Consider the following 144,031-nt stretch of genomic DNA (forward strand, 5'->3'; position numbering starts at 1 on the left):
TCGCATTCGTCTATATTAAATGCAAATGTAGGTGTTTTGTCACCATATATATAGTATGTATTTAAGAAAATGTTTGTCAACATGTTTCGGGTAAAAATGATTTATATACCTACATATTATATTATTGTTTTAAATTTCAGTTACAACATTTTTTTATACTCTATTAATTGAATACTAATAATTTAAAATATTAAATAAATAATTAATTTCTATTTTTACAACATTTTAAAGAGAACATAATATTAATTTAACCCACATTTATTAAAAAATCATATGAAACAAAACATTTTTTACTCAAACTAGTACGATATTTTTTTGTTAAAATTTACATTTTTGAATATATTATATAATATATGTTTTTGTGCATACATTATACTTACACATATTACAAGTTTATTGGTGAATGAAACTACGCTTTCTAATATCTACACTTTAAATATTCAATGATAAGTTTGACTTGGCTTTACCTATGTCGGATTGCGTGAACAATCCCTAAGTATTTAATGAACCAACAGTAAACCCTCAAATATGATTTAGTGACCGGTGATTGGTCCATTAAATTTTATTGAACCATTAAATTAATCAACCATTCATGCGACCCTAGCATTAGTGTTTAAATATGTTTAAATGCATTAAAATTGATTTTAAGTTATCACTTGTCGATACATAAATTGTTGACATAGGATTATGAGTTTATAACTATAATATATAGAATATTGTAATATACAGTTATAGAAATAATTTAATCAAAAATCTGTTTGTATATCGATCGACTAATGTTATTATCGTTTGATTATTATTAAATTGTTCAATTATTTTCAGATTTTGTTTTCAAAGGCAAAATATAATACATTATAATATCAATCCTCCACGAAATAGTTTAACGCCGTAATGGTTCGCATGCACAGTAATTTTGTTTTCTTTTGATCATTTAGTTTTAGCTTAACTACTTCAACGTCGAGAATATCCCTTTTTGGCTTAAAATGCAAAAAGCGTCCTTGTCAATTTCGTCTGTAAGACCTGACTGGACGGATTCCAAATCGTTAGCCCATAATCCAAGACTGAACGAACCCTTGAGACAATTTACGCAACGCAATCTGAGTCATTTTCCGAAATAAACCCCAATGTCTGTGTTAGTCGTGTTTTGTAGGATATATCCTAAACATCCTGTTTGTTTAACCTTGTGCTGTTTGTTTGCGATAATAACTATGTAAACAGCAAACACTATTTATATAATTATGTTATTACAGAACTATATGGTCGAAACAACGAATATCTATAATAATATAAATAATATAACAATTTATTATGATTATGATTTTAAATAGGATTTAAACTAACTATTATTATTTTTAGCAAAACATTGATGATAATTTGATGATATTTGTAATCTGCATATATATTCTTTTAAAGCTTCGACATCTAAACTATTACAGATTTTATGAATAATATGAACAAAACATAAATACACTGATTTACAATTCACAATTGACACAATTAATATTATTGGTGTAGTTTCAAAAAATATATTATACTAAAGTTGCAGATTAAATTAATTATATATTTGTTGCGTACTTTTTTTTTCATATTACGAGGAGAAGTTGAGTATTGAGCGTGTGTATTGCATCTTCAAAGAACGCTTAAAATTATAATAATATATAATACATTCATATTTTCCTAAACTAAATATTCACAGCAAAAATTTGGTATTCATTTGTACAATACGTATATATATCTTACTCTATCTAACACTAAATCATTAACTCTAAGAGGAATATGAAAAACTCATCCTATACTTTAGGCGTAAATTTTAATAAAGCACTAGACCACCAGAAATTTATCATTTGTAACCTAAATGCTTAACTCTAATATCAAATTGTAAACATCACACAGATGTTCATACAAGTCGATTCCAAGTTTCGATAATGTTCACAACATCAATCACAAACCACAACCTTAATAACTTTCTTGTTGAAGTACTTTGCTCGTGTATAAACAAACCCAGTGTCTATAGACTTAAATGTTCAAAAACTTGTCAAAAGTTGTATGTTATATAAAAATAAACAATAAAAAAAAACGCGTACAATACAAATGGTAAAACGTATTTACAGCTACTCAACAATTAATAATTAACGTTTTGGTATAGATTTGTATCCTACGTTAGAGTCGTTATAGAGACTAACAACGAGCGTTTAATGCACAATATACAACTTAATATATGAGACCAATGTAAATACAAATGATTTTATAAAATAATATTAAAATACCAGCACATAATATGATATTACATTCACCGGGATAATAATAAATTAGTTAAATTTAAGCCTGACACAGCGACAGTATCTGCGGAGGTACTTAAGTCATAGCAGGGAGGATATTATGTCCTAAAATCTGTATTAATGGCCAAAAATGATCAATCATTTTTCACGTCGTTTGGTGAATCACTTCTAATGGACTGTCTTGCATATACCAGTAATATATCGTGAAATAGCACCGATGGGAATCTCTGGTTGATTTCATAATGATGATAATAAATAATAATACTTTGAACATATCTATCTATCGAAATAGATGATTTGAAAACTGAACGCATTTTAATATATTTTTACTAACCTCAAAATATCATGAACGATAAGGTTTATTAGATTGTGATTATACTATATTATGTAAAACCACACCACAATACCAGTGAAAAAAAATAAAAATAATTTACAGAAATAATCATTCGAGAAAAACAATCGATGAATGAAAACAACGAACGACATAATGCTATGCACTTTTCGAGAAATTTTTGAGAAAAATAAAAATCCTTTATTCAAACTGCTAGTATTATAATAAAATCTATGTATAACGTGATGCACACCAAGTAGTCTTGCACCGGAATTACGCGCGCGTACGACATTTTGTACGCACTGTTGAGAAACATACTACATACTCACCAAATTATCGACATTATAATGTCAAGAACGCGTAAACCTTGCCGGCTAATTAATATTCAAACATCTCTACGTAATCGTTGAAATGAGAATTCCACTATTTAGCGCTAGGAGCCCGTGGCGTGAGGTGCAGTGAGATCGGGAAAGATTGAAAATCTAGAAAAACGAGTTTTTCAAACGAGAAATGGACACTGAAAAAACCGCACTGCTCGTCCATAATCCCAATAGGTTAGGTTATAGGCCTACAGACGTCCAGAATATATTATCACATCTTCGATATTATTATAATATTATGCAACGCGTTCGTTCGGTTTTTTGGATTTCATAGGATAGATAATGATATAGATTCGCGTTATAATCGTCGAGTATTTTGTTCAAATGCGCATGTTGTATTTAATTGGTATACCACGACCAGTCCGTCATTAAATTGGTTGAAAATATTTCAACTATTCGCAAATGAACTATTTTGTGAGAACGATAGTTAAAAATTATTTGAATATGCACGAAGGTATTAAAAGAAAAAAAAAATTACTTAACAAACGTACTTTCTCAAAATATACCTACATTTTTCATAAGGCTTTCGTTTAATGGCTTCAGTATGACTACATTTTTCGGGAGACAATACATTAATTTACACTATAGTATAAATATTCTTTATTCTTGTGATAATGTGAAATAGTTTTTATATATTTTTCCTTCTCTAATTGTACGGTTATTCGTTATTTTTTTTATTTTAGACCCTTATATTTAATGATTGGTACTTAAATATTTTTATCATTCGTTTAAACAAATAAAGAAATTCAATTTATCTAACACATTTAAATATTTAACGTATAATTATTGTAAACCGTATTAAGCAAATGCCTTAAATATTTATGATATTAAATAGTCATCTTTAATGCAATAAATATCATACATGTTTTAAATTTTACGTGAAATCTATAATTATATTATAATCACAAATTATCGGATAATATTGCTAATAAATTACCAAATTTGATTAAACGATACTTATTATATACGAGTAATTACTATAATAACTTACAAAATACAAATGTTTAAGTGAAAGTGTTTGTTTATTATTTAATTAATTTATTGTTATTTTAATCGAATAATTTGGCCCGCGAATAGTAATAACATCATAATATATAAACTAATAAGGAAATTCCATAAGGGTATTATTGAGCAAGCGCAATTTATTTAAAGTTGTATTATTCTTCGCGACAAATTGAATTACTACACGCCACGCTCGTATTTAATATTTTACTTAATTTGTCAGATGAACTATTACTCGATCGAACTTCATGTACGCCTTATCGAATATTATTGTTACTGTTAATATTCGTACGGCCACAAGCCCACAACGAATGCGAAACTTTATTAACTTCTTGCACATATGCGTACGTATAGTACGTATGATCATTGATTATAAATACTAATACGATATATACGTATTTATAATCATTGTATGATGTACAGTATTACGGTTGAAGCACAACAATGTTATACGCTCCGTCCGTTTCGGTTAAATCAATCGGACGGATTTTGACGTTTAGCGTGCGCAGAAAAAACTGTAAATAATAATATTGTACGAAACGGTCCTGAAATAATAATAAAAAAAAAATGCAACGCAAAAATGTCTCGCTGTAAACTGTATGCAGTAGGTATACATTATTGTTGTTATTTTTTCCGTCACCCGTCGTAGACCAATAATGTGGAGACGTTTTTCTGTGTTTGTCGGATTTGAATTGGCACTTTGTGGCCGCACAACGATGTCCTCTTTTAATAATAATTGTTTCTTTGGGGCGTATTGCTTTTAGTGGCTATTGTCAATCTCGAAAACCCGTCGTGCAAACACTTCCACGACATTCGACGATGTTGTTTTTGCCAGAAGTTTCGGCTCGGCTAGACTTTTTACTTAATAAATACACGTATATACGCCCTAAAGTTAAAGGTTAAACACCGCGCGTTTAGACTTTGCTTGCGACGACCGCACAACGGTTATTCTACAATGGACGGTCGTTATACGCGTTATATGTACATATAAATAGTATAATAGGAGGTTGCGTCTTCCGTGTCAGTTATTTCGGAAATCATTTCAAAAACTACGCCATTTAATAATACGATTTAAAACTACGTATAAACTATTTTGACGACGGCGTGCTGTGTAATATATACACTTTAGTTTCGACCCGACTATATTATTGGCTATATATATTTTATTTATTTTGTATTTAAACCGACACGAGTGTGTACATTTACTCGGTACTTAGTTTTAAACAATTAAGTTTGTGTTAAAAATGTATAAAAAATACACTTTTAAGTTATAATAACATAATATTATAAGCAAGTATAAAATTTAAGTACAAGGAATATGTGTCCCCAATAGAAGTGATCGGCTGTCGTTATAATATAATAGTAGTATACTTAAGGTTAAGGCTTAAGTTATAAAAAATCTTTTTAAGGGGGTTAGGTACTGAAGTAAAATTTTTTTTTAGTTATGGTCAATTTATTTTGCTTAAAACAAAATCGGACCTACTATACATTTTTTAATGTATCTTCAAGACATTTCAACTTTATATTGTAATTATTTTTAATATTAAAGTTTTTTTTATCGATCTATCAACTAATTTATGTTACTGAATAGTAATAAAATAAATAATAATTATATTACGACAGTAAAGACGGTATTATTTGGAGTTATATGAAATTTACTTTAAAAATTTCTATTTTTTTAAATTTATTTTTACTTTTTTAATTTAATACATTTAATTGTGTAAATATTATATACCTAAATAATATTTAGACTTTTAGCTCAAGTAATATTATTGTAATTAGCTCTAAGAATAAAAAACCGATAATTAATTGAAATATCTCTGTATTCAATTTCATGGAGTCGTAGTTTAATAATTATTATTTATTAGTATAAATGAATATTATAAACAACAATTGGGTATGGGGAAAATTGTATTATGGACAACGCGCGCTTGATAAGACATCAAACTATTCATGATAACTATAATTTATAGCTATAAAATAATAATCTACCTACTTATGATATGAAAGTGTACTACTAATTACACAATTTATCATTCAACAAAACCATGACCAATTAGTCTTGATTTACACTAATCCTGGGCATAAATCACAATAGTCACATATAATTGCGTATTGACATTTTTTTAGTAAAAATATCATTGAAAAGCAGCATGGATGTTTATTCAAAAACACAAAAATACGTAGGTTAGAGATTATTATTATTCACAAACTTACCATAATCTCATTTTTTCACTTATTAAACTGCGTGGTTATTTGAATTAATAATAATAATAATAATTAACGAATCGTTATTATCCATTAGGGTAACAAAATTAAGCTGAGAAATAATATTGCATTCGAATACTGCAACAAATTATTATCTAGTGCAGCTAGATTCGAATATTATTTTTTCTAACCACACTGCTAAATTATGATTAGTTTTTGTGAGGTCCTAAAAGCTATAAAATGTATATCATAGGACTTGTTAAATTTTTTGCTGAAGATGAAGCTCTCTCCGAACAATATCCTTCAGACAAGTACCTACAAATTTGCCTTATGTTAAATGGGGCGCTCACGAATTGTCTGCCATCTGACCCCAGATCAAATAAATGTTAATAAATAATTATAAAAAAAAAAATTAAGTTTGTATAAAATTATAAATATCTTAGTAAATAGGCTGACTCAACTATAATAATTAATAATAATAAAAATAATAAATAGTCAATACGTAAAATAATTTAGACGAAATGTAAATAAAAACAATCGAAATAATAAAATATAATTAATAAACAACACATAAAATTTTAAAAAATTATAAAAATAAAAATTTAAGTTTTTTTAAGAAATAAAATTAATCTAATTTTTGAACATTATGGAAATAGATATAATAATCGATAATATACGTAAAACTATCGATACCTAAGTATGCTATTGGATGCAATTCGAGCGAAAAAAGATTACCTACCTATAATATTTGGGAGGCAATTCGAGTGTCACCATTAAATGTATTAATGAAAACTAATACCATACAAATTGTTACGGTGCTCGTAATACAATAAAAGTACAGAGTTGTTACAGCTTACTACGTGGAATACAGAGTAGAAAGTCTAATCGAAACTACCTAAACCTATTGATAGTATTAAAATATAATTTGATCATCGTGTTGTACTGTTATCCGCATTATATGTTAACACCTTTAAATAATATGTTTAATCGTTTAACACAAATATGATTTGTTCGTCGATTAATAATTTCCATTTGGAATCGTGTTCATGTAACTAAATGATTCGTCACGTTCGGTTTTAAAATGACGATACATCGTGTACTGTTTACCCAAATACAATAGGAATACACTCCACTTGTGCAGATTACGATACATGGTTGGTTTTTCGAATAATTCCAATCAATACACGTGAATATAATATTGTAATTATATTATTGTCAGTACGTCATTACACGTTTATACCAGTGGATTGAAATTCAACATAATACATTTAATTTTGCCGTAATATATGGGTAGGCATCATAGAAATGATTAAATACGATTTTATCAAGGTCACAGAGAATCCAATGGCATACATCATAATAGTTGTACCTATTTAATTTCACTATTAAAAACACCCACAAGCTGGTAAATTATTCCGTGTGAATCGGGTGTGTGTAGAAAAAACAAACATTGCAGCGATCTTATCACAGAGCTAAATTGGCGCGTTTATTACTGGGTGAAAAAAATTACGCGTAAAGTATGTAGTATATTAGATAAGGTATTAATAGTTCATGTGACGGTTTTTTCCGTATATCTCATTATCTAATTTATTTATAATTTGAAGAAAAAAAATATAAGCTTACGATGAGCAATTACAAAACAAAAAATAAAAATACATTTCAACGTCTCCCGGTGTGTTCTGTCATTTGGCATTCTACAGTAACATCATTTGAAAAATCAATACAATTTTTTCCTTTATGTAACTCCGTTCGACTCGCAAATAACAACGGGAGAATATTGTATATTGTATAATATAATATGTATATATAATTTATATTTGCTGACAGAATTTTAACATCCTAGTGAAAATTGCACCGTCATTGCGTAACACGCAGCAGCGTACAACTGCTGCATCGGTGGTCTGGTAAAAAGTTTGTGATTAAATCAATTTAACAGTTTCGTACCGACGGCTAACGAAGTCTTTAACGAATCGTTTAATTAACCACGATCACAACAAGTACTGCACTTCTGGTACAGGTAGATGTGGGAGGAAAGGACGAACGGATCAGTCCGGCTCAATACTGAATCTACTTCTCTTTTATGCCGTGTATCCGAAAGCTTTGGCACATATTTACGGGGTGAGTACGGAATGAGCTTTCACTCCCCACCGCGGCATGGTCGTCGCCGGAGTTCGGAAAGCGTAATTTCTCAAACAAGAACAAGACCGTACACCAGTGGGAATTTTAATCAGCGTTGAGACTTGAGACTCGTCTAAAGGGTGTAATTTTAATCTGATAATAATTTATTAATGTTCTATTTATTATTACCTTTACCGATATAAATTATTATACTATGAAATATTATGGACGTAACCTATGTGTTGTATATATTATCTAAATAAATGCCAGTGTCGTTTTAGTTATCTTATCTCCTAAAATAAACTTTATTTCCAGAACTTTAAAATAAAAAAAAATACCGTAATTAAAAACTGATTACAATTCACATAGCACGGCAATATTAGTACCCGGAGCAACTGTATTTATTACTTTTTGAATTGTATATTTTCGTTGAGAATTTATAATATTATATTAGCATAAGGAAATAATTAATAATTTAAAATATTACCTACTTAACTATTTATGAACTTTTATTTGACCTATACGATACCTAGATTCGGTATACATTCGTGTTTGTCTAATGCAGATTTTTACAATATTAAAATTTTATTTTTTGAATTAAATCAAAATACTAAAAATAAAACCATTGTTAGTTATTATATTGTACGTAAAATACTGCCAAATTATTATTTTAATTTGTTGGCAATAAAATTATTTTTTTTTAAAGATACTGTACTAAAGATTTGATATTCTTAAAACTTTGTTTTGTAGTTTTTCTATGTCTGAGCACATCTGCTTTTCCAATCTTAATACAATAAAAATGGTAAGTATCTTTATTTACTATATCAAGTGTTGGACTTTAAAATATGTTTCGTTATTAATTGTGTTTACTATATTGTTTTTTCTTAAGCCATGGAAGAAACAATACACTTTAATTGGGTCACTATTACATAGGTTTAATGTCCGAAAATTAGTCACACCCATTACACATCACCATTACGATATTAAACTTTAGTGCATTACCGATGTTAATGTAAATAAATCCAAACATAAAACAAGCACAGTTAATTATACACATGTATTCCTCAAATGTAGGCAATTAAATAAAACGATTAATTAATTGCTTCAATTAATGTTAAGTTAGTGTTCAAGCGATTAGCTTATAAGTTAAAACTGATAAAAGTTCCCAAATATATTTAAATAAATAAACATTTTGTTAAAAATGCAACCTAAACACTATCCTTTATATTATTTTACACAATATGTTATCGATTTATACAAACTATATATTTAATTTTGCTAAACTATTAAATCAAAAAATATTTTTTGTTTAACATTTATTTCAAATCATGTCTATACAACGTAATTAAACAAAAATATTAATTTTTTTTTAATATTTTTAATTAGTTAAAAACACTACAGTTATTCACTTTCATTTTCATGATCAAAGCTTCACGTACCTTTATAATTTATCAAATTAACTGAAAAAATATAAATTATTACAATGGATAGTATCTATTTTAATCTATTCAAGTTATTAAAGTAATAATAATAATCATAATGAAGTTAAAAAAAAATTGATATATTATTTTAATAAGTTTATGCTAACCTATGATGTACATAATACACCGTGCTATTATAATAATGGTTAAATGCGTAAAAACGGTATGGCGAGTTGTAGTCGTCGTTTAATATCTGTGTACATTTTAAGAAAGAACGGCCTTGTCTATTATGATTAAACCGTAACCGAGTACTTTCCGTACACCGCAAAATAAAATGTTTAAAAACATATATTTTTTTTTCCCAGTACTCATCGTTACACATTTTGTCTTTTTCTACAGAATATTACTCCACAATGCTACATTCACGGCATTGGGCTTATAATTTTTGGCGTCTGTCCAGAGAAATTTACGGTTTGCCACACGAGACCGTTGGGAAAGATTCGGGTGCAGCATATTATACGCAACGTCTGTAGCAGCTGCCACCTGCCACTGAACGTACTAGCTACCTATTATTTGCTGACGTCCAAACGATTGCCGGTTGTGGGTAGGCACTATTAATAACGCCGAAGTAAATTCAACATTGCTGAAAGATTAGTGCAAATAAGTGCGGTACCTTAAATACTGTATTGACCGTCATTAGAGTGTATAATTGTTTGCGGAACATAATAATATCGTATTATATTATAAAACGCAGTAATAGTATAACGGTTTCACCGGCCGTAGCTAAATAGTTCGTGCTTTTGACAAACTGTGTAGGAAACCCGCGATTACGAACAACAGTAAAACTATTTCCAAAATAATCCGCAAACACGTCCGGTAGTCCGTTCGAGCATTCGAGAAAATCTTGAAGGGACACTTAAAGTACTAGTCATAGGTGTAAGGTGTAAAAAAAAGGCGTTAATAATGTGAAGAATTAAATGGATCGTTGTTTTATTTTGGTCACACATAACAGTATAAACCTTGATGAGCCCAAACAACCCAAATCCGATACTTTCCACGGCGCGAAAAAATTGTTCTCTAACATTAAATCATTTATTTATTAGATTTATAACGATGAACATATTTTATATTTGATTCGATGTTATAATATTATAATATTATTTAGTTTGACGAAACAAAAAATAATGAAATATATGGTGTTGTTGTGACTATTGTCTCTGTTGATTGCTTCTGATATTCAGGTAAAAAAGTATGACTCCTTTTGGCGTATCAAAAATCAATTACTGTCGCGAATATTTCGTCAGTTTTATTCATCACGGGCTTTACAATGTACGGCGATAAAAGTTCACAACACGTGGCTATACGATATCAATTAATGTTAATAGGTTCATCGACTTTGCGCCCATCGTTGTTTTATCAAACCAGCACGGTATAAAATAATACAATATTAGCTTTACGCCCCCAAGGCTATACGCCGTGACTGTTACTATTATAATAGTACAGTGTCACTCACATAATTATGCTGATATACAGAGTGACTCATCAACCATGGCTACCCTAATTATTTTCTTTTAGTAATGAAATTATTTAAACTTTGATATTTTGAACTTTTTAAGTATAGAAATAAATAACATGATTTTATATCATAATTGAAGAATGTATTGTGGCAATACAACCAATATTATTTACTTTTAAATGATAAACAGTTGATTTTTTTACTTTTTTTTAATTACTTTTAATAATTTTTTAGAAATGTATAATTCTTAAAATTAACTTGATTGATCAATGATTAAAAATACAATAATATTATATTTTGTAAAAAAAAATTGTATAGTTATTTAAAAGTGGCGCAAATTACAATTTGAATAAGACGAATAATAGCGCAAATTACAATTTTTGAAGGTACAAAATTGTGCAGATTATATTATAATGTCCTTTTATTTAGTTTTATGTAGTGTAACTATAACCTTAAAAAATGGCGCAAATTACCAAGTAAATTTTCAAATGTGGCGCAAATTACATACGCCACTTAAGTGCAAGTCACTATCAATTATTCAGGCCAATCAATTTATAAAGTGGCCAAATTACTACAATATTGGAATACGCAAATATATACCCTGCGCGGTCCAAATGACGCCACTACTTATGATGGACCTAATATGTTATACTTTGTGTACAGTTAAAAAAAACTATTCAATTTGGATGAATCAGCATTTCCAAAAATAAAAAAACATCTGATTTAACATTGACAGAAAAAAAGGATGATTATCATTTGAAAAGAAGAAGCTGGATCGTCACGAGACACAGGTGGTACAAAGAATCTAAGTATTTGAAAGAATGGTAAAATCATTATGAACAATGGGGATGAACTTGATTAATCACCCTGTATAATAAATTATTATAATTATTGCTATGAGCCAATATCGCACTCTGCACACCAAACCGCAAAGCACTATAACGCACGTGTGTGTATTACGCACACCTCTGCGCGTAATGGAAAAAAACAAAAACAATACATCGTCGTACACACCCGTACCTTCATCGCACTTGGTGCACTGTTCGTGTTGTTCTTTACAAACTATCACCATTAGTCGAGTACGATCTACTACAAAGAGAAATACAAAATACACATAATAAAATATACCTATATGGGCTACTTGTTATACTGTACATGTGTATACCGTAGCTACGATCGGGTTAGGTTTGATTTACGAACGTGAGTATAATACTATATTATAATAACACTGTGAGACAGACGTAACGGGTTTTTACAACGAGCTGTAAACTATAATATATTAATTAGGTATAAAAATGCAAGACGATTCACAATGATCTTCACTGTGAACAATCGCATTTGAAAACCGTCTACTTATTGAAATATTTTTCTGGAAAAGTTAATGTATTAGTACGTGCAATTTCCACAATATACCTTTTGTATACAGTGCATTCCTTATTCTCGAGCCTTTAATCAAACGATGCGAATGATAATATGATCTTAACCTTATCATAAGACATAAATAATAAATATACTGTCAACAACTGACATAATATTAAATAGGTTTAAACAATATAACTACGCACACGTCACAGTATGAAGTACTTCATAAATTTTGTTTACGTTAATAATGTGGCGTTTAAAATGGACACGATAGTATAAGTTTAATTTTTTATAAATTTAGTTATTTTTACACGCCTTTGATATATAATTAGATACCTACTCAAACTTTAAACTCGACTTAAGTTGATTCTTATTATACTTCTACGGCATTGAATTAATTTAAAAAATGTTAATTAAAAATGTATTTTATACTTAGTAATATTATTACGGTTTCCATAATTAAAATTGCAACTCAACAATATGCTTACAAATACATACCTAGTAATTAACTTAAAATCTAAATATTATGATGCTCAGTTTAACAAAACAAAAAATGGTAACTAAAAATCAAAATAATATAGAATTTTTATAACAACAACAGTGTACAAAGTACTAATACAGTTTACACACTGAACAACTTAAAAATATTATTGTTTCTCCCTAAATCTGATATTGTATAGTATTAATGGAAAGAATTATGTTAATGATCAAACAAGAAAAGTTGATTGGCGAGTTAAACATATTTTTCAAAGAATTTTCAATATTCAAGTACCGGAAAAAACTGATAACGTGTGTTAAATAACCAATGTACAACCATATTATGATTTTAATGACATTATGAACCGAGAAAAAAAACTAATTAAAACATGACCGTGGTAATATGTTAACGACTTATTATTTACGTCACTAGCGCAACGAGATTGTCAGATACTAATATTACTGTCAGAAAAAAAATACAGCTTTTATGTTTTGCTATACAAAATAAGTAAAAAATAATAAACGTAAATACCCACAGGATATTTTTATGGCTTTTAATATTTTTTATTAGCACACCTGTAGTTTTTGCGATGAAAACTAAATCACTGATTTCGGTTTAAAACTGTAATGATGAGGCGAGAACAAACAAGAGTAGACGGCCCGATTTATGGAAAATAAAATATCATCGTACAATTTTTTTGAACTAAGGCTTATCTTTTACAGCGCGACTGATGATATGTTTTCAAGATGGAGATTTCGAATGAAAAGTCACAAAAAAATTATGAGAAACGCATTCGAGGACCTTTTGGATTCTTGAATTATATTATTACGTTTTGGTCGTTTATTCATACTTAAACCATGACATGGGAAAATATTTTTACCGATAATTAAAAATGGAATTCAAGCGCAGATACTACTATGCAATTTACTCCCACGCGACGTTAAGCCAACACAGGGCTGTACACACATGACCTTAAATCGTTGTCGACTTTTTATTGACCTTGTTGCTACTGATGCAGAAATTCACACTAGTTGACGCAGCTTTTCCATAAAAATGTGTTTGAAAACACAAAACACACACAATGTCACTTATTTGTCGGACTGAAAAATTTAATCAAAAATGGCATTTTGTTAGCTATAAATTAGTCGCAATAAAAATATACCAAAACTAACTTTACTTTTGATACATAATATTTTGATTAATAACTTATATTCAACCAAAATTAATAAAAAGGTGATGATAACTTTATGTCAAATGAAAATCTAAATTTAAAATCAAACAGTAAAATGATTTTATATCAACTACGCATAGACCTTACCAAGTTTTCTCGTGGATTCCTTATAGCAAGGAAAAAAATCCCTATGTGTGAATTTTGTGATATTGGCCTATCAGTACCAAACATTTAAACAGAATCCCAAAACAATATATGACTGTATTTAACTCAACATAGGACACTACCTAGATGTCTCACTAAGACCAGTGCTCTAAATTCTATAAATAATATATAATAATTTTTATGAAAAATACAAAACAAATCGCTTAACTAAAAAAAAAAAATGTGGCTAATAATCATATTATTTTAATTCCGGATATGTAATTAAAATAAATTTAAAAAATAGATTACCTATATCAACAAATTTGATTGATTAACTCCAATAAGTGTTATGACTAGTTTAGGTAATTGAGATTAAAAAAATTGTCACCATGAAAAAAGAAATTATATTTTTAAATAAATAAGAGAAATATAGGTAAGGACTAAATTTATGCAAATGTATTCTCAAATTATTTTAGTAAAAAGTATTAATTAATGATAAGGATAAAGAATTAATAAGCTTAAAACAATTTGAACATAATAAAAAACTTTATAAGTCCACGCTCCGGTTTTGCTTCAACCAGAGGCGGTGTGCCCCAAGTCAGTATAATTTATTCAGTAATTAATAATTAATTTAAATTTAAAACAACGACTTATCGTTGCATTCAAAAGAAGATTTGGAACGAAACTTGGTTTATGGAATGTTTAAAGAATGTGTTTAAATTGTTAGTTCTCATTTAAGTAAGTCGTGGTTCAAGTTTTTAAGCATGTGTTGGGAAAAATAATGATGTGAGTACATTTTCCAATCTTATTAAAAAAAAAAATGTAAGTTTGTTTTCAAGGTATTATAAAACAATGTACATATATATAAACGTATGTATCCTTAAAATTAAAAACTGTTTTGAAAATTATAATATAACATCGATGATCACAGATGTAGACATAAATTAACAGTGAATTTTTTACAACTAATATAAATAATTCCTGAAATGCAGAAAAATTGAATTCGTCAAAAACATGCAAATTTTAAAAGTCATAATTGGTATTCTTTTATTTTTATGTGTCAACAATTATCTGAAGCATAAATAAGACATTTAAAAAACGAACTATTTGTTGTTGATACAACTTCTGATCAATTTTTAAAATGTTATGAAGATTATACACACAATCTAAAAAAAAACTAACCTCCTCATTCAAAATCTGAAACTTAAAGAATCGTAGATATTAAATTAAATAACGTCATTTTAATTTAATACTACGTAGGTAAGGTAGCTTACTAGCGTAAGAAACTCAAAAAATAATCTAACATTTAAATGTATTATAATGGTGATTTTATACAAATGTAAAAAAAAAAAAAAACCATTAACTTATAATTAGTTTATCATTAATATGCTGCATTTTTATATATGCATAAAGAATGTTGTCCAAAACGATGTAAAAAAACTTAATTACTCACTAACTCTTTTTTTGCTCAATACAAAAAGTTGCTATAGCAAACTATTTTAAATTTAATTTATAAATTAAAAATCTAAAAACACTAGCTACCCAAGTATTTTTGTTTATAACTCGCAGACCTTTTGTAACTTAGTACTTTTGAACGAATCTGTACTGTTTTGAAAACAATATGTATCCTGTATTATTTTTTTAAAGACTTAAATAGAATTAATAATGTTATAAAATGATAAAAAAATTATTAACTAAAAGGATAATAAATAAAATTTGTTATTGTAATTCAGGTAATAGTGTTCTAGTTAGTTACTATAAGGATATAAGATGTTGCGACATTTGTGACAGAGATTTATTTTTATTCATATTATATGCGCTATAAATGCTCAATGATATTATTATGAAATACGGCTACTTTACACGTTACATAAAATGTATTGCAATATCACTGTTAAATGATTATACATTTGTTCATTTTATAGTCAAGTAGAAAAATGAAAAATGTTGTATTAAATAAATGTATAAAAAAATAGTTACTATGGAAAACATTAATAAAATAAATATTTTTTGTCCAAATGTCCAAATTGCATTTTTTTTCTGAATGTCTGAAAACATTGCTTTCCAAGCACAAAGTTCATTTCATATATCAAGAAATTAAAAAATGTAACTTTTATTTTGTATTTTTGACATTTTTAGTGCATTCTTTATGTTTTTAAGACATTTTTACATAAGAATTTATAAAATTCGAAAAAAATTAAGCAGCAATTGATTATACAATGCTATTATGAAACATAAGATAAAAGTATAACGAGTGTATCTATATAAATTGTATATTCATTTTTTGGAGATAATTATTAGAATAAAAAGAAGATAGGAGAACTAGAACACGATGAAAATTATACGAAAAAATAATACCTAAGAATAGAAAATTTATAAAATTCAACAAATTTTTCAATGTTAAAAGTATCTTTAAGAGCATATTCTAAGTGCATTTAAAAAAAATTCTATTGTTAGTACATTAAATCTTATTTTTTAAAGGCATTTTTATTTAATTTAAATCTGTTCCTAGTTATTATCAAATTTGTACGTATTTGATACCTAAAATGGTTTAATTTCTATACATAAACATAAAATCAATCTTATATTTTGTATTTTATACAAGTAAATATAAATACATCTTTAAAATAATTTAACTATTTTTTAGAATAAAATATACAGTAATTGTTTGTAATACAATATTACATGTTTTTAAAAATAGTAATAAAATAAAATAGTATATAGTTAGATAGTTCATTTTTAATATCGATTTATAAAATCACAAATTCAACGCAGTTAGTGTTTTATTTTTTAAAATATCCAGGAAATCCAAAATACTACTGAAAATGTTTCACTTTATTGGAACACCAGAGTTCATAGAAATATATTTTTGTAATTCATTATAACCTTTTCATAATCATAAAACCAAAATATTTTATAGATGTGAATTAAAGGCTTTTTTTCATAGAATATAAGGATGAGTGTTCAAAAGCTTTCGTGCTAGAAACTCAAAAGATCAGAAATCTAATACGAGTGATAATTTTAAGATGGAATTTTTGATTTTTCACAGACGGAATTAGTAGGTTATAAATATTATCAATAAGTAAGCATTAACCATCGGCAGTTTAAAAAAAAAAATGTAGGTATTAAAACTTCATGGTTTTGAACGAACTCTGCTTCCAATCGTTATTTGAACACGATGATTTATCAATGGTTTCAAACTTAATGTCACAAAGGACCACTATTCTGCGTCGAGTGAGTAGAGCAATAAGAGAATGACAAATACCATTAGTTTTTATATATATATATATATTTTTTTTTTATGTAACTATTGAAAATGTCGTTCTACCTTAGCGATATAATATCTATTAATACAGTATACAATATTGTCCTTTAATTGCCTTCCATTGTACTATATATATTTTTATGAAAATGTTATTATATTCCTTTAGTACAAGGTGACAATATTGAAGGATTTCATTCAAAAAACTTCAAAGAAATACAAGTTTTCAATGGTTATACGAGAATATTCCTCTTAATTTTTTAAAACACTATACAATATATACGATTCGTGAATTTAAAATTATTTAAAAACTTTCTATGTCGATGAATAACAATTTTTTTATAGTAACGTTATATGGTTTTATATAATATACCAACAGTTGAGTTTACAAAAAATTATAAAAAATTATTTATATATTTTTTTCAATGATGATTGGTCTCTCTTTCATAATTGTTTTGCTGTTATATTGTACTATAATTTATTGTAATTTTTTAGTCATGCGTTGAACGATTGCCAAATACCATGTTCAACACACTATAGTTCTTTTTATAAAAATTAAAATATAACATTATTTAAATTACAATAATAAATTGATTTAATTATTGCTATGTTTTATTACATGTAAATATTATAATACAGTAATACACCGTTAAAAAATACATATAATATATGACATGATATTATTTTATCAAAAATGGACAATGTCTTAAAGACCTTGTACCTAGATTTTTTTTCCCCTGTAAATTGTATCTTTTTATTTATTTATTTGTTTATTATTATTGTTTTAAGACGCTTGATAATAATAATCATACATTTTTTTGGAAATTAACAAAAACAACCTATAAATTATTAAAAAAGTTTTTTTTTAATTTGTCTCTAATAATTTCAATAGCTGATTGACGGAATCACAAAATTATTTTTAATATGGGTTTAAAACGATTTTCAACATAAGATATATAGCATAAAATTATGTTTAAATTTTCTATGATAGCCAAAATCATAATATATTATTATTATTATTTAATGCAAATAATGATGTATGTGTATTGAGTAAGTCGTTTACGTGTACGTATAGGTAATATTGTCTTCATTACTTATCTTTATTTCTGACAATAATTTATCATCGATAGTCGTACCTCTATGTTATAGTATCATAAATAAATAAATAAATACTATTGTTTACTTATAAAATAGCAGAATTAATAATGCAGTATATATCAAATAATCAAAACATTCAAAATCAGCCTAAGTAATGTATTAAAATCTGATATTTTGAAGATATTTAAGATACTCTTATTTAAAAAGTGTGGCATAATCATATTGATAATAATATGTATATTTTATAAGTAGGTAACTTATATGTGTATCGTGTGTATAGTTAATTTTATGAATTAAAAATATTATGTAAAAAACCAAAGAATCTTTACTGCAGTCATAAAAATATCTCTAAGGTACTGTAAGGTAAAGTTATTATTCGATTCGTTTAAATGTTATTAACGCAAATTAAAAAATTCCTTAGTGAAAGCTTAGGTTATCATTATGCATATCTTATTTGTTATTAAAATATTATTAAGATTTCGACGATGTCTGTTTACAACGAATGATCATAACATTTCAGTATATTATGGTACACCATTACATTTTTGTTATCTTAGTCCTCCATACGCACGACCTACATATGTTAATAACGTTCAATACAAACTGGTACAATCGAAATCATATTTGATCTTAGTACACGAATGTTATTTTTGTTGATTAAATATAAAAAAAAAAAATACAATCATTCTAGAACTAGTCTGAACATAAAAACGAATATTATTTACTATAGTACTATATGTAGATTGTAGGATATTACTAGAGAAATTGTTTTTCCTTTGATTTGCATAACAGTTCGGTACACTTAATAATAAAATATAATATTAGGTAATTGTTTTAGTTTTATGGAGCGTAATTTTATTATGTTGCGTATATGTGAATTACAAAAACATCAAAATATGCCACCGCACCGGTATGGAATTCTCTTTATAAATTATCAAATATACAAAATTATACAATGAAAATAATAATATCCACTACAAAATATTATTGTGAAAATAAATTATATGCGCTGATTCTCGATTAAATAGAACCGAATTCAGATAACATACAACAATACAAAATCATATCATGTAACCATAATAGGTAAAAATTACAATGAATCACAATATTATCAAAATAATAAAATATGTAATAAATCATTAAGACTATAATATTTTTATAAAATTATAAGCGAGTAATAATACGAAAATCAAACATTTTCCAAGAACTATAATTAGTAAAATTCTCATAAAATAAAATATACGCATTAATATGAAAATTACATTATTCGTGTAAGATTAAAAAATAAACAGTACTTAATGAGCAATCAATTATAAATTATATAATAGCCACATAAAACATATTGATTAAAATTGTCTTTGTCTGAAACTTCCATACAAAATTGTGGTTACATGCTGTTAAAAAGGGAAACGAATATTTGGATTTGAAAAAAAACACTATAATGTTAACCCTTGAAACGATGCAATTATCTCGCTCAAGTGGTTTTTCTAACAAAACCTTTATTTAACTGTGTGGAGGTGGAGAAAAGTCGTTGGTATTCACTCATTTACATTGCAGACACTTTTTATTCATACCCCAAGGCTTTACCTTAACGTTTTTTTTTTCTAAGCCAAAACTTTGAACGGTCTGAACGACAAGTGCGCATGTTATCTACCCATTGACGTAAGTACGTAAAAGTACTTTAAAGCAATGGACAGTTGACTTAAACATTACAGCTAACCTATATGTACCCACCTACTTCAAAGATTTTAAGAGTGCCAATTTCGAATACACAATTTTCAATTTCCAAGCTCGTTAGTTAGAATGTGTACTTTTTATTTTTTTTAAACACAGACAGTTTACCGGAATCATTAATTTGTGTCGTTTTTCCGTATCACGCGCCGTCGAATTAGTAATTAAACGAATTCTATTAATCAATCTAAAATTAAATTTGAGACAATATTATAAGCTACACTTGGATAAACATTCTGTTACAAGAAAATTACACAAAAATATATTCTCTGCGACATATTTTCTTTTTCAGTCACTGATACATCTAAAAAAGTTTATTTAACTGATTTGTTAAAAAATCTTACTTAAGTAGATTGCATGCAACGCTTTTCTTTTATGATACGCACCACACATTAAGCGTGTATAGATTAAAATATGTTCGTACTAAAAAGGATTATTTTATTTATCAGTGTTATAATATTATTATGTGAGTGTACCTATATTATACATTTTTAGTACTTACAGTTGTAAAATATACACATAATATTATGTATATATAAAAACTATAATTGGTTTGTCCAAATCATACGTCAAACGACATCTGTTTTCCCTAATAAACCTCTTTTTGAATTTCGAAACAAAAATCAGTTTTATTGTTATGTATCATATTTGTGCTTATTTTTACCACAACTCACAGTAAAATGTGTGATGTTGATATGCAATTAAGGATTGTACTATACTTTTTCTGAGATCCTATTGCAGGATTTGACTAAGGAGGCGGCAACACAAATATCAGAACATTCAGCACAACCAAAAAAGTTCATATAGTAGGATATAATCCAATCGTTTTACCGCAAGTGATTGGTGTGGTGGCTCAGATAGTTCTAATTAAGCGTCTGAGTTACTACGCTCTAAGCTCTAATACATTTCGAACAGAATTTTTATTGATCAAAACAACTGTGCCTAGTATATTATTATTATTATTATTATTATTATTATTATACACGAAGGAGTATAATGCAGTCATAAACTACACGTTTAAGTTTTACCAATCCAAATATAATTAATCCGCCTCCAAGTGTCGGAGCTACTATTAAATTGAATTTAATTATCAGCTAGCGTAGTACGCGCGAGGGATAATTCGAGATCGAAAAACACATTAGGAAGGATCCTCTGAATACGATAATGTACTGGAGAAATGCGAGATATATTATCTAGAATTTGTAATTAAAATAGCCGACAGTACGCCGGTTCCTACTGCTATAAGTATTTATTATTTTCAATATTTTATTGTAATTTTATTATGCTATTATAATAATAATTTATCATTATCAATTTTTTATTTTATTTGGAGAACAAAACTGCTAAAATTATTATAACAATATTAAAATATTATTAGTTTTAGTTATAATATGGAACTTTATATTGTTTGTTATTTTTTAAATTTAATATCATATATCATAAAAAAAGTAACAATAATAATAAAAAGTATAATATGTATGGATTATTTTCTCTATAATACGATATAATTTATGATAAGTGTAACTAGTCACGAAGCAAACGTGATGTACTATGTATGTAAATACGTTATTTTTGTTTTAAAAAAATATGATATTCTATATAATCTACAAATTGAAGTTTGAATAAAAATTTAATTTTTTTTTCTCCTAATAATACGTAAAATCAAAAATGTGTATGTTTGTCTTTATTATATACACTCGGCATAAAAAATATTGTCCAACTGGAGATCAGCATTTAAGAATAGTTCGATAAATGCAATGTTAAAAATGCAATTTATAAAAGTTGTTGCAACTTTAAATTATGTGTATTATAGGTACCTATTGTATAATAAGGTATATTATTATTACGACGTTAAAATATAAAAAAAAATTTAAAAAGAATTTCTGAAATATAAAATTTGACACGGAGAGTTTAACTATGATGGCGTCTTATAATTTTATCGTCATTTTAACAATTTATCTAGCACAGTATAAAAATGAGTGTTTTTATTTATATAATTTAACTAGGTCCTTAAATTCAAATATATATAGGTACATAATAAATTGACAACAAGCATTTTGTTTTCAACGATGCATTTATACCGATCGAATAAGTAATGTGTCTGGAACAATAAAGAAGACCATTAATATGTTTTCGACAAACATTTTTAAAAGAAAAAATGCTAAAGAACATTCCATTGTCATTTGAACATTGAGAATTGAGATGTATAATAATATCTACGTAGTTAAAACTTTTTTTTTTACATTAAAGCAACTCATCCTTAAAAAAAAACCCTTTATAGTAAAATTATTATTATTTTATTTTTAACAGCCATAACATACTTCAAAGATACTATACCTACTATACCTACCAATGACAAAATTGAAAGTACCTTTATTAACTTCAATTTCAATGCGGAACTATTTGAATATTTACGAATAATAATAGTTTAGGTACCTAGGAAAACAGTAAAATAAAACCTATAATTACGTACCTACGTTTAATATAAGTATTATTTTTTAGTTTCATTATCAACCAAATTCCAAACGGTTTTTTTAAATCATTAACTTTATTGTTTTATATACTTTTATGCGTGCACTGCAGGCTAGTACCATACACTACACAACAGTTCTTAATTTAAAGCAACGAAACTTTATCGTAAAAACCGGAAACAAAAAAAAGGTCTTGTTTGAAATAATGATAAATGTTATACATCATAGGTACATTCGCGCGTTGCAATTAGTGGTATGGTAAATGCCTAATACAATCGCTTAGCTCTAAAAATTGATCTTAAAATTAAAAATTAAGATTTGTGCGGATAAATGTATATTTAAATATCAAAGAACTTGATTTTATATATATATTAAAATTTTGATGACCTACGTAAAAAATTTTAAATTAGCTACAATTTTAAATCATATATTATGTTGTAGCCGTTGTAGGGAGTAGTCTATGGGTCATTATTCAAATACTTAGCTTAAGTTAGGTATAGGTTCACTATTAGCGCTTTCGCGACAACGGTGATGATAATATTATAATATTATTTTACAACGCTGTGGTTCCAAGGTTTTTGTCAAACTAACATAATATTATTATTGTTGTAACGCATATCTCTGCATAGAATTTTTCAGCATTTTCGAACTACGAGCGAGGTCAGGGGTAACACAAGTGCTTGTATATTATTATGTACAAATATATAAATATACGCGCAATATTATACACCGCGTTCCAGACGCCCACGGCCCACTCGTAATATTGTATTATGTATAGGTTGTCACATAAAATAATCAAAATAATATGTATGTATAATCGAACGTTTATGCAACCGTTGACCCGAGTTAGAATGATATATTATTATTATTATTATTATGTTGAGCTAATTTGAGGAACACGACGATATAAATATCATAAAATATGTGCGTTGCGTGAATTAGTGAATTATGTCTGCAATTATTTACTATCACAACAACGCGCAATAATGTTATTACTACACTAAAATCTGTTTCAAATTATAGTAGTATATTATATTAAGTAGTAGTCGATGGACAAAAAAAATATGAGACGTGTCGATTTGCCTTGAACGAACCTAAAGTCTGATGGACACTTGACAACATCACGATCACGATCCGAAGTACCTATATAAATAGTATCCCTATTATACGTGTGTTACCTACCATCGCTTCATAGCGATTCACCAAGAATTCGCTCCCCTTTTTCCCCCTCCAATAACGCAGTTATTCAAAATCGGCGGATAATCTTTCTGAAAATGTGGACGTAATAAAATCAAAAATTAACTAGTTTTTGAGTCATTAAACTTCGTGTACTTAGATTGATAGGTCCACGGTTAAGGATTTGGAAGATGGATATGGTAATTTGAACATTTTATTGATTAATAATAATACATCACCATCTGTAAATTGTAAAAACTGTTTAAGTAAAATTAACACATTATATCTAAAAAATATTCGTTTGAATTTTGAATTAAAAAGGTACATCAAATATTTGATAAGAATTTTACGCCAAATGATTTACACTAAAAAAGGGTTCTATCTGCTTTTTTATTTTTTAAATGGTGGGCGCATTATTAAAATAATGTGGTCTTATGTATATATTGAGAAAAGTGTACCTCTATGTAATACATATAATCTACCTGTATATACGCTTTCATCCTCAATCCTCTTAGTACAAAAATATTACTCCACTCGATTTTTTTTTTTTACCAATTGACCTCTTTGAATGTTTAGTATGATACGGAAAATAAACGCAATACGGTTTGAAGTGGTGGACCTGTATTTAAGTCGTGGGGGAAAAAATATGTTTGACACGACTTTCTTCTCTCCGTTAAACAAGGTTGGAGGGATGGTAATAATTTAAACGTACTCTCGCTAACCATTTCGAACGATCATCGAAAAACCACGTCGTCACATAACCGGTTTCTCGGGTTTTTCAAACGAAGCACTGCTAATGCAGTGGTATGTGCACTGCCCGATTGACGAAGACTTTGCTTTTCGTATGTTGAATTGTTGACCTAGGTTCACTCCCCTTCCCTCGCCCATCTAACAAACGGGGGAATCGTCTGCGCGCAATTCACACTCAATAACAACAACAACAACAACAGTGGATTTATATCCACTACATACTTACACACATACATGGTAATCATTTGGGCTAGAATAAGTAATAATTTCTGATAATGCGCATATTTTTAAAACGACAAATAAAATATTTATTGAATTTTATATCCATCTGATTATTTTTCAGGAAAATTGAATGTAAAAAACTAAACATTAAAATATTATTTGAAAATTTACAAGTTTATTGGGTTTGAATAAAACATGGAATTCACACCCGACGAAATCTTGGTAGCTGGTACCTACTCTGCTCATATTAAATCTTTTAATCGTTACAAGCTATATTATAGCCGATAGTTCAATGTTTAATGATTGTTCAATATTCATATAACTGTTTACAGGAAACCCGTTTTGGAGTAAATAAATAATTGAAAACACTGTCGTGCAGAAAATACCGAGTAATGACTATAACTTAAACATAACATAACATAACATAACATTTATTGGTTTAGACCTAACCTTAATAAATGGTGCTTATCTGTGTTCGAAAAGAAATGAGTTTACTACGAATAATTTTAATTTTCGTGGCAGTACAATTATAATACTTAATATTATCATCGGTCTACCTATTAATATTTTAAATTTTTACAACGCAGTCTCTGTGAGTTTGACATGGCAGAGGTGGCAGATAATTCGCTAACGGCTCACTACACAGTCATTATAATACGACATTTGACAGTGACAAGTGTTGAAAGATAACTAGATATTTGAACACGTTTGAATTTCATAAATAGTACTATGGAAGTATATAGTATCATAAGTAGGTAGCACTTTCAATAATTATTGTTGTGTTTACACGAAAGTGTTTTCTACTTGTGGACGTACCACTTTTAGCATTAAAAAAAAAAAACACTGTTTTATGATACAGCACATTTTAACTAAATGTTTACATGCAAGATAAATAATTACAACTACTAATATTTCGAGAGATAATAGTTGTGAATTTGTTACTAGCTAATGTCTATTTACGTAAAAAAAATACAATAATTTAAGTGTAAACAACGTTATAGACAACAAAATAAATTAACGCCAATATTGGATAGATTTCTTCTAACATGAACATTTACTTATGCTTTTGTTCCATGAAATTTTTCATGTTGATTTTTTTTTATTAAAATTAAGCCGACGAAGAATTCAACAAACCAACGTATCTTACGTATCACAGCATTATTTTTAATTAAAAAAACCACAAGCTATAAATGTATCTATAATATTTGTTCATTGAAAATATTAAAATGCATTTGATGGGTATCTATACAATATCAACCATCTGTTTATAGAATACCTGAAATAACGAATTCTATAATTATATAAATAATATCAAAGTTGGGTTATTTTTCTAAATATTTTCTATTTTTTTAAAATCGATGTTTAATAATTTGATACGAGATTAGTTTTTAAACATCAACAAATATGTGAAACTATGTGAAATTCGGTGCAATTCCTGCAGGTAAATATATTATTATAAAAACATTTTTTATTTAATATTATGTTATCGGTAATAATTAAAGTATATTTACAATTTATTGGTACTTGGTAGGTAGTTCTTTAAATAAACATTATAGGTACCTATATAATTAAACATTTAAACGTAATTTTTCATAATTTGGAACTAAATATTTATTGCAGAAAACACATTTAATTTTAACGCATTGGTGGTTCCCATACTGCATATACTATATTTTGTAAATATTGGGCGTAAAAATGAAATATTCACATAAAATAATAATATAATTACAAAACTCAATACGTTTTCAAACATAAAGCTAATGTTTACGTGGACCAGCTAGTCATGATTTTAATTATAAGTTATTTAAAAACCAAATAACGATATTATGTGGTTGCGGTAAATACATTACAATTATATAATGAGTGCTATATGACATAAAACTATCATCAATTAAATATGAATAAATTAATGAAGACGAATCATTTTTTATTTTATTTTTATGCCAATTACTTAAATCATACAAATGTATAATGTATCAGTAAATTATTATCATGTGCTAAAAAAATTAATATAAAAATACAAATCTACCAATGCATTTGATGAATTTTAGAGACGTTTTCTCTGCGAATGATCTTTAAAATGTATACATACTACGTATATGAATATTTTCAACAAGGTACTCGCCATATTTAAATTATCATAATAAACAATAGTAAGTACAAACAACTAATACAATAGGTAACTGATACTTACACTATTAAGTATTGAACATAATGTTTTACATTAAAATACTTATGTCAATAATAAAAATTAAAAAATTAAAAAGTTCACTCTGTGAGCATGCTAAATTTTCGATTTCTATGACGTATTAATAAAAGTACCTATTCAAATCAAGGTTATACTAGTTGTTTAATCAAATTATGAATTTACTTTTAATATATTTGTTATTTATCTTAATACAAATAATCGTGACTATGTGAAGCCTGGTAAAGTTAACTAACATACACAATGGGAAAAAAGGTTTTCTAAACGTATGCTTAGAATTAAAACTTCTATAAATAAATGTATATTTATAAACAATTTATTATATTAACTAAAAATTGAGAATAATAAAAAAATAAATAAATTATCTGTTTCATATAATATAGTCATTACGGTTTGTGGCATATAGTTAAAGCCATCATTCACTGTATTGTAGTGTCAGTAGTCACTGTGAAATTCATAAAAAAAAAATGATAAACGTAATTGATTTTATATCATAATTTTTTTTTTTTAAAGAGTACCTCCTACATATAATTAATTGATGTTAAAATGAAAATATTAAAGAATATGTTGACTTTTTGGTTTCCAATGTTTATACATGATATTGGATAGTTGATTATTCTAAAACAACATACATATTATTTTTATCTAAATAAATTAATAATCAGAACATTGATGATATACATAATAATTTATATTGTTATTCATCAGAAATGGAACACATTCTATGGTAAATACTGGTAAATGTATAGTTACTGTATGTGACATTATACTGGAAATAGTATGGCAAAGACAAATTGAAGTGTAGGGGGAAAATAATTGTATTAAACTATTAAAATTGTGGCAACAACGGCAACGGTATAGTATGCCGTAGTATAATATGGTCATGGTGACTGACGGCGACACAATGAGCCTGCTATCGGGTATCAAGTATTATATGTATATGTATATCAGTCCGTAGACATAAAACACTATAAAATATTATAAATATAACCATGTATAAATCCACAAAGATAATGACTTTAAACTCAACTTAAGGTTTTAAATATATTATTTTATTTTTCAAGTGTACATAGGTACTCGAGAAATTTAAAAATATAATTATAAATGTCGTCATACCGAAAGTGAACACACGATGTGCAATAATACTGCAGCTTAGTAAATTAAATGTCTAGATAGGTACTTAGCTAAATTCGCATTTCACAATTTATTTGTATTATAACTCATTAGTAATTATTAATTACGTTGTATCAATAATAGCTGCGATACTTCATACGACAGTGTGTTAGCGATAATTTTTTTTTTTTTTAATATATTAACCATTATTTACCAAAGTAATTATTGTATTTAGTGCTATTTTTAAAATAATACACATGTATGCATAATCTTTACATTATGAATTCCATTTACTGACATTTCTATTCAAAGTTTACTTAATTAAAAATAAACAATCGCGTAAAAATGTTTCACCGGTCCCTGTATGTAGTATACGTATTTATTAATTACAGTACTTTTATATTTTAATATGTACTAGGTATATTGTAATAAATTAATAAAAGATAGTGCGCCTCATTACGTTGTGGCCGTCATCAAGTGTTAATTTGACATTGGTAAAATATATAGACAGAATTTCTGTTTTTATATATAATAAAAAAAAAATAGTCTGTACCTTTCATGAATGTTACGATTTTTTTTTTATATACATTTTGCTTATAATTTTTTCATTGAAATAATAATAATAACTGAAATGTACCTACTACTGTAATATTTTTTATCGTGATGAGTAACTATTTTTTTATACAACGGTCTTAAACAGCAAGTGTGTTATGATAATAATTGGTTATGGTCTTCACACTTGAACTATCACATTTGTCATTCACGTTTATTCATATTTCACGGCTTACAAGTGTTAACAAGGCGACTAAAAAACATTAAAAAAATTAAAAACCCACGTTTAATTTTATTGAAAACGTTGTAATAAAACTATTTACAAAATATTTTGTGGTTTCAATAATATAATAGCGATTTGAAACCAGTACATATTCTTGATTAATTAAATGTAAATATATTATATTATAATACAATTTATAAACAAAAATGAATACAAACCAATCGATCGTTTATATTTACTTAGTAAATCACATACTTTTTTTCTGTAAATGGCAAAACCATATAAAGCACAGATATACATAAATTTATATTGATCGATGAATTGTTAGTAGTATGATTACCGTTGAAGATTAATGGTGCACAACGACATTGCATTATAAAATAGGTATATCATATAACGACAATTCTTACAGGAAACCTTCAAGTAGGCACTCACTGTTCACCCCATAAAAATGCAACAAATATGTTAATAATTGTAATATTGTATTCTTTTATGCTTACCGCGTCGGCATAATATTACATTAATCGGTTGTGTAATAAATATATTGCTTGGTTATATATGAGTATAGAACTCTTGAAGATGAAGAACATATTTCATTTTTTATCTACAATAGAAGCTTTATTTTATTGCCACGGATATCTCGCTACGGTAAAACGTAAGCAAATAATAGTAATAATAGTATTTGGTGTATATTAAATTGGTACTTTACTCCACGAATAGGTACCCAGTTTAATAAATTCTAAGTAAACTCTAAACTACTTCACAGCACTACTGTTTCATGAAAATATGTAATACCTAATCTATTGATATACCACATTATTACCTATATGATACGTCATTTGTTACACGTCTTAAGAAGTTTTACATCAAAGAACTATAAAAAAAAGGTACGATTTAGCTTTATAAAAACTACTATAACAAATTAGAAAAATAAATAAATAATTATCAACCATAAATTAATTTAAGAATATAACCATATTCAATTTAATAATATGAAATATAATTATTATGATTTGTAAGTACTTGAATTTCATCAAAAACCACTTATAAAATATTTGCAGAATATACTACAGATACCTAATTTTAATCTTGTTTTGCAATTATTTTACAATTATGTTTTTTTTTTTTTGTGACCACTAATTAGAGCACAAGGACTGTTTCACAATCTAAAGTAGATTTAAAATCAAATCTAGTTGATGTTTTAAATAGTAGTATTTTCAACTGTTTCAACTGAGTCTAAGACAATTTTTAGTTTATAAGCTTATAACCAACAATACTTCATCTGCCTAAGAAGATTTATTTTTATATTATACATCAAAATATCATACACAGCAAGTCTATACAGTACATTGTATAGAAGTATAATATTTTAAAATCTTTAGGTAATATGTGCACATTATGTTGTTCTACATAATAGAAGCAATCATTATAAATAAAATAACATTATCTGTGTCATATTATATTATATGATATTTAAGTGTATAATAGTGCAATAATGCAAGCGCAGATATATAATATATAAGTAATACTCTTATATTTAAAAGTGTAAAAATTCCAACGTTATAAAAGATGTGTTGAGGATTAATTAATAGGCTATTTAAGTTACATTTAAGAAAATGCTATAATGTATACCCACATCGAAAATAATTTGATTTTTTTTTTAGAAATAAGACTTTAATTCTAATATATTCATGGTGTAAAGTTTATCGAGAACAGAAATGTGTATATTTATCTATAAGTGGTTATATAAATATGAGTACCTATAGATAGTATTATTAAATGTATTACGCTACATGCTTAATTTTTTATACGAATATTATAAATAATTTAAATATTGATTAAATAAATAGGGTCTGAAGAGCAGGAGGACCAATTCCCCTTAAGGTGACTTTTTTTAATGCTACCTATAATACTTAAGATATAGACGAAATACGTGTGGTCGTAAAACATGTTACTTGTACTAGATTCGAGGTCAATCGAACGAGCGCATTAATTTTTTTTTATTCGTATTTATGTAGCCTAGTGGTGAGTTAGAAATACGACACACATTAATGAATACAGGGACTGAAAATGTCTGTGTAATAATTGTACTGTTTTATATTAAATAGTTAAAAAATGAGCAAGACTAGCTATAGACATGAATCAAATTTACCATAAAAAATTATTGTACTTATGCATAGATATGGTCTTTAGGATTTATCTTCTAATTATTGATCTTTGTAATCGTTATTTCAATTATTGTACAATATGTAACTTGTAACTAAAAAGAAATAACTATAGTACTATACTTATATATTTAATGAAGTTAATAAAAGTTATTATTATTATGGATCATCATTTATTTGACTATTTGTATTTTATTGTTAATATAATACTACATTATAACATAATAAATATTCAATAAATGTAAACATTAAATAAATAAATAAATATATTGCCATAATTAATAATTTAAAGTAGAAATTGATGAATAATTATATTAATTATTCAAATTAAATAAATGCTATACTTAATGAAATTTGTCAAGGTGTTAAAATATATATCCACCTGAGTTAACAACTACCAATATTTTTGCTTAAAATTAAAATTTAACTAGGTATATAATGGTAATTGGTAATGTATTATGCGTAAGCTACTTAAAATATATAAAACGTATTTCATTTAATAATATATTATAGTTTATGAATATTCAATGTAATCAACATACAAGAGCACCACAAACATAAATTTGATTTATAAATTATATATATTGTGTATTTATTCAAATGGAAAATTCAAAAATGGAAATTTAGAAATCAACATTTTATTTTTCATTTGAATTATCACATTTGCATGTTTTTATTAATCAACTATAAACAGTGCAGTTGAATTAAAAACAAATTCAATTTGAAAAAAAAAATTACACAATTATAAGAGTTACAATAATAATTATACAAAACTACCTCAGTAGTTGATACTTAAAAAAATGTAAAAAATGAAATTTAATAAATTATAATTATATCTATTAGCGGTTATGATATAGATTATTTGTATTCTAAAATATTTTTTATATATTATCACATATAGGTAACAAACATACATCCTAGAAAATAAAACGATTTCCGAAAAATAATATAACCGATAAATTTAAAATGTATTACATTTTTCTCATATAAGTATTATCTAATTACGTATTATATCATTGTATACGGAGCGTTGTGTTTGTTTACAACAATCATCGTAAGGTAAATATTACCATTATTATATCATTATTTTACACAGTCTCTATAATATATATATATGTATTATATAATGTATATACATTATAAACCGACCAATGATTAGGTTTGGCACAACCATCCTGGTTGTTCAATGTCTCAATCGCAATATTTACCGAATAAATGTCAATAAAATAAGAGCAGTCGTGTGGAAGTGTTCTGTCGTGATTGTCGAACGAATTTAGCGCTTTGCTACACTATAAGCGTACCGCCACCACCTCTCTTACAACCACCGCACCAACACCAACACCGCCAATACCGACACAGTCACACACCCGCCATCGTAATCTTATAATTTTCCTATTCCTTTTATTCAAATACAAAGCGAGCGAACTAAAAAGATTAGGTACCCCAAAACAACCCGTTCGAACGAATACCAATGTTAATACAATGGCAGTCCTTTGACGAACGATTCCGGTAATTTCCAGAAGAATCTACTGCGTGAAAATAATCGTTTATTCGTTCACTATACATTGCAAAAGCAATTTCGTTCCACCGATGTCAAGTTTCACCTCTTGTAACTAACCTATAAAGTAAGACGACAACAATTTAAAACGTATTCGTTTGTTACTAATTTTCTACTATTCTAAGTCGAAACACGGAATCTTATACTCTTATCATTGTTTATTGAATATTCACACCACAAATAACGATCGGTATTTAAAAAAAAAAAAAAAATACAAAACTAATTAATTCCTTGTTATTATAATTATACTTACTATTTAATTTTAAACTGTATTAAAGCTATATAGGTACCTACATTTTACAGATGTGCAAAAACATAATATGCTGTCAAACCTTGAACTATGACATTTGTCTATGAAAATAAAACAATTTTTAAACTAATAGTTAAGTTTCATTTAATTATGATTATAGATAATTACTAATAATAATAAAAAAAAAATGTAAAAAACTAATGTAAGTTGATAAAGAAAAATTATTTATACATTTCAGACACTTAAATAAATTATCAAATTGAAAATTAAAAATATTATCAACCTATTGTAAAAGTATTTAGTCTAAAAAGGTATACTTATTATATAATGGAAGCTCCCCAGCTTAAATATACTTTAGATCACTAAACAGTAAAACTTAATGGAATTTTCTTGTTATACTGCATACATTTAACAAATAAATTAAAAATATCAACACTATAAATATTGCTAATAAATTCATACAAAGTTCTTAGTTTAATCACTTATAAAAGAAAATAAGGCCACTGCCAATATAGTTAACTCGTTATTGTATATTATTATTTATTGGACATTTTACAACATGGTTTTAGCCCGTTGATATCTCCTTATTAGGAATGATTGCACTATTCTACGTAATAAGTTATTATAATAGCTAATGAGCGATTTATGTGCACTTAGTACCTATAGATACTTAGGTTATTGATTTTTATTAAGAAATAATGTCCTACGTACTTATCACACAGTAGAATCAAAAACATAATTAAATAGTTTCATTGATTCTTGTTACACATACATCATTATTATTATATATTTAGTAATACAAAAAATATTACTACGATATTGATCTGTCACCTTTGATCTCCTTTAAACCCGTCCCTAAATTCCAGAATACCATGATGAATCTACAATTGATTATAACTGATGATAAATTACAAATATATATAGATCTAAAATCATAAAATTTGATTTAATATCTAAAGAAGAAATTGACTGAATACTACACATGTTGACGATTAATCCATTTAGAAAAAAAGTAATGAATGCGTATTTTATCAGTATTAATTTGTCTGCATTAAAGTGTTATGTGCACAATAATATATTAAAGTGTATTGGTTTATATATAATATGCAAATATTAGAATGTAACACAACTGGCCAATGGGTTTTATTTCATTATTTACTACACTCACTCACATAACTTGATAAAAACCTGTTTCAGACGGACGAAAAAGACTTTACCGTGATGGTTTGACAATAGTTTTTCGTAATTTTCTAGAAAACTACTAGAAAATTCCAAAAACAATGTTTATATGCAAAAAGGGGCCACATAACACTTTTAGGCTTAAAGAATACGAATTTGAATGCTAACAAAATCATCAGTAATATCAAATATTGTGATTATTTTGAATTTTATTTTTATAATAAATATACAATCTGTACACTTACAATTTGGAATCATTTTTTTTCAGATTAGTCTTATAAAAGATAATTTTGTTTTTGTGAAGTGAGACTTGTACGTTGGTGAGTGACTTAGCTGTATATTTTTTGACAATTTGCATGCGTATCTACGTCGGGATTAGTAGTAGTTGATTAATAATGGGAGGTATTACTTTACTGTTTGAGGTTGACCAGGTGGCTGTTTGAATAATGGTTGACAGATTGTTAATGACTAAGTGTATGTTATCTGATGTTTTTAATTTAATAGTTTAATACTAATTTTAATTTCTTTGTTTACAAGATGGAATTTGATATCATTTATAGAACGATTATAAACTTTAGGGTACTCTATTTGTAATGGGGTTACATTAAGAGTTAACAAAATAAAAAAGCGGTTTGAGTTTAAACTAAGAATATTTTCAGTGGTACACAATACATGTCTAGGACATTTAGTAACAAATATATCTAAAATATCAAAATTGTTCTCACTAGAGGAATGCCAATATGTTGGTCCTGGTGGGGATAGGACTTTAACTTGTTTAGTGTTCACAAAGTTATGTGGAACTATGCAACGAGGACTATTTGGGCGACATCCCCACGACTGATGTCTTGCACTATATTCGCCACCTATAATAAAGTTATCTGTGATTGTGTTAAAGTATTTGAGAATTGTAGGTTCGTAATATTATACTTAGGGGAGCGTATATTGTTACGATAGTGTTGGATAAATTGTTCAGCTTCATTATTATTGTGAAAAATTGCTTATAATCTTTACGAAAAGGAGATGGTGGTTGAAATTTAATTGAGGATTTGACAAAAATAACAACTCCATCATGTGCAGTATTATCAGAATGATTGATTTTGATCAGTTAATACCCAACTGGTATGTAGATATTGGAGTATTCTGTAAATTTCATTTCAGTTATAATGGGTTTAATACGTCTGTTAACCAGAACAGTTTCTAGTTTATGGATTTGGTTTTTTAATCCATCAACGTTGAATTGAAGTATTAGGAGGGATTTATCAGTCACAGAGATTTTATTATTATTATTATATATTTTTGTTATCGTGTAAATTGGTAATGACTTTGGTAAGCAGAGATATACATGGTTTTATAAAAGATTTAAAATCCAAGAAGCTTGACATAATTTTATCAATATTAGGAGTAGTAGAATTTTTAGTAACAGGGGGTATTATATTATCAATGGGTTTGTTGGATGTGACTTGAACAAGAATTTATGTTTGAGTTGAAGGATGATTAGATGTAATTCGTTGGATAGTAACTTGATGATCTGAGTTTATTTCTTTGTTGGAGTCCTCTGTAAGTTTTCCAACAGGTACAACGTACATTTTTAGAGGAGTATCACGTGAATCTGGTGAATTGGCTGAGTGGTCCTGTCCAAAGCGATCATAACTAGGGCGATAGCCACAATACGCTCTGGTGTGACCAAATTCTTAGTATTTCAATCACCTGTATTTTTTTATATTGGTGTGTAATAAAGATAAAAGTTTTCTTTCGATATTGGTCTTAGTTTTAAGTCAACAAAAAAGAATGGAAGTCAGTTTTTGTTGAGTTTGTGAAGGACATGCGTAATTTTTTCTAACCTCAAAGAGACGAACTTTTAACGCATTTTTAATCAGGTCTTGTGGGGTAAGGATAAATGAATGAATGTTGAGAATATGTATAGAATAATATTGCGTATTGGTTTATCCTCTTCAAGCTGACAAGTATTATATTCCACATTTTAAAATTTTAAAATTTTATTAGAGCTCTATTATAGTAAGTAGGATTTGTCGTTTGAATTTTTACGTGATAAGTTGTAGATTAACCACAATGATGTCAACACCAATTATCTTTATTGAAGCCCAGCAAAGTTCTAAAAAATAACGGAGGAGTTTTAAAAAATGTATTTTCAATCATATCAATATTCGTTCGATTGAGTGAGCAATTCAAAGCGATTGGCCCGATTGGGTATAAAAAAAATGTTTATTTATTTTATTTCATGGACAAAGTGATACTGGTTCAAATTCTGAACTTGAAGATATGGCGTGATTTCTTTTATTTCTTTGAGTGAGCCAGTTGTTATTTTCAGTGTTTGTATTTGCTTCATTAATAGACAATGTAATATTTATGTTTGTTTTTTTTTTTTTTTTTTTTTTTTTTTTACTGGCAATGGAAGGTTTATTTGCGTGATTTGATTATTTTAATGTTGAAAATTACTGTTATTATTTCATATTTTTTTATTCAATTGCATTATAGCAGTAAGTTATTAAGATTATCTAAGCAGCCGTCGACAGCTCTATGGATAAAGCGATCGCACGAGCCGCATCGTGAATATTTTGTTGCAATACCAGACAATGTTTGTCAGTGACAGTTTAATGTTTAATGGTGTATGTTATTTATAATATAAATATGTATAAATATTTATTTTTTAAATTGCGTGACAATTATTTAATGATTAGAATAAAACAGTAAAATAGTAAACATTTAATTAAAAAATAAATAATTATAATTTATAACTTGTATAATGGTAGGAGCAAAGAGCTAACGGAAACATATATGCGTATCGGACGACTTCTACCGCGGGATTTATATTAAATTTAAATATAAAACATGCAATTCTTAAAAATAGTTACACATATATATATATTAACTCATTGACTGTGTTTCTAACAACTACAATATTATTATGACTGATAAAGTGGTAAATACTAAATAGCCATGTATCCAGAAGAAATTTAAAGTTCCCATGTCTAAGTTATCAGTTGAATTTTTGGAACTACCTACGTATTTACTGCTAAGTACCTATAGTTGTTATTAAAATTTTAATTTGTTTTAAAGTATTAAAAATGAATGTAATAAATAATTAAATCAATTTAATTATTAGTATTATGTGAACGTGAACGGAATTTGTTTATTTTAAAATTATATAATAATAGTGATAATATTTGATAATTGTATAAATAAAAGTACCAAATATGAAATAATATAATTCAACAAATATTTTAAGCATCATAATCATTCTTTTTTTTTGTACAATTAATATTTTTTCCTTAAAATATTGGACATTTTCTTAGTACAATAATAATATTGTATATTACTATATTACATACTGATTTTTACATATTAATATAATATTATATATATAACACAAATGGCATTTTTCAAAGGGAATAAATTTGTATTGAATAGTAACTGGACTTAATTTAATTGATTATAGTAAACATTGTTATTTTAATTGGAAGAAAGTAATCAATAACGATATACAGTAAACACACAAAATAAATGTAATAAAATAATGATATTTGGCATTTTCAAAAAGAATATTATGATGTTAAAAAAATATAAAATATAAAGTTTTTGAGTTAAATTTTAAAATAATATGTATAATTATATGAATGGTAAAGCAATTAGGAAATAGTTTCATTAAACATTAATAGCATATTATCTTTTTATTTACAATATATATAAATTAATACATAATTTAAATAAATTTGTGATTGCAAATAAATATATTATGTTCTAAATACAAATATAAAATCTAATAAATTATGTATACCTGCCTGTGTGTACTATATAGAATAAACGTATATATACATTATAATTACACTTTATTCAAAATTTAGTACCGTAATTCATGATATATTTTCGTAGAGGGTGATTCGCCAAGCATACATCACGCCCAAAGGAGGTTTCTTCAATAATACAGTTATGCAAAATCTAAATTTTGGAATTTTTAAATATTTGATTAATTTATGACGTATATGATCTTCGAAAAGTATTTAATGTACTAATGCACATAAAAAAATGAATGTATATAATATACCAAATAATAATGAACACATTTTACAGAATAGAAATGTTGTGAAAATAAACTGAGCATAGATGTTTTGTTAAAATTATTTTTTAAATTCAAGGAAATTTATTTATAGATTTAAATGAAAATAAATTTGATCAAACAATCAGTTCTAAAACGAAATTTCCACTACACTTAATACTCAAATAGATTGGGTTAACGGAACAGTATAATATAAATTCCACACTAGTTTATTAACATGGTTTTTGTGATATGAGCAATATTATATTACAATGTTTATTATAACGAAATAAAATGTATCATTTATTATTTACTTGTCTTATAGTATCTACAATCTTTATGACTTATTATAATTAACATAATAAATGTATTTGAATATTGGTTATATATAATATATAAGAGATGAGAGTCATGAATTTACGTTATATATTTATGACAATCCACCAAAATTTAACGAATGATAATTATTTTAAAATTAATAAACAAAAAACACATTACTTAGACATTATATTGAAAAAACATTAGTAATTTAGTTTTTTTGAAACTAAGTTGTGATAAAAAAGACAGTTAATTGTACTACATTTACTTGTACATAAGCCAAGTAATAATCGTAATGTAAATATTGTAATGTTTTAAAATGTATTTTATATTATGAACCGTAAATGTTATTACTCTATAACATTAATAATTTAATCAATAGTGTTAAATTATAATATTATAAGGAGTTATTGAAGACATCTAAATTCTTTAGCATTATGAGTTATTTACTGTATTATTATATAATACCATAAAGTTAATTACCTACTTATAAGTTATATGTATTATGTATATGTATACATATTATATTTTATTTATTTATAAATTATACTGTTGCATCGTAAACCATACTAAATCATATTAATATTAAACTAACTACAACAGTACTAACAGTAGTACGATTGTTTACATTAAATGTATAAACTTATCAAACATTAGATGTATTTTGATTTGCACATAGAAAATCTCACACAAATGTTTATTATTGTACTCTAATAATAAAAACTATTTATATGTTTATAATTCTTATACTAAATTAACAAAAATGAAAAATAATATATTATTCAAATTATCATACATACTATTGCAGGTAACGTAAGTGTATTACTCATTTTTAAGATTTTCTGTTAAAAATATATATTTATAATATATTTAAATTAAATTAATCATTCTTATTGTGGTTCATATTATTACGCATGTAACTGTTTGCTTAAATAAAAATTATTGTTAAAAATGTATAAATTACTCTTATTAGTCTTATTACATATTAATGCTTATTGTATAATAATAGGATTCGCACTATAAAAAAAAAACAATGTGGTTATACGATAATGATTGATTATTTATACCTATTTAAATAATATTTTTGAATATGAAATTGGTTATAGTGAACATCATAATTTGATTTATGGTTTAAATAAAACACAAATTTGTATTTATACGACTGGTATGTTAATCGTAATAAAAACATTTTTACTCCTGAGGCAAATGTGTGGATTATGTTTTCACACATATTTAAATAATTTATTCCATAGTCCAAAGTAAGTACATAATATTAATACTTAATAGTAATTTGAAAATCAAATAGGTAAATAATTTAATACAGAACACTATTATCAGTCTAAATTAAATATACTACTCGATATAACACTTATTGTAACAAATATGAGTAAATTATTTAATTATAAGTCATTATGAAATAAGTTAATTTTTAAATTATATTATAATTATCATCATTGAGAAATTACCGAACCAAAAAGGACAATAAATTAATAACGAATGTTGAGAAGTGATTTTAATGTCCATAAAATAATTATTTAATTTTTTATACATTTTTATAATATACAAATGTTAATAATTAAACTCAACTGTTTTAACTCCAAAACAATATAAATTTTAACATTTGTACATCAGTATTGTGGTCATGATTATTTTTGTAGACAATACGCGTATAAAAAAAAATGTTTATGAAATGTTAGCTATAGTATTAATATTTTCATATTAGGAGGCATTCGGCATTTAACATATATACATATAAATCTACAGTTAAAATCTTTATGCAAATATTAATTTTATAAATGGAATAAAATGTTGGTAAAATGTGTATTAAAACAATTTTAAAAGAAACTGAAATTAAAAGTGAAACGTCAGATAATTTGTTGATATTTATTAGTTTAATACAAAGTTGTAAAATAGTTAAAATCTCTCTACTCATTTTATTATTATAATACTTTTCAGTTTACAGTCTCTATAATTTAAATTGAAGTTATACCATTACTATTTACCAACGTTAACAATAAACAATAATGTATGCATATTAAAACTTTATTCAAATGTTTGTCTTTAAATATTTATAACATTTATACTAAAAACATATAATGAATCAAATAGAGCCTTAAAATGTAAGAATTATTATGTATAATTAATAAGTCTAAAGGAATAACTAACTTTATACCTCTTCGTCCGCAGTACGGTATAATATGAATGTACGTATTTGCATATATTATTGTAAGTAGGGTTCTGATTTGAAGGCAATATAATCAATAAAAAAGCATTTAAAATGTGAAAAAGGCAAAAAAGCATTTAAGCTATATAAAAAGCAATTACAAAATTTACTGAAAAATTAAATATAGATTAATAAGTTAGTATAAAAAAAATTCACTACCATATCCAGTAAAAAGTTGACGGTTTGGGCTCAAAATATTTTTATACACAGAAAAAGATCTTTCTATAATTCTACATCCACCGATGTCATTATTATTTAAGTTAAATTAACATACCAAAAACTCGATAAAGTATTTAACGATATCGATAAAAATTGCTGATAATAAAACCCATTCAACATAATTTTAAACAATGCACCATCTTCACAAGCTCTCATTGATTTGTACCGATAATACGTACCTATGTCATGTACACAACTATCAGATCAATTAAAAATTAAACAAAAAAAGTTATTTATAAGTAATAAGTATAAAAGACAAAAAATCCAAAAAAATTAGTTCCATCGTCTTAGATATTAAATGAAACATATTTTTAAATACAAATTAGTTTTATATTATTATTATTATTAAAAAAAAAAAAGCTTTTGTCTTCAAATTCGAACTTTAGTGATAAGTTATAATATATATAACACTATATGTGTATATAATACAATTAGAAGTATCTAATATCACATTTTTTTACTCGATTCGAGTGATTTGACCACTTATTTAAATGTAATACAACATATTAGATATATATCTACACATTCTTTTTCAATAACTTAAATTAAAATAATTGATTCTCTTACTACCTACATAGTATATTAATTTAATATGTGCTCACTTGAGAGATTTGTATTTTTCCTTTTTAATATCTATAAAAAATGCAATTTATTGAAGTTAGTGAGACTTTATAAATAAAATACATTTGTTGGAGTTAAAATATATCCAATGAAAAAAATATAGTTTTATAAGAATAAATAGGGAGACATTATTATAATATATTTCCCTCAAGTATGAAATAAAAATAGATATATATAAGTTATAACCATTTCATTTAATACTTCGAATCGATTATATGCTTCAAACTCATACTTGCGTGATGCACTAAATAGATACACAATACACATATATTATTATCCTTGAGATTATAACGATGAGTGGAAATGTATAGAAATCAGTGTTTTTTCCTTGTATGCAATCGCCAATTGACTACCTACGCGTTTTCCAAAGCGTCGATTTTATTGCAATCTGTAGATGTTTTAAATGACATTTTCAATGCAAGTGGCCCTAGAGGATATATAGGTCGATGTTCTCGTATTGAAATACATGAGTTTGGTTTTTTTTCTATCTACGTGTAAAGATGTCGATAGGCGCGGATAGACGAAATAAGTAGTTCACTTCCGGACACACGAAAGCCATTATTAGTGTACCGTACTGCCGTGGGCAATATTTAAAAAAAATATTGAAAAACGTCAAAAGCATAATAGTAAAAGCTGTATACTTGTTATTGTATTAATACATGTAGGTACATATATAATGTATATAAACATATATATAAATAATTATGTGAAGTATTATAAATGAGAATTGTGCATGATTATTTATACAGTGGCTATAAGGAAGTCGGTAAAAAAAACCCCACAGAAAAATCCCAGAAAAAAATCTAACGGAAAACCCCACTGTAAATAACACACGGTAAAGAGTATACTAGAAAAGTGGCTTAGATAACCAGTTATGAAACGTTCTTTCACAGCGCATTGAGTCTTTACTCCTTACTTGAACGTTTACCTGATTGTTTTCTGATACATACTTAATTATGTATATTTTATTGGATCCATGCAGCCTTCTTTTTGGACAGTTTATAATATTATTCCATTATATTTCGTAAAAGATTTTTTTAACACTTCCAAGTGATTTTTGATTTACTATAATATAATTAATATAATGTGAATATAACTATCGTACTTACCATATATTGTCATCCTATTTAATTTAAATTTTATTCAACATTTTTTTTATTAAAATAATATTAAATATAAAATAAATTTAAAAGGAAAAAAAATGAACATACACATTTTTGGAACATCAAATGTCAAATAGTCAAAAATATTTCTAAGTGCATACTACCAAATTTTTATATTTTATATTTTGAAATACATTAAGTTAACTTAATTAATATATTGCTGTGTACTTACATAGTCGAACATTTTTTTGGGAATACGTGCACGAGCATACGTTAAAAAAAAATTAAAACAAAGTTACATATTTTGATAAAAAAATCTAGATTTGTTAACAAAGGTTTTTATTTTAAATTGTCTTAATTTATACTGAATTACAACTATAAAATCAAACATTAAAATAAGTTTGAGGTTTTTTTTTTGGTTAATTTTTTTTTCCGTGAGTTTTTTTCAGCTGTATACGCTTATGTTTAAAACATTTTGTTTTAATTAGACATTTAAAATATGTTTTAAACACACAGGATGATAAAAAAAACCTTGTACCTACTTTAATACAAAACAAACAAAACAATAGTTTCTATAAAGATGTTTTAAACAATAAAAATACTTTTATTTTTATTTTTAGTAAATGCTAAATTTATACGTTAATAATTTTTTTGTATCTAATTTTATAAGAAAATTACAGCTTACGTTTATGTTTGATGAAATGTGAGATTTGAAAATTTAAGATACTTTGTATAGCCTCAGCGCAAAAATGACGTGCAAATGTGTACTAATTCGACACTCGTTGGTGTTTGACTATTTAACCATAGATTTCTATGCGTGATAGTCTATAGACCAACGCTTAAACTCAATTACATTAATTTATTCATATATATTTATTGGTTATCAGTTTATCTTGCGATATCTGATTTCACCTCATAAAGCTTATAGCGTACATAGTATTATAAAGTTGAAAGAATATACTTTTATTTTAAAGGTAAATGGCAATGCAATAATACAAACAACATGGTATGATTGCAGTCTTGATTAGATTTAAGTCGGTGCACACATCATTTGCTTATCCATACTATTACATTACAATTAAATTGTTATTAGTTATTACTTATTATTAGTAATTACAAAACATTACACTATGTCACGTGCCTGCTGAAGGATCTAATTGTTAAATGGTTCCGATTATACCTTGTTGTCTGTGACATGAGTAATTCTGTACTGCGCTTCTGCGAATTTTCTCCTATAATTCTGTAATAGCATTGATATTAGTTTATATCGAAATATTAAATTAGGAAGATTAGATAGGGTTATCATCAGTAGGTATACTAAAAAAACGAGTATCTCCATTCTCCACTGCATGAAGGCATATCGGACATGTATTATAATATGTCTATGTCTTATAGATATTAACTAATTTACATGAACTACCTACAGGCTACAGGTGGTCCATGAGGTTATGGTAACGTTTTCCGTGTCGCACAAATGTATAAAATGACCCCAGCTATAAGACGTCATACACATTTAACAAAAAATAGGTATAAGTAAAAATATATAGTGACTTGAAACAATTCATATTAATATAATTGTAACCTGTTAATTGAATCTTTTAAACAATGGTTATAATATCATATAAAAAATAAAGTCCGTGGCTTTTATTAGAAAATTAAAAATATTAACTGTATATTTTGAATTTTGACCTTGAGCAGTAAGTTATCACTGAACTTAATATATATGCACATAATAGCAAGTTAGTAAGTACAGATGTATAATGAATCCGTCATAATTACCTACTACATTAAATGTTACATATTATATTAATGTTATATTATTATGACTCGTACGTATTACGTAGGTACATAATATGAACTGGCTTATTGATTAAATTAAAACTATTACATCAAAAGTAAAAGTTAAATTAAAAAATTGCTTTTTTTAGGTAAGTTCATTTGAGACATGAAACATGTTTAAAATGGATATAATTACGTAAAATACATTTTAAGCATATCCACTTGCAAAACAAAATAAAAAAACATTTGAAACATAGGTTTTTTTTTAATTACGTTTTTATCAAACCCTGCTAATGCTTGTAGAGACGCATACGCAGTGAGTAACGAGTATTATTTGAACGCCATATTAATTGTTGTGACAATATTTCGTTTCGAAGTTCGTTAAAACCACAAAACTTTATACGCGACTGCTGGTTTCTAATTATCTTTATCGAAATGAAATCTTTGCGCAATTGTATAGATTATTTCAGTTTCAGAAACATGAAAATCACACAGAACCGTCGTTGTGATATTATTGTTACGTTTTTAGCCGGGTTCGGGCGAATTAATATATAGGTATATTATATTATGTATATAATATTATTGTATACTGTGTGGTATCGTCTGGCAGGTCGCTTAGCGCGCGATTGCCTTACGGAATGTCCCGAATACCCATGTCCCATAATACGAGTACATCGTTACAATACAATATAGTATATACAGATTATATTATACACACGCACAAACTAATGCGTTGTGTGTATGGGTAGCTGTAAAAAAATGCGGCGCAATACGATGCGGGTAAAGAATTCGGAAAGAAATGCGGCGGCGACCGCACGCGGGGGTGGTGATTGGAAACCCAAAGGCGACCGATTGTGTTTGTACGATTCGGGCAGCAGGTAGCCCATGCATTATTATTATCAACTTGTATACACAATAAAATATAACAGTAGGTATATACTCCACATATTATAGGTATAATATTATTGTCGATATAATGTGTTGTGGCCAGTGAGTGTATTGGAGTATAACAATTCTTTATAAATAGGTAAATAAATGTAATATATTATATCGTAATTTAGAAGACGTAAGCAATTTACTAAATGTCCATTAATAATTATGTCATAAACAACGTTATAGCTGATGGATGTAGATAGAAAATAGCAATGACTGTCTGAAAAAAAAAAAATTAAATATATTTACATTAATTGTACAATAAAATTTAAAAAAAAATCATGTCATTGTAAGACATTATTATATATTTGGAATAGGCACAATTATTTAAGAAAAATATTGTATATGATAAAAATACAAAACATACCTACCTAGCTGTCTGCCTCCTGGTTACCTACTCAACGATCGATCGCCTAATTCAAAACCTGTTATTCATAATAACTAAGCCTCACTATTTGCCTAACCTTCAGCTAGAAATTCGATAGAACGTCTAGGCATTTCGTAACACGACTACCGGCTAAATAATGTATTCTTCTAAATATCGGGACGAAAAAAAAAATTAAGAATACAAGAAACCATCAATAATTCAATATTACCCACGACGGCCGCAGATGAAACCGAATTATTATTGTACCAACAGAGGACGGTAAATAGTCGTGTGTAACGTGATGCACCCGTATTATAGCCGTGAACACGGTTAATCGCATTCGATGATACAATAATAATAAAAAAAATACGTTTCGCCGCATTTCTCGGTGGTGGAAAAAAAAAGCGGTGGCGCATCGAGTGCACTTGTCGCGTGCGGGCGGTCGGGGGTGGTCATGTTCGAAGAATCGCCCCGCGGCGCAGACCTTGAAAACCACATACTTACTCGGCGATAAAGGATAGAAAAAAAAAAATGTCACATCAAAAGTAGTAGCAGTAAGTATAATATAAGTATTAAGTAGTGTGTACGTTATTATTATATGAACAGGCGGCAGTATAGTGTAGAGTTATTATAGTAAGTAGTAGTAGTAGTAGTAGTCATAGTGTGTGGCGTACTACGTCGCGCGTGGTGGGAAGGCGGCGAGGCGACGGGGCGTCGTGTGGACGTGGTGGGGCGGTGAGGGGAGGGGGGAGCGCGTATGCACATTGCACTCGCACCACGCCACCGCCGGACGGCTCTCTCAATCGTGTGGATCTCTCGTCCGCGTGTTCTGTTCGAGTCGTCGTCTGCACCGCCGGCACACGATCGCGTCGCCGTCCCGAACGCTATAAAATACGCGCGCCGACACGATCGCGAGGTAAATCGCAACCCGCGCCGCCAAAACCACACACGCCCAAACAGGTCGTCGGCAGTCGATACCGGCTAGAAATATTCCCATTACGGTCCGACCGCCGTCCGCCGTATCGCTGGTCGTTCGGATGTCCGCGGCCTGTCCTCTCGCCGCCGCCGCGTCGCACTCGCACCGTCACAGCCATCAGACGACGCTGTCGCGATGACGCCTCCGCCGCTGCGCGTAGAACCCGAAGAAGACCAGGCCGCGACCGACCGCCGCCGGCCGGCCACGCCGGATCGCTGTACGACCGACGACGGCCAACGTAGCACCACCAACATGTCGCCACCGACCGCCACCACGGCCGCGGACAACGTCGCGTACTTCCGCCCGTCCGCCGAAGACGGCGACCGCCGCAGCGGGACGACGACGACGACGTCCACCGCCAACGGTGGACGGAACGCGTCCGCAGGGCCGGACCGACACCAGCTGCCGCCGTCCACGCTGACGCCCGTCCAGTTCGAGATGAGCTACGGGACGCCGGCCGCAGCCAACGACCACAACGGCATGTCCAGCAAAGACAACCTGTTGACGCCCAGAGGTCAGTTGTTATTATAATATATTGTCGTAGTTCTTAGCAATAGTGATAAGAGTTTAAGTCGAGAGACGTATTTATAGTAGACGGACTGTAATAATTTGTGGAAAAATATCACTCGGAAAGTGCACTGAACTGGGCAGGTATAATAACGATCGATAATGATATAGTGCTGCACGTCACGTTATTTTACAAGTCGTATTATTAACATTACTACGATACCGGTCGGATTTCGCCGGCAGACCGCAGCGGATTTTAGGTTAGAACGACTAAAATAGAAGGCCGATAAAGAGACGAGCCGGTGGTGCTCCGTCCCGTCTCGTTTTAACGACACGACGGCGTATAATATAAACGATAAATAATATTACTAACAGGCGCACACCAATGGACGCGACTGCCTTTACCCAGTTATCGTGCACGCCAGTCGGTCACCTACAGCTACCAGGCTGTACCTTTTGCTACTGGACAGGCTAAAAATCTAGGTCGTTTAGAGTGTTTGGACGATTCCGCCGAACGCCGTCGCCGACGATTCCCACCTACTATATATATTTTAATATGATTATTATTATTATTATTATAATAACGCACAAACAGGTTTGATTTGTGACAGTGCCATCCCCGAGCTCGTAGTAGAATATGTCGTTATGAATTATAATATATAATTAAAATAATATCGGATGGAGCAATACGAAAAATTAGGTGATTATTGTTTCTCGTCGACGACGATTTCCTATCGTACAGTCGCGTGTCGCGGCAGAGTTGTGTATTTCGGTATTTCGGGAACAGTATTGTACACCTGAATGGACGTGTCCGTGGGCTTAAAATAGGCGGATACTCGTCGCAAATTACGCGTTACACGGATATTTATAAACTATCGATAATAAACGTTCCAAAATGACAAATCAGAAATTACGAAACCGTAATCTTCGTTTGAATGGCATTCCACAGCCGAATAATAATATACGTACAATACACGCGGTACGTTCGCCGGTAAAATTATTCAACGCGGTCTGTGTGCGTGTGTTATACTGATCGTCTATAACCGGCAGTTGATTAATAATAATATATTATTATTATTATTATTGTATTACCTACGTATTATTTCGATCAGATGAAGATTAATGGTGTATGCGTGTGCGTGCGGTTATTATCTGATCATGACCTAGAACACGGCCGATACATTTAGAACGGATCCATTTGCTCGGCGTATAATATTATTATTATCTATCGACCATTGTTGTATCGCGTTGTATATACGCTATTTACGGATGCGTCGAGTTTTGTCGTAACACTCGTAACGGTGAAAACATCGACGACGAACGTTGGTCATCGTAAACAAAATAATCGCGTTTTTCAATTGAAATGTTGGAATAATGTACCTACGCGCGAATCGTGACGATAAATCTTTCAATCTTTCGTGGAAATTTCCATTAATGTTTTTCACTCGACAGTCAAACTTGAGAGTGTGACTTACTGTGGTCGAATACACGCGCGCGCGCACACACGAGGAGCTCACTGTTATATTATTATTCCGACCGCGTCCTGACCTACCGTGCGGGGACGTTATACTGCACAATAGTCTTGGAATTCTCTGCAAACACTTAAAAACATTTTGAGGTCAATCTTTGAGTTGTGTTAGTTGTCAATCTCGCAGAGTTTTAGTGCAAACATTTATTTATTTTTTTAATTGTTGTCTCGGGGTTTTCGCCGCATTTGCAACAATAATGACAATACTACCGTATTTTTATTTATTATAAGCAGTAGGTATATTTTGGGAGTTATTGTTTACTGTATTAGTTATTTGGGCAGTATATTATCCAATGATATAAACGAATATAATCGTTCAAGTTCAAAATAACCTATATCTTTTTAACAATACAAATCAATTAATTAAATTTACTGAAACATATATTCGCGTATTCGTTTTAAATAAATGACTGTAACAATGTTTCCGTACGATTTTTATAATCCAAACAACGATAATGACCATAAAATGCTTCGATTTTCAATAATGTGTATGGTTTTGGTTGATGAATTGGATTTAGTTTGTATTTTGGAAATATTAAAATAAAAATGCCAAGCACTTTTTTTTTTTATAATCAAGAATAACTAACAAAAAAAAATTGTTAGGAAAAACGGGAATTCTTATATAAAATTGATATAATTTGGTATAAATGTATATTTTTATAATAATTAAATACTAAATTATTCAAGAAAAATGTTATCAACCCACTTTAAAACTAAAAGTAAAATAAATGGCATAATAGTTATATTAAAAAAATATATATCACGTAATATCCTTAGTGATATAGGCTGAGAGATCATTTCCGCTCAGCGGGCTCATGTAAACCACCACTAGAACCTTTTTTAGCGTAAATTCCGCCAGAAAAAAAAGCAAGTAAAATTGAGTTCATGTAAACTCCACCAGAAAAGAAAATCAGGTAACAATATAAAATGAATACCTTTATCATATTTTATTAAAAAAAAATCATAATTTTTATAACCGTCCATATTAAAAAAAAGTTAGGCGTAATATACTAAAATATATATACCAATTAAAAATAAAAAGTTAGCTAAAAATATAAAATTACTAACCTTGTAGTACTATAAATTTGATTTAATATAATAAAAAATAATAATTATCCACAATTAAATAATAATTTATGTTTAGTAGGCCAAAAAATATTATACAAAACTTAAAAATAAAAATAATAATTGTCTGAACAAATCAATAATATAAATTATAATATGCATTATGTCGAACATAATAAATAATCGTAATAATCATAAAATATGTAGGTATGTTATGTTAAACCAATATCAACTTTAGTAATTTTGACGTATGTCATCGCAACAGATGTCAACGTATTTAATGAAGGAGGTACCCGTTACAGCTAAGAAATTAAAACTGGGGGAGTTTACATTAGACCTTTTCATTACCTTTTTATCTAACCGGTGTTCTGGTGGAATTTAGAATTCCCCCCGTATTGTTTTTATATTCAATGATGTATCATTGAATTAAAATTTAATATACCTGTAATAGTGACCCACCTGACATCTAATGTATCTAAAACAGTACCCACTTGTCTATTTTTTTTGATTTTAAACTTTATTATTTACAAATTTTAACTTAGAAATAAAATAATTAATTAATATTAAAAATAAATGCATGGTTGCATAAAGAATCACTACTAAACGTTTGATTATCAATAGTGAGCCACTTGTTCCTTAAATATGCTTTAGTGGCCCACCAATGGTCCATTAAATTTTAGCGGACCATTAAATTAATACATTTTTTTATGCAACTTGGAATAAGTAAGTATAGTAAGTACTACTAAGTAATTAATATATTTCAAGTAAAGTTTATAATAATTTATCTTTTTTTTACGAAAGACACTGGCAGATTTAAGAAGCACTGTACAATTATCTACTTAATATGATGAGTAGAATATTACGAGTATTATAAATTATATTACCGTATAATTTCATTAGCTTTTAGTTAATTTTCTAGTAATATAGTTATTTTTTGTTTAATATAAATATAAAATAATAGTTGAATATAAATATAATTATCATCACCGTGTTAGAACAATGTTTCCTAATATTATTACCGCCACGGACCACTCGGTGAACTTTTGATAGTCATGGACTACTTACATTTTAGCAAATCTAAAGAGACTTTTTTACTAATTAACAAGGATACACAAAAAGAAAATTGAAAAAGGATGTTTATTGTTATAACTTTACGTTGACAGTTAATTATTTAAATTATTTAAATTTATTAATATTATTATGTTATGTTTTCATTATTTTATAATTGTTTAATGTGATTTTTGAGGTTGACTTTTCTTAACCAGTTTTTAAATTCTAAGATGGATATTATTACTCATTGTTAAACGCATGCCATCACTTGCATCCAAGTGATTTCTCTGGTTTTTTTCTATTAGTGGACTAGAAAATCTTTGTTCATATGAATATGTTGTTGAGACACAAGTGAATAACCTAATGTGATTTCCTGGGTTGAATATGTGATATTGCCCTTCTATACCAGAGATTCTCAAAGTTCCTACCAGAATCAACCATGTTTACAGTCTAACTGTTCGATTGAATGTGTTTAATTTTAATACAGCCAATATATTTTTTAAATTTTGTTATAATTTTAAATATTTGGGTAATAATTGTTAAAAAATGAATCAAGACTCAATCGTACTAGCATGTACTATGGAAATTATAAATACAATTTAAAAATATAAATATTTTGTATAAATTATAATTCAGGTAGGTACTTAATATAAAAAAATATGGATTTTTATCAAATTTAAATATTTAATTTAAGTATTATGACTTTTTCCTACACGTATAATAAATAATTAAATTTTACACATAGCAAATTTCAGCTTTCAAGATTTAATTAAGGTTTTAAAGATAAATTAATAATTTTTTATTTTATTTAATTACAAATTAGTTCATATTTTATCTTCATCTAGTTTTTACATGATTTTCTAAGATGTTGTAATTTGATATAACAATGATTATTGTAATAATCAGAAATAATATTTTTTTCTAATGTGATTTGTTACTTAATTATTAATTTTTGTTGACATGTATCTTATTCTATTACCTATTATTTTGTTGAGAACAACATTTACTAATAACAACATGACTAATAAATTAGGCACTTATCAATTTTGTTGATTTAAATCTTGTTCTATTTATATTAAGATAATAAGATTCATAAATAATTTTGTCGAGGAAAATATTTAAAAGTAAATGACTAATTGTTGAAATATCAAAAAACTCCAATAAATTATATAAACAAATGTATGCACCCATTTGAATTTATTATTATTTATTATAATAATTTTGATTAAAATTGTTCAGAATCTAATTAAAACATTTTGGTAGGTACCTATATGATTTATTAACTAAATATTTTATTAAAATTACATACTGTCACGCTCTCGTGAAAATATAATGGTATAAAAAAGTAAAAACCATTTCTGATATAATAAATGCTTAAAAACTTTACTAATAATAAAAGTATTTATCATGAAATAAAATACATTTCAATTATAAATTTGAATATAACTATAGGTTTTCACATTTTGAAGGTCACGGGTTTATTCATATTTTGTTTATGAGATTTCAATATTTATATAAATATTAGTAAAGTTGACAATGAAATTCGTGACTCTGGACTATTATTCTATTTATTTATTAAGTTAACGCCAGATGCTTAAGTACAGTATTTTAGAATACAGTAATAATTAATATAAATTAACATTAGAAAGATACACTATGGAATGAAGAACTTTCATCTAATTATATTAACGTTTAAAGAAAGAAAACTATAGTTAATTTTTCATTATAAATAGTTTGATATACTTAGAACTGATGGACTATCTGGTTTGAAAAAATTAAACGAAATTAATTTATTACATTCTAAAAAAATAATATTTAATGGGGTGTTAAAAGTACATAAAATTATATGAAAGGGCATGAATGTGATAGATATTGAATAGATATGGATTGTTACAAGACATAATAGCTCCTGACAAAAGATAATGTTCTTTAATAATGTATACATACTATAATAATAAAAAAGTGATGTCTTCTTCCTAAATTATCTAGGCTCAAGTGTAAATGATATATATTGTTTTCTAATTGAGTATTATTTTCTGATATATTGTATATTGCTTATGATAAATAGTGTGATATTTCTGTATATGTGTCATGTGATGTATTTTATTATTTTTCTAATTATATTATTAGGCACCTTTATGGTAAAATGTTTGTATACAATTAATAAATATATTTAAATATCAAAAATGCTAACCTAATATCGGTAGGTAATATACGCTGTAAAATTAAAAATATTTGTAGTTATTTTTGTTGGTAGGTACTTGTTTTGAGCAAATAAAAAGATGCACAAAATAAATTTAAAAAAATGACATTACTTTGTTATCCTTTTTGAAAAAGTTTTTTCGTTATAAAAAGTTAATAAACAGATTTTTCTCGGTGTTATTTTTTCCCAGTCGTCTTTTTTAAATGAGAAATAAAGGAGTTTGTCTTGGGAAACTATATTATTGGCTAGTGGGATAATGTTGTTTACTTGTGTAGTGCCCTGCTTATATACGTATTACAAATCTTATGCTGCAGCTGATTTCGCGTACCTACCACTGACCCCGGGCAGCGACGACTATTCAAGTGTACGAGTATATAGGTCAAATGCACACCACCGAGACTTCAACATCATGATAACAATTCAGGGGGATGGTTACGACAATAGACTGGTGGATGTGGTAGTGGGATAGGTTTTATTATTATTTTTTTCTGCCCGGGGAATAATCTGCTACAACAGTTGCATTGGCTCGCTGAAAAAGGGTTTGGTCACATCAAAAGACATTTACCTCCGTTTATAACGATTACATTCCGACGTTTACAGTTACAAATTAAAATAACAATATAACAAATGAATTCGTGTATGTTATTATTATTATAACCTTTCGCAGTATAATATTCATCCGCATCCGTTGTGTTATGCGCTGGAAAAAACAACGTTAAAGAACTGACAGTTGTTAGGCAACGTTGAATATTTCAAACTCCTCGGTGACTAAATAATTTCGCTCCAGAAAGCCTGAAGAATTCCAAACAAATCCCATAAACCTTTTTTTCATCCCTGCGTAGGTATACCGCGATATTATATTTTAATATTTTACCATTACCAGTTGCAATCGCTGCGTAAGTACTTTCATTCAGTTTAGAATATGTCATAATACTCGATATATAATATTATATCTCTAGTGAACTCGGAATATTATTTATAGTAGGTTTTTTTCAAATACTAATAGCAATAGTCGAAATAGGTTGAAAGTTTGTCTGGGACACTGAATTGAGTATAAAACAGTATGGTCTCCGAAAATTTCGTTTTGCATAGTGATGAGGAGGGGGGCAGTGTTTGAGTTTGTGTGTGGTTTTCATTTTTATAAAAATTACTCTTTACGTCCTGATTGCAATAATTTTTGCAATAAATAATACAAAAATATATATTTAATATTTATTGCGATAATATCTTTGATTAGTGCAATTCCCCAGCTATATATGAATATATGATTGAGATTAATCATTTTCCTGCGTCGGATTCCGAGGTGAACACAACAATTTCAAAATGGGGTTGTGATATTGAAAAAAAAAATATGAATATTTTAAGAAACATTTTCATGTTTTTATTATAAAATTATGGTGGAAAAAAGCCAAGGGACCGACGCTGGTCGGACTTATGGCGGTCCACGCTATACACCTATATAATATTAAACTTTAAATAATATCGCTTTATTAGAGGTATATTATGATATGATTGCAGCAGTCTTGCGACACGTTGCGAATAGTTTTACGACCGCGCGGCAAACAATATAATCGTGTACGATTACGGTCAATAAATCGAACGAATTTTCATTCAAGGCCTCGAGTTATATTGCGGTCCGGGTATATATACGTATACCTACATGTACGTGAATTGTGTATACCGGCAATTACGGTTCGGCGAATTTGTGGGATTAAACAACAGACGCATCACGTTTATTACAAAAATGCCGAACACGTGCGATAGGAGAAGACACGCGTGTATCTTATACAATATAAATTATAAATATTATGTATATATATATAAGTAGGTGCCTGTAAAGTCAATATAATGTACCGGAGACGTATTTATTTTTTTATTATTGTTTATTTTTTTTTTATTATTATTATTGCCCTCGAGTGTTTCCGCCTAGCTGCGCGATTAATTATTTCGTATGTGGTTTCATCCGTTATAGATTCGCGAAAGTGCTCTGGTTGAAGGAATAGCGAATTTCTAAGAAAAAAAAATGGAACAAATTATATAATATTATATACCTGTACGATAAGTTAGGTTCCCCTTATTTATTGTATTTTGTATAATAATAATATACATGGAATAAGCGAAACGGAATAACAAATATTTATCAGTCATGCACACCAATATAATATGTACCTACGCATCCGTGCCAATATCTGTATTTAAAAAAAAAAAATTGTATGTTTATATTTTTTTAGGTACCTAAAAAATCACGATATGAATATGATTAAAATATCTTTAAATAGCTCAATTGTTTGCGGGTTGAATTTTTAAATTTTTTTATATTTTACAAACACATTGATTTTATACTTAACTGCGCATTATTAAACGATTATTTACTGGCAATTTTATGTTGCGCAATTTTATGTAAGTAATTAAATAATAATATGTTAATTAATCATTTGATATGGTTATTAGGAGACATACTTCTATTAGCTACACTTGTTATTAAAAATCATACTTATATAAGTAATAAATTATAATTGTTATCGATAATTAACATTGAGAACTTTATAATATATAATATGGTTTATTATTATTTTATATCCAATCCAAATTCATAGATATATATAGTTATATTCTACGAAATACCTCGGTTTTGACATAATTTACACTAATTTGTATTCTATTGAAACCTTTATGTAAATTTAGAGAGGTTGATAAAGCCCTTTTGATAATACATAAAAAATATGTTTTTTTTTAATAAATTAATGCTCAACCCAACCTTTTTGGTTCTTAGAAACTAAATGGGTTTTCGGTTGGATTATTATTTCATCAGGACCGTGATTCCGGTGTCATGTTTAAAAATAAATCGAGCTTGTCTCAGTTACACATTCAAGTTGTGTAATTAGATTATTGGATTTTTTTTTTAGAAGTTTTTAGTTTTTTTCTTTTCTTTATTTTTGAACGGATGCAGATTAGTAGATACTTATAATTTACACCTGGAATATAATAAACAGTGCCTATATGTGGGTTAAAATAAAGGGATAAAAGAGTCATTATGCTGTCCTACACAGCTTTTCTAGTCTTAAAGTTTTAATTTAATGTTATAAACTAGGTCAGTATATAAAGGTATTATTAAAACTTTGACTCGAAAAAATGATTTATATCATATATATATTATATTAAGTCTTGGATTGTAAAACCAAAGTAAGGTACCTTATATGATATCTGTTTAATGATGACACCTGAGATAAAAAATATTATGCAATATGCTATGAAAGATAAAAAAAACAATTTCATGTGTGTTTAGATAGTACTTATATGGTATAGGTCCGTGAAAATTAATAAATTTAAAGGTTTGGGATAATGTAGGTTCTTTATTTAATAAAGTTCTTGATGTGTATGTGTATGTTTGCCGCACTCTAGTCTCTCTACCACTTAAAATTATTAAATTCTCGAAGAATACTTTGTGTATAGACCATGATACTGTTTACAGCATTTATTTCACGTTCTTGTATAAACAATTATTATAATATAAAACATATGATTATTCATAGACGGGAAGTAGACAAAAAATCGATTGTGTTGTTTCTTTTAATATCCAATTCTAATGTAGATTCCAACGTAACTTAAAGTTACTATAGAATGTAAACATAATTTTAGATTTTGATAGTTTTAAATTAATATAGCGGATTTCGTGAATCTTTATAGTTTTTTTTTTTTTTAACAAAGCAAGATTTATTTGAACAAAGTATATATGAATGTATATATAATACAATATGTACGTTTTCTACACTATTAATATATCAATAATCGTTACATATATTCAATATTGTATGTTTATTTAAGGGTTTAAAATTAAAACTTTTTTATTTTATATGGATGTCAACATATGCCTATCATTTTACATTGGGTAAATAAAAATTATATAAATGCGCTTTCTACGTATTTTTGTGTCAAATATCACATGTATTTTATAATTTATACTTTAACACTGTTCAATTGCAATTCGTATAATGAGTTTTCACGATGGTGCATGTATTTATTCTTTAAATATATTTTCAAATACTGATTCGAATTAAAAACTGTTTTGAAATGTATATTTATTCAATATGTAATTATATATGTATATTATTTTATATTTCAATCGGGACTTCAGAAATTGTATAGAACCATCTATACGTAAATTATATTATTATTGTATAATTTTCATTTGGGATATGGCATATATAGTTAAAGACCTGCACGGCTGATCGAATAAATATAATTTTAATTGAAATCGTATTCATTACAGGCAGTAATACAACAACCCATCGTTGATGCATCAGCTTATTAAAATCATAATTAAATTAAATTCATGTATATCATAATTTATGTACTTCTTTATTTATCCTGTATATTATCGTTGGAATTTGGTATATTTGGACTAATATTTTTCGCTTTATAATTAAATTATTATTTACTATTACATTTTTTTGGTTTAACTTATATTTTGTATTGTATATATATTTTTATTCAGATATTTGATTTAAGAAACGTATGTTGCATTGCCATTTTAATAATTTTATTATATTTATTTTTAACTTTATATTATTCAATTACTGAAAAACTTTAAAATTATATCGAAAACTTTTATTAGTAATATATATATAATATATGCAAAATACCTCAATTATTTAGTATATTATATATTTTATTAAGTGCGTATATGTGTGATAAATATAAAGTTTTAGATTCAAAATAATAGTGGTGCATGTATTAGACATCATAGTGGTATTCTCAATACTACGTAGGTCGAATTATTTGGCGGTACTTATGTAATCATGTAAAATTGGTCATTTAAATTCGCTTAAGTAACTCGTAAATTATTCTAGAGAAAAAAATATTTACAATAATAAAATAACAAGCATCCTCTCTTAAGTAATAGGGTTAGAAAGATTTATTTTGGAACTCATGTCTGAAACTAAACATGAGACGTTTTTATTTATTTATATTGTGTTTTTGATTAAGGTTGTACCGTCATAATAAATAACTCAACTAAATATTTTTCCACGCCTGTTACAGTGGTAGTTGGTGGATGATGGGAGATGTTGGTTAGATCGTCTCCTAAATCATTATTTTTTAAAATTTGAACTATGAAATTATTGTCTTTTGCTATTATACAATTATTGATCTAATTGATTGTTTTTATTCATTTAGTCCAACCAAATGAAGGATATTGATAATAATTAAGGTTTTGTGTTTAAAAATTATCGATAGTATATAATTGTTGTACCATTTACATTTATTTTGCAGATATATTAACTGAGAAAATAATTAATATATGTTAAAAATCAATGTTGATTTTTAATTATTTCTTTTCTTTAACTACTGATTACTTTAATTAACCTACTCGTATATTATTATTAAAACTAATTGAAAATAAAATATAACTAATGGCTTCTTTTGCCTAAGGTAATTTAACCATTAAAAATGCTCAAAAATTGAAGTTATACAGAACTTAGTTTTGAATACTTTAATTTTAATTGCATCAAACGAATCAATTATTATTGAACCGAAAATGTTATTACCGAACTACTTATACAGTTAGATGGAATCTTGTCTTAAAGTATTATAATCCGAATTCGATTAAAATTGAAATAATAATTCTTAGTTAGTTGCGTTTTGACACATTTGGTATAATGATCTAATGTCTAATTATTTAAATGTTTGAATATAGAAAATTAGAACGGCAGTTTTATTTTGTATAGTCGAGGAAGTACCTACTTAGGTTTTTAAATAAGCAAATTAAACAACACTATAGATAATATTATGGTATATGTAAGATTTCAACAGGTGCATCGAAAAAATGAAAATGAAATACACAAATCATAATTTAATTTACGTAATTATTGTTAATTTTATATCATGAGTTAAGTAACGATTATAATATTTTACATTGATTCGATTTTTCTGTAGAAGGGAATATACCGTTATACTTTTAATTTTAATTTTAATAATCCTACAAAACAGTTGTTTCTATTACACCGATATTAACCATTGCGTTCTAATAAACCTATTATTGTTGAATAAGGTATATGCATACCTATATTTAATATACTAATACAAGGAACCAAATCACATGTTAAGAATTTTTTTTTTTTTTAATTTCATCTTTCACTGTTTATACGGATTTTGTAGGTAATAAAATTACCTGGGCTCTAAATCTGCAGCGTAAAAAGGGTTGTTTTCAACAATAGGTGTGCGCAAACGATATATCAAACATTCGGTGTCATTTCATTTGACTGAGTATCATTACTATAGTGCACCCTCGTTAATGGATCACGAACACCGCCCGGATGTAAATGTATTTGGGATACACAATGAGTGGAAGAGAGAAGGAACCAGAGAGAAAAATAATAAGTGAATGAGAAAGAATAAGTAGATGATAAAGAGAGACAGACCACGTCGTGGTAGATTTCTGTGTTGAAAATTTAAAGCTATTTATGAAAGAAAAGTAAAAAATAACGGCAGATTTTTTTAGCAATGGAGGAAAAAAGCTGGAAACGAAACAATATATCTGATACAAAAAAAATTATAATATACGTCATGCTACGTGTCATATATTATGTTATAAAAAAAAACTGGCGATAAATTGTTCTCCAAAAAATCGTAGATCAGCCTTAAGAACCATATATTATACAGAGGCGTATTTAGGATGATTTCAAATATTATATTTTTGTGGTGCATGAAATTTTATTTAACAGTAATACACTGTATAGGAAATATTTTGAAATTTCTTTCTAAAGATCATAAACAATTTTTTTAAAACGTTTTTGTGTGTCCTGAAAAATCGATTTTTAGCTCATTATGATACGGTTTTTCATCTTATCGACGATAATATGTATTATATAAATTTTGTCCTGCAGGGAAAATATAATCCACCTATATGGCTTTTCCTCCTACCGCAAAGAGGCCACTGGATGCATAAACAATGTATATTTAACGGATATTTGTTTATTGTTTAGTTTTAAACCATTTTGCATATTCTCTCCTCTCCTACTCTCTCTCTATCGCTGTCGCTCCTTCCGAATATGCGCTTCTCGCCACAATTAAATACGTCTAAGTACCTGGACTGTGCAAAAGAACCTTAAGCTGTTGTAGTGGCTCGGATTGCATTTTATTATAATACAGAATAGGTATACCTACTCGTGTATATAATACACAGTGTGTTATCATAGCAATTAAAAAACCGTCACACGGAATACTTGAAACGGTGGCGTTGTTCGGATAATTGTCCGTCTATTATTTTTCACACTACTCGAAACACACTCACGGATACGCACTTACATTATACATACACGTTTGAGTGTAAAACTCTTTAATTATGTTTAGCCGTGATCTGAAGTCGAAATCATAAGGTAGTTCCGATGTTTCCAGGTTAAATCATTGTCGCCCACGCTCACGTGGGTGCGCGTAGCATACCTAGTCGTCAGTGTATATATACATGTTTTATAGAACTGAAACGGGGCCACGCTGCCAGAGGGAATCGGAGTGTGTATTCGTGGTGCGGGACTTATTATACACACATACGTATACCAGTATACATGCATTATAAATATAATATACGTAGTAAATTTTATATATAGTCGGCTTTTTCAGCGGTCTCGAGTGGTTTTTAAAAAATTGTTGGTGGTCTTTTTTCTCCCTTTTTTTTCACTACCGTGTTAGGTTCGAGTGAGTGAGTTCCCTTTGTCCCCAGCGATAACGCGATTTACTTGCTTACTCTTCAAATATATCTCGGGCTGCACCACTGTCGCCCATAGTAGAGACCTTGGATGCACTTGACCCACATGCGACCCTTATCGTGCTTGGGAGCGTTGACGGATGGCTGGCGGTGCGGTAAAAATAAATGCACCAGCACAACTCTTGCGGCGGCTCGACGCCAACGCCCCCGCTCTCGTGTAGTCTATCGAATATTTTTTAATTAAAATGCACTGTGACTCCGGATACAAATAATTGCACATATACCGGCATGTGTTTCACTTAAAGATATTGTACACGAAAAAAAAGGAAAAACTAATTTTGCATGGCATAACGTTGCTAAAAAAAAAAAAGAAAAGAATCCTTACATTTAACAGTGTAAAGGTTAGGCGAGGCCTTATTGTCTTTTTTCACATTATAAAGTCCTCGTGAGTCATCGAGATTTCGCCGACTGCACCGAAACAATACAAACGCTGCGCCGTTCATTGTAACATAATTAACGTGAATTAAATTTATATATTTTCGTACAAATTAAAATTATAAAAATTAGGTTGGTAGGTAACCCTCCTATACCTATTAGTATAATTTATTATTGCTTAATTATTTATGAGTTTATATTTCCTTCAAAGTTATCATGGAGAAAATTAACTGAGGGGAGATATCTGTCTCACGTAATATGATATGATAGTGGTTATATAATTTCTAAATTACAATTCGAATATATAACATGTACACTGTACAAGTTTATATCTACGTCAATATTATAAAAAAATATCATGTCTGTCCATTTAAAGTTGATCAATTGATCTTACATGTCGTACGAGTTTTTATTTATTTATTTTTTATTCAGCAAAACATTTATCGACAAAAATTGTGACTTTGAATGATGACCAATGTCATGACATCAGTTATACTATATTGAGCACGGTTGAATTTTGATTTTCCGATCGGTTTCGTACTAAATTGAAAAAAATGACGCGGTCATAGTCATAAGTAGTTTTCATAAAAAAAACATTTTCACACTTTTTTCATAATATCTAAAAATTACAAACCAATAAATTATAACAAAATACATAATTTACAAAATAATATTGGTTTTGTATTGAATATTTAAGTTTTTTTTTTTAAAAAATTAATTAAAAGTTGTATTATCTATATTGTATACCTATAAATCATTATCATATTACATTATTAACCTTGTTTTTAATTTGTATTGCTATTATTATCATAATATGTTTGATTTTACAATGTAAGCTTAACATATTTCGTAATGATGTTGATATGGCATTTAATTTGAAATTTTTTTGCGCTTTCTAAAGTTATTACTGAAAACTTTTTACAAGATATTGTGTCGATGTATTTTGATCAAGATGATTGAAAAAAATGTTGGTAGAAGAGCAGATTGTTTGATCGTTTATGTGTTACTCAGCAGCAGGTTTCGGTTTACTGGAAAACTTTTTTTCGTGTATCTTCTCGCTGATTCAATATTTGATAACGAGTAGCCGTCCGGGACATAAATTAGAACCGACAGACAGCCAACGAATGATGCGATTCATGTGCAAAGAAACTTGTATGTAATATGTACATAACAATATTAGAAATGCATTGAAAAAATAAACCTACCTCCGTAGTCTATCCATACACACACACACACACACACACACCGATCGGTATTATTACATACCGTTATAGTACGTGGGTTGCTACGTAGTTCATGGCAATGCCCGGTACTTTCATACCCCGTGAACAAATAATAGTAATCATCGCATGTCGGGGACAGCACGTAATAATAATATACACTATACAGGGTGATTGTTATACAAAGTGGTATAAAATATTTGTTTATATAATCGCTCTAACGGAGTACGTGTGTATAATTATTATTATTATACTTCTGCGTGCAATATATTAATGATTTTTTTCACCATGTGGCTAAGATATTGATGAATTTTCACTAAATCCGTATATACTGTAGAGATATTACAATATGATTTCGAACTGAAAAACAAGATAACGAAAACCGTCTCAATAAAGATACATTGTATATTAATCGATGTCTTAATATTAATTAGTGTTGTTATTGGTGTCGGTTTCCTTTTGATCCTTATTCTAACCATTCATAACCTCCTCCCTCTATTGTTAGTTTATTTTCTATCATTATAAAAAGTATGATAAAACGGGAATAGTTCTATCAGATTAAAAAAAAATATATATTTCTTAGTAGGTATTCTTAACCTGGTTAACTTTTCCTTTCCCTTCTGACCACTCTTGACGCACACTGCACCATAGGTCGTAACTAAAATTATTTCAATAATGTACTACTGTGTTAATCGGCAGTGTGGTGAAAATGCCAATGACTATATTGTGCGGAATAATATTATCACATAATTCACATATATATTGTACTAATATTTAATACAATTATGGATGTGTCTATCGTCTGGCGGTCGCTACACAGTAGGCACATGTATAATTTCGAATACGGTTAAACGGTTCCCGAACGTGTGCCTTTAGTATTTAAATATTAATTTACACTGACGACGATAGTCACGTTTGACCTGCAGTGCATCAAATATACGCAGATGAATGGCGCGTGCGGCGTTCGAAATGCATAATAATAATAATAATAATAATAATAGTAATAATATAATACGAATTCGCATTTCTATAAATTAACGACCCAACTGTAAACGTACAGAACCGACGCATCGTTATTGTATAAATGGTAAATCAATTAAAAAGTAATATAGCAGTTTTACGATTTACAATTCGCAGTCATTCAAATGACCGTCATATATTTTCTTTTTGAAAACATAACATAACATGCTAGTAATAATATTAGCCGTACGTTTATTTATATTGACCAACACACCTACAACTGATTGAGTTCCGCTCGTTTGTCTGTTAATTGTTGACTGTATAAACCAACTGTACAATTAATATTCAGACGTACCATAATATACGCAAAATGTAAATATATTTACTTATATATTAAATAGTTTGACGTTCAAATGATGTCAGCGCAATATTTGTTTTCTCTCTCCAACCCACGTGCAAAATAGCAAATTTAAGTTCAGCAAAACCAAAGGTTTTGTTGTTAGCTTTAATATTAGGGTGACCCATTATTAAACTTAATGTAAGCATATTATTATCTAAGGAATCGCAAACGGTTTCTTCGATATTTGTATTTTAAAGTTATTTTTAACCATCATGTAGTATATATTCTGATTTAAAAGTTTTCATTATTTATTTCATAATTAAAATATCAATAAAAACCTATGAGATAATGCCATAGACAATTTTCTTATATTTAAGTTTAATAATAGTTATATACACTATTATTATTAGTTTATTCACTATTAAATATAAAGCTTACACAATATAAACTTGGTTCTGAACGTAAATTGTCTATGTTGTTAGTGGGTCAGATGGAGAAAACAAGTAGTGCGCTGATATCTTCTTAGGGTTATATTAGAATTACGATATTTAACGATGGTCTTTGGCCATGAATCGCGGTACTCTTCAATCAAAATGTTTGTATAAATAAATGTGTGTCTGTTGTGTTTTTAAGGACTCTCTGTACACCGATTACATTTTTATTCCCATTCAACGCACCCTATAAGTATTTATATTTTGATTAACGATATTATAGTCTCGCATATACATATAGTTTGTCGGTCAAGGCAATTAAATCTGTAATCGAAATACGATGCAGTGTCGTTAATCGATGTATTTATGTTCTATGCGCGGCATCTCATCATCTCGTAATCATCATTTAGAGTTTTTTTTTTACGAATAGCATACCAACTTGCTTTATGCTGCATAATGAACTCTAGATTAGACGTGTGTGTGAGCGTATGCGTACAGCCATAGTGTTGTATAACTATACACAGTACACTATGTAATATATGTTATTTTTTTGAGGTATACTCCTCCGGTCTGTATCCGTTCCGTCACTAATCTATGTATAATAATAATATATTGTATTGTACAAGTGTTGACGCGCCCACAGCGCCGACCTTCAAAGAACTTTTGTCGTTAATTCGATGATTTTTCGCATTAAAAAAAAAAAAAAAAAAAAAAAAAAAAAAAAGTACACAATCGTTTATTTATACTGTTCAGTGGACGGCGTTGCGAATACAGTTATCGCCGCCTGAGCTAATGTAACGTGCACGACCCGTTTTAACCGCACTTTTATCGACAATAATAATAATTTATTTGTAATTTGAAAACTGCGAGGCGCAGTTTTTACACTGTTATCTACAGCTGTCGCTACCTCTGCAGGTCAATATTATTATTGCGCAATCGCGGTATATTAAATAGGTGCATGTTTATTATTATTATCATTACTATTATTATTGTAATAATATCCTCGGCGGTATAGGGTAAATCTCTCTTGGCGTTTTTAATTACTCCGCTTCCTCCGATGATTAATATCATACGAACGCTGAACAATCGGCGTCGGTGTATGTACCCACATAATATTATTATTATTTCGTATATGGACCAGATTCGGCTATAGCTAGAGTAGCAGGAACATCAGCATCATCGCCGACGGTGGCTGCGGCTGTAGCAAAAGCCCTTGGAACGTAATTAAAACAGTACTTACAATAATAATATAACGCGTCGTGCAAGCGGCCAATATTCTTAGGAATTAATATTTAGACAACCTAAAGATTTATTAATAGCCAGTCGTATGTATATTATTATTATAAATGGTAGAAGACGCACGGAAACAATAACGGTCATTAAAAAAAATATATAAATATATATATTTAGCCACGCACGTTTATTATAATAGTCGCGAGATATTATTAAGTATGGCCTGCTCGTTTCCATCCGACGAATACGCAATGATGAAATGAAACCCATATCGCAACTGATACGTATCAAAAAACATATTATTATTTATTGTAGTTCATAACGAACCGACGACGACGACGACAACACAGGTGATTAATGTGTGTATGTATGTGTGTGTGTGTGTGTGTGGGTGAGTGGGCCCACACGCTTCCTCGACGTCGTGATGTTATTATCTCATTTTTTATTAAAATGTATACCTACCCTATATTATTTGTGTACACGCGTGTACAATATTAAACAGCGGGTCGTCGGTACATGTCCATCATCGAGCGACAGCCAGACTGCAGCGTGCGAAATAAGATGCAAAGACACCCGTTAAGTGTGACCGTTATCACCGTCGTCGTCATCATCATCACAAATAATAGCCTGCAGAATAGTGTTTTCTTTACCGGAATATCATACTTAATGTATTATTGTAATATATAATATAGAAAATATTACAAAACGAGCTTGTCGCTGTAACATATATACGTATGGCGTGACTTTCGTAGATTCGCTTAGTTCGCTTCGGTATATATTTTATGGTTATGGCTAATGAGCGATTTGGGCTTTATCTCCATTGTAAATGGATATAACGAGCTTTTCGTCATTCACTAGCTTATCGATTGCAGTAGAAAATACTTGTAGTCGCAGAAAAACTAAATTAAACAGATTTACAGTACCTACTTAAGAGGTTAGGACAATAATGACTTATATAATATTTATCTTATACGAAACATCCGTGTATATTATTGGTGTGTTACCACGTATTCTTTGTATTTGTCACGTGTTCTTTGTGTTTGTCACGTGTTGTTTGTGTTTGTCACGTGTTTTATCATGTTCACACGTGAGTTAATTTTAAAATAATATTAAAATCGGATCTAGAATATTTCCTGAAAATGTTGGTTTTTATTTTGTGAACTTTAACAAAAATAACAATTGAATGTATATTATTCAAAGTATAATGTATCATCCGTAGTTTGACAGCTTTCCAGTTTTCAGCGAGTATACTAATGGAACATATATGGACAATGGGCATTATATCGGCAATATTATTCAGGCAACGCTGGGTTCAAACATAAGCCCGTGTGGCCGTGTATTGTTTTTGGCACGTTTTGCGATAAAAATACGATATAATAATTATATTTCTTTTTGATAATAATCAAGATACATAAATACATAATAATAATATAATTATTAGTGGAGATTTTCTTTGCTCTAAGAAAGGCGTTAAATTAATATTTTACAGACTACATGAATTGTACTTTATATTGTAAAACGGTGACAATTTATTAACTAATAAGATATCTATCAATCTGCAGACAATTCTCACCATTACTGTATACATCTACTGCTATTGGCGCAATTTCCTCTTTGTGTCACGCTGTGTAGATTCTACAATAAATAAGGTTCATTATCGGTATCATATATATATATATCTTATGATATATTTTGTTTAATACACTTCAATTATATAACTAAGATTACACGGCGTTATGAATAGGCTATTTAGGTGCACCACTTTCAAGATTTCATTTTTCTGGTATGTCATAAATCATAATTTAACAAGAATTATTATTATTTTTATTGAATAAAATATTATAATCTGTAAATTTGTTTTTATAGTAAGCATTAGAGTGCTTGTTTGTAACTTGTTATCGTGATATAACATGAATAGATAAATTATCCATTGGTTTGTCTTTTATGGTCAGAAGATCACTATACTAATATTACACTAAAGTTTTGGGGTGAGGAGAAGGGATTACTAAGAATGGGACGAGCAGAGATATTTCACTTTAGTGGATTTATATGTTTTGAGAGATAATCATTGTTGTGACACTTTGAGTATTAAGATTTTATAAGTACTGCATGAAAATACAATATTTATTAGTTAGCAATGTATTTTAACTGTATCATGTAAGTAAAAATATTGATTAAATTTAAAATTATTAATATTATTTTAACTTCAAACGTCAGATATCTGGAGTTGTTGTATTGGTATTACCACTACTGTGATGGGGATAACCTAATTACCCATATATTTGATAAAAATGTAACTGTTGTGATTCAAACGATTTTACTGCATCCTTATTATGGACAATCCACCATTACTTTATTATAAATATACGTGACAACAATTCTATTAAACGTTTTATAATTTCGTCTCAAATTGAAGATTATGTTGTTTAATTTTAATTAAAATAACTGGTGTGAAATTAAACGTCTTCTCTCCATTGAAAACTATTCTTTTTGAGTCTCATTTTTTTTTTATCTTGACTGCCTATTATACTACTGTATAACTACTATTACAGTACTCTATACAAATGCAATACCAGTAATTGTATAAAGTCTTAGCAGGGTCATGTTGCAGGACGGTTTGTTTACACGTGTTGTTTTATCTAACGAATCGGTAAACATATCGGTTGGTAGTATCTTTGCAACTTTGCAAGATAGGTACTGCTCAATATATAAGTTGAACAACAAGTATGGTTGTTTCTCGATAAAATTATGTAAGTGTTTATACATAATATTGTATCATATTATACAGGTTGATCACCAAAAAAGTTCACCTTTTTTTTTTTTTTTTTTATATTAAATTTATTTAAATTCTGATTTTCAGTATTTTTAATTTATCTATTTAAAGACTATATTTTCAAATACGTAGATTTTTATACAATTTTGTTAGTTTTGGTAAGATAGTAAATTGTATAAAAAGTATAAATAGTTTAAAATATAGCTCTTAGTTTACACTTGAAAATTTAAAAAAAAATGAAATTGTAATAAATTGATTTTGAAAGGAAAAATGAAATAGAGAATGCTTTGTGAACCACACTGCTTCAATCGTTTGTTCTGTTCTGAATTGGCGAGAACGTATGGATGAATATTATTGTGACGACGGAAGTTTTGGCACGCATATTCAAATACCAAATATACATAAATATCATTATTTATTTCATCGTTCAAACAAGACACTGTCTATACTTTGGTTTTAGATACCGGAGTATGGTATGTGATAAAACAACCCAGATATAGGTTTGGTGATATTTAGGATATGTTCTCATCGAGTTGGGTTTTATCAATGTTTTATGTGTATATAAATTATATAAATTATGTATGTATATGTACACAAAAAGCCTCACGCATAATAAATAAAGTTTATATTTTTTCGATCTTTTTAATGGATACGAACTTTACTTTGTCTTTGTGGAGTTTCGTTGTATGTAATGCATATATACTCGTACATTATGCAGATGACACGGATAAATTATTATTTTGCATGCTTGTGTGATGTCACTGCAGTGCGTTGTCCAAACAGTATTGCAATAGCGTACTTTTATTATCAAGAGTCGTATTAAGGATGGCAAAGATGATATATTTTATAATTGTAGCTTATAATTTATACAAAACTAGTTAATCTAGAAATTCGTCACATTGCTCAGACTACTATAAATACGCACTTAAAATCAATGATGTGAAAAACGGTTTGATCGATAATGAAACGCAAACAAAAAGGCTGACAAAAATTGCATTTTTTAAATATTGATTGACCGGCGGCAGAATATCGCGATTACCCGTTCGCTAGTATTCATTGTGGAATACAGACTGCGGCCACCTAACTTATATTGTGTAAGGGACTGCCGACTTACGTTGTTCCGCGGTCGAGGCGGCCAACTTTATACCGCTGTCGTAGTGACCATCGTTCATTTGGTTTATCTAAAACGTGGTGTTCTTAATACTTATAGGTAGCAAAATGTTGGTAACCCGTTACACTACAATATATAAACTGAATAATATATTCTCGACTTGAGGTTTCTCGTATACGGGAAACATCGATATTTCAGTTGGTCGATGTTATTATAAATGAAAATAGTGACGGGTCAACTTAACCTTTTTCTTAGTATTTGCCGTTCGATTCTCAGCAATTATTGTTCAACCGTTTTCAAATTCAACCGATTCGTCGTTCGCATGTACGTTAAATGTTGCGCATTGCGACTATACATTTCTTACGAACCGCAATTCTCGCATATGTATATTTGCATGCCTATCATAACTTAAGGTACGACGAAATGCGTCAAACGTGAACTGAAGATTACAATCCGAGAGTGGCGCGTCAAAGTATAAGACGCACTTTACTTGTCATGTATATATTATTAGATTATTCACAGATCGCTTGTCAATGGGATAGACAGTAATATATTATCGTATACGCTTTTGCGCTACCGCGGTTAAGAACCAGTTATGTGTAACAAGTCATATTTTGTATGATATTACGATGTGTGTGTACTTAGATAGATTTGTAAAACCCGAGTAAAAAAATAAAGGTTTATAAATATATAATTTATTATTATAAATAATAACCACAAAGGTTATACCAACATTATGTGTCGATGTCCAGTATACCTGCAATGTACTATCTATGATCCAGCGTGTGATTTAAATATTTTATCAGTGAACATCAGCGGTTGAACGTGCGTGCGCGTACACAATGCAGTTACGTTTAATATTAAATTTACTCCGTCGCAATGGCGTTTCGTTGGTTTTTCACTCCACCACAACAAAGGCGTAAAGTTCGCACGAATACCGTTCTCCAGCCGGTACGTAACATATGTGTATGGTTAACCGTCAGCGGGCGATGAGAAAAATATTTTTATAAATTTTTGTTGTTGTTCGTTGTCCGCGGCCAAACTCGCGGCAGTCGTGTGATCCGGCGGAGGTGGTACACGAATTTCCATTAAAATCCCATTACGCCTCGGCACCCGTCCACTGGGCAGCGGGGTGCATATATACGTACGACGACGGAGGCGATGAGCGGCCCGGGCGCGCACCTACTCACACGCACAATCAGTGGCGGCGGCGGTAGTGGCGGCGGTGGGCACACACGCTCGCGCTTAACCTCACGCATGACGCCTCTTAAAAAGTAAAAAAGAAAAAGAAAACACATGTGCTGGTCGTCGGCTCGAGGCGAACAAGGCCAGTGAAATTCAATCCGTCGCCCTTCTTATTATACCGATATCATATGTTTATATATATATTTATCATGATCTGTACCGTTCTCGTCGTAAGCAATAAATAAATAAATAATAAAAACATATATATATATATAACGGGCAAAGGTGTACGTGTGTCGGCTCGGCGGTATGTACGCGTGTGTGTATAGGTGTCGTTCGGCGGTGTGCGGAACAAGCGTCGCCGCTGTCGGCGACAGACACGCGAGGCCACACACACCGGTACATGCATTACGGCAGCTCCGGCGTGGGTGGCGGCGGCTGCGGCGGGCGGGCTGGTGGCGTGCGTGTGTGTGCGCGCCGGCCGCCGATCGATACGCCGGCAGCACGCAAGCGCCGCCGGGGCCGCGCGGCGGCTGAGCGTCGACGGCGGCCGCGCACCGGCGACCAGACAGCCACTGCTGCAGCGAGCAGTCCGTCGCGGCCCTGTGCGCTACACCGCCGTCACACCGCCGAGCCCCCGCCCCGCCGGCCCACCGAAACCGTTCGCAGACAGAACGTCCGCCGTCGCTGTCGCGCCGCACAACCGTGGTTGCTGTCGAGCGGCGGCGCCCGCGCTCGTCCATCGCCGCCGCACACGGGCGTGCGCGCGCGCGCGCTCCCTGCTCGGTCTCCCCCGTCCTTGGGCCAGCATCATCGGGGCACCGCCACCAGCGGGCGGGCAGGAACGCCAAGCCAGCAGCCGCCGCCGCCGACCAACCAACGACAGCGGTATCGTCGTCCTCGTCGCCGTGTACGCTTCGCGCGCGCAGTGTCCCTCTGGCCGTCGTCCGCGTTGTTGCCGTCGCCGTCGTCTTCCGCGTCGTTTCCGCATTTTCGTCAGACCGACGTCGTCGCGTGTGCCGTCGCGTGTGGCGGGCGCGCCGCCCGGTCGCTCATCGCCCGTCCTCCCGTGCAGCATCTGAGCGCAGCCGGCCGACCACGCTGACAACCCCACTTTCGCGCCGTGCCGCCGCCACCGCCGCCGTCGACGTCGTGCAGACATGTGCTCGTGCCGCGGCCGGTGCCGGTCCGAAAGTCTGCCGATGCTGCTGCTGCTGCTGACCGCCGACATTGATGCGTGCACCGAGTGTCTGGCACAACGGTCTGACGTTGGTCCGTCGTTGTCCTGTTGAACGCCACCAGGTACCGTCTTCGTAACTCGGATCAGTGATCCGTATCCTGCAAGTATACCGTTGCGCACCGACACCACTCGATAAGACCAACGGCCGTTTTTCCGACCAAGCACGTGTGAGTCGTTTTTATCTCCTTCTCTCTTTCTCTCTCTGTATATATCCCTCTCTACCATGTCTCCTCTCTCTCCTCTCTCACACACACACTCCCTCCTCATCTCACACCCTTTCCTCGTCATTTACATTATAGTTATTATGTGTGTGTGTGTGTGTGTGTGTGTTTTTATCATATCTCGTTGTTACGGCACAACCGGCACGCGCCACGCATTATCGCCTCTCTATACTTATATTATTTATATACGTCGTTTAATAACATACACATACGCCCAGCCCGCGCATATCGATTGTCGCTCCCGTTTTTCCTTTTGTTTTTATTTTTATTATTATATTATGATTGTATTTCGTGTCATTTTGCTTTTTTCCACACGGCGGTGTTTCCGTTTAAACACGTTTTTGGAGGAGATACCCCTTGCGCGTATTAACACACGAGTTGATGGGCAAAAAAAAATATCAAAGCGTTTTAAACCCAAGTGGGAAGTACATATACCTGACTTGACAATTTTATATTTCGCTATAATAATATTATAATATATTGTGTACGTCAAGTTATTCCGCGCTGTCGACACTATTTTCGTGACGCGTGTACTAAATTATAATATTAGTCATAATATAATTTGCGCATTTAATAATACATCATTGTATAACGTTTGGCCGCGCGATGGTGGCACTTTAAACGTATATACGACACTGTATAATAATAATATATACAAACATTAGAAATTTGGATATCGTACGAGTTTCGTGATAATTACATTCGTCGTTGTTTGTTGTTTTGTCAAAGTTTCTTTGGAGGAGTTTTTTTTTACCATTATCTGAACCGTAGATTTGGTTTGTTGCACTGTGAACCGACCAAACGGTCAAAACTTAAAATATCACGTTTCGCAAAAACAAAAAAACTCCTTAGATTGTCGTCACGCGCGCATTTTCGTAGAACGACATAATAATATATCTATACTATCGTTTCCGTCGTCTTTATGACTCGGCACACGTCGCCGTGAAAAAAAAACACGGTTACCACCCCGAATCTGAGACTCGGCATACAAGTTATTATACTATTTTAATCGTTTGGAATCGCTAGTATATAACTCATTTTCATTTAAACGTTTACAATATCGATATAGTTCACATATAATATATTATATCATATTATGTTTAAGCACGTCCTTTCGGCCGGCACACGATGATTTAACGTAGAAAATTGAACACTTGCCAAGTGTAAACAATTCACCTGCTAAATAACACTCGTTCGTCTTATTTATTTATTATTTTTTTTCCTTTATAACTTGGATATAGTTGGGGAATCAAGGCGTTTTTTTTCTACTTTTCATTTTTTTTCCCACATTTTTTGTTAAAGAAATTGTTTGGATATGCACATATACCGTTATCTCTTATTACAACCATGTTTTTTTCTCGCGCTTTTACAAAAAGAAAACTCCTTTGTCGTGCACAGTGAACGCATTGTTTTCTAGAAAATTATTTAGGTGTAATTTTAATGGATACAACACCTACCATTATTCAAGATATAATATTTCAAATTGGCCGTTGTCAACCAAACAATGAGTTAATTAATTTACTAACATTTGCTACAATTATTTTTGTAACGCATTTAACACGTAAATTCTAGAATAATACAATTATGTAGGTACAGTGACCGATTCATTTGTTTCTAAAACAGTAATTCAAATATTTAATGCTTTTGTAATAAATAATAATTTACATTTATTTTAATATATTTTCATAAATTTACGAGCTTGTTAAAAAAGTTATTACTATCACATGTATAATTATTCTATAAATATACAACGACAAAGTATTTTCAGTAAGAAAAATAGTACATCATTTATTTAAAATTGTTTTACAAATCTTTCCCGATATGATGAATAATTATTATAGTGAATGTTCTACGTTTTTCTTTTTGGTGATACGTTCGATGTATGTTTTTGCGAGTTGTTCATAAAGTAAAAAATAAATTACTTATGTCACGCAACTTAGGTTTTTAAAAGTAAATATAACATCTAAGCACTGTTTAATTCTGAAAAAGCTCAAAAGTTGTTATTTAAAGGTTGATATGTTTTCTTAACTCAACATTTTGTCAACTCAACTTATATTTTATTCTTATTGTTAAATTTGCTTTTAAAATAATTTGCGTTTATTCTAGTTTCTTAAGAAAAATAACAGTTTGATAAGTTATGTTATTACGAGTGGAAATTTAAATTAAACTTCAAACTGATAAATTTAGTAGTTGTTTTGATACTTTACAATAGAAGTATTGATCAAAACAGTATTATGAATTTCAATTACAAGAAAAAAAGAATAATTATATTTGATTAGTTAAAATCAATCTATACATTGACTATTGAGTATAAGATATTTAAATGTATTTAACACATTTCGTGTATTTTACTGTTAATAATACTACAAATTTTGTTTACTTACATTCCGGAAAGTAAGGAATACAAAAGCAAAGTTATTATTTGTTTTAATCCTTTGGAGAAGTTGCATTTTCAATAGACACATTGTTGTGGACTTTGGCACTACTAAATTTAACTTAACAAGTAAAGTTTTACGAAAATGTTGTGTTATTATTACTTATTAATATAATGGACCAAGTTTTATTTCCAAATGATAGTCAAATGTATAATAATAAATAATAATATTGTCTATGTTTTTGTATAAAAGTTTGATAATGCCATTATGCGTGTTTGTGTTCATAACACCGGTATTGTTATTATTTTATACATATTTTTTTATGTTTTGTTTGTCTAAGTCGAACAACGGGGTCGAGGATTTAACTGAGGGATTATTTCAATCGAATACGTGTTTTAGTGATGTGCTCAAACACTTTGTTGCTTAATATGGTATAGTATTAGTCTTTTTGGATGATATTATTTATACCGTCGACGTGACTACATACAATTATTTTGATATTATTATGGTACGCGCGTACATCATAGGTACCTACGATTTGCGTACACAACAAATTATTCACAGTGACTGAGTGTTCTAGTGAGCATAATAATATGGTATAATATAGTACACAATGCTTGAATTGAAGGGGTCGCGGGGGTCAGAGTCCCTCTTCTTCTTATAAAATATTTTTTGCGTACCGCTTCTATTAATATCCCAATTAATAAGATAATTAAATATTCGAGTACTTTTTTTTTACATTTTTGAATTCCTCTTTTTAATATTTTCCTAATTGAAGCACTTAGTAGTTGTGTTGTGTGCATTTATTGGTTTTTCTTCATTTTTTTAAATTTTTTTTTTATTTTTTTTTATTTATTTTTGGAAAATTTCACGGGAAATATGATATCTGTGAAGCTGAATGAACAACGATTGACGTATCCTCGTATCGATTTCGTAACTTGGCAAAACCGGCGACGGATTGCATTATTATATATAGCGTATGGTCTTTAAGGCGGAGATCGAACACAGGCTTATAGATTGTCTGGTCTGTGGAACTCGTGACAAAAATACAACTGTAATACGAAAATATCATGTGCACGTATATTCATTAGGCGAAGGGGAGAGTGAACAGAATAGTGTCAATTGGCAGCGCGCAACTTTGGTGTGTAGGAAGTGGGCTTGTACGAGGGTTGGAGGGGGGAGTACTTTCCCGACTCATCCATCATAAAAATACATCAGAGTCCCCCGCGATCTGCAGGTTTACACACCGGCGTGTTGTGATTTCATACTTCGCCTTTCGCCTTTTTATTTTTTTTCGATTTTTTTTTCTTACATCTCGTTCGTTGACGCCCTCGCGACAAGTCGCTGTTTGCGAAAAATTGTTTCCAATACGTTTTCAACTCGACTCACTCCCACAAATGCACCGTCGTCGACGCTTTCCGCACGCGCTACCTCCATAATATTACGAATAATTATATTTATGTATCTGTTGTGATATTTCACAATATCTTCATTATAATATTCTCTGAATCGATTATTAAAACGGCGTAGGTTTGTATGGTACCCTTACAACAATATTATGTTATCATGATTATTACAATGTTCGGGTCGAGACGCACGTCGATGCAACGGGCAAACGACCGACATTACGAATATTGTAATAGCGTGACGAATTTCGGTCGGGTCATGGTTTACTACGTAGTTGCGCTGCATAATAACATAATAATATAATGTTTGTCGTGTAAAAATATGTCGGACCTCGTCAATAATATACGACACAGTATTTTATATTATCATAATGTTATGCGTCACAGAATTGGTGTATAGGTACACACACACACCTCCTATACAACATCTCCTTTACGGTCGATTCGCGACGAATTCATCTCGACCATTATTATAATAATGTCTAAGTACCTGTATAAAATATTAATATGATTACCGCGTCCAAGCAGACGTTGAACTGCGCGTTTCGGTTTCAAGGTTGAATCATTGCGCACGCAGAACGGCCGAACACAATAATAAAATATTACAATGCGCACGGCACACACACACACACACACACGCGCTCTATTAAAATAAAAACATATCACAGCTGCCCTTAGGGAATCGCAATAATTGGTTTTTCGCGTTTTAAATATTATAATATAATTACCGCGGCGCTCGTGTACACGTACCTATAACATTACACCGCGGGCGCGAGGCGCGGGACGGGCGCGTATTGCCTGGTATGCAAATCGTGCGATTTCGAACGCGAGCGCACGAAGAAAACGACGGCAAAGGAGTAGAGGAGTGGGAGGAAGGAAAAAAACAACACCCCGCAACGTTCTCGCCGTATATAATAATATAATATGTTATTACGGCGGCTTACGTTACAATATCACATTAACCCGTTCGCGTTTTATACAACGGCGGCGGCGGCGGCAGGGCCGCAGGTCGGGTGGGCCGCGCGAACGAGATTTCAGTCGATAACGAAACCGAAAAGCTCGGGCGGAAATCAAATTTCAGTGTTCGAACTCGCGCCGCGTATACAGTTTGCCGGGCGCGCACGCGAAACTTTCGCCTGTCCGTCAAAATATGATCCGACCGATTTCAAAAGCTTTTGTTTGCGATAATGTGCGATACATTATTCCGTACATATACAACGAAACGGTGCACTGCCCCCCCCCTCTCTGACCGCGTGCCCCCCGCCGCACGTCACGATGACTCCCGACCTCACCTCACGTCAATTATATTACAATATTACAATATTATTATTATTATTATTATATTGTCCGATAAAAATTCGTTTCGGCCATATATATAGTATAATACGTAATAATGTGATGCATGAAATGGTTAAATTATTTGAAAGAAACCGCTTCGGACGTTTTCGCCCTCCGGCAATGGCTAATTACACCTATACGCGCTTTTGTGTCGAAAACCTCTCGGCCCCGCAAGTATAATATATTATCCCGTTTTTTTGTTTTTTGTTTTTTGTTTTTTTTTTTTTTTTTGTTACGCCGAATCAACCTTCTCCCCCCCCTGCACCCCCCGCCACGCGCCGGAAGAGCCGGGAACTGTATTGTTTTCTTAAGCGTCGGACCGGCGAAATTTAATTGCGTTTCGCCACTGCAGCACTCCGCGTGTACCTCGTTAACTACAGGCCCCCTGCCCACGCCGCACACGATATAATATAATATATCTCTAATGTTTGTTTTGTCGGACGTGTTATTTTTTTCCTCGGAGGATCAACTTAGCCGTGCTGTGCGCAAATAATCGTGTCCGGCGAGAGATTTTTATTCTCGGGTCGGTGCGGGTCCTACACACGCGCGCCCCGTCAGAGCTATTCGTATAGGTACACCCCTAAATAATATCGCGATATCGTAGTGACTGGACGCTCGCAATAATGTGATCGATAGTAATAGGAACGGTATATTATATATATATATATACGGACCACCTATATGCTTGTAATTTGTCTCGCGATTTCAAATTTCAATTCGAGTACGACGAAGTATCCTAGTGACGGTGGAAATAATTTAATATCGGTTTCCGACCGTACGAGTAGGTATTTCGATATTTTTCGTATACAATATTTAATACTACTTATCTATTGTGCGGTTGATATATCATGATGTAATGTACGACATATATTTAGTGCGTATCTATGTAAGCTTTTGGATATTGGCAATGGCGTTTTTGTTTTAGTTTTCCCACCTATTATGCGACATTAAATGTTTCAGTTTCAGTATACCGTGTAATTCGATTTAATCGGATTTGTAATTTGCACATAACTAATCCGTGTAATAAATTTGACCTAATTAGAACATTGTTTGTCTAACATGTATAATATTCAACAACAATATTTTGTGTCGTATTCAAATTTAATTTTGACAAATTCAAAATCGTTATCACGCAAACAAAAAGTTTTATTGGATAAAATACAAATACGTAGAGAGTGAACGCGTATAGTTGTTGAACGATGAATATACATATTTTATAATAATAAATGCACTTAATATTATTATGCTGTTATATTTTCAACAAATTATATTTAAATGAGACGGTGGTAATATCGTACTTACATCGCAACTTAATAAATGTTGTAGGTAAAATATTATATTTTTCACCGAGTAGAATGACATCAAATAACGCAACTAAAAGTTACGAAATAAAAATAAAAAATGGCGTCTATTTATTTTTTCTCGTATTCGATTTTCGTGTATAATGTTATTACCACTGTGCGAATAATTGAGTTTGATATTTTAATAAACTCTTTACACCTTGTCGTGCAAAAACGATTCCATTATTTTTCACAGGAATTAAATTTATAAAAAAAATTCTAGAAATATATTCAGATAAAACTTTGGTACGGTTTTTTTATTTATACTTTTACGACGAATCTAAACTAAATATCGTGTGTACATAAGGTAATAAATTGGTAAATTTGCGATGAAATCGATTTTTTTTTTACATGTTTGCATTTTTAAGCGTGCGTGACTATTTGCGACCGTAGCGTTTTATCCGTGTAGGAAACGCCGTTATAGTGTAATCTATATAATCATTGAAATCTGCAATGATTTACAACGCCATTCGGTGGAATTTATGATAATGATGATGATAATATAATAATTATAATATTACCGACGTTTTGCGTGCTCTCTAATTGTCAATTCAGCCGTGTAATTACCGTCTGAGCAATTATCACATACTGCGTAAATTAGTAACAACATCAGAATGCGAGTTTGAATTTCCCGATGCTGGAGCGTATGTCTTGTATGTGATATATATGCGTAATACTTATGTAGTCATATATATATATATATATATATATATATATATATATATATCGATATATGTATTTTTTTCAGCGCGCGTTGTGCCGTAATAACACTGTTTAAATATTATAATATAATATAATGTAATAAGTATAATAACATTTGTAGTATCGGTTGTAATTGTGTATTATATGATATCAATAATATGTTTGTGTATGTGTACAATGCGTCCATCGTTAATGTAACCTATACACGTATACACCCATACGGCTATACGTCATTTGCAATGAGTTAGCTACGTACATATTATATCGTAGTGTAGGTACATATTAATAATATCGGGCGACTGCTGTACAGTATGTGATGGCCGAAAGCACGTCGTCGTACCCCAGCTGTGGAATTTGCATTAGAATACCGGGCGCAGTAGGTATACGAGGTAATAAATACGTGGCAAACGAGTTGTGTCAAGACGGAAATTTAATCAGAGTTTTACAAATGTGCACGACTCGAAATAATAATAATATATGCAATACATTCGTGTAATATATCTTGGCAGCTTTTTCTGCTACAGTTTATTTCATAGTTTGTGAAATCATCGCGAAATTTCTCACTATGTATTATAATACCAATCCACGAGTTTCTGATTATTGTATATGGATTCGCTGTTTTCACAAACCGACATCGACGAGCATAATATACAAAGTCTTAATATTCACCGATAATGGACCTCCGTATAGAATATACCACTAGAGTATTGACATAAAATTAAAGAATCAAAATTATTTGAATGAACTCGTGGAATAAATTAGATAACCGGGAATGGAGGTTCCTTAGTAAATTTGCACGATTCAGACTAAACTTGTGCGCGCACTGATACACACACATATTATTAGGTATACAATATAAATGGCGGTTACACTAGTTTTATTGGTACATTTTTATGATTTTGAAAAAATAAATATTCTATTCAAAGTTTAAGGAACTAACTGTTCGCGTATAGTTTGTTGATTTATATTGTAACGTTAGAGAAAGTTTAGACCGTGTCGAGGTGCCAAGTGAATGCTCCCCCCGTCCCCCGTCCCACAAACGTGTGGTGCATAAAGAATTTTTTTTTAAAATCAATAAAAATCTACCGAAAAATAAGTGTGACTCGTCGATCTGGAACGGTCAACCCTTTATTATGTGTTCAGTACGAGTCATATAGATTGGCAGAGTGGCGCGAACAAGAAGGTTCCGGGGGTTTTTCTCCTTGTTCGGATGTTATTACCACTTTATGTTTTATCATAGAACTGACAATTGTCACCATAAAACATTTTAAAACCGATAATAAGTATAGCAAATGATGTTTTCTGCTAAATAATTTTTCTATTGCAACAAATGCACATGTTATCATCCGGGAATTAACAGATTCATAATCATATGATTATTAACGACCCAATGTGGCGCTGCCGGAACACACACCGCAAACGGATGCGAATCTGTCTGACATCGACTGTACACACATAATAATATCATCAGCCGTTAGGCATTTCCTCGTCTATATACATATTCGACCCGTGTTGACAGACTGTGTGCGTGTGTGTGGTGTGTGTGTGTGTGCGTGTGTGTGTATATAGACAGCGCTGTACTGCACAGCGATGGCGGGCTGATGACCAATGCGCTGTAACGGATTCGGCGGAAGGAGCAGGCCATCGTCTGGCGGCGGTCCGCGCTGATGTCCGGCCGCAGATGGGATGGAGGCGGCGGCTGCGGGATAGAGTCCGAGGAGGAGGAGGCCGGTGTCGGCCTCATGTCCGGCGTGCATGTGGCCGTCCGTCACCGGCGGGACATCGTCGTCGAGGAGGAGGAGGAGGAATCGTCGTTCGGCGGCCGGGGGTCCGTCGGATACGGCGGCTGTTCGGGTGGCTGTGGCCGCGATGGAAGTGGCGTTAGCGGCAGCGGTGCCGGCGGATGTCCCGGACCGTCGTCGTCGTCGTCTTCGTCCGCCGCGTGCTGCTCCAACAACCGGACGTCCGGCGCCAAGCACGTGCTCGTCTGGAACCAGCCGGAACTGGACGATCTGACGGCCGCGGACAACCACAACGGGTACAGTCACCGGCCCGTGCCGGCCAAAGGTATAAAAAAATCAACGCACGTATTTTATAGTTGTTGTTATTACGCTGCATTCGAATCGAGTTCCTCCCGTTAGTACATTTTCGTTTAGTCGGTAATATATTATATATTATGTTTATCGACTGCAGCGCGCTGCGGAGGCAGATTTGAAACCGTTTAGTATAGGACGGTTCAGCGACGAAATTTTTTTTGTTGTTTTATTCTTATAAGAAGAATATTGTAATGAGTTAACAAGATAAGAATATGAATGTTATTGGGTTTAATGTAATGATATGAAAGTGACATAACAAAATAGTATTTTACATTTAATGATTTGATTATGTATATGATAATAATATTATTTAACTATATCTAGGTCATTAAGTCGACTTTTTTATTTTCAACTAATCACGTTTATCGCTTACTTAACGCGTGTATGTTAAGTAGGGAAGAGGCGAGAATAAGTGTTTCTGATTTTAATTTAGGAAAATAGAAAAAGATGATAATGTTACAATAAATATTTCTTACTTGTACCTTTTATGGGTAAGATTGTAAAATGAAATCCAATTTAAGTTTTTACTTATAGATACACAAAATGTTTTCTATAAAAGAGCAGTAGATGTAGAAATCAAACAAAATATAAAATTAAAAATGATAAATCTATATTATAAGACAAAACATGATTATTTAATTAAGGTGGCCTGCGATGGACTCGCGTGTAATTTATTATTCGTCACTATCTGTGTATAACTCTAATGGATGTATTTATTATATTATCTGCATCGTATTGATTCAACATTGGTCGACATTTGATTCCGATACATTTGAAACCTTGTGTTGAATATTTAACAGTAGTTAAGTACCTGCGTCAACGCTTACTTTATGTCCATTATTATATATTTAATATTAAATAATCACTTCCAATGCTCGACGAGATATTGAAAAATTCATAGAAGATATTGAAATTATATCAAATTAAATTTTCTATGAGATTATATTAAATAATTATACTCGTATACTCTATGCACATCGAGCGCCTATATAGACGACTTGTCAAAAATGTATTATACGATTAACTATATATAAACTATAATTTAATTCAGATGGAAGATTTTGAAATTAAAATAGTTCTTTAAAAATAATTCAACTTCGATTAATCGTTAATAAACATTTTATAATGAGGTATAAGTACCTATCTATTATTTATAAAAATGTGAAATGCTATGGAGCTTGGAAATTCGTTTAATTTACTTATTATTTAATTTGAGGTTACATAATCAAATTGGATCCTATTTCACATTTTCACACTGTGCTGGATTATTTCAGTTTTAGTTTAAATTTACTACAGTTACGTGGTTGTTTAATTTTTAAATAAGAGTAGACATTAAATATGCACATCCTATTATGCACCGAGTTTTTACCGAATGTATGTGACTGTAATTTTATCATAAGGTTGAGCTCTTCTCGTAGAATATTATTATATTCATTTATGCTCTTACTTGTACAGGTATTTTTCAAAAGGCTTATACCTATTGCATAATATATAAGACACAAATATAAAGCGTCATACATTTATTATTTTTAAATTAACCGATTACTATTGAACTTGATATGTGAGTCGTAAAAAGTGATTAACGCCTGTGTTAAAGCAGGAGAATTAATAATAATAACACCTATGTTAATCAATTTTATAATGTTTTGGATTAGTTTTTTTTTGCAAGGAAGAAGACCCCAGAACTATAAAAAGTGTTCAGGGGGGGGAGCGATTTTTCAAAATATTTTTTTAAGCCTGCACAATTTTACAATTTTGTATCTATTACTTTATATCATTAAAATAAACTAAAAATATGAGTTTATTTGGTTTTGTATTAGAATATAAGAGAATTTATATTACATCGCAAATGGAAATAATGATTTAGATGTTTTAAACTTGAAAAAATAAATAGAAACACATATTATAATATGTATTGATATTATACATTATTCGGTATTATTATTATTGCAAAATATTAATACAACGCAAAATGTATATTTTTTCACTGTATATGATAATCTTACATGCTCAGTATTGCATGGGTTTTGGCAAAGCTATGCAAGTTAATAATTAATATTTTTTATTTGGTTTAATTAAGCGCAAAATTTTAATTTAACTATTATAAAAGTTAATGTTAATTATGTTTTTTAAATAACTAGGTAGTAATGTTAATTTTATTTTTACATATTTTGGCTTTAATTATACAGCGTAAATACTTCGAGTGACAAATCTGTAGAGATGTAACATGCATTAGTAAATGTTACGTATTAATACATATATCTGATTCAATTAAAATTTAACCATTTATAATATCTCCGAGTTTAAATGTATATAAAATTATATTAACTTAACAAAATACAAAAGTAAGTCTTTGGTATTGTTACTTATGTAAAAAAGTCAAAATAAATTAAGCTTATTCGTATAAACGTCTTATTAACTTATAAACATCCTACAGCTACGTACTGTCTCATTATAAATATCCACACATAAAATATTTATAAATTTATTTTTAGAATATAATAAGGTACAATGGAAATGATATAAAATAAATATTCGTGAGGGTTCAATAGATTGTGCCGAAAAAATTCGTGGCTGCCATTTTTTCTATTATTATACTTAGTAAAATTGAAAATCTTTTGGTCTTTCCCGTCGCTCATTATACATATTACATACATAGAAACGGTACTAAAATCCGTCGTTTTTGAGTCGCCATGACCAAAGTTCGGTCGGCAAAAACTATATCTGTACAGAGTATTTTACTATTTTTTTATTTTGATTCTGACGTTTTACACATTATGGCGTAATGATATTAATATTAATTATTATAAAACGTGTGATTAGTTTATTTCGGTATGAGGGACTTGTGCCGACCGGACCGAGCGAAGCGATGATCGGTCATGTACAAAAGACCTTGAAACAGTTTCACGTTGTGCCAAATGTTTTTTGAAAAAAAAAAAATCACTGTCAATGTTGACTTGGCCAATAACTACTCGATCATCCAAAGTCTGCGCACATCCCGATGATTTTACTTCGACACTTCCCTAACAATGATGCTTATTATAAATCCTATTTTTCCTTTCTCATTATCTCTACAACACTACTCTAGCCTATCGCTATTATCCAATTACATTTGGCACTAGGATAAAATTGGATTTGCGAGGAAACAATAATCCAGAATGCTGCTGTTCAATTAAAACGTATTTCCACTTTCGCCGTCGTCGTGTTGCCAATTTGTGTAGACCGATATAAATCTCAATTCTCCATTCATTTCATCAGAATTAATTGAATAACATTTTGATTTAGCTCTTATGAAAGTGATTTAGTCTATTTATTACTTATTTTCAAAATAAAACGAGTAAGACATTTTTTTATGTATCATAATCAGTGTTTATTTTTTGAAAAAATATTCGATTTATCTACCATATAGGTTAAATATAAGATTATGTATATACACTCAATTCTATTCGTTTAACATTTAAAAATAATAATTGAACTCATTACACGTCTGTATTTTAATAAAAATAGTGGATGATTATAAAATTATTATTACAATAGTTATACAATATAATATTATGATTGTTCAACCAGTACACAAAAATAACATATGCAAATATAATACTATTACTCATAAAATAGGTATGTTATTAAATAGTAAATAATCATATCAGTTTCCATTTACTCAAATTATTCTTGGATTTTCAAATGGGCAGTGTCTATATTTTTACCTTTCTTTGTTATTGAAAAATGACTGTTTGTTTGAAATGTTTTCGTTATTATTCCAATCATTAATATTTTTTTCTTATTTCTTATCTACAGCATTTTCAAACCATTTGTCAAACTACTGCAATTTTATCCTAATGTATGTATATAAATATATAACTAATCAAACTTAAACTTTCATAGCAGAATATACCGCTTCCAACTTGAACATTTTTTTTTTATAATTCTACTATTTAATTTTGTAAAATTATTAATTTTGTCATGCATAAAATAAATTATGATAAATTATTTATTGTTTAAGTATATTATTATATTGCGGAATCGTAGTCATATCACTAAATTAAGCTATATTTCAGTAAAAATTAATCTATAAAACAAATACTTACAATATTCTATATATACATATTGAATTGAATTACAACTTTAACGAATTTAATAGTTTAATAGTTTAAAGTTATATTAAATTAAATTAATTGCTATAAGTTTTAACACTTGATCACATAATAGGTTATAAAAATTATTTCTATAATGACTCGTGATGTATTTCATATAAGTATACGATAGCTGTTCATATTTAGACATTCGACTGAAAATAAAGCGATATATTATCATGTATTGATACTGATTGTATATGAATGTAAAGAATACTATATAATATACTATATATAGGTATGCGTGCGGATATAATATAAACCAATTTTAACTTAAAGTTTACCGCACTTACGTCTTAATCAGTTTAAAGGAAAATCGTTTTTGCTCATGTCAGGTCTCTAAATTAAACGACTGAACGCTCACAGTTATACTGCATTGATAATTTAGTTGTCGTTTTTGGTGTGATCTAATAGATAAAATTGATAGGTCCATTTGTGTATAATATGGGTGTAGATCACCGTTTTGAGACTTATAGATGAGGACGGAGCGGATATAATTATAATGTTCAAGACTTCCGATAAACTTAACTTGTTAAAAGTTTCCTGTAAAACCAACTATATTACGGTACACAAAATTAAATAATATACATTTTACACTTTGATTTGGTATTTGAAAAATATACCACTAAATGAGTCAAAGTGACATATTTTTTCTTATATTGTCATCAATTGCATATTTTATGCCAAACACTATATCTATATACTTAGTTGAATAATATGCATGGTTATTTTTTAAATCTTTATTTTCTTAATATGTATTATTAAGAAAAAATAAAAATACCTATATTAAAATGTTTCCATTACTTAGAGCGTTAGAACTATCGTTTTGATTGTGTTATTATTATTGACTAGTTTAAAATAATATATTAATATTATTTTATAAAATCGTTATCGATAAAAATTTAAAATAACTATCATTAGGAAGACGAATAATCATATTGGAGTAGCCAGAACTCTGGATTGAACAAGTAGTAACCTACAGCTTTACTTGGTTATAACTAGCTATTCAATTACTATAATCAACGAAATTTAATATCTTAAGTATTGAATACAGCATATTTTATAATATATAATTTGGTTGTGCATGTCTGGTGTTCTGGTAAATAGTATCAGAAAATCCGCTTTATCAATTTGCATAATAATAATATAATAATATAATATGCTGCCACTTTAGGTGCTACATAAGGTCTAAAGTTCTCTCAGTGCTATTAATAACTTGAAACAAACTAATTTTGTAAAGTAATAAATAAAACATAAACAATATTAATATATATATATTTATTTTCTATATACAGTGTGTAACCCTTTACGACTTAACATGCCTGATGTATTATATAATAATGAAATAAAAATATTTTTTGTAAATCGTTCACATAACATAATAATTTTCATTATTAAGGTCAAAAAAACACTTTATTTTTTATCCTCTAATTAGTTTATTTAATTACTATGCGCGGTTTTTGTATTTTAAACTGATCTTTTTTAAAATGATCGTCATTATAGTTTGAAGGACATAATAGACGCTTTTGACCTTCCGTGACAAAAGAATTAAAATTGTGAGTACTGCAAGTATAATAGAGCTATGGTATGAAAAATATTTTAATTATTAAATAACAAGATTTAAAGTTCGTAGAAAATTATTTAATTATTTTTAATAAATAAATACGTCAGACCAATCATATACGATATACCTATCCTGTAATTATTGTATAAAAGAATGCAGTCAATCAGTAGTAATTTGATATAAATTGATGTATGAGGTCAAAATATATTTATTCATGATAATAGTACATTTTTATAATATAGTGTATACTGTATATAAATAATATATTATTATTCATTATTGTTATTGTCTATGCAATTTTATTATTTTAGGAATGAATTAAGAAACATTTAAAATATTGATACACTGAACCGATTTGAACAATTAATCATATTTAAAAAAACTTATTTTATCGAAATAATAATTGATAGCCTTTATATAAGTTTTATTTGCCAAGGAAGAGCGTGTATCTGTCCTAAAATATTTGTTTTTAATTAATTGATTAAAATCATTATGAAACGCGACCTTGTAAACTGTTACTATAATAATTGATGATAAACGATGCTATTACATAAAATATTACCTATTACATGTGGAACGAATAATTATTATAAAATGTCATGTCCGAAAATTTAACGGTGCACATAATATAACTGATGTTAATGGAGTGAATTTTGTTATAATCATTTAATAATAATTGCTGCTATTGTCATCCTAGTATTTGCTTACAACATGTTATGTATATTATGAACTTTATGTAGATATGCTATATTGCAGATTTTTAAATTTATAATTCTTTTTTTTGTTTTCACAAATTTGATTTTATCATATTTTGTGAGTTACAATTTTTTTTTTTTTTATTCGAAAAAGGTATTAATAGTCTTTAAATTATTAATGATATAATATAATGAACCGTATACATTTTTAATAAATAACTATAAATTGGTTATTTAAATTCGCACACACTTAAAACGAAGGTACAGATAAAGAAATACGATTAAATTAAATATTTAATACAGGTACAATTTTATATTTTAATTTTAAGTTTAGTCTATGTTTTAATGGATAATTCAGCAGTACCTTTATTACCTATTTTAAACTATATATAAAAGTTTTCAATTGATTTAAATTTTTTAGCTGAACTATTTTGTATTATTGCCAATTTTAAAATAGATAGTTTTTTGCTGCAACTTTGATGACATAGTTAAGTTTTTTTGCTTACAACGACAATGTACACTTTATTGAAATTGATTTTGTTAGTATATGCTCAACGTGTTTATCCGCATGAATGTATGTAAACATATTTGTATATGTATTATGCGCAGATACATTATTTATATAAATAACAAACAAGGTGCTAAGTTTTGTCATTTTCGTAAAGAGGCAACAGTTTTTGTTTTATTCTCTAATCAGTACATAATATAGTAATTATAATATCGTATTACGTGTAGCGTACTAGCGTATATCTGTATTTTTTTAGTCTGTAAATTAAATACCGAGCTGAAATATGTTGAACAAATTAATGACGTATGTAATCTCTACAAATTTGTGAAATAAATTACAATTCTGGATTTTTTCGAATCTGAAAATCTTGTATGAAGATTGAATTTTATCATTACTTGTTTCATCTATAGGTACTTATTGTGATATAATAATCGATTATATTTTATATATTACATGATACACTTTAAAAAAAAAAAAATAAAATAAAACGATAATTTCAACTTAAAGCAAAAAAGAGACAATTCCCATTTACATAAAAATAAATGTTTGAAAACCAGGGGGGTTTTAATTTTTAGGTAATATATATATAATATATATAGTTATATTTAAAATTAAATAATACTTCACAATGTGTAAATAATATTAAATACTGTACAATTATAATAGTAAACAGCAATAATCGCCGATAAAGGAAATAAAACTGCATCATGATATTTATCAAATACATATAAAACTAATATTAGGTGATATTCAACTGATTATTAAACTCGTATACGTATTACTTAGTTATTATTTATTATTTGTATTATATTTTAAAATATTTAAATATAATTTATATGCGTTATATCAATTTGTATAATGATTATAAAATTTCCTTTTTTCAGTTTATAAACATGATTAATATGTTTTTATATTATTCTCAAATAATATTTTGCAGAAAAGCTTTTTTAGCAATTTATTTTAGTGTAAACAAAATTCTTATCATTTTCGGGTTTTGGCGAAAAAGTACTATAGGCAACAGGTAACTGGATTATTCGTGGAAAAGGGCTTTTTTGGTGGAACATGTTTTATCAATTTCGTTTACCCAACTTAATATGTGTGGTGTGATTTCGCATGTGGTATACGGTATACCTAATTCAATTTTAAGTACCTATACCATTTCCCATACCTAAGAGCTGTCGTGATATTTTAATGATACCCTGTGAAGTGTTCGACATCGGTTATAAATTATACGCTCTCTCAGACGTGTAACAACAATGAAAACGCATTCTATAATGTCATCAGGTGTTGCCATGATGGGAATTTTTTACTTTAATTGTAAACTTACTATTCACTCGCATAATATAAATGATACTTTGATTTGAATAAATACTAGTGGTATAAGTACACATGATAGTTGAATCCTAAAACATAATTGGTTTGTTAGACCAAACAATATCGTTATAAAAATAAACAGCATATTCTAGTTTAAATAAGTCACATTCTTTTCTTCAAAACGGATATTTATTATTATAAATTATTTTTATAATAATTATGATAATATTTAAAATAATATTTAAGTGTTTTACCGATTATTCAAAATACTTTCCCAAGGTCGTTCATGGCATTTAAATATTTTTTAAATGATAAATTACCATGAATGTACTAAGGACTACAGTATTATAATATCATATTTATAAATGCACTTCAATTAATTTATCATGCAATTTGAGTGAACTGTTATAAGAAAAAAATATCGATTAATAAATCTTTACGGGCGTGTGTAAATATATCAAGCAAACAAATAATACATAATATGAACATATTGAATTTCCGTAAAAGTTTTCATTATAATTAGTATAAAAGATTTGGGATCAAATAATTCATATTTCAACTTTCAAGTGAACTTTTTCTGAATGCGGTTGTATTATTATTATGTTGAACATTTATCATCTCAAATAGTACGTAAAAAATATATTCAATATAAATTATACATGATAAAGCTTTTGTTTTTTTTTTTTAACTATGTGCTGTTTCTTTCTTTAGTATTATGTGTACATTTGTTGTCCAAAATATTTTTTCTACTACCACAAATTATTTATAAAATAAAAAAATATGGGTATGATACTTGTTTCATTGCTGGGTTGATTAATGAGTAACTATACAGAAAAATAACATTAATTATAGACAGTAGTCTTGCTACCATTCTTCATGGATTACTGTTTGAAAAATACGTTAAGTTTGAGTATGGCGTTGAATATTGAGTTACTATAAAATTAATTGGAAAATCAACGTATGGAACGATAAAAGCCGATAAAAATGCTGCAATATGTATAACTAAAATAAAATTAAAAATGAACGATGTCGTAAAAAAACTTCATTAGCCTTCGCGGTGGGCGAAAAGTTTTCATTCATAAAAAATATAACTACGTCATTCCAGACGGTTCGCGGTAAACCAGAAAAATCCACAGTGGTGCGTATTTGTTTTGTATACCGCAAATATTCGGTTGGCTTGCCATAGTTTCACTTCATGACAAAATTCTAGTTTGCGTATTTTTTTTTTTTTTTTTTGAACTATCGATTAAAATACAGATTGTTTTCATAGTATATCTTTGTAATTAATTGAAATTTTTTTATCCTACATAAAAGAACTTAATCTGTCACGACCTGTGTAGTTGGCACTGTTTGCTGATGTTGAAAACGAATAAATAAATAAAAACAACACAGTAGAGAATGAATTATGGTTTTTGCTTTAATTTCATGTTTCGATCGGTGGTAAAAAAAAAAAAAACCAGGGACACCATGGCATGGTGAAATAAAGGGAAATTTTCATGTTTTAAACATGTATAGTTTTTTGTTCGGGTTGTGGTGGCGGCGGGGTTACTTGGTTACTTAAACCTCGGTTGACCTCGCCGTTAAAAGTTAGGTTCTCACTGCAGTGATACGTCCGTCAGTGGAAACCCATATAATAATTATTACATATTAAATGTCGGATTTTTATAATTATGATGACGTTAGAATAAGGAAAAGCAGTAATAAATTAATTTTTTGTTCTCTTCAGCCTGTCGCTATATAATGAATATGTCCTGTCGATTTATCGTCCTGCAATAAACTTATCAAATTTTCTAGTTCTGTTTTGTCGCTATGGATATATGGTGTGACATTGAAATAAAAAAATAAAGAAATAGACTTAGGCGATTGAAATGTATTGCAATAGATACTGATTATTTATAGGATAAACCCGAAAGTTCTTATATAATATTATATATTAATAATAATAATTTCTTTATTTGCGGAAATAAATTCCAATTATATAAAATGAAATATAATGACAATATATAAGTATATTATGTATACACATATCTAACAATATATTTAGAAAGATATATATAAAATACATATAATGTATATATATATATATATATATATGTAGTTGTATATATTATAGTAGTGTACCCAATGATGAATATTTTTACAAGATTGAACAAAAACAACAAAGTTGGTTAGCAAAATATTTTAATACACTCTAGTATATCTCCAAGTCAACATTATTTACACATAACATACATGCGTGTATGGCAAACTGTACTATATTATTTGTTTTTATTTAAACCATATTTATCATATATTTATATCATTACAAAAAAGTATGTATATTTCATTTAGAAACATACTGATATTGGTGCAAAATAAAATCACTAAATTACACTTGAATTATCCACAATAAACTTAAATTCCATTTTCTTCTCATCGCACTTGTGTATTTTTTTGCTGCTCAATAATTTATAAGCAATATGGTGCCGGAACCCGGTTTTCTTGTAGACTCTAAAATGTAGAGTATTGGATTATTTATATTCAAATTACTTTATATTTATATTCACTATTTATTCATATTTGTTTATATAACATGACTATTGGCAATTTATAAGATTTAAAATGTTTGGTTTTACGTTGATTATGCTATTTAATCATTTTTTAATAAGTGATATATATATATATATACAGGTGAAATACAATTTGAATATGGTTTATATAGTGGATTGTTTTTAATTTATTATTTTCACGAGGTTTTAGTAATGTTATTATGTATATAATTTAGTATGTATAATATTATGTATATATCTACTATAAAATGTTATTACAAACTATTTAAACTGTTGTCGTTTCGTTTAATTAATAATTGAAATAAGCGAAGGCGAAATGATAATGGTTATTAAATATTGAGTCTTCATTTGAGTAAAAATGAAATCAATTAAGTTCCGCATGAGTTATTAATTATTGTGGGAGGTTATTACTTTTTTAGTTTCCCAACTTAATCCGTTGGGATGGATATTTATTTTTGAGCAGTGATGTAATTCGGTTTTAAATTATTTCACGGAAAATTATTAAATGAGCATCAACTTGGTATTAAATAAAAAATGAAGCATTGTTTCAGAATTTGAACTTTAGCTGTGTAATAATATATATATAATAATATTTATTTGGAAAATTTACTCATGATTTCAACAAAGCTTATGTTCAAAAAAAAAAAAAAAACGGAATAAAATTATGTAAATCATAGCAATAGGTACTGTTTTCTTTTTTTATTAATCTTAAACGAACTATTGGGCTTCAATATCCATTGGCTACAATAGGTTTACTAGGCTATACTATGTTATATTATACTGCACAGGTACTTATATAATAACGATATAGTATAATGTTTTACTACAATACTGTGCGTTGTCTGCGCACGGCTGCTACGTTGTTATCTCGATTGTAATGTTTAAAATTTACAACGCTATTATTATTACATACATATACTATTATAATATAGATATGCCATGTAATATAATGTATTGTATATATCTGTACTTATTTTATAGTATTGTTGTTATTACATCTGCAAGGTCTGCAGCGTGCGTATTTTTATACGAGTTTTGCGATAACAGCATGCCGCCGTGGATGCGATGTTTTTTTTTTTATCCCGAATCGAACGTTGCCAAAGGGGGAACACTCGCGCACAGAGGCATGGCGCGTGCGATGATATCGTCGTTAACTCGCGTACGAACCGCGTCTCTGTCGTCGTGTCCCCGTCACGCAAAGGCCAAAGGGGTTTTTGATTCCCGAACACATCCCGGTCTCGATGTAAGTACGTATATATCGCCTCGCTAAAATGTATTATTGTACATTCGATATTGCCGCTGAGCATACTCGTCGTTGGCTTTTCAGCCTCTCGACATTCTATAATAATAATAATAATAATAATATTATTTAATGATATACGACCATGATGTGTATTTATTATGTGATACTTACTCGATCGCCACGATTATTGCTCTGTTATATATGTATTATGTTATCGATCGACCGCCACCCAATCATCGTTTCTAATCCAGGATTAAAGGATTGGTGAGCGATAATACGGAAGAAGAGGGCTAGTATGTATATGGTCGTTAGTTCAGTGACTTAGGGTATGAACACCATAATTAAACGCTATTTTACCGTAGATTACTATCTTATAATTGTATATTAATAAAATAATGATAATCGTGTATTAATCTCAGTCCACCAAAGTATTTATGTGTATATATTCGTTTTATAACAATTGTGTTTTTTACTTAGAAAAATATTTTCATAGTGTTAAAAAAAATTATTATATTTTATAGATAGAAAAATTACTGATTATACATTAAAAATTCAAGTTTTTGAGTTTTTCCAGATAATATATCCTAAGCATTTTTTTTTAACAAAATTTCCACAAATTTTGGGTGATATTAATTCAGTTGAAATGTTATGAACTAATGGACTAATGATTAATATTTGCTTTCAAATATAATACACACTTTCTCCATTGATCTGTCCAAACCTATATCCGAATTTGTTATTATATTATTTTTTAAATAATATATTTTATAGTATGTGATGAAAATAGCCAGCCATTGAAAGGGATCGTATAAACTATAAATGTATTTAGCTTATTTAGAGTAACGCCTATCTCGGGACCTAATACCGGGTTCTCAGGGATTCTGGTTGCACGTATTCCGGGTTCTGGAAACGCGAAAACCGCACGTCCGCTTAGTATATTTCCACGCTGCAACTGTAATTAATAACGGATATCCGTCGGCCTCCGGTAGATGCATACAACAGCTATAATAATAATAATAATAATATATACCACGACATCGTTTTAATTCCGTTTGTGCATGCGATTACGCGTATATATATATATATATATATATATATATATTATAATATACAGTACCTATATAGTATATAGTAATTTGTTGTACGTATCTATATATTTTATTACGCCAACAACGGAACGAACGGTCGAATATAATTATAATTATAATTATAATATAAATTGGCCAGGTTGGGTTAGTAGTGATATTTATATTTACTCTGATGACAATATCTGCAACGTTCAACTTGACTAAACAAGTATCGTCTAAAACTTTAATAATAATGACACATTTGTAACACATTTACGGTCCGTCGTCGCTAGTTAGTATACATTTATAATCTTATTTCCCATTCTCCTTGGTTCTAAAACTATTTTATTACATTAATTATATGTTTAAAATCGTCGAAGCGTAATTAGTTTGTACAGCAAATAATATTAAGTTATGTTTGGTTTGTATTGTATTATCGTTGGTCGTTTGGTTTTAGTAAACATTGCGAATCGTTCATTTTAACAAGTATATATATTATTATACAACATTTTAATCATTTTTATTATTCTTCCTGACGATATTGCTATAAATATGAAAAATATAAATTATTCGAGTTAGATTGTAGCAGCGTACTACTATAATATACTTAGTTGAAATTTATTTCTGTAGCTTATTGGTATACGTGTTGAAATACGATTTAGTATAATAATAAAACAGACGAATGTAGAAAGATGTTTGATGGATCTAGACGTCGATTTTCATTCTATTTTGTGTTTCTTAAAGTAAAAAAATAAATAAATAAATAAATGTCGATTTATTATCCCGTGTATACCGCATTGAGCAGATTACATTTTTGAGCTTCGGCCAAATATTCCGGTAGACCGGAATAAAATTAATTTCAGTACATTTAGTCAGGCAATTCATTACACGACTTATCTCTTCCAGCACCTTAACATTTCTTTAACAGTTTTAAGTGTATAGTTATAACCGAACAATTGGCGTTATTTGAATAAAAAATATAAAGAAACGGGCCGAGAACGAGTGAAAGGTAAACGTTAAAATCAAAATAGTATTAAAATATAAATACAGAGCTCGGAACACTATTTGTATAAACAAATTATGTGTAATACGTATCATATTTGCGCCGTGGAAAAATATTAACCAGATAATTGGCAATTTACGTTGATTTCGGTTGGCTGATAATATATACACGTGCTTTTGATGCACAGTCGACACAATTAATTACTATAATCAATTAGTTATATGCCTAGAATGTTAATTTGCTATGTCAATTGATTGCTCTGATGGTATATTGATGTACAAACACGCGTAAACGGAGTAACGCCAATTCACGAACGGCCCACATATTGTACGTCCAGATTTTATTATAGAAGTAACGAACATAATAATCTGCACCGTCAAACCCAATGGCGATGCGGTGGGTGATATTACGTATTAATTGTACGTATACGTGTAACTAAATATTTTGAAAATCGACCATGTTAAAATGACGATCATTATCTCGGGTGGTGTAATAGATACAACTACAGTAAAATTCAAATGAACGGAGGATCGTGTTTCCACGTATCGGTGTTTTAATCTTTGGGGCAAAAAATTATTCCGCTAAAATATTATTGATTACCAAGGCAAAGGATGCGTCTGATTAAAATGTCATGTTATTACGACAGCTGTTTTTAAATAGTCAAAGTGCATGAGCGACTATTTTTTTGTTGTTGCCAAGGATGCTTATAAATTTTCTGAAAAAATTGTTAAACGACTAAATGACAATTATTTACATTGTTTGTACTCGGTGGTGCTTAATAAAATATTAAAATACTAATAATATTATAGTCAACAGTAGTAAATAATTCTTATAGATTACCGATTATTTAATGATAACGATGAACTTTAGTTTGAAATTCGGGCATTATAAATATTAACGTACACAAAACGATTTCAACGAGTATTTATGATTCAATAATCAATATTATATTGGTAAACAAAAATATAAATCTAAAGTTGATTGAACAGGTTACTCCAGTCAACTTTAAACTCGTATTTCTATTTATGAAAATTTAACCAATTTTAGTAGAAGAAAAATCGGTAATGTTAATTTATACATTAATGACTTAGAAGTTAAAGTACGCTAAAAGCAAATAGTTGTTAACCAAATGGATACATATTATGCGGATAAAAGCTTAAGTAGGAGTCTGACAATTGACGAGATGTGATCAATAATGGTTGAAAATTTCTTTCGGAATCAATTAAAATGTGAAAAATAGTTTTTACATGAATTTAAAACTATTGTTAGCTTATAAGTATTATCTAAAATAAAGAAAATATCGTTTATTCTTCTGTTGTTATTAAGTTATTAAAACTGCATTGAGACGCGCCAATGAAAATTATTCAAAGAGCTTAATTAAAAATAAAAATAAACTGATTTCTTTTGGTTCACGATTATTGGTTTGCAGCGCAGTTAATAAAAAATTGTATAATTGTACACACTTCGTATTTATTAGAATTATTTGTTTTACACTTTCCGGAAATATTTATATTCTTCTTCTCACTACCTACTTATATCCTGTGTGATACAGACATATAGTTTTATTCTAACGCAAGTTAGTAGGTATTCGTGTGTATTGCACAGATATATAACAGATAGAACCTAGACCTACTGTCTCTTATTTATTACCGGTAGTGTAAAGTTCGAGTATTGCTTATAATAATATAGACATTTATACGACCATTTTAAAAAGGTAGTTCATGTTATACTATTATGACATAACTTTTCCCGAAATTTTGAATTATTCGGCCTTTTGGAAGGGTAAAAATATTTCGCGTGGCGCTTATGTAATATAGGTACATTAATTATTACAACAATAGTAGATCTTATAGTCTATAGCATCCATCATTTTAATCGTTAGGCATAGCTGTAAATGAAAATAGAGAATTTTATGCTAAATAAATGGTTTTATAAATATTCTTTTACATTACGCGTTTAATTATAAATTAATTTCGCGGTAACGCATTTACTATACACAAATCCATTTTAACGCATTTTTTTCGTTTCAGCATGGATTGGCTCCCGTCACATCGTCACGTTCATGTTGTTCCTCGGTATGGCCAACGCTTACATAATGAGGACCAACATGTCCGTAGCCATAGTGGCCATGGTCAACCAGACGGCGCTGGAGAGGGACCCGACAATTCCGGACGACGAATGCGAGGGCTACTACACACCAGCCGCGAACACAACCGTACACGTGAGTATACTATACTACCACCACACAATATAACAGAAACCATACTTTTGGAACGCCGAAAATAAGAATGAGCAGGAATTTTTAATTTGTTATTGACGTCGTTTAAAATTCCACCGTTGAAAAGTCAAATACTTCAAATACGTCTAAATGATGTTTGTATTTGTAATACAATGCTGCAATGCAGTTGACGACGGAACAGCGATTTTGATCGGAATAATTAAAAAAAAAAGTCTTACACGATTTTTAATAAAAGTCGAAAAAAGTTTTACCGATGAAAAATTATATTTACGAAAATCCGGTGGCAAGAGTAATATAAAAACTTTTCGTAATTCACTCGTAAGTCGTTGAGTGAATAAATTATTAACATCATTTTTCGAACAGTATTTCAATTTTTAACCACGCATTCTAGTTCATAGGTAATTATATTTTGGACTAATGAAAACAATTGTGTTTTATTTAAAAAAAAATGTGAACAACTTTTATTAACTTGAAGTGGGCTTAACTGTTATTTTTATATTATACAGGTAGATCAATTTTCATATTAATTTAAGACCTATTATAGGTCTATGTAATTGTCTTAAAATTGTTTTGTGCATATTTCATGGGTAAGAAAGTACGTAATCATAATTTAAATGTTGTAATACGTCAGTTGTGGATATGAAGCTCATTTAAGGAGAAAGGGATAATTAATATGTATACGTAGTATAATATAAAATACATTTTTGATAATTTATATCGATAAGACAACCAAAATGCATCAAATACCACATAAACAAGTTCAAGGGCGTTATAAACTACACGTCGCTCTTCTCAAATCCACCATCACTACAATAAATTATTATATAGGAATAACATACTTAAAAAAAAACTAAGGTCTTAGAATTTATATAATAACTAATTATTTTATACACATATATTTATATTTAATTATTTGTACTTAAAAATAATTATACATAATACATACACCTATAGTTAATAATATTATTGTATATTTTATAAAATAACTTACTCAATTTTAAATAATATTAGTTTTTTTTGCATCGTAATACACTGATTATTTTTGTTTTTTATTGACTCCATTCTATTTTTATTATGTTTAATTATTTTTAACTAAAATAATACCATTCAAAGATAATTGATATCATCATAATATATACGAAGCTTCCAAACCTATTGTTTTCATTTGAAATCATTGGAAAGTGCATGCATTATTATAATAATTATATGTTTATTGTTTCAGAGCATGTCCAACGAAGGATCATTTTTGTGGAGCACGTCCCAACAGGGCTATGTGCTCAGTTCATTCTTCTACGGCTACGTTATAACGCAAATACCGTTTGGGATACTGTCGAAGAAGTATGGCGCCAAGTATTTCCTTGGCGTTGGCATGCTCATAAATTCGGTGTTCGGCTTCTTGGTGCCGTTATCTGCCAACTTCGGCATATTTTCCCTGATCACCATACGTTTCATTCAGGGGCTCGGAGAAGTAAGTTTCGTTGTATAAAATTATATGACGTAGTATTTTATTTACAGAAATAGATTATGTTTATAGGAATACCAACATTCAGAATATTATTCAAAACGTAGTCGATGTGAATTCAGTGTATGACATAGTAAGAGTGAAAATAGGTGAAATCATATTTTTGGTTATATACACCTAGCTACTTACTTTTGCTCAATAAATATTAATTTGTGTTTGCGTTTTTATTGAGATTTTTTTTTTTTATTTTTTTTCCACGAGCGAATGAATACAAATAAAATATATAGTAGTAAGACAGTAGGTACATTTTTTTTTAGAATCCCAAGAGTGGTCGTAAGCGAGCGTCCAACAGCAGTTATTGGTTGAATAAAATATTTAACACTTTGAAAAATGTATTCTTTTACCCAATTGGATACGAAATATTATAAATTATGGAAAACACTCAAACCATAGAAAATATGTTTAACGTGTTTATGCAATATGCGTAGTCAGATGTATTTTTTTCACTATTGCCTATAATTGATGTGGGTAGGATTTACCGGAAGATCTAGATGGCGCACATGTTCTGAATGGTTCCCACGGGGGTTTTAAATATTGAAATGTGATAAATTTAACGAGTTTTTTAACCCAACTTCACGGTATGATTGAAATCATTATACATGTATATATTTTATCCTACCTGTATATCCACGTTTAAATTTATATTTTTCCTCTTCCATCGAACAAACAATGAAAATACCTATGGAATTATATCCACATTGAAATGTTATTTTTTTTTTTTTTTTTAATTAACAACTAAATTAAAAAATATAGTTTTGATATTATTTACCTATATCCTATTTATATACATACATAATACTTATTGTATTATGTATACTATTTCGGGATCCAAACATCCGATATTAACCGAATAATAATTTATTTTTCAATTACCAAGGTGTTGACAAATTGCGAGGGAGTGGACGTTCATTTATACGAAATACACGTGACCTAGTTTTTGCTTTTGACGTTTTTGGAACTTAAGATTAACAAACGTTTCTTAAATTTCGAGCTATCGTGCTCCGATAGCAGATGGTGTTGATTTCGTGAAAATGGTGTGCGCAAAAATTTAGCGTGGTTAGGAAAACGGATTAATGACCGAATACATATTACCTACTCTACGTCCCTACCCTTTAACTATAGCCCGTATTTTATTTTTCCAATGTCTAATATAGACTCTAATGGTTGTTTGTCTTGTTTGTTTTTTTTTTCAGGGACCCATAGTTCCTTGTACACACGCCTTGCTCGCCAAATGGATCCCTCCGAACGAGAGAAGCCGAATGGGAGCATTCGTTTATGCAGGTTAGTTGCTATGCTTATACCACCAATATTTAGGTACAATCAAATTCTGCAGTAGTGTATCCTATCCTATTCTATTTATTTTATGCAATTTTATGAAAATGTTTTTTTTTATGTCTTTGTAAAAAAAAAAAAAACATCAATGATAATAAAAAGAACGCCACATTTTTTAAACGCGTGGAACAACAATAGGTACTTGTAGGTGATCTCGTTACCAACGTTAGTGGTAGTACCTTTACAACCTTTACAAGTATAATATGGTCGTTATTCTCGGGGTTTTATTTTTTTTGAACATTAAAATTATAACGTAATCCCTAAAAGAGTTAAACTTATTAAAGTGACACATTGAAATATCCTGCTGAGTCATCCTTGTTAATTTAAGCGTATACAATTTAAGTCATGTTTATTTATTCCTAAATTTATGGCTATACTTACTTATTCAACTAACGTACTCTATATTGAATAGGTGCGTTGTGTTTTGATTAATTTAATATAACTGGAATTTTTATACACAATTTTTTTTTCTGTGAAACGACCATGACTCAACACAAAAGGTTATTACAACACACCAGTATATAGACGTTTAGTGTTGCTATAGGGTAAATATGTGTACCGATTTTTTTTGTTTATCTAAAGTTTTAAAAAATTACTCATAGATTAATGAACATTTTCAAATGCAACGAACTTTTTTAAAAGTATCCATAAAATATTATAATCACTACGAAACAATTATAACACTATAATATTATTTCAATACTCCGTTACACTGCAGGATCACAGGATGCTTAATGGACTCGTTGCATAGTTTATCATATTATATAGCGAATTGTATATACGAGTATACCGGTTTTAGTATTCGACAATAAAATATTATCTTTAGGCCAATAATATTATCAACCCGTAATCATAAAATAATAATTTTTTTTTTGCTTTACAGGGGCGCAATTCGGCACAGTTATTTCCATGCCACTGAGTGGCGTACTTTCGGAGTACGGGTTTGCCGGTGGATGGCCGTCGATATTCTACGTGTTCGGTGCAATCGGCACCCTGTGGTCCGTCGCATTTTTGTGGCTCGTACACGAGGACCCGGAATCTCACCCCACTATACCGCACGACGAGAGGAAATACATTATTAGTTCCGTTTGGGGAGCTGCTGGTGTGTCCGTGAGTGTATTACAACTATTTTGGCGCGCGTGGTAGAACGTTAATAACAATTAAACTACCGGAATTTATTGGTTTTCAAATGATAAAATATACATAACCTACTCACACATTCATACACACACACATACACACACACACACACACACAGATCATGAGGTATTGCAAGCACACACACCCTCGTTTTGAACACTGACCCTCTGACGCGCCGCACCTACACCCCCGTGTATGGTGTGTGGTTGTGGAATATTTATGAAACTCGTGTCGGTACCGTGTACGCTGAACACAAGAACCGACATGTAAATAATAATTAATTAAAATTCTATCGGACGTAGGTATTATTTACTCGCAAAACACGATATTATAATTAATACTATACAATATATAGTATTCTGTCCAAATGTTATACATCATGTTTGTGTATAATAATATCCATCGCGATCGCTTCGAAATAGAACTAATAGTCGTTGTCGTGCCTATATTACGTTATTATATGCACGAATACTATGTGCGTATAATTTGTTAAATAAATTATAATAATATTATTTGGAAATAAAATTCTGCTGTACACAGTTTATCTTTATTATTAATAATGACGTATTTAGATTACGAGATTTATATCGCATTCGACACAGCACTATTTATGAATTAACACGTTATTAGTTTGGTGCTAATATTTCTCCGCTGGCCATTTTTATTGATGTTTACACTTGCTATATTTTCTTGGATCGAATATCTTGTCACTTTTGTAAAAAATTATAAAAATAACTAATTTACGGGAAATATAATAATTCAATTGCAGGCGTATATTTATTAAATTACTTCTAATTACGAATTCCATAACAAATACCTATTAAACGAGATCAAACGCGTCAAGGATAAATAATATAGACGTTTACAATATCGTGTGCTTAATATAATCTAGCTCACAAAACAGTAGCTTTTTAGCGTTGAATAAAATTTCTTTTTATTACGGTATTCAGTTTGACAGGAGCTTAACGTTTTTCACTCAATATATTACACAAAGTAGATTATACGAACATTGTATGGTTTTGTTTTTTGCGTTTCACTTATCATTTGTTTTGTGCGCATAAATAAAATACTCGTCTTGGTCATAATTTGTCAAAATTTTAAGTCTTACAATAACGTTAATTAATAAAACTTGCTTTCGTTGTTGAAGGGTATTTAAGACATACTTAAAGAAATTATAAAGAATGCTTCGAAGTGGAAGTTTTGTAATTGACAACTTCTAGCTGTAACTATTTTGTCGCCTTAATAAAGCTTTGATAATATTTTTAATAGTTTGTGTTTTATTTCATAAAATATATTAAGGTGTCTTACAAAATATGAAACGAACATAATAATATATTATAAATTTATAAAATTGGCATTCATTAATTTATTAAAATATTATTTATTTAGTATAATCGTGTTTAGATTTCAATACAATATTTTGTAAATATTAATAATTGTTGATAATGTTTTGATGAAGGTCATATAACCGTATGACGTCAAACAATATAATTTGATATCCCAACAAATGAATTGAATTTCAGCCTATAAATTAATCAACCCCTCGTACTAGGTAGAACTCTTATTCGAAATTTACACATTTGAAAGCATAAAACGTATAATAATATCTTTATTCAACATTAGAACAAAATGTACAGTTTGTTTAGTGAGTTATAGCTAATCACCTTTTATTGACGAATCCCTTGCCATATATGTATGTGCTCGATATGTACAATTTATTTATCTCTATTGGTATACTAATTCGTTTTTATTAAAATTATTTTTAATTAAATTACCTATCTTTTTATAATAATTATTATTTTCCGCGCAAAATAAAACAACTACCGTTGACAATTTGATGAACTGAAAAGAAATTCGGAGAGCATTCAATTATGATGAATTGATCGAAATAATATACCCGAAAATAGTATTATTTTGAATATTGATAAATTGTTGAGTGTTTTTAAACAAAATAGTAAGTTATGTTTAGTAGGAAATTACGTAACGTGCATGTATCCGTTTGTAATATTCAAGTTTATTTACTTGATCTGTTAGTTTTCTATAATATTTGCATATAAACAAAATTTAAAAACCTTATTCAACTAAATTTTCCAATTTTTTTTTTTTTATACACTTTACATATCTAATGCGCAAGTGTCTCTATTTTTATTTGCTTAATGTTATACATTTTTAAAATATGATAAACCCTTACATCAACAAAAAATTACTTTTGATATCCCGTTTAAGTATGAAATTTCCTTTCAAGCTTTCTCTCCGCCGTAACTCACTGGATATACATTATATAAACACTCCAACAGATACAACGGTAAGAGGAACACCTCCGTTCATTATTTATTTATGCTCCCGGGGATCAACTTCGGCGCGAGTTGCAGTGTGTTAAATTTATCAGTGTCCTAAATAACGATATTGTTTATGTTTTTTCTTGGGTTATGATTTTTCCTTTAACGTTTCTACTTCTATATGTGGTTTTATCATATTGTTTATTTTTTTATCTTTGCTTGTAATTTAATTTCTCAAAATCATCGTATATTGATATCGTGGAACCTCGACTAGTGAATCTAATAACGGAATTCATGAATAAAATATAATTTAATTTTGTAACATTTTTTACACAATTAAGCCCGTTACCTTATTTTCAATTCTTCTGATTATTTAATCAATTTTTTTTCTTGCAATCTTTGTTTTTTAGTATTGGTCCAATGCTTGATTCTTGATTATGATTCATGATTTATGGATTCAAATAAAACTTTTAACCATTATTTATATAATTTAATTCTATAATCTCTCGAATTACATATGACGTGAAGATATTTTTTATATACAATTAATAAAAGTAATGTTTTACAACAAATAATAGTGTATAAGTCATGAATTATGTGTAGACCCGTGAAACTAAAAAATACCTTTAAAAATATTACTTTATTATATACATAAAAATATAGTTGTATTAATTACTTGATATTTATTTTAACAGATTATAATAATAAAGTCACTGAACAAAATTAAAAAAGATAGCTATATGTGACTAAAAATATTTGTATTAAAATGTTTGTAAAAAACTTTTGATAAATTAAAATATTAATAAAAAAACATTATTGGCTTCATCGTCAAAGAAAAACGATTGTTTTAAAAAAAACATTTTACTTTTTAATGTATTTATTATCTCAACATTTCTTATGAGTCATGATGTCTGTATAATTAACATTTTATTTGCATTTAATACATTTTTTTTTTGCTTTGTAATTATTATGCATATTTTTTAACATAAAATATGTCTTTGAGTCTCTGTTCATTTATGCAGAAATTTGTTATTTAAAGTTATGTACAATGTTAATTAAACTATTAATTTGTATAATTATACATATAAATAAGAGCATATCCCAAAAGGAAAACTAACTATAAAAGTATAATGTATTCCTTAAATAAAAACGGTATTCATTGGAATATATAATAATATATTAATAATAATAATAATAAATAATATTATAATATGATAGTATACAATTCATTTTGAAAATAACTAATCGTATAAACGTTTATACCTATACACACCGATTAAGAAAAAATAAATAAAACAATAGTATTCCAAATATTATATTATTATAATCAATGCGTTTGTTTGTTTGTTATTAAATACGCAGACATACAAAATATTATACATTCGTGGGTGACCCGTGTTCACATTAGGCATGGCTGCGAGTACTATTTAGAGTGTATTATATAAATTATGATGTACGGAAATTCGAATCGTTTTATTCTACCTTATTTAAAAACATAAAAACTATACTATTCTTGTTTAGCAGCTACGCGCAATAATAGTCATGCGCAAGTGTACTGTATTACAGTATTTCGTATAATATGCAATCGTTATGACGTCTCGGGCAATGGGTTTTTGGCCGCTGTGTGCGCGAGCAACGAGTACAGCACAATAGATATGTTATTGTTCGGCGGAACTTTTATAAACGCAATCTCGTTTCTCAGAACTCGTTGTTTTTATTTTCTAGTCTCCCCCCGTGCCGTGGAGAAGCATATTAAAGTCGGCTCCGTTCTGGGCCATATTGGTCGCTCACATGGGTCAAAATTACGGATACGAAACGCTCATGACCGAGCTGCCGACTTTCATGAAACAAGTGTTGCACTTCAATATAAAAGCTGTAAGTATATATATATATATATAAAACTATAATAATATTTTATTACGTTATCTACGTATGTGTGTATGCACACGTTATGTTATATAAATATTATAGGACACTAGAGCTGTATTACCACTGTAGTGGAGGAGGGGAGGGGTTATTTATTTTATCATCGTTTTTATTGATTTACCTGTACTACTTCTCCGGTAATCGATATACATTTCCATTCGTTTGTTGTTTGATAGAACGGAACGTACTCGTCACTGCCGTACCTCGCCATGTGGGTGTTCTCAATGGTGGCCAGCCATATAGCCGACATGATGATCTCCTCGGAAAAGTTCACGCACACTCTCACTCGAAAAATTGTCAACTCTATCGGTAAGAACCACAATAATTAATTTTTACCGGTCACGAATATACCTGGTTTACGGTTACAATAATGATATTCACTCAGTGATAATAATATGCGACGTCGAACCGATGTGCAGATGGTGGGTGGAATATTTAAATATTATGTTTATTGTTATTATTGATCTTTTTAATATCGTATCTCGGGTTTGGTGGCTACATATTTTAATACAGCGTCTCATATAGGTAATAATTAGTTTAAACAGCCGATTCTTTGTGGTGAATTGCATTTTATGACCTTCAGCGCGATTTTGCACTAAATAAATAAACTAATAAGGTAAACGTTCGGAAAGAGTTTCTCGTCAATGTTGTAATATGTTTGTAAAGTGCAGACCGTATTGAGGAGGTTTTTCTATAGAACAAGCCTTTTTAAAGGCTTTGAAGTCTTAGAGCTTATCAAATTATAATATACGCATATACAATACATTTTGCATGTTAAGCACATAGAAAACGTTTAGACGGGAAAATATAATATTGTACCCTCAAGGAAAAACGAGAAATGTTAGCATGCTGTCTGCATTTAATTTATTTTCAAGGTTGGTAAAAAATGCACAAGCCCGAATAAAAAATGTTTACCGTAACATTTCTAAAATATTGATACCTAATCGACAATCGTTAACAATTTAATAATGTATGATACATTTGTTCTGTTACCTGGTACGAATAAATGTATAAAAAGTTAAACTTAAATGTTTAATATATAAATTATGATACTGTATTATAATATTTATGTAACAGATTCTAAATGTCAATGGTTGGAAATCAAGTTAATTTTTTTCAGCGTTTTCGTCTATACATTGTGATTCTCCAAGTATGTTCACCCCCTTTTCGTCATTTAATAATATTAGTTTATTCAAATCATGATTTTTCTATTTGTTAGATAAATAATTAAAATAATATTTAAAAATATTTTATAAATGTTTATACCACGTAAAAAGCGTCAACGATATACACTTCTTTTTTTCTTTTAAATCAAAAACATTTATTTTAACTGTACGTTATTAAGCTGATGATATTTTTAAAAATATTTATGAATCTAAATAAAATCCTGCTCGGCGGAGGACTCTGTATAAACTATACATATATTATACCTTATTACCTATATTATTATACTATAACATGTGCGTGTATTTTCGTACACACCTACCTATAAAAAGAAAGTATATTATTTTGAGATATTATTTCGACTTGCGACCATATATGCGTACGTGCATACCATATTCAAGTAGGCGAATGTGGTTTCGTAAAAAATAGTCATGCATTTAAGGTATCATTATCGCCGTTCCGTGACATATTGTAGTTATCTAACGATGCGTCTATAAATGACATTTTTCTATTCGTAGACACGCATTTATTTACCGTATCCACGCCCGAATTGTTATTTAAAACGGTTCAAAACAACAGATATTATAATTAATTTGACGTATTTAACTTATTTAACTTCCTATATAAGACGATCATGAATTGTATTCCATAAAATAAAATAGAGTTTAAACTTACATTTTTGTAGATTAAAAAAAAACTTTTCTTGTTACTGACTAATTTATTTTGAATATAAATAATATCAATTCACGGTGTGATATAATTCAATAATTGTAGTTTTTATGGATAAAATTAACACAATCACAATGATTTATAATGGTGTAACTGTGTAAGGTCACATGATAGAAAACGAATATTAGCCATGTAAAAACAAACGAAAAAGGTATCTTCATTGAAACAATAAAAATAAATTGAGATCTTAATTGTTTTTCACATATTATACATTTCTAATATAATTATATATATATATACGCTCATCCTGTACGGTGTTGCTCCTTGAAAAATTAAATAATACCAGTGGATTTATTCTGTCTTAAACTTTGTCAAAAGTAAAGTAAATTACTCATACTTTTACTACAGCCATTTGGTTAATTTTGAACAATTATAAAATTCTGGTCTGAAATTATTTGCATTTATAATAAATATTTTATTTATGTAGCTTATGGCAACCCTATTTAAACCAAAAAAAAATTTTTTTTATGAATCATAAAATCTGTGTAATATTTTCTTTAAAATGCAAAATTTTAAAATTTTCTTCAAGATCCACTTTCTTAGATATAGGAGTACCTATATGTATCAAATTTCAGAACCATGAGTATGGTATGCTTGACTATAAATCGTTTACACCCACATCTTTTATAAAAATAGATAAACTTACGTTTATTGGTATGTACCTACAGTTTATTTTTGGGATAAAACTCTCTAATATTTCGAAAAACATATATCACTAGATAAAAACAAATAGTTACCTTGCACAATATTAATCGATATAAGTCTTGTCCAATGATAGTCCTGTGACGTCAAAAGCAGTACCTAACTGCAGTTGTTGGTAATCTCAACAACAATTTTGAAATGTTGATTATAGTAGTGCAGCCCGAGGGAAATCGCTAATGTACGAGTAGCAAAAAAAATATATATATATTATACCTTATATTTGTATTAACTATATATATATTATATAGTATCACAATATAACAGCAATGAAAATAAATAATGATAAATCATTAATACTTGAAATATGTTGTCCTACTACACAATATTATATTATTATTAGTATATATATTCAAATAACAAAATTACGCTGTAGGTGCATTTATAAATCAGAAATTATTTTTATTAAAATATTAATCAATATTATTAAAAAAAAAAGAATATCAACAAAACACGTTAGGTAGGTAGGTTTTTTCCTGCTACGATAACGTTATTTTAATCGATTTTTAATAATAACATATACGAATATGTAGAGTATAATATAAGAAATACGAGTACAATCATAATAGAGATTTATAATCTTAAAGTCTTAAAGTTTGAAAAAGCATTCAAATTGTCTACAGGGTTTAAGTTTATAATTTAATCCGGGTCTACTATTGTGCTTTCTGGTAACTGAGGCTTATTAATTTATCTATAATACATATAATGACTTTGACGTCATATCATACTCTGAATATAAGAAAATGTCATCATGATATACGTTTGGAGATATTCTATTTTGATCATATTAAATTTATTATGTTGGACAACGAACACAATACACATAATATATTTATGGACTTTTTTTTGATAAGTATCATAAATCAAATCATAATATTGTATGTAGCATTTTTATAACAGTGAATGGTAACATAAATATTTATTTTTACTTTTTAAAAATGAGTGATCCGTTCCAATTAAAAACTCATCGATTTAATTACATCATCACAATTTATAACTGAATAATAATGACATATGATGTCAAATTTGTCATCTAAAAGTTATATTGATTTGTCTTAGCACTCTCAATGTAATTTGTTTAGTTTAGCATCATTTGTCACATTGTCAATTTATATTTAGTGTAGTCACAAAAAAATAAAATAATTATACTTTTTCCTGTTTCATATTTTTTTTTCCTATCAGAAAATTTTGTACAAAATATTATATTTTATAATATATATTATTTTATTATACATATTATATACTTTACCTAAATTATACACATACAACATTATTAATTTATACAGTATTTCAATTGAATTAATGTACAATATCTCAACACAAGACTGTTTTTGAGGCTTTAGATTAATTACGAGTTATTTATTTAAGGGTATTACATTAATTTGTTTGTCTTTAGACCGAATATTCTCTAGTATTCTCTCTCTTTCTTTCTCTTATTTCTTTTGAACACGAAAAATAATTATCACACTTGTAGTTAACCCCATTATGTTTGGTGAAATGGAAATTAAAATATTTATCAACCATAAATAAAAAAAAATATATTTAAATTTTCTATTTCTTTTAATAAAATAAACAAAATTTCTGGCAACACAGGTATTGAACAAATTATAAAGATGGTATAAGATATAAGCACTGTATATTTTTGCATTTTTCAATTAAATTTAACCGTAGTTGTAGTATTATATTTGATAAAATCGTAAATTTAAACCATTAAAAATACTTTAATTATTTTATTAAAGTTGATATAAAAAATATATACTGAAAACATATTCCAAACAACATTTAGAGAATGTTTTTTTTTTTTATAGTAAACTACTTTGAATTAATATTGTTATAATAATAAGTCGTAAAAATATAATACACGGTCAACACTGACATTTCTAATATTTTATTCAACCGCTCAAGTATATTTTTAAAGATGAATTTGAATAATAACATATTTATTTAGTATCATAAGTTTTATTCTATTGGAAATTTGAAAATATAAGTCTATTCATTTTGTCAACACTATGTTAATATTATTTTTTAATTAAATTATTTCATCTCATCAATATTTAGGGTGGTGGGTTACTTGACTTTGTTTGATGACTTGTAGCATTTGATAAAAAGTTCTGAGTGAGGCTCATTTAGAGCTGACAATGAATAAATCAAAGTTTGTGTAAAATAAAAAAATAGATGCTTATTTAAAAAAGATAGATTGATAATTTTCAAGATTTAAATAAATCAAATTACCCAATAATTTTATAAAGTAATTAAATTCTTAATAGTTTATTATGCCTGATTTTCAAATAAAATAATTTTTTATTATTAATAAAAAAATAAAATTTATTATTAGTTTTTACATATTTTTTATATAAAAATATCTCTTATCTTTTGAATTTCAATAGAGTTATTTGTAATTAAATAAATATATATATATTTACATTAGCATATGAGTGAAAGAGAACAACTTGTACACAATTACCTGTTATTAACAACAATACAATTTTAAATGAAAACAAACTATCAATGAATAAAATTGTATAATAAACCGATGTGTTCTGAGTTCATAATTGTACTTTATACGGAGTGATTCAACAAGCGTGCTTATCACCGTTTTTTCTCTGTAACAATGCATTTTTTAATATTATACATTTTAGAACTTTAAGTGTACTCAAGAATCATGTTTTTAAATATTTAGAGGTTTATGCAATTTTGAGGAGTTTTTCATGTAGTGGTATTCAGTTTTTTTTAAAACAAAAAAAACTTTTATGTACACTGTCAGATGATGATCAAATCAGATAATTTTTTTGAAAACTGATACATTTCAATCAAAATTTGAAAATAGTTTCTGAATTATTAAATGTAATGTACTGTTGATGATAGCCCGTGATAACTGATAGTGGGTGATGATGATTTTAAAATAATGCCATTCAATATTATTGTGTCTAATTCAATTGTAAAATTTGTAAAAATTGTCCGAGTATCGAAGTGTAAATAAGAACTGGACTAAATGTTACATATATTTTATATTTTATAAGTATTAGTAAGAACTATATTATCGCTAGTATATAAGTTACTTAATTCAGAAACTGTTTGTTCAAATTCCGATTTAAATGTGTCAAAATATACATTAAAATATCCAATAAACAATTTACATTAAAATGGGTGGTTCTAATTTGAAATAAAAAGTGTGTTACTCCTTAAACAGCATAAAAATCTAACTATATAAAAACATGATCCTAAAGTGTACTTAAAAATCCAAAACAGGAATTAATTAACGATAAAAATGTGTTTTGAGCAAATTACACTGTATAATATATTATATTCATCCAAAAACTTTGATTATAGGCTATGAAATTCCGATCACTATACGAAAAATACATTAATTTTAAATAGGGTATTTAGATGATAATATGTATTACACTGAACAAAATCTAAAATGGATACAATAGTGATAATAAAAAAACATAAAAATAATAACAATAATAATAATAAATATTTTCACAGGAAATTCGATAGTTTTTAATAGATCTTTAGCACATGTATATAGTAGGTATTTTAAATAAGGCACTGTAAGATATGCGAAACTTTTGTGATATTTTAAAGGACCGATATTATACGGTTGACGAAGATACAGCGTGAGTTAACATAAAAAATAAAATAAAGTAGTGGATTATATATTATAACTGCAGAAGCCGCCGCCGAGGTTATAATATCGTTAGCGACACGTTCGTAAAGCTAATTTCCGGTCGGAGGTCGCTTTAATGATTTCCGATTACGGACCGAAATTCGACGACGAGCCATCTGCTAAAACTGCTGCTTATAACAGAATAAACACATTGATCGACGATGGATATGAAAACCGTGGAGTGCCTGTACAACAACTATTATTATATAGTATAATATACTATATTTTAGTGTATAAAGGGATTCCGTTGATGTTGCTGAATATGCAATGTGTACTATATTATGTATTATACGTACGATGCCATCGGGCAACTGTTATTATCATTATTATTATCATAATCAGAGAATCAGGACCGACTTGAGTGTTTCAACTGCACACTTAGGCAAACGACGGCTTTCCCGCTCCACCTACGCCCCTATTTTTAGTCTTACAAAAACGCTGTCCTAGGCCAACGGCAGTCAACCCCTAATCTGATCCCTGTGTTCTGAGTGCCATCGCTATTTTGATAAAAGTTGAATATTATTATTATTATTGACGCGTATATTATCGTTCATGTATCGAAAACGGTATTACGACGATAGTTCTAATAAATATTCGGGTCGAATTTTGTTAATTTTTTCTTCTTTCCCATCCTCTGTTTCTAGGTCAATTCGGTCCAGCAATAGCGCTGATCGCCGCATCCTATACAGGCTGCGATCCGTACCTGACTGTTGCCATACTGACCGTGGGCGTGGGTCTCAATGGCGCCATTTACTCGGGATTCAAAGTCAACCATCTAGACATATCGCCGCGGTTCGCCGGAATACTGATGAGCCTGACCAATTGCTTAGCCAACTTAGCTGGTCTATTGGCCCCGATCGTTGCCGGCTACGTTATTGACAAAAGGGTAAGTGGAAAGTTATATTGCATAAATGTGATGGCCGGCGAACGCTAGTCTGCACCATACAACGTTATTAGTTTATTACTTCTATTAATTAAGGTCTTAAACCTCTAAAATTATATCGCAGGTGGGCATATTTAATTAATATCATGTTTGGTGTATCATTGATCGTCTGTAATGATTAGTCATATTAAACGTTATAAAATTTTGAAAATAAAAGTTAAAAATTTGAATAATTTGATATCCAGGTCAAAAGCAGTGTTATCATTCGAATAAGAAAATAAACATTGATATTTTAGCATGATTTCATCACATAACTATGACTCTTATTATCTCTTCCAATTGCGATTTTTACACTTGATTTCCTGTACAGAGTGATATATCAAGAAAATCTTAATCTCAAAATCCATCAAACTTTGAAAGTGAAAATGCCATTCTCTATTTCTCTTTTAATTTAGGTTTTTGATCCATCGATTCTATTGTTTGTTTTGTTTTGTTAATCTTTTGTTTTTGAGATTTTACCCAATGACTGAACACAAATACTTAAAAAAAATAATGGTCGAGTTTGGTGGCCTAAAGTATACGTGTATTTCTACACGGAGGAAAATATACTTTTCAACTAATTACTATACAGTATATAGTTTCTCTGTAAAACAAACATTTTAATTAAAAACATCTTTTTTTTTACAAAAATTAATATGCATGAGAGGAGTACAAAAATACAAAAATCTACCTTGTATAATAATGTCTCCGTGTAAAAATACATAATACCTTCTTAATAGGTAATTCTTGATTCTTAGCATTGCGTTTAATTTATCGTATTAAATTAAAAAACTTTTAGTTAAAAAAAAAAAAATTTAGCCATAAAATATTAAAACATTATAATATTATAATAAGCACCTAGCTACATTGAAATATTCAATGGTTTCATTTTGCAATGAATCATAGAGGCAGGATTTAGATAGTATACGTACGCCTTTTATCAATGTGTTTGAACTTTGAAAGCTGCAATCAATAGCATATTAATACATTAACACGACGAGTTACTTATTATATTATGTTTATCAGACAAATATTTTTATTCAAATATTTATAAATAAACAATACATATTTCAAATATAAGAGATATTTTAAGTTTAATATTTATTTCTAATTCACCAATATAACTGATATCATACCACGACTTAGCATTTAAAAGCCAAGTTTATAATAATACTATATTCAACGAGATGGCTTGATAAAAATAATTAAAATATGATTCTTAATTAAACTCGTGTAAAAAATCATATACATAATAATAAGTAATACCGACAAAAATAAATTTATAATTTATAAAATAATTAATATTGATTAATAAAATCTAAAAAATCTGAATGCTTAATCGTTTTGAATCATCCATGAAACATCGTTTAATTAATGTTGTATTTAACTATATCATGTAAATTATATCATTTTAAAATTCTAAAACCCCAAGAAAAATTCCACGTATTATTATTATGTCTAGAAAATAAATAAAATAAAATAGTATTCGTGTTAATCTCGAGTATTTATATAAGTTATTAATTTTGACTTAAATATTATATTATTAATGTGTCTTCTATTAAATCGAATGTATTACGCGTGACTAGTATTTTTCATGTTTTCAGGAAAGCTACTGTGCATCTTTGACAAAATTCCAATATGAAATAAAATATAGAAACTATTTAAAAATGGTTTTATTTTTTATGACCTAATAAAATAAATGAAAGTTTTAAATACTTTATTACAAATATGTTTATGTTCTAAAATGGAATTTTTTTCCATCAAATTTGTGATGATTAACTTAAATTGTATGTTACAAATGCATATTTTTTACGACGTTTTTATGTAAACCTCCATACAGTGTTTGCATGTTAAATTATACTTAATGAAATTACAGTATTTACTGCCCTATAATGTTTTTTAAACTAGGTGAGGAATTAATAAAATGATTTATATATTATGCTATTATCATAAATTTGCATTAAGCTGATCTGATTACTACTTTTCAACTTCTATAACGATTGATCGCAATGCCTATCATTGGATATATGTATGCAATATACCTAATGGTGTTTTACAATACTAATTTTATACCTAAAATACATCTTAGATAGTATTCTTCACACATACAAAGAATTTGTTGAATATTTGTTTGAATAATAAATGAATATTGTGTATAGGTAATATGTTTGTGTGTGTGTGTGTGTGTGTGTGTGTGTGTGCATATGTGTATTTCAACAAAGTACATTCAAATTTTGCAATACAAAATAGCAAGGATTACTGTACAACTTTATCTAACTCGCAATATACGTTTGGCATATATAGTATGGTGTGTTACAAAGTTAAAGTAAATGCATACAATAATATTATGATATTATGTAGTATATAAGTATACGTTTGTACGTTTATAAATGAGCATACACATATTAATATGCAATTGGTAATTACAAACAGGTATAAGATTTCGTCGAAACGATTTAGGTAATCAAAAAGTGCAATAATCTTTAAATAGCACTCACAAGTATTGATTATTTAAACAGATAATTTATTAAAATACAATAATCCTTAATAAATCATAAATATTTTTTAAAAAAAATGTACATGCAAATATACATATTTTACAGTACAAACAAATGTGTTCCTATTTAAATCAATATTCTAAGTTGCGTTTTTTTCAAAGAATATTCAACTGTAATAATATAGTTAAGGAACTTTCAAAATATAATATAATAAATTCATATCGCGTGTCATACACATATAAAAATACATAAAGTTTATTATTTTTCTTAATACTGTTTAACATCAAAATTAAATAATATACCTATAATTAATCAAGCATTATATTTAAGTCATTTTAATAAATTTCAATAATTAATTTAATAAAAATCCATATTTTAGTAAAATGCTATTTGCATTAATAATAATTAATAATAATTTCTTTATTCATAAAAATAATTGTTTACCACAATGAAATTATCTTAACAATAGCATGATGGGCTAATGGAAATATTAAGGCCTTGTACACAATATATTTTATTATTTACTATTGTTATATTATTCAAAAGCACTTTACTTAAAATATTTTTCACAACAAAATTTAAATTTATAAAATTAGCTTTATGTGTTATACATAATATAATATTTTTATATGTAAAAATATATTCAAAATATCTCGTTAAAAAATTGTGGTAAAATAAAAATTATTTTTAAATCATTAACTTATTTTATAAAAAAAAAATAATAAACACTTGTCATGGCAGTTACCCAGTTTTTATTTTATTTTACTTTAATATCAATCCTTTCATTTTTGTGACATAAAAGTCATATTTTATAAGACTCAAAGGTAGATTGGGAAAGGCAGCAAATCGTGTTAACAACTCTATTAGCTGTAAAATGAATATTACTACAATCTTCTGACGATAAAATTTCACCTTTAATCATTCAAACATAGATGTTAATAATTGCATTGTTTTACCTATATAAAACCTATAAAAACACTTCTAACGGGAAAATTGTTTATAAAATATTAACTTCTTAATTTTTAATTTTGTTTCTGTTATTTTAAATTAATACCAATCAATAATGTCAATGTCATTGTTTAGATTCTTAATTTTATAAAGTTTTAAATTCATATTATTTTTATCAAACAAAAATTCATTTTTAGTTATTGGTTACATTTCTTCTTAAAATAAGGGTCACTTAAAAAAAAAATAGTTTTATTTCACCGATCACTTTATTGATTTAATGATTTTGAATCTGGCAACAGATTGGACATTATTTTTGTGATTATTTTACGTATAAATAAAATTGATAATCACCTTCAGAGTCATTATATAATTTTCGTATTAAAACTATTTGAAAGTGCATGTTATTATTTTGTGGCAAGGAGAGAAATATTTTATTGGAAGATAGATAAGAGAATTCTGTTGCCTTTATGTGTAATAATAGTTCAATGACTTTACTCTGATGTTAAATATAACAACATACAATTTGATCTGAGAGAAAATTTATCATAATGCAAGTGGGTGTATAAGAGAAAACAAATATGCGCTGACGTCCTCTTAAATGAATATCTTTATTGGCATTAGTAGCATTTAGTAAGTAACCATACTAAAATATAAAAATAAATAATAACTAATAATATAACCTTATTCATATTTGTGAAGTTATTATTTCAATTGATGTTGCTCAATATATTATTCCTAATCATATACGACAAATATTTTTTATTTTTTTTTATCAATTTATTTCCGATTAATTGTAACAATGTATGTACATACAAATAAGTATTGAATAAAACCTTTTCTTTGCCTCTACTATAGACTTCACAGAGTTTGATTGTTTGAGCTTTAGGCTTTCCTATTATATTTTGATCAAATTTCGTGGGGAAAATCATAACTATATGGGTTAAACTCACTTAAAATATTCATCCTATTGTAGAGAAACCAAACAATATTTTTGTTATTAGACTTACGCATGACAAGTATATGTGGTTTTAACCTTTCCACATTACACTCTGGTTTTCGAAAACGATATCGATATCGTTAGGTCTATATGACCCTGAGACAAGTTTTAATTCATCAACGTATAATAATTTAATTCAAGATATTGTTATGGCATGTGATATATGTATATATATATAAGACATATTACTCAATATTCAAATTAGGAAGATGGTTAATCTGATCTCTCCCGAATTACCATAGCAAATAAGAAACTTAACCCGAATCAATGACAACCCGTTAAATCCGGATTAAAAATGTCCGGATAACACCCGGACCATGAAATAGGTATAATATAAATTATAATGCGTTATAATAATTATATGTACCCTCACATTATTATAAATTTTAATATATACAATACCGATACAATCGCGTTAAAACCAAAAACGCAACACACGGGGCGCTTAATACGATTTATATAATATTATTATACCAAACAATATGTATAAAGTTTATCGTAATATCAATCGATGCCACTGCTAGCCATAATATGCCAACCCGAATAGTATAATATAATAATACCTATATGCAACGATGCTCGATAATATTACTATAACATGACGTGTATTATAAAATATATTTTACTCTCAAACTAATTTTTCCTTTTATGTTCATTAAACGTTTCAGCCCACCCAAGCAGCCTGGAGAGTGGTGTTCATAACGTCGGCGGTCGTGTATATGGTTTGCTGTACGATTTATCTGATATTTGGCAACGGCACTCGCCAGCCGTGGGACAATCCGTCCAACGATCAAATGAACTTGGAGCACAAGAAAAATAAAAAGAAGAACAAGATGGCCATGGACATCGAGGACACCGTTCAGTGAACGGCGACCCCTAACGTCGTACCCACTGTCACCCTATACTCAACAACCCCAGATCCCCCCTCCCCCACCTTGCTCCCAAAATAACCATACAACCACCCACGTCCCACTAAATCAACTACCATCCCGGCCGAATCGCGCGAGTATTCCATGTATATTACATCTACATATGGACGCGCGCGCGCGCGTTTTTGTGTAAAAGTTTATATAAGGAGAATACCGAGCACGATGGATACAACGATTTGCATAATACGCACGAGCGTGTTTGTGTAAAAGTGAATATTGTGTTGGTTAACAAAACAAAAAGTAAAGCACATCTGTGAAAAGGTTTGAAATATATAAAAAAAAAAAGGATAATTCTTCGTAACGGTATATTATATAATATAATATTGTTGATAAATGTATACACACTTTATTTATTATTTCGTTTTAAAAAAAACTTAATTTTTTTAGATTTACATTAAACTTACTTGGGTGTCGAATCTTGACACCATAGAAAGCACATTCTATTAATTATATTTATAATTATATTTTTTTATAATAATTATTAATGAATAATAAAAAAAAAGTCGATGTTAGATCATTATTGTCTATTTTTAAAAATAAAACTTATTTAATGGATAAAATATGAAAATAAGTTAAATTTTTCGTTCTATATATGACTATTTAGCTTTTAAAAAATAAAATAAAAATATATATGAAAAATTGTGATATTGTTAGAAGTATATTGTTGCTCCGGAAAAGTACATAGCCTGATGTGTTCTTGATTTTCTCAAAATTTATGTCTTCCCCATTTAAAAACATTAATTATTCCCTCTCAATTTTCCGATTATATTTCGATAGATTGTAAGTAAAAACGAGTAAACGCAATAAGATTAAATATATATGATTAATTATGTAAATTAAAAAAGAGAAAAACCAAAAAAACCATAATTTGATTATTATTAAATGATCTTGTGTTCCTTCGACTAGCTCAATATATTCGTTGTTTTAGACATGCATGTTTTGATAAAAGATGTGCGAAATGTAACTAAAAAATTTAAATAATCTTAAGCAATAAATAAAATAGGTCATAATATTTGTTTTTCTGTAGGTGACATTTTTTGAGAGCGTGTACGGTGAACTGGGCATTTCACGAAAGGGGAAATTATGCAAAAATTTCTCATTAATTTCTTTCACATTTTGTCAGTATTTTTTTTTTCACATATATATTATAAAATTATTAATTATATTATTATCACTGCATAATTTTTTTCCAATGTGATAGTTATTATATTTATTAAATTATTCGTTAAAAGATTTATTATTATAGAAATAAAGTTACATTTTATGTTTAAGGGTCTGTTTCTGGATTATATATATTATTGTTGTATTCATTTTTAGGATTTGTCGTTTAGTGAGAATGATAATATTACTGTTACAAATATTAATAATTATAATACATTTTTAATTAAAAAAAAATACGTTATAATAGTTATTTATTAGAAATCCATTAAGAACTACTGTATGTACCATAAATGTTATAGGATAATATATTATATTTATATATATTATATATATATAGAATATAAAAAATGTATCAATTTTTTTTTCTAAATTACTACTATAGTTGAGCCGATAAGTTACCAAAAATCAAAACAAACAAAAAAAAAAAAAATGTAATAAATTAAATAAAACTCAATAAACAGCATATGACGAGAAATGTATCTTAAATCACTGCTCTATCGAAATAAAAAAAAAAAAAAACTATCAAACATAATATATATATATTTATTTATAATATTATACATGGCTCATTATTTAGTAGATAGTTTATTATTATCTTAACGTTATGTTAATTTGTTTTTACCTTATCCTTCTATTTAACAGGGTAATAGTATTATTTAAATTTAGGCCTAATATTATTATATAGTACCTAACTTAAGTTCATACCATTGTCTGATGATAATGATGATAATATTATTATTATTATTATTATTATTATTATTATTACTTAGGATATTTATTTAATTAATATAATTTATTTATTATTATTATTTTTTTTTTTTTTACCTTTAATTTGTATTTTTCGCACGTTACTTAAGCACAGTTAATTTTTATCACTGACTTTCAAATTTTACTTATTACTAGCAAGCATAATGATTATTTCTTTAACCCTTGTATGTTGGTAATGTACGATAAAAATCAAAACATTTTTGTCACCCCGACCAAGTTTATTGATATGTTATCATAGAATACAATACATTGTAATATTCCATTAAGGCGAAACCATCAATTCGCGGATGTTCTAGTTTCTAATTAATATTGTTTATACAATTCGGACGGGGGTCCATTTAGATGGAAGGAGTGAGGATTATTTCGGAGAAAAAAATCCAGTTGTTAATTTAAATAATAACAGATGAACAAACAAAATACAAGGGTTAAAGAAATACATAATTATTTATTCAATTAATGTATTTTAAAAAGAAGCGCGACCCAATTTAAATGAACATTTATTAATCCGAGACCACTCGCGTGCGATGCTGTATCGTACGTTTTACTGTACTTATATTGATATAAAATAAAACAAAATTAAATGACTGTTCATTAGTTGAAATTATGTGTTTATTATTGTTTAGGTTGTCAATTATTATTCTAGAAATAAATACATGAGTTGTCAATAACTGTTATTATTGTTGTTTTTTTGCATCCTGAAAAGAACCACCCTATTTTGACGACTCGTTTATTTCGTTGTATTGTTTCAAAGAACAACGGAGTTAAATGCGACCTTACGTAAAAACATTGTAAATATTTTAAATGCAATATTGATAAATAAGTTTTATTTTCAGATTTGTATTGTGATCCACGCACTCGGGTAGAATATTTTCGAAATAAACTACAAGACGACAGTCAGTGCATACGCATGATGTTTGTCATCATTAACATATTATAGCACCGTAGTGAAATCGATGAGATAGGAGAGCGGACGTAGAAATAAGTTCCCCACCTTCTGTTTGTTCGTCAAAATATCGAGCAAATTAAAAGAAGAATTACCGCAGTGGAGCTCAACCCACGACAGTGCAGATAATAATATATTCTCTAATTGTATGTGATTTTTTTTATTTAAATGTAAAAAAAAATAGATCCTGAAGGTAGGAACTTTGAATTTATCCCATTCGTGGAGTTTTCAACTTAGAAACTGGTGACAATAAATGCGCAAGCCAATGAAGTGTTCAACAATATTTGTTCACAGACTACGAGTAAACTTTCAGGTTCGATACTTATAAGACGTATTTTATAACAATCACGCGAACTTGACGAATAGAGTCGACCTTGCAAGTTACAACAATGGTTGAATACAACATAAGGTCGAGAATAAGATACCATCTATAAGTCGAAAAATCGTAGGTATTTTAAAAATATTTATAAAAACCGTGTTAACACACACAAAAAGTAATAAGCGTACACAACGATGATGGTGAATATTATATATTATACGTTTAGTCGTACATAATATTATTACGTGTACGCTGTGCACTTGCTTAGCACGCAACGTGAATTTCACATGCGTAAAATTCATACGTGTAACATTATTGTTTTTATTATTATAACAATATATATATATATATATATATATCATACATACACATACCCTCGATGCGTGTTGGCAAATCACTCTCCCCTGTTTTCCGTGCACATTCATAGTGTGGGGCCATATTATTAAGATTATATTATAATAATATATGACAACCATCGTGTACGATATACGAATCGATTTTCACATTTAGTAGGTTACGTCACAATAAACAACGTTTTGACAACAAACATTTATTTTGTTGTCTCGAGTATCATTGAAAAACATTAAATTTTTTAGTCTTATACTCTTATCCATGTGTATATAATATATATATATATATGAAGACAATTTAAAACGCATTCGATTCTAACATTTTATGTACTATTGTCCTAATGTTCTTATTCCGTGAGTTATGTTTATTGATATGAATCAATTTTTGATCATCAATGATGTTCAGTTTGGAAATATTTTCACATGTTTATCATGTACCATTAAGAATTTAAAATATTTACATGAAGTGATAGAAATATAGAAACCCGTAAAACGTGTGATACACTACTATTTCTTTACTATATACCTACTTGAAATTCTTAAGAAAATAACTATCCATTTAATATTCGATATAATATTTGTGTATGTAACAATAATATGTTTTAACGAACAATATGATATTTTTCTAATCCAATTTTTATGTCTGTGGTTTTTGGTTTAAAATAGTTTATGAGTATAACCCATCTATTCAATATCAATCAATTATGATCACAATAGTTAGTACAGGTAGTAGAATCACATGAAATGATAAGTCGCTAGGTTAGTACGTTTTATTTGTGTAATTTGAATGCGTTTTAGCCTTCTCCGCCATATTATATGATGTTCCGCGTATAAGGTAACGCATTACATTATTATGATATCATTGAAACATATTATTTTGCCACCTAAAATTAATTATTGTTTGTCACCAATCAAACTTAACCTCAATTATGTTAATTATGGATATCCGACGTTTATCCATTACAATCGATCGGAATAAGAATTTTTTGAAATTTTAATGGTCGCTTTTAATGACCATCAAAATGTACATTGCATCATTATATTGTAATTATTGCACAAAATAACTTTTATAAGGAAACCGTGGGAACCATGTTACAATGTATATTAATCAGCGTCATATAAAGATGTATAGGTACCTAGTAAGCTAAACCATATTATAATATGATACCGCCAGTGCACTTATCTTTGACTGCAATGCCCTTAACGGTGCGGTGGCGGTGGTCTAAAATATCTCTATACGTTTATTGCTGTGTGTAAGACGTGTTAATTTATCAACTGAAATGATTCGATTTTCTTTTCTAGCCGTTTTAATTCGGTCAAGGAATTCGATCAATATCCTGATAAAACGAAGATGGGTGCACACCTGAAACCTTTTGAAGAAAGTAGTTTTTCTTTCGGTCGTATATTTGTACTACTGGACAACCTGCCGTTTTACTTTGGATAAAACTACGTTATCCGTTTTGATTAAGGACGACAGGAGAACAGTTCGGTTTTTTTAAATCGATTGCCCTGCACAGACGACTATATAATACGATTCTCTCGGAGGTATTGGAACGTAATTGAAATTAAAGACGGGTGCGCGTAGAGTTAAAATGTGAAGAAGAAAAAAAGGTTTATTATATAAAACTCTGAACCGCCGCCGGTGGCCACAAAACCCAGTATAATATATACTCTTCGAACGATAATGGTAAATAAATAATATTGTTACCGAAACGTTATTAAACTTACCGATTTTTCTCATTTCTTTTTTTTTCCACGCTTATCCGTTCAAATCACGTTTTGTAATTATTTTCAAATCAATAATGTTATTATTAGGTAATAAACGAGCTTCCTAGTATTTTTATTTCGATTTTATGATATGTATAAGCTGATATTATATCATAATAATAATTGAAGGCCTCACTGCAACAACAGGGCAAGTCCACTTTTTAAAATTTATCTTAGCCAATAGAAAATTTAAAAAAAATGATCTTTCAAAGTTGTACATACACATTGTTGTCATAATAATATCATGTCTTAATATATGGTTTTTCTAGTGCATATTATATATTCTTGAAATTTGAAAGAAACCTATATGGACTTTCCGGGTTTTTGCTCATAAAATTTAAATTTATTTTCAAATATTTACTTATTAGTTATTATCAAGTAAAATCAATCAAAAGCAATCAATAACCAGTATAAGTGACTTTCAACATAAATAATATTGACCTATTGAATAATACTTTGTACTGATTTTAACAACATGGAGTATAATAATGTTTATGTTCATTATTTTGGCATGGACTTGCATTACTTTTTGATCATAAAATATAATATTTTTTACCTAACCTAGTTAATACAGTACGTATGACCAATAAATTAGTCGCAAAAACTAGCCAAGTCCGAAATTGCCTTGTTTTTGACTATAAAATATTAAACGAGGCAACTCCATTTGCACGTTGTATCGTTACATCTCAGTACATAGCGATTGGACATACTTAGTTTTTGGACAATATTAACCGTAATGATATGGCGCATTCAAAACAATCAAAACTTATTTTAAAAAAGTGGATTTGCCTTATTGTTTCAGTGAGGTCTTCAATTATTTAGAAATGTTAATTTCAATTTTGTACCTAACTATACCTATTATAATATGGCTACATAATAAAATAGATGTCGGTAGTATTATTTTTATGCCATTAGTTTTTTATTTTAACGATAGTTCATTTTTAATACTTGATTTGTTTGAAAGTAAGCGATATATCCTAAAAAACTTATTTATTTTTTAAGTGCTATTTTTATTCTATAATGGATATTTTTTTTCAACTTCAAAAAGTGTTATTACTAATAATTATAGTGATATTAAATCACGAAAATGAATGTTAAATCAATGCATTAAAACTCTACTCGGAATAAAATACATACATATAAATGTATTGTAATAATTATTTACATACCTTGCCAAAGGTTTAAAATATGAGAATAAAGCACAAGGTAGGTACATACGTGGGTTCAACTCCTAGAGTAATGTGTAATGAGCTTAAACTGAAGAGTTCTCAAAGAATTCATTTTGATAATAGGTATTTGAGCTCTTATACTTTTTTCAAATATCTTGCACAACCACAAATATTCGTATTTCTTTTTTCAACGTAAACATTCAACTGTTCTTAATTGGGTCCTAAGAATTTCAATGTAGGTACTATTCTTGTTTAACTTATAGAAATCCATTAATTATTTAATAAATGTTTTTATATATATAATAATATATAAATAAAACAAAATTCCTACGTAGTTTGGAAATAAAACTAAACAATTATAAAATAATACAATGATCCCAAATCGAATTTCTCTTTAAATTTAAAATCACTAAGCTTTTAATCAATTGCGTCTCAACCGTAGTAACGAACACTTGCTTGCATGTATTATTTGTATTGCTTATCTTTGATTAAATATAAATATATACATAGGTAACCATCTTCAGATCTGTCACATTATTATTTTCGTTAACTTGATAACGTCTGGTTGGGTAAGTGTATTATAATATACATGTGTATGTATTATTGTATTATGATATACCTGGGACCACCCGAATCACTACCACAACTCTGACTAAATCGTTAAAATTAATATCAAACGGAATCCTTCCCATCTTCACCCAATATCTAAGTATCTTGAACTTATTTCATCGTTTAGCTTTTTTCTCTCTGCATAAACATGCCAAAAATGTAAACATAAACACACAAAACAGTTCTGAGATCCAACGGCTTCAATGAGTTCAAATATATATATATATGTATATATTTTTAGTTATCTTGATGTTTCGTTCTAATTATTAATTTCAAGCATTTGATATCGATTCGCTAGGTCATCTCAGTATACTATTTTCATTTAATCAATAGATGCAATTGTATTTTTATTAGTTCATTATTGTTCGCTGAATGCCAGTTTGTCGAGAAACCATTTACGAATTTATAAGACTAAATAGAAACTTTTTACGAACATAATATGTATTACAAAATTATACATAACAGAACTAGTGATTTGATACTCCACCATTGCTTATCGATATTTTACTGTGATAATAATCTTTGTACAAAACTATAACCTATCAATTAATTAGCTAATTTTAAATACCGAAATCAGTATACTTATGAACATTTATATAGGTATTTTATATATTATACCAGTGTTATAATCACAATAATATATACAATTGAGTAATGTTATATTTATGATGTATTTGATGTTACGTGTAAACAATTGTGGTTAAATTTATTATAAAAAAAAAAAAATATTTGGTTGTTTATGTAAATATATTAATTTACTTAGTATCTTAAAATAGTATAATATATAAATAAAAATTAATAAATATTATTTAATATTATAGATTAGATTTTTAGATTTTACTTATTTTGAATAAAAATTGTTTTTATACAATATAATATAAACATATATAAAGATTATTCAATACAGTTTTTTTTTTTTTTAAATGTTTTCATCTCAATAAAATTATTATATTTTTATTTTTATAATTAACGATTACATTAAATTAGAAACGTACTACCTAATAATACACCAATTTTTATCTTGACTAAAATTAATAACTGATTAAAAATGATTTAAAAGTGATCAAAACAGTTTTTCGATATGAATATTAGTAATTATATGTATGATTAATATTGCATTTTTTAAGCGTTTGATTAAAACTCGGAGAATTGTGAAACATAATCGTTTTGATTAATTTATTTTACAATAACAAATAATTACTATACTGACGTAAGATACTTTTTATTAATATTTGCGACATAATTATTATTTATTAATAACAGACAACAATGTAAACGAACAGACGGATAATGTAAATTTGATCAGTGAATGTTAACGGCGTCTATGCCGTTCATTATATAATAGGTATGGGTAGGTTTGGAATAAGCGTCGGTTTGCCAAACTCATCTGATCCAGTAGTATTATCGCCGTTATACTTATTGCGCACGTCGTTTATCCTTTCTACGCTCGAAAAGTGTATGCTGTATAATATGTTGTTATTTTCGGCCGGCGAAAGTACAAGCCGAAAACGACTGGAAATCCGATTTTCCGCCACTGACCCTTACACTCTCTCTTACAAACGTATGTGAGCGTGTGTGTGTATGTGATATATGAATGAAACGTAATTTCCGTTCAATCCGTTTATCCCGCCACTGACGCTGTTTGTCCCACGGGAATCATTTCGGGATACGCATTAAAACCGTGCGATCTTACCAAACAGTACATTTTTAGCGTTTTTCTTTGGCCACCGTGTGTCGAATGTAAGGTTTTCCACTCTCAATAATTTTGTTTACCTTCAGCGCATTGCATGTTTATGAGTGAATAATATTATTTTCATTCGCCAGATTGTTTCGAGTGCACTAAACTATAATAACCGTTTATTTAAAAAAATAATTGTCGTTTTTCGTATAATGCAATTCCTATTCGTATTCCCGTATATATATATATATATATATAATTATATAAATATATATACTGCGCAGAAAAATATTATATAATCTAAGACAATATGATAAACGGTTTGGCAGTACAGACATTTATTAAAATGAAACATAGCACATAACTTAGGTGCGCCCGAAAGACACGTCATGCACTAGGTACAGTATGTATAAAATATTGTTAATATAAAAACGATACATATTATTATTTCAAGAGATATGAAATGGTAAATGACGAAAGCCGTACACGAATACAAACGCGCATTAGCCTATATATTGCCAAATTTAACTCGTAGAGTTATGTGACTTGCATACTATTATTATTATTATTAATACTATTTATTCTGTGCTTCGACTTATAAATACTGTTGTTTGATTAAACTAGTTTACCATGTAGCAACCTAACCAATGGCTTACAGTAGTTGCTTGTAAAAATTATTTCCGCCACTCCACACGACGTCAAAACAATATCGGTGAATATTCTGTCCATATACGTGGAAAAATGAAATGAAAAAAGTTTAACGTCGCGGCAAAAATACACGAGACCAACCCGGTATGACCTAATGTGTTATTATATACCTCCTAATCAAAGTTATAATTGGTTTGAAAAACTAATCGCAAAAATAAATTATTACACTCTTCAAGAGGGTAAAAATAAATAAAAAAATTAATACGTTAGATTGTATTTCCTTATAATTTTTGCATATTATATTTTTTGCGTGCCCCAAAAACATGGTATTTGCAATCAGATTTAGCAAATTTCACTGCTCGTGACTGCTTGTAATAAATCAAAACGTTTTCGCTTAAATAAAAATCGGCCGTATTAAAAACACTCTGTCGCCGTCGAGTTCTCGGGTCATATTATGACCTCACGTTTTATTCATTTTTTTTTTACGCGCAAAACACAATTTTAAATAAAAAACACATTTCCCTTAATGCGTTTAGCTCGAATGACCTTCACATTTAAAAATGAAAAATAAGGACGATCGAGCGTTCCTTCGTTCGGTGGTAAATTATTCCGTTCCCTCTCTGCGTAGAGCTGTGTATTATTGTGCTGTGACGTTTTTCTGTCGTCGTCGTCGTAATACCACACGATTGGAACAAATTAAAAAGTTGACGAGGTGCATTGTGTATGCAATAGAATACATGGATACTGTGGATAAAAATAATATATATACACCTATTATTACAGTGTACGTATATTACTATATTGCTCCTTCGCCATCGCCCATAATATTATAGCACAATCAGTATTCGAACGCGTGTACCTACGGGCGCGCCATCTGGTCATGAGTAGGTTTGCGAATGACAACGATTGTTAGCACCTACTCAATCGTCGTTCTTGTTCTTCAGCAACATAATACGTGGTCGATCGTTATTTTCCTCGTGTATTGTGTGTATTATAATATCTTACAATAATAGGTCATAACGGACATAATGTGAATGCGATTTTTATTATTAAATTTTCATTCGTTTTTGATGATATTGCTACAGAGTATTACAACAATGATACTGTGATAAAAATATAAATTACAGTTTTTTTTTTTAGATAAATATAAACTATACTTGGAAGTATACAATTTAGCTAACGTAAACGAAAACCGAATTAAAATAATATTAACACAGTCTAGACTAAAACATAGTACTACTATATTATAACATATTTGATCATGTTATTTATATAGGTATAAATGACGACTGTTTTGACGTTAAATGAATCCGTCTCATATTATATTAAACCAAACTTTTAGTAAGCAACTACGTTGTTCATAGAACAGCCTGTGAGTAAATACATTATAATATGTCAATAAAAAACTTTAAGTGTTTACGACATTTAATAAAATATTTTATTATAACTGTAGAATTATTGATGGTTGAAATGGATAAGAATAATACGGTTAAGAGCTGTATACAAGTCGGTGAATAGATATAATATACTTTTTTCTTTTATAAAAAAAACTTGACGGATAAAAAAAAAGAAACACTTTAAAATAAACAAATTGATATTAAACAATATAGAAAAGTATTGTAAAGTTTTTACAGATCAATAGCAATATACATACGATTTAAAGTAAAGTTCTTACAGATGGGGCTATACACGGCAACAAGAACTGATTTTATAAAGCAAACAAGTTCGTGATTCTAGTTACAAACTAATATATATAATATATATATATACCGTTTGAAATGTTTTTAGAAGGTGTTTGAGTTGGTCGCCGACATGCGAAATCAATACACTTGGAAACCTCCGTCAACTTTAAAACCCACACGGGCTAATAATTAATACGAACACAATTTTCAGGTATTAAAAATAAAAAACTCGGAATAATGGAGTAGTAACAAAAATTATTGCCAAGTAAAGTCATCGCAGAGATTTATTAACCGTTGTACTAACTACACTACACACGAGACACCCAGATAGGTATAGTTCACGTTACTCATTTAATTATGATAACATACTCGGACAGCGAAATTATACAACGAACCAGTCATTTTAATCCTCTTGATGAAAAGTGTTCACTTGTTAAGAAAAAAAAAACCACACATATAAATCTAGTAATAAATTGTGATACTCATACTGCGATGTAACAAATTCACTATAGATACATACGTACCATGATAAGTAGGGTTAACAGTTTGTGAAGTGTAGCCGGTGGAGTAATGGCGAATCCCATTATTAGAATGCCAAAAAATAAACATCATTAACGAACCGTCCCATCGAATATTCCGTGAAGTTGACACAAACATAACTCTCCAAGTGCATCGTCTCTACTTATTTTATATACTGTGTATGCGCACATGATTTAAGATGGCTGCTTGTTGTTTTTATAAAGTATAGATTGTTATGTATTGTTATGTATGTGTAATGTGTATTAAAAATTTAAAAAAAAAATAGTTACCAAAATTCTGTGGAAAAAAAATTATAATTTGAGACGTGAGTATAAAATTTGATAAAAAATGTTTTTAATCGAGTATCTGAATAGCTGTTAGCAAACAATAGTTTTTAAAATTCAGTAAAAATAATAATTATAACAATATGACGTATAGACTTGTTATTTGTAAAAGTTTTTTGAATATATTATAGTGAAAATATACGGTATAAATAAACAAAATTGTTTATGTAATTCCATAATAAAAAAAATGATAAAATGGCTAAAATTTAGTTAATAATTTTTTTTTCAAACTGATAAAAAAAACCTTGAATTTTGCAACAATATATTATAGGATTGTTAATAACAATTGATAAAATGTTCACACTCTAAAATAATTGTATATTTTCTCAATAAATAGTAAATACTAAATAGCGTTAGGGTAACTGGATTTAAGTTGTTGGAATAATAATATTGAAATGATTATTATATTTATCATTTACATACTTCCCACTTTTATTTATCAATTTATATTAACCTAACACTATGCTGATGAATTTTATGAGACTTTTAGTTTCATACCCTCACAGGCAAATACAATTAAGTAAAGTTAATTTTATCTGTGAATGAATAGAAAACTTTTGGAATTTACATAAAAACTGTGAATTCTACTTTTGTTTGTGTTCTTTAACGTAAAAACGAAAACCGTAAAGTTGACTTGACCAAAATGTGTGGCCCAATTCATTAATTTGTTCTTTTTTAAAGTTAATAATGAAACGTTTAAAAGAGAATCTAATTTTTTTAAATTAATTACAAAAGTTTAAAATTCAACTGGCAGTAAGTTGAAAGTATCATTGAGGACATGATACCATTTTCTAAAATCAATATTATGCTCAGTACATAAATATGAAATACATAATAAATCAAAAATGTTTTTTTTATCTTTCTATAAAATGAAAAATACATATTTTTTTTTATACATACGAAACATACAATCAAATTAATTTGAATTATATATAGTCGATGTGTTTTAGGTTTATAGTAAATCAATACTATATTAGCATTATTATTTGCTACTTTGTTTAATTATTTTCCTATGACCTTCGCATAAAATGTTTTTTTTTATCTAATCAATATTTCAAAAATTAAAAATGTGTTTTTGGTATTTTTCTTTACTTTTGGTAAGTATAATAAAAGTAAAAACAATGTCTTAATATCAATTATTTATTGTTATAAACTTTAATATATCTTGAGTTATTTTTTTGTATTAAATTCAAAAAGCAATATTTGTTGACATTTGAAAAATGTTTTATAAAATAAACACTCACATTGTTTTTAGAATTAATTATATTATTTAAAATTGGCTCCATAACCACATTCAAATAAACCTACCCAGAGATAATATTATAATATTATGTTTATTTGATAATCCTTCACCGAGTAACATGAAGTGTGACGAATGCACAATAAGTGGTTTATGCATTCTGTCAGGCTTTTATTATATTTTTTTATTAACTGTTTACAAAATTAAAATAATTTTTTTAAATAAATATTTTTATTTTATGTATACATTTCTTTATAACATTAATTCTATACTTATTATCTAAATCCTGTGTTAGTTGTTGTTTTAGGTGAGAATTTGAATATATCAATACATCAACACCTTACGAAGTAAACTTTATCGGTGAAAGTGTTAAGCCATCATATAAAATGCGCTCTTTCCATATTCTAAGCGATTAGAAACTTTGAAAAACACACTATGAGTTTACTGGATAAAGCAAAATAATATATTTTAAAAAGATGTTAATCCATTGCATTACACAACTTCAGCCAGGTTTGACATAAATTTCCAGACAAGTGAATTGAGCATCACAGATCTAGGCACCTAATATCATGCTAGATTTGACACAAGTATATGTATATTTTTTATGTATGGTCATATTAAATATTTATTACAAAACTTAAAAGAAAAAAACTGTGACCATATTATTAGATTTTAAAATGCAATGGTACTATATTGCCTATACATTTCGCCGTGTAAGAGTTTACAAATTATGGTTTTAAAAATCGCAAGATATATTAATATGAGAGTAGTTATATAAAAACTCAACTAATATCAATGCAAATGTATGATTAAATTAATTATTAATATTATTATTATAATATTGCTCACGACTTTTTAAAATCATTGATAAACAATTAACTATATCAATACATTCTTAAAAAAAAACATTTGAGGTCTGAACCTATTGTTTAATATTGTGTAAGTTAATATTGTTTATATTATAAGTTTCTAATACAATAAAGTCAACATTAATAAAAGAAAACAATTATTCGTTTAATCATTATCGTTATAATGTTAAACTTGATGATTATATAATAATTATTTTCTAAATAACGACTCAATAATCAAAATCAATCTTGCTTTAGATTTCATTCAATCGGGGACCTAAATTCCGATATTGACTTACCCTTTCATGCCATTACTCAATATTGTCACTTAAGAACTAAGGCATTAATCTTTAATTTATTTTTGTGGTTTGTTATTAAATTGGTTACTTTAGGTGTTAATTAATAACACTACTGTTAATTATTGGTAATAACCGTTCATCTATCATAGTTATAATGTTCTATAAAATATATTTATATGTTCATTAACGTTGACATATTTTTAAACAAATTCAAAGTAGACATTTCATTATTCAAAACCTCAATATTCTTCATTTATAGCTTATTAACCTCATAACATATCTTTACTTATCATTTTTTTTACGTGGCTGTAATTAGTTTTTTTACTTTTGGTTATAATTTTTGGCCACCATTTGACTAGGCGTCGGTACGATATACTTCAAAAACTGTAACCTGTAAGTATGAAGATTTAATCATTTCATATTTATAATCTGAAAACCAATTGTAGCGCAAAATGTATTCTGTGCTGTCCTAAACTTAGTTCACTCCACAGTTTATGTAGCTTAAAAGAAGTCAGTCTGTTTGATGAGTCTTAGTTCAGAAGTCCATCTATCGTTTTAATTTTGAGGTGTCTATTTTAAAATACTTTAATAATACAATTTCCCAAAACATTGAGCTCGTGAATAATCATAATATCTTGTGAGAGTATATTTTATATCATTTTTCAAGCTATTTGGTAAATTATTTTAACGGAATTTTCATTAAAAACAATTGTTGAACCATTTATATCAGCCAATGGTGATAATAGAATATATGTGAATCTACAGCTCACAATATTTTTATTTACTTCATTACATATACATATGTACAAAATATATCTGAAATAAATGCATATTGTGTAACTAATATAATATGTTTAATTTTTATTTTTTAATGGAATGGAGATTTTATTTACTTTTTTTTTTATTTTAATTAATTAAAATACAATAATATAATAACCTAATTAAATGCTTATAAATTCTTCATAGTATATGTTTAATGAAAATAAACTAAAATAAGTATAGTTTTTCCTAAGTAAGAGGTATACTCAAATTACCTAAGTTCCGTTAAATCGTTAAATAACAAAAAAAATTATTTTCTATGATATATTACTTACAAGTTACAACCATTAGTACTTTTTGTTTATTTGATCCTTGTAGTGCTATCTAGCGGTTACTTATTGAAACGACACTTTTATATTATTTCTACGTCTTATCATTGATTATAAATAGTATTTATAATTAATGGTCTTATTAATAATACTTTTATATTTTATAACATTGGCTAATATAATATATATTATATATTAATTATGTATCATTATTATTTATTAAAGATAAAAATATAAAATAATTACACACAAAAAAAAAGAAAATCTTGATTATTTTACTAAAATTAAATTTGAATTTGTAGATTAGAGAATAATATTGCACATTTTAATATTACATTTAACTAATCAAATACTTGTTTAGCTATAATTTTCATTACTCCAATAATTTGTACTGAATGCGATATTTCCAGTTTATTCTAAAAATAAAACGACAGAATAAAACATAAAATTCATTTGGTTTTATTATCTTATTATTATTATTATTATTATGCTATTTAAACTATTCAATTGAATGATGTTTATAATACAGCGAACGAATTATAGTTTAATAACACAATTAATTATTATTATAGGGTGATATTAGTCATACTGATTGAACAATCAAAAAGTTTTTAAACAAATTAAACAAATATTGCAGACAAAATTACCTCAACATAAGATTTATTTATCAACTATGGTGTAAATTAATTATAATATTATAACAAAATATTGTACCTATGTATAATTAATTGGTATAAATAGGTTAGTTGTAATAAAAAAAAATCATCATTGCCGATTTAAAATTTGTATAATATTATAAATAACATATCACAACAAAACCAAATTAATTTATAATATACATTTAAGTTTTTAATAGTATATATTATAATATGTATAATTTAGTATAAATAATTTAACTCAAATTCTCTGAAAAGTGGAATAATATATATATAAAAGACTTAATAGGTCCAACGATGATTATTAATAGGGAAGTAGTTCGGCGATAATATTAGGATGGAATTATTTTACGCGTACTGTCGTCTCTTCAATAATAGACCGACGATAATCCGTTTCCGTCCAGAGGCTCGTTGAATTCTAGTTCAGTGTATGCGTCGGAAGAGTTTTCCGTGAATTTGATTAAACCAAACTTCTCAAACTTGTCTTTCCATTGCTTAGTAATCGTAGCTTTCGACAAGGCGTTCACAATTTTCGATTTCAGATCTCCTGTACCAAACATTAACATAATATCATCACGAGGACGTTTTGTAACGGTATTTTTTTTTTTTTATACCAAATGTCCAAGGGGCGTTACATTTGGTATGAACCAAATTAAAAACATATTGTTATAATAGGACGCATTATACGTAACGACAAGTCAAACCGTTTATTACCGTTTAAGTTTTTTCCGCAGACGATCGCGTACGGAGGCAGCGCCCCGACACTTTGCAAAATATTTATGTCGTCCGAGTCCTTGTGCAAAACATTTTTGTAATTGTAAAAGGCCACTGAGTCAACGGCTGCGGCCATAACTTGTTTATCTTGCACCTTCTCTACTGTCAACAAATGATTTCCGGTCTCTGCAACACGCACGCGCACATCGCCGGTTCTCAGATATGTATTATAATATTATATACTTTATTGTTATGATTCACATTTGTCGCACTCTTAAGTTACAGTTCGATGTACCTACATGACATGCTTAACACGTGTATTATACAGAGCGATACCCACACCCCTTTTTATTCTTTAATAATGCGTATTTTCACTATTCTATTGAAATTATAATTTTTCCAACTGTAAATGAATACACTTATTGAAAACCAAGTTTTAAAATGTTTAAATTTTTTCTACATATTATCGTTTAAATTTGAATTAGTTTACGATAAATTATTAATTATTAATTTTATTTTTTTGGACTGTTGACGCTGTCTGTATTATTTTATTTTATTTGCTGTTAACAATGTACTTCATAATAATGGCTTATGAACAATATAAGATATATCTAGTACTTACTATGTCCTAATAATTTTTTACAAATTATTAAACTTTAATATTAATTACTACAATTTTTAAATCATCAAATGGCCTCCATAACTTATACATTAATTATCATGGGCTATTATTAAAGCACTTAAAATGTAATAACTTGGGAACTACTAATTTTAATTTTGCTTTATATATTATATGATTAACATTAAAAAAAAAAAAAATAAATAATGATAATAATTTACAATAAAACATTGTGGTTTTCATTTAAAAAGAGAATTTTGTATTTCAACAGGAAACTATTTTAATTGTATAAAAATCTTAGGATTTTAAAATAATATTGTTCATAAGACTCATAAGAGTATTTAAAAATTCCAAAATTAAAATTTGAATTAATTTATTATTAAAGGGAAAAGGGGATGATCATGGTTTGTAAATCGTTCTCTCTCAAATATATGTTTAATGATGGACACGGAAAAAGAAAAAATGTTTTATAATGAAAATTGCATGCTTGGAGTATCTAATTGTGGTGGTATTTTATACAAAACGTCTGATGTTTTCAAAATTACATTTAATGAACTCCCCTCGATTTTTTTTTTTTGTAACTATTTAGTAACTATATAATAATTATTATCGTTATTGTGTATAATTACTCTACTCTTAAAAAACAATAATTAAGCAAGTCGTTTTAAGTGTATTATAATAACAGGTAATGTGCCGTGATAAAATATATAGGCAGATACAACTATAGTATTGATTACCTATCATCCTAACGTAGAATTATAGGTAATATACCATGGATATTATGCATCAAGTTTTCGAAGAAGAACACTATAATAATAATAATAATCAATAAATAATTGTTTTTCAGTGACCAATCAAATAGGTAGGTTGTCGTTGGTTTTGCATGTGTACTCTTCTGTATTTTTGTGTAAATTTATCAATATGATTAGAGAATTAGAGTATTAGACACATCAAACTTTTTATTTAAAATTTTTTTTAGATAGAAAAAATCACACAACCAATAAGCCAACTGCAGTGATTTGATAAATAACATAGAAATGTATTAATCCCCAATAAATTAAACTACACATAAATAATAATAATTTTTCTATGCATTGTTTTTTTTAACTATTTATAATAAACATTTTAACTTAACTTACGCATTACAGTTTTTTTACAATTCAAATTAATTATCCCCCCCACCACTTACTTCGACGACTAATTATGCCCATTACCTTTAAAGACCACATTATAATAAAAAGATAATCGATATGAACAATTGAGTGAAAGAACTGTGTTTATAAATTAGTTTGTCATTGTCGTTGTAAGTACTTTCTATTTTAAATTAAATGAACTTTCTATCCAAAATATTGTAAAAAAATATACAAGGTATTCCGTGAGGATTTACCCATTACGATATCTCCTGAAATAATTGAAATATCATAATTCTGGTTTTTTATAAAACTCACAGGGACAAGAACTAAAAATATTTCATGTTTTAATTTATCTTAATGTATTGGTAAAAAAGTTAAAAAAATATATATTTTTATTTAATTATTTTCAATAAAAAAATATATATTTTTATTTAATTATTTTCAATAAAAAAATTGAAGATTTATTTATTTATTGAAACTATTTTGTAGAGTTCATTTTCTGAAAATATTGACGTTTCAACATTTTAATTTCATTAATCTCCCGATTTTTAGTATTTTTTGAACATTGTGAGCCACATTGAAAGCGTTCACCGGCCGTACGAGCACGCCGCCCACGTGTTTAATGCAATCACAATGATACCACTATTGTATTAAATAAATAATTCGCAGTTTTTTTTTTAACTAGAAAAATATTAAAAATCAAGAAATTAAAATGTTAAAACGCAATGTTTTCAGAAAAATGAACTACAAAATGCCTATCTTCAATTTTTTTTGAAAATAATTAAATAAAAAATATATTATTGAACTATTTTACCAAAACATTAAAATAAATTAAAACATGAAATATTTTTATTCTTGACCCTGTGAATCTTATTGAAAAACCAGAATTATGATATTTCCATTATTTCAGGAGGTATCGCAATAGGTAAATCTTCACGGGACACTGTGTATAAATTTTTTATATTCCTATGTATGATGGAAAATAACTTTTTCTACTTTTAAGTTTTATTATCAATAAATCTAATTAAAAATGTATAATATAATATATTTCAAAGAAAATCACATATAAATGTATTTTAAAATGTCCCACGTAAGACCAAGATACAATGAGTGATATATGAAAATAAACAATGTTGGCAATAATTAAGTTAATATTTTCAAATAAAAGTTAAAAAAACAAATTTTTAGGTATTCCTATATATTGGTTTATGATTTATGTAGAAATAACTTTGAATTTAAAAAAAAAAAATCATAGTTTTTAATTATTTTAGACAATCATAATTTTATTTGAAGATTAATAAAATATAAATATTCTTTGATTAAAATTAAAAAAATAGTATACTTAGGTGGTGACAAAAGATATGCTACGTAAATAATATACATATAAGATATATAAGTGCAAAGTAAGGTAGGTTTTTATTCAGTAAAATATGTTTAGATGTTTATTAAAATATAAATCATATTGAAGACTAAATGTGAAACGCTTCCACATAAATATATAACTGGTTTTAAAGTAAGTTATTTTTTATAGGCAATAACTTTTTTTAACTTTCGATATACATCCATATTCCATACATTGTTTTGTGAACAGCCAATGAATTAACTTTTATTACATCGTAATTTTTCATTAAACATTTAACGTGATCCTGTATTAAATCCTACAAATATGTTGAGTTGCAAAATAATAATTAAAAATTATAAGGTCGCATATTAAATGGCCAATTGACGTCATTATTTCGGGGTAATATTAAGGTAGTATTATAGGTACAGTAGGTATTTTAAAATTTTAATATTTTAAAATTCAAATTAAAATAATGGTATTTTTAATCTCAACTTATTTCACGAATGGAAAATAAAAATATAATTAAATAGGTATACCTATTTTTTGTAAAATAATAAAACAATATGATTGAAGATCACAAAATATTTTTTTTAATATCAAATGTAAATTTAAAATAAAAATTGTAATTAAGTACGTGAATTGCAAATTTAATAACTATATTAGTATTTTAGTTTTTCAAAATAAATTATACATAGGTACTTAATTACTTAATATTTGGTGTACTTAGTTATAATTAATTTTTTTATACGTAATTAAAGTGTGACAGATACATTCATATTTATTTAGACATTTTATGAAGAATATAGTTCATAATGCAAGTACTTTGAATCTGATATTTAACAATAATATAATATGCGTGTTTATCATTTTCTAATTAATTTCTGTTTTATTTGTCGAGCTACCTGCACTTGATATATTTATAGTATGACCATTGGAATGTCTTGACGCGCAATTTTTTCAGAATTTGTTTTACTGTCGAGTTAGCTGCACTGAAGTAGTGACTAATAATATTATTGTCGACCAAACATTGTTTTGTTATGATTATATTGTTATATATGGTTTTTTTTATGCAAGATGAAGACATAATTTCACATATTACTATTGTATAGATACATTAATAATTAAAATATTTTCAGTGTTGGATAATGTATGTTTAAAAATGTCGAGGAATGTGTTTTTTTATTATTATTTATCCAGTGTAAAACAAAAAAAAATTGCGTACTTACCTACTAAATCTGACCTAAATATTTTGTGCTATAATAATCAGTTTGAATTTGTTAATTGACGGAAGGAAAAAAATTTTTGGCCGCCTTACAATACAATAGACCATATGACTTGTAGCCCGCACGCAGATGTGCCCTGCTGTTCCAGCGATACTTAATGTGCAAAATATAATTGTAATAAAATTATAATTACTTATCGTGTTGCCGAAAAACGACGAGTTTTCGCCATGAGCCCTGAGCAACTTCTGCATGGTGAGGCTACTGCTGAGCGAATTGTCTCCTGTGTATCCCCAATTGCAGCCTCTCAGGTCCAGAAATGACTTAACGTTTTTCCTATTTTCGGTTGTTTGAATAAAAAAAAAAAAAAAACAATAAGGTTATTGGCTGCGTAGCTTATATTTCAATATGTCCCGCTGATATCGTGGGCTAGCTAACTCGACATCCGTGTGCATAATAATGTCCGCGTAGTATCCCTGTTTTTGTGCCGTGTTCTTGGGATGAACGAACACAGGTGTAATCGGCAGCAACTCAATTTTTTTCGACCTTTTCATCTTTAGGTAATGCGTCGGGCTCAAAAAACCTATACATAAAAACGCACGAAAACGGTGTAGTTGTTTGTATACGTAATACATATTGTATTGTTATAGTAAATCGGCACCTACTGTGTTACTGTTTTAATATTATATATTAATAATTTTACATGCACATTTATACATTTATATTCAGAGAAAGTGACGCAGTGAGTAGGTGTTATATTATTTCACCGATCATATACAAATCTATTAAATACTTCAAAAGATATTTCTATTAGTTATATTACAGTCAGTATTCAGTATGACAAAGTATCTATAAAATATTATTCTCATCGACAACTGTTATAATAAGTTTTATCATTTAAACGAAAACACTTCATTTTCGACAAACATTTACTCATTATTGTGTGGCTATAGATTTTAAATACAATATGTTGGTCTTAATCAGTTTCCATAATTGTATATAACAATATTTTATATGTAAATATTTGTCGCCGCGATTATATTAGGTAGTATAAAATTTAAAATTTTGATCACAAAAACAAAGAATTTAAAATGATTGCACGTACCAATCATAATACGTTTTGTATTGAGAATTTCGTTTTTGGCGCATTACACTATTAATGGTTATTTTAATGAGATCATTAAACATTTGAAATTATTTACTAACGACGACGACGACGACGAAGATGATGATGATGATGATGATGATGGCGATAATAATTAAAGAAAGAAACTGATTGATGATTGATTTATGTCCTCTGTCCAAGTTAATATACATTATGTAATGATATAAAGCATTAATATGTGAATCTTATAAATAAAACATTAAGTGTAAAAGTTATTTTATATTACAGATGAAATTAAATAAATTATTCAAACTAATGTTTGTATAATATATAAGCATCAAATTCATAGAGAGTTATTTATTATTTATCTTATATTATTTTTTTATTTGTGTTATTATCATTTTAAAATATTGTTAATTTTATATTTACTATTTTTTTTTAATTTGTACAAAACAGGTATGTAAACAATTGACTTTTACATGACATTAAAAAATACATTAACTTTTATGTTTTTTAATTTAAATTATTCTGAACAAAATTATTAATTTTAATAGCACAATATAAAAACAAAAAAATAATAATATTATTAATCATAAACATTATAAATGTTATATTAACTGTGAATGATGTATTGTATTATATTCATACGACGAAAAAAAGTGATTTTTACGATAATTTGATTATTTTGTTTTTGCTAAAAGTATTAAAATCTATGATTTAGTACGTAAAAGAGAAGATATAAACATAATACCTATACAAAAAATATTAAAGTTCAAAAAATTGATTTAAAGTTGCTTGAAAAAAGCTGGTCCATAGTCCATATATAAGGTGCTTTGGCGTCAATTTATTGGTGAAATTACTAAAACGTAATTACATTAAATCTATTTCATTCAAAAAACAATAATGTTTGGAATCGTGCAAACATAAAATATAAAAAACTACGAATGTTTCCATTACATATATACGGACAATTTGATTAGTCACAATAATAATTTACAGTGACCAAATAAAATTTGTTGTTTTTTTCTGATCAAAATATATTTAAATATATTAATTTCATGTCAAAGATATATTTTATACATCGTAATCCTGCCAATGGAGAATTTTCGATATGTATACAAACAATATACCTTCTACCTACCTATATATCGACCTACCTAGGTGAAACTAGCTGACGATAAACCAGTGCTTGGCATACATACATTAAATTATTATTATTATTACTAAATTTTAACGGATAAATCACCCGAAGAATAGTGTGCCCGATTATAATTAGTTATTGCTAATTCAAAACAATTTATAACTATATAATTCCAATTATAAAATAATCATGTTTAATCGTGGGAAATATACTATAAATAAATTAAATTAGAAAGTGTAAAGTGTTTTTTTTCTTATAAAATTAGGTCTTAAAATCGCATTACAATATAGATAACAAAGTTCAAAAGTTTTAAGTTCATTGCTGATATCGCTATTATTGAAGGTTTATTTTCGAACATGCTGAATGCACATTTATGAAACACGTGATTAACCGTGCATAATAAAATTGTATTGACACGTTTTGTTATCAATAAAACTGCGTTAAGGCATCCACTGAATAAAATATATCAATTGCTCTGTAACTAGATGTGTGTGAAAATATAATTAATAATTTAATTTTTATGTACTACAATAGCCGTTCATTCAAAAAAAAAGAACTTTCATAATACGATGTTATCACGAGAAAACGAGTAATGAGTATGATGCAGTAAAATATTTCATCAAAAATTAGCGTTTATGCAAAACTAAATATCACAAATGTTCGTGAACGCTGTCGAATATGAAACGTTTTTATCTAAATAATTTTATATTCGTTCCATTAATAACATTGATGAAGCCAGACAACAGATTCCCAACAACGTACGTTAACGGCTTTTTCTGATTTCGTTAAAATAAATAATAATTGTATTAAGTAACAATAAATGTGCCTTAATATACACAACACTACTATGCATTACTTTTGACATATTATCATCTAATTTTAACAGTTTTTAACAAATTATTAATTAAAAAATGTGCATATTGTTATTATTATTATTATATTTCACTTATTTCAGTTGATCGACTAACAACAAACATTAAAATATTATATTATATAATTAATTAATAATTATTTTTGTTTCTGTACCTATGTCCACTTCTTTTAGACAAAAAGGATCGGGACGGTCGTCGTTGTACAGGTCGATGGGGTCTCTGGATTCGTAGACGAGCGTCGCGCTGACGTGAAGCTGTTCTTCCAGGAAATGGGCGATGCACTCGTACAACTCAACGGGGTGGCTGGGCACCAGGTATGTGATCAATCGCAGTGAATGTCCCATTATGGTTTCGCTGTCCTACAATTACTTTTACAGGAATAATGTATAATATTACCGGGTTGGTAGTGGCGACGAAAACGGAAAATTACAGTAATTTATTATCAAAATGTTGTGTACCGCGAATGTGGGTAAACGGTCGGTTCGCGACTCGAGACTTTCTCGAACGAATCGCGAACAACGGTGTCGACGGACGAGCCGGGCGAAGCGATAACGCCGGCCTGTGGGTGGGAGAAGACCAGATGATGAGTGAAGAAGGTGGAATAAACCGTCTTTGGACATTGACATTCAGATAAGCCGATGCCGGTCGCGATAAACCGAATGCCGCCGCCGCAGCCAGCCGTCTTTGGCGTTCTCCTGTACCGTGCCCACATCGATATAATTCTCGCAGGCCCGCACGTAACTAGTGGAATATGACTTCCTAGGTGGTTTTATTACTTCGGTATTCCAATAGATAAGAACATTATAATATTTTAACTGCTGTAATTATTGGGAAAATCGTGTTATAATAAACACACGCGCGCACGCGCACTTCCACAGATCGTAAATATTGGCTAATAGCAGCTTAACATATTTTAATGTAATAATGCATGCAACACAGTCGTTAAATATATAAACGCGTACACAAAAATACCAATAAAAACTAATACACATTCAACGTGACTTAATTTTTATTCCAATCATTATTATTAATTACCGTTATCGGTCATAATAATAACGTACCTATAGGTAAATACGAGACAACAATATTCGGTCATAGTTTCTATTCTACACGGTTATTGTTCAACGATGCGTGTGAAGTGTTCGAAGTTTAAGTGTTTGTAATTGATATAAATAATAATAAAATTCATATTAGAGCCTATACCTGTATGGAAATTCGTACAAAAATAGGTCATTAGTTTTAGACTAAATACAATAAGTACACATTTGAACACGGTAATCAAGAAATTCAAAGTCCACGTAAAATA

At 28.7% G+C, this 144,031-nt stretch overlaps 2 protein-coding genes across 3 annotated transcripts in view; one reads left to right on the plus strand and one right to left on the minus strand.

The window, feature by feature from the left end:
- Positions 1-46,762: 46,762 nt before the first annotated feature.
- Positions 46,763-121,094, plus strand: LOC132923273 (putative inorganic phosphate cotransporter). Of its 2 annotated transcripts, XM_060987147.1 has the most exons (10): positions 71,528-72,110; positions 80,895-81,392; positions 97,528-97,718; positions 98,959-99,204; positions 100,452-100,539; positions 101,474-101,700; positions 105,735-105,884; positions 106,112-106,244; positions 112,842-113,083; positions 118,231-121,094. In XM_060987147.1, exons 2-10 carry the CDS (start codon positions 80,993-80,995, stop codon positions 118,426-118,428), a joined length of 1,875 nt encoding a protein of 624 aa, XP_060843130.1. In that variant the 5' UTR covers positions 71,528-72,110; positions 80,895-80,992; the 3' UTR covers positions 118,429-121,094. The 2 variants fall into 2 exon arrangements, with proteins under 2 accessions (XP_060843131.1, XP_060843130.1); XM_060987148.1 differs by lacking the exons at positions 71,528-72,110; positions 80,895-81,392 and adding an exon at positions 46,763-47,474.
- Positions 121,095-134,691: 13,597 nt separating this feature from the next.
- The window catches only part of LOC132920597 (uncharacterized), a 9,418-nt gene continuing 78 nt past the window's right edge, over positions 134,692-144,031 (minus strand). The window contains exons 1-5 of the mRNA XM_060983101.1: positions 142,880-144,031; positions 140,046-140,190; positions 139,804-139,943; positions 135,294-135,479; positions 134,692-135,126 (exon numbers count right to left, since the gene is read on the minus strand). The exon at positions 142,880-144,031 is cut by the window's right edge and continues 78 nt beyond it. Coding sequence (XP_060839084.1) covers positions 134,948-135,126; positions 135,294-135,479; positions 139,804-139,943; positions 140,046-140,190; positions 142,880-143,069 — 840 coding nt within the window. The 5' untranslated portion in view covers positions 143,070-144,031 and the 3' untranslated portion in view covers positions 134,692-134,947. The remainder of the gene's footprint in view (positions 135,127-135,293; positions 135,480-139,803; positions 139,944-140,045; positions 140,191-142,879) is intronic.

The sequence above is a fragment of the Rhopalosiphum padi genome, chromosome 2 (genome assembly GCF_020882245.1).
Source record: "Rhopalosiphum padi isolate XX-2018 chromosome 2, ASM2088224v1, whole genome shotgun sequence".
Taxonomy (NCBI): domain Eukaryota; kingdom Metazoa; phylum Arthropoda; class Insecta; order Hemiptera; family Aphididae; genus Rhopalosiphum; species Rhopalosiphum padi.

Bases quoted from the DNA above. Each gene is read 5' to 3' on its own strand.
- LOC132923273 (XM_060987147.1), top strand. From the start codon at position 80,993: ATGTCCGGCCGCAGATGGGATGGAGGCGGCGGCTGCGGGATAGAGTCC. The intron at 97,719-98,958 runs GTGAGTATACTA...TTATTGTTTCAG, and splicing joins CCGCGAACACAACCGTACAC to AGCATGTCCAACGAAGGATC. The intron at 106,245-112,841 runs GTAAGAACCACA...CTCTGTTTCTAG, and splicing joins AAAAATTGTCAACTCTATCG to GTCAATTCGGTCCAGCAATA.